We start from the raw sequence: 144,179 nt of genomic DNA on the forward strand, positions 1-144,179 counted from the left end.
CACATTTTACAGATATATAGTATATATAAATCACCTATAAATATGTATAAAATCCCACAACCACCATAGAAAACAGAAGAAAAGACACAGTAGTTTAAACATCCTGTTTGAGAAATGTCCAATAACATGCAAAAAAGTGAGTCAGCAGACCTATCACATGAGATCAGCTGTGGTCTGCTGATAAACTGAGATTTGGCTGAACTAATGCTATGCTTAATTTCCTAAATGAGACAACTCCAGAGCAGTTCCAGCCTTTCACAGGCCAACACTGATTATATAAACAGTCTATAACTGTTTATGTCCTGGCTGTATAAGGTTAATACTTCAGACCATCATCAAACCACATTAACAATAACATCAGTTATAATGCAGGATGCATTCTTGCAGTGTGTTTATACATTACAATTAAAGAAAGAACATGTGACCCTGTTTTCCTAAAGGCTTGGAAAGACTAGCTGAAACTATCACACAAACCAACATGGACAGATTTTGATAGCAAATGCTCCAAACAACTCACTGAATGCACAGGCAGTACCAACTATGGAGGGGTAGCTTGCTCTAGATTGGGTTTCTACAGTTCTGGTGACTGTTCCAGTTATGTTGCACCACTTTGCACTGATTACACCTGGGCATGGGGGGGTCTGTGTGTGTTGTTGAGCTGCCCTGTCTGTGTGCTGGCCCCTGGGATTCACATGTAGTCACAAAGTATCTGCATTCAGTAACTGCGTGTGTGTGTGCTCCTGAGAGCCAGGTGGTCCCCTGAGGCCCCCCGCACTGGGAGAACACCTGCCTGTGTACTGCCTGCAGCCTGTTGTCCCATGTGTTTCATGTTGTTGTTGTGTAATAGTTACTGTAACATGTTGATGAATATTGCATGTAAGCATGACGCCTTTCAAAACACTGATAGTACTGCTGCTTATACTTTTTTTTTTACCACCTATCCACAAACATGTTACTTCTTACCTGTTGCCTTGTGCACTCTTGCTAAGCTATTTTCTCTCAATATTTATTAAATGAAGAAATACAAAGTTATCTTTCCAAACTTCAAAATTATCGCGCAACAAAATTCACTTGTTCATTCTTAATTTTTACACTAAGTGTAACAAACCAGCCATGTATTCAGTTGCAACCAAGATCAAGTTTTTGATCTGACCATGATCCACTTTTACAGCAAGCACCTCTGTTGTCGTCCATCTCTGTAAAAAAATAAAATTAAAAACAAATAGGGCCCTAAAATGTATAGGCCTTTGCGTTTTTGTGATGATGGAGGAGACCCTGTAAAAAAGATCAGGAGATGGTTTAGAGGTGCTATAGCTCCATTTAAGTCCCTAAAACAGTTGTGAGATAATGCATAGCAATGAAGGAAATGTACCTCCTTTTATAGCAGACAAGAAATTCCCAAGTGATGTTGTACCTATTGACCATTATGCTAATGCAGAAAAAGTGTTCTTGAGCAAAACTTTGGCTGTCAGTATCAGTTATACACTGCCCTGCCAAAAAAACTCACCACCTGAATTTATCAAAGCAGATAGTTAGGAGTTTTCCATTGAATAATTGCTGCAGCGATTGTTTCTGCTGGCAGCAAATTATGTAAATGATGCAGTGAAGAGCTTCATGATTCTTAAACAACCATATACAAAGATGAATCTTGTGGTCATGGAAAATATGTTTCTCTTTTTCATGAGGGTGAAATAATTGGCCTGCATCATCCAAAGAAAACAACTAAAGAGATGCTGACACTGTCCAACACATTATTAAAACCTTGAAGGATAGTGGTGAATCATCATCAGATGTGGTCTAATAACTCTTCTATGATCAGAGATCACAATGTTTCCATATACTCAATGGGGAGAAAAGTCAAAGGATTAGGCCAGCTGTGAAGCTTAAATTAAACCACTTCTCAGTAAGTGTAATCAATTGGACAAAACAATTCACTAGGGAGCATAAATGTTGGAGCAATTGAGTAATATGAGAGCATCAGGGTCAGAAGAGAGGTGGATGAAATCATGCTCCCATCATGCCTAGTGCCTTGTGTACCAGTCTCATCTAGGTTCGGCCTTTTGCCCATTGGCAGGTGGAATGGGTCCCAGCAATTATTGACCCTGTAGTACAGGAATAAGCGGGTTTAGAAAATGGATGGATGCATGGATGGGTTCTAGAACATACATGATCTGGCCATCACAGGGTCCAAACCTCACTGAGAATCTCTGGAATGTGTTAGAGAGGACCTTAGGGAATGTTCTGACTCTCCATCATCAATATGAGGTCTTACTGAGACCCCCCAGACCAAGGGGGAATCACTGATATTGAAGGGTGACTTTCTTTATCCAGGAGGTATATCAATGACCTGTTGAATGTCTGAATGCCTTTCCAGTACTTACAACCTTTAGTGCACTGCTGTGTATTTTTCATTCCCGTCAGTCTCCTCAGGGCCAGAGAGGCTTGAGGGCAATGATTCAAACTGCAAAACCTACAACTAGAGCCACTACAGTGATTCCTGCTGGCGGCATTTATGCAAACCCTGTGGCTCAGTGATTTAATATAACAGTTATCATTACAACATGCCACAATACATAAGACTGAGATCAATGACAGTAGGAATAACATTATTTTGGGGCTGTAATGTAGAGGACTCCTAATGATCAATCACATTGCTCCATACTGTGCTGTGATAGCACAAGAGGCCATTTTTGTGAATATTGATTTTTATTTTTTTGTAGGTGTATTCTTTCCCCTGCAGTCTTGTATGTGTCTGAATAATACATTTAGCCAGTTTCAGTGGCCTTGAGTCAATCACTGCACAGCTCTCTGTTTTCTCTGGCTCGGTTCTCTCCTCCTTTCAGAGATCCCATTCAGCTCAGAGCCATCTACAGCGAGAGCAGAGAGCGATGAATATGTTCTATTCCACTCAGTCTTTATTTTTAGGTTTTGAGTAGACTTACAGATGGCCTACATAAAACTGAATAGGGCTGCATTTTAACAGCGGGGCAGAGAATTGGCCGGCGTGCCATTGTGTGGTCTCCATTATGGGAATACAGGGGAGTTCAGTAATACAGCCTGTCCCTCGCTGTCCGCACACACGGCCAACACGATTTTCCATGATGATTTCTGAAATGAGTTTGTCCTCGGGGTTTACGGCTGTGCTGCCACGCGGTCGAAGGTCGTCTAGTTCTGAAGGGGGGTGCGATTGTTTGGCTGCTTATATTCCATCTCTCTCGCCCCCCAAAACTATTCATTTACCGTGGCCCGTTGTCCCATTCCATCGGCTCAAGACTTCAGCTAAATTGAACAGGACAGGAATAAAAGTTTGAGGAGGAAGCGTTGAGAATTAAAGTGGAGATATTACAGGGTGCTCTCCCCAGGAGATTAAATTAACACAAGCCCCACGAGATGTTCTTAAGACCAAGATGACAGGAAAATTAATCAGGAAATTGAAGGGTTGTGAATTAGAAGGTGTCAAACGCATAACTTACCAGTCTGTTAAGTATGCTGGATATTTAAATTCACCCTCGCATCTCATTTTAACCTCACTGCCAGTCAAGGCATCCCTTAAGCCCCAAATATATTTTGTTCTCGAGCACATAACTATGTCCTGAAAATCCACATCTATCAGCTGTCTATTTTATTTCACCCTCCCCCACCCCCACCAGCTTTCCTCTAATACCAGGATCAGACCACATGATATTTTTGCCTTTTCAGATGGACACTGTGTTAGATTAAGCCATAAATTCTCACTGCAACTCTGCAGGCAGACGTCAGCATCCCACCTAATGGCACCAACAGCCAGTGTTTACATATGTAATTACAGTTTTATGACTGAAGGTGGACCTGGCACCGATCATCATGTGAAGCGTTGGTGAAAGTGATAGTTTTCTATTTCAGATAGAAAGATGTTGAGTGTGTAAATGCACAGCATGTGTGCAATAATATGGTTTCAAGCACGGTGATGGAAATGTGGTGTGTCTTAAGATGCCTACTTGCCGGTTTTGACTAGCAGCTTTCTGTGAACTGAGTATCCCAATGATAATATAATAACAACATAACCAACCAATTCTTCAGTGTTTTGCAGCTTTGAATGGTGTTGCTCTGCTATGTGTTTGATACAGCCTGCACTGGAAACATTGAACTGAAGTAGTTTCTGCAGCTTATTATCTGATGCCTGATCTGGCTATTTTGGCAGGGAAATAATTTTCTAATGTTTTGGAAAATATCTAGATTTGAGTTAAAACCGTGTTTTACACATGTTAAGCACATATTTTTTTCAACTGTCTCAAGCTACAGTCATGTTCAAAAGTTTGTACTACCTCTTTTATTCTACTCTGTGTGTATCTGTGCGTGTGTAGAAACATAATAAAAACAAAAAAAAAAACAAAGTACAAAAAGTATTAGGTCTTAGTATTGGGCAAATACAACAACATATAACTTTTTCCCTGTGCCATTATTTATTTAGCAAAAATAAAGCAAGAAAAAAAAACTCACTGCTTCCATAGGAGTTAATTAGTTGAGCTGCAGCAGGTGCTGCTGATGATCAGTCCTTGATGAACTGATCATCAGCAGGTGTACAGACCTCTATAAAAACAGACGTTTTGGCAGTTTGCTGCTCTGGAGCATTCAGGTGTGTGTTAGCACAATGACAAGAGAGAAAGACATAAACAATGATGTTAGAGAAGCAACTGTTGCTGCACATCAATCTGGAAAGGGTTATAAGCCAAGTAGCTTAATGTTAATGTCCTTGACAGCACAATTAGAAGAAGACTGAACAAGTACCAAAAAAGTATTTTAGCAGAAACACCTCATTCCCACTGTCAAGCATGTAGATGGAGGGGTGTACATTTTGATGTATTTTGCATACAGCATATTTACATCAGAATGGCTGAAAAATAAAAGAATTGAGGTTTTGCAATGGCACAATCGAAGTCCAGACCTGAACCCAATTTAAATTAGGGATGTGCGATCCACATTGTTCTGATCCGATCCTGATACCTGAATTTAGATATTTGCAGATGCCGATACTATTCTGATACCAGAACTTTGTTTGCTTTAATATTATTATGGCAAGTATAATATATACAATCTCTTACCTCCTGGTCTCTGAGACCAAACAAACAGCCACAAGCAGGCTCTACTTCATGTGCTGACACTGCCTCAAGGTGGCAGGTTTCTTCACAGCAGAGTTAATGAAAGCAGCACGCCTCACACCTCCTGCTTTGGCATCTGCTGCGTGAGGTGGAGAATCTGACAGAAAACAGCTTTAGGCCTTTACTGGTTTATAGAAAATGATGTAGTGGGACTTACCAGCCTCTCCTCAGGCTCACTCACACACTCAGGTGGATTAATGCCGGATTACACACTAAACACGCACAACACTGATGTGTCACACCACTGCCCAGTGGAAGTTATGTATCTCCAAAACAGGTGGAATAATAAAAGCAATCATCCTACTTCATAATCTGCAGATTGCGTTAGTCTAAAATAGATCTGTGACACATACAGTGAATCTGTTTGCAGCTAATCTTGCCACTGTAAACATATTCTTGCATTTATCCACTTTGTTTGAACATAAGAGCAATCCATCTGTCTTAGAGGCTTATTACATCCTCTACACAGAACTACACAACATTAAAAGGTATACTGTTCACATGAGGTCAGAGCAGACAGAAAAGGAAGTTGAATTGTCCCACAACACAGATAACAGCAGACTGGTTATCAGTGGGAAGTCTAGTCCAAGACTTTCCCACCATCCACCATTTGTCAACATGGAAATTGCTCTGTTAAAGCGTAGTTAGGAGCATGATTGTGTTGAACAAAAGTTCTGCCAATCAGTGATATGAGTCTCCATAACAACAAAACTCAAAAAAGGTCAGACATCTACTGTCTAAAGAGCAGGTGCGTCAGTCAAACACATATTCAAAGTAAATGTCAATAGGTTGTTTTTTCTTTGTAGCTTTTCTACTGATATTTTTGTAATTTTGGATTATACATGTGTGCAGTTGTGGATGATGTGGTGCAACAATGTGGCGTGCACTTTTGTGTTTTCTTTCCTTGCTCATCTACCTTTAGGATGCTGGTCTGTCAATACAGAGCTTTAAACTTGATCACGTGATCAGAAATTGGGCCCGATTACGTGGTTTTTCTGACGATCGGATCGGAATCAGACGTTACCTCCCAGTCAGTACTCGAATATATATGTATTAGGGCTACCAATGACTCTCTGGCGTGTTGTCTAGGGGTTGTCTATAAATGATTGTCGATTTTGGTGCGAGAGGTCCTGGGTTCAAGACTCGGATGAGCTGTTTCCTTTGCAAAATTTCACAGTTTGGGGAGGGATGAAGTATTTACAGTCAGGTTATAGGCAGTTTGAAGTATTGTGCCCTTGGAAATAGGGTGCGGTGGCGAGAGGAGAGAAAAAATGACCCGTGACAACCAAGATAGCCCAAATGATTGTACCGAGTGACCTGCCATTTGTTTTGTAGAGAACCCTTAAGTAGGGTATTCAAGTATTGGATCGGGACTCAGTATTGGCAGATACTGAAAATCAAATGACTCGCACTCCAGGGCAAAAAAACCTGGCACGTCCCTAATTTTTACTGTTTTTTTTAAGCCCACAGGTTTTTTTTATCAGGTCAAATGTAGAGGTCTTCACAGGTCTTTAAAAACTAAAACTAATGTACTACTAAACTAACTAAACCTCTGGTCTTATTATTCTTGTCTGATTATAGTTGTACTGAGGTGGTTTGCTGCTCTAGCTGCGTGTTAATCTACCAATTGAAATGTTAACACACAATGCTGCGTTGGTTTGTGTTCACTGTGTTAAAACCGACACATCTATCTGCAACAAGCTTCTCCAGCATTTGCTCGATTACTATGGTGATGAGTCTCATCTAAGCACTGCTAAGAAAAACAGATGCACCTGTATGCAGGTGAATTTTATTAGGTTTTGGATGAATGTGTTTTGGCATCAGGTCTGCACTTCCTCCATCAGGTCCATCATAGACCGGTGGGGACCTTGTGTATCGAGGTCTGTTAATAAATCAGCCTGTGAATATAACTGCATGTTTTTCTTCTGAGGCACTGCAAGGACCTCTGTCAGGTCTAGGAAATAGACCTGATGCTGGCTTGAACTTGGAGTCAAATTTATGAGCAGTCAGTAAAGACCTAATTACAGACAAGGTTGCATTGTGGGAAACATAGGATTGGATCCAAAGCTGCGGCATCACTTTTGTTGATTGTTACATTTAGCCAAACACAAAGTATATTCTTGACCTTTTCTTGAAAAACATCTGATCAGGTTTGGTCCCACTGAAATGACAACTCAAAGTTGTGATTGCACAAAAAAAAAAGTTGGTAAAAGGTGGCTAAGTTATTGAAGAGGCAGAGAAAAGGCTGAGAAAAGTCCAAAAGTGCGAAATTCAAGCAGACAGCAGGAGAGGCAGAGCAGGGCGAAGAGCAAGAGAGCGTGCGAGAGCGTTTTCTTGGCAGTGCTCCCTGAAGCACTGCACATTCCCGCAAGATTAATTGAAGCTGTTTCTGTTTCTGTTTTTTTTTGTTTTGGTTTTTTTTTTTTTTTAGCCAGTGAATTACCTCCAGATTATACAGAAACAGCTGTTCATCCACTTCCCCCGGACTCGGCCTGTGATTATGCATAGAGTGACAACCAAGACAAACAACCCAGCACTCGCTCAAGCTGCTCAGACGAAGCCTGATGTTCTTTCCATTTCACAAACTGTCACTCATTTACAGAGTGATTAATAAAACAAAGGAGACAGGATAATTACAACGACAAAGAAATATTTATTAAATCTTTTTTTTGTTGTTTTGTTTTAGTTAGTCATAGCTGCTCCAACACGTGTATTTACAAAGAAATGGCCTTTTTGTAGAAAAGTCTAAGTGAAGGATTGAGCAGGACATTAGAAGAGTTTAGATGAGTACAGGAGAGGATGGGACTCATATAGGCACAAGGTACAGTTACTACAATGTTCAAAAGAAATGTGCAGTTTGTGTGGCACGTCCATGTCAAGTTGGGAGGAACATACACAGCTGTGGATAAAGTAACAAAATGCTTCCCATTTCTTGATGCACCCACAAAAGCACAGGTTTTTTTTTATACAGAGGATGCAGAACAGAAGGGACCCAGTGGCTTCAGGCTACATGGTACCAAAATCAGGTGAAGAAGAAGTAGAAGTCCTCAGAACACAAGCTCCTTTTAGCGCGTTTGTTCCAAAAACACATAAAACATCTGAAGCAGGAAAACAAAAACAGACTTTCACTTCCTTTTCTTCTTCTGTCACAAAAACACATGAGCTTTTACACCAATAAAAGTCAATCGTGGTTACAGTGATGGTAACTGCAGCCTGGAGATAAGCAACCACAAATAAAGAGCATCCAGCACCTTTAAAGACACTTTGGATGCAACAGTACAATGAACAAGACCACTTAAAAAAAAAAAAAAGAAATATAGATCCATCTGTTCTTTCTTCAGGCCCTTTGATTCATTGCTTCATTGTAACCGACCATACTGTTGTTCTGATATGTGCCACGTTTGCACAAAACACGTTGACAGAGAGAAGGTGCAGTGTTGTGTTTTTTTCTTCTTCCTTGTTTCATATAAAAGACATACAAAATGAAATTCAGCATAGTTTGTATCAAACTTTTTTTTTTCTTCCTAAGAACTTTAATGTGTCAGTTAAGTTGCCTTTCAAAAAGAGGTGCGGAAAAAGAATCTAACACTGTATGTTACAACAGACTCACTGCTGGATACACAGTATCCACAAAACTGATTGGATATTTTGGTGTGGCTGGAGGCCATGAGTTCGGTGACAGCGGACGTTGCTGCTGAGCTGTGACGTACGGAGGCTGATAGATGCCAAGAGGCAAGCGTTTTTCATAAACTTTTTACATGTCTCTTTGAACTACCAAACCTTGTGATTTAGGGTTAGACTTAATTTCTTCAAAGTAAAAGCATGTTTAACTTGGCTTGGAATCATTGACATTGTTCCTACTAAGAGTGGGATTTTTGATTATTTAATGCAAGTTCAATGTGGCGAATTAAACTGAGACAGAAGATTTTAATAATAATAATATTTTAGAAGTTTCAATTTCTCTTTAAAGGGGAACTCCACAGAGGCTTCCATCAAACAAATAGTCTAAAGGTGTGGAATTTGTATTTGTTGATGAGGACCATGTTAAATGTGATTGTAAAGAAAGGACATGGCAATTTAGGGAAGTGACATATGATAAGTTTCCTCCCCGACCCATCTCTGATGGAGTATTAGGACCACTGTTAATGGAAATTTGTAGTGGTTTCATCCATCCACTAAATTAAACAAAAATACAGTTGCTTTTATTCTAGAGCATAAATAATTTAAATATGTTGATATTTTTAAAATATTTGTGTAATTTGGGGGGAAAAAAATTCCGGTCCATTTATTTTCACTAAGCGTGGCCCTAATACTCCTCTACTTGTACCAAAGAGCAGGTAATGCAGGTGTTCTTAATAATAATTATTGTCAAGGTATGGTTGTCTTAAGGGTGTCGGTGGAAATGATGTGTTTACCACATGTTCCTCCTTTAAACGGAAAGAAGAGCATTGATCTCAGCAGGAGCACGGCATAGCTCCACATCTCGCTCTTCTTCTCTTTCCCTTCTCAGGTCCACCACTGGTGGAGTTCAGTTTGCCCCGAGAGAACAGGACACCTCCTCTATGTTTATTCCATCTCCCCTGGTGGTCAATTTTTCATTCCAGAAATAACCGGTACGAGGGCGCCCCCGGTGTATTTTCTGTACAGACGCCACTTTACACTACATCAAAGAGGGGCGACTGGACCTACGCAGCCAACCACCCCACATGCACTAGAGTACCTGCTTTGTAACTCGGAAACATCTCTTAGCCACAGAAACGTTCGCTTTATTCAAAGAATAATTCAAAAATAATCTTTTGTTTTTGTTTCTTTTTTCAACCTCATGTCAGGCATGGACACATCCCTGAACTTTTGTAGGAAAACTTGCATCTATTTACAATAGTTGTGTTATGACAGTGATTCACAAAAACAATAGTGTAACTACATTTGTGACATTCGTTAATGACAAATAGACAAATATTCTACGACTTCTACACCCTGATAGCTCATCAGACTTTTTTTTTTCTTCCTGGACTTTCTTACAAACAATAAAAACATCATGAGTGATCAGTCCAAAGACAGATACGTAAACTGTGTTTTTTTTTGTATCATTAATCAGCAAATGAACTGTATGTAATATGAACTAACTTAATAAGATTGTTTTTTTATTGCCATTCTACTGTACTTGCAGACTAAACCAAAACAAAAAATAGCACAAGGACTTCACAATAAATAGGAAAATACATTTTGCCTGGCAAAATACCACGTCGACTTCTAGGCTCCTTTCAAATATTTTACTGTACACCCGTGTCGGCTGCTACAATTGAATTACGTGATTTATTAAAAAAACAAAAAAACAAATACATTAATCAATCATTAATCGCCTCTATCCACACACTAAAAGACGAGTGCTTCTTCAGATTTTCTTTTTCTTTTCTCTTTCAGCAAGGGTCCTCCACAGTTTTGATCCTGAGAGGAAGGTTAGGTCACAAAAAGGCTTGCTCTGTGCCCCCCCTAGCAACAGTCTCCTAGCGACAGCATCCCTTCCGCTTGCACATGCCGCGTCGCTCCCCGATCTTCTTCTCTGAATCCTCTTCTGCTCTGAAGTGATTTAATGACGTCACATGTGGGGTGGGGGTTGTTATGTGGTGTTCATGAACACAAAAAAATGTTAGGTTTGTAAACTTTTGAGGGATCCTGCTTTTGCTTCTATGCCATTAGCGAAGTGAACCGATTGTGTAGATTGTGTGGGTTTTTCTATGTTTAAAAGCATGTTTGTGTGCTTCTCTTCAACACAAATAAGTGGTGTAATATCTGCATACTGTGAACAGTATAGCAAGGCGAACGGGTCAGAGGCTCTTTCACCTCGATCCTAGACAGTCAAAAATCACACTGGTTGGCATTTTATAAAGTCAAAAAACAAAACAAAACAAAAACAACAAAGGCTTCGGTGTGGAAGTCCCTTCCTCTCTAATTTCACTGAGAGGGATTGTCAGTGTTGTTCTTTTATTTTTATTTATTTATTTTTTTTTTCTCCAAAGTGCTCCTTGAGGGGAGGGGTTGCAGGGTAGAGTGGCCTGTGGTCCAATCAGGACAGTCCATTTATTTCCTGGGGGAGTTTCTAAAACTGGGCGCTATAAAGATAAAATGGCAGCCAGGAGCATGAGGGCCGAGCTAAGCAGGAGGACCGAAGTCTGGTGTCGACCGGCAGAATTCACGTCCCTTCTTGCCGGCTCTGGTGACTCGTGACTAATGCCATCTGAAAAGAGAGAGATAAAAAATTAGCATCGCTGACGGAATCATTAATAATATATCAATGTCCTATGGCTGCACTATGGGTTGCATACTAAGGTTCCAGCATACATTATTTATCATTAATATTTACATTTTTGGCATAGGGTGTTTGTTTTTATATGCAGATATAGAGCTTTTTGTTGTTAGTGCTTGATCACTTCCTGCACACCTTGACCCTCCCGCACAAAATTGGTGATCATGGTCTTTGTAGCGTACTTGTTTTAGCCATTTGAGCTCAGGTTGACTGTACTCTTTTAGAAAAGAACATCCAACCATCACTGGTACACAATGAATGATGGGATGCTTCACTCCCAGGGGGAAGTATTTGTCAGCCTTTGAAATATGACAGCTTTGTCACACTACTGATGCAATTGGTCTTCAAATGCAGCCTTTGGATGCTGCTCCATCATTTTAAGTCCTGCTTTAAAATGACAGCTTCGATTTTTACCAGGTTAGCTTTTATCTTTTTGGTTCCAGTCCTTATGCTAAGCTAAGCTAACTGGTTTCACTGATATATGCATTTTTCAATTAATTGATTTTTAATAATTTATTGAATCAGATTTGATTTATTAATAGATATTTTATCAGCTAGTAATGTCTTAACCATCTTTGCTTTAATCTCTCATTGGTGGGTATTCTTAAATCATAAAAGGAAATACTATTCTGGATATTTTCAGATAGTGTACTAACAAATAGGTACTTTCAGTTCTTAATAATCTGCACTGATCAAGCATGATTCTGTCTCACAAATAACGGACTGTTCCCACCAACCTCTGGGTTCTAGGGAGTTGTGACTGTTGTCATCAAAATCCATTCCTTCCTGCGTACTCCCGGAGTTTTTCACACAATTGTCTGTAATAAAAAAAAAAAAAAAGGGCAGATGTGAAGATTAGACAAGTCAAATGTCGCTTAGCCTGATGACAAGCTGGTGCAGCAGCAAAATACAAAAGCAAGCAGAGCAGACACAACAATCTGAGACTCACTCTGAGGCCTGACGAAGACTTTGAGTCGGAGGCAGCTCCTTCTTCCTTTGTCATCAGTCAGGGAGGCTGTGGACACATCACACATGGTTAGGAGACAAAAACACTTCACGCACACATCAGGCTACATCAAAACAACTTTTTTGATCTAATCTAGAGCTGCATGATCATGGAAAATGTCATTACAAATTAAAATGTCAGTTAAAATGCCACTATTATTACTGCACTTGACCTTTATAATTTACCATAATTGGCACAGGGAAATATATAATAATGTAGTCAAGCTGTTGCCAGCACTTCTTCTGCCCCTCAGACATAATGAGGCAACACATGAATGGTAAATCAACAGCAGTTTGTCCTTTTATTAGAGTTAAAAGTTAATGATCCATTATTTATGTGTAATGATTCTCAGCGTACCTATTTTTTTATGTAAAGTGTTTTCCTTTGTGTTTAACTGACTGTCTTTGTGGGTAGTCCAAAGTGGATTCAAGATGACATGCATAAGTTATTTTTGTTTAATATTTGAGAAGTTTGGCTTCTTTTACAATGTGTCAAATGACACAATGACACGTACCCACCTATGTTCCCCTATCATATTGTCATGTATGGCACCTATATGACAATATATACACCAGCCTTTGAATATGTGAGAATCTTGCTACATGCAGTTTATGTAATATGTAAATAATGTAATGTACATAAATTTAAAAAAACCTAAAGTAGATTGCAATGGCAACCATGACCACACCTCTTTATGTGGGCACCTGTAGTCTGCCACGAAACTATGAAATATACAGTACCTTTATATGGCAGAAATTATTGACTGACATGCTAACAGATACTGGCTAGCATTTGAAGTAGCATTTGAAGAGTAGATGTGGGGTGTTTGTAATGACAATTTCTATGAATCATACTTCCTGTTTTGTCCCTTCTAGTTAGAGACACTGCACAGTCTGATTACAGCACGACCTCTCTGGCCCTACTTCTATAAAGCCACTCACACTTTACCCATCTGCCATCTACCTTCATTCATAAACATCAGTGATGTGGCCCATTGTGTCTTCCACTCTTGTCTCCTTTTAAATACAGTCTGAAGAGCTTCATCTCACTGTCTGAACTTCCCTCTCATCCTGATGTAAAAGCCCTTCTGCTCCATATTTTATGTCAATGTCAACCTCATATTTCCAAGTGTAATTTGGGGCCAGGGGCAGTCATTTCTGCAGATGTGCGGCTCACCTACAAAATCTCATTTCCTCTGTTTCCTGATTGTAAAAGGCAAAAGATTAAAACCATTTTTGCACAGGTAGCAGTGATTGTTTTGCAGATTTAACAAAACTAATTAGTTTTCAAGTAGTGCTGGGGGTGTCTCCAGCTGTGACGGATGACTTGCACTTTGTTTTGTCTTTGTCCAACAGTAGATTTTCCCTCACAAGTCTGCCTGCTGTCATGATCTGACCGTTGGATATCAGTGACTGCGCATGTATCCATGAGTTCACTGTCTGTCCACAGTCACTATCACCCAGACGACCGCAGAATCTGTGTGATGAATTCCGGCCCGGCGGTAAATTCCCTGATAAAAGTAAAGCATGTCAGTGTTTCCACTGTTGCAGATGACTCGGGCTCCTATTTCAAAAAAGGCATTTTATCAGATGCCGTCCAGTCTGCGTGAGGAGATAAAAATCATCTTTAAACTTTAACCGTGAGAAGAATATTGGAAGCGAAACAGCAGAGAGGGAGGAAATAAACCAGAGAGAAACGTTGTCAATCACGCTGCTTCTGTCTGTGTCAGTGGGTATCGAGTAACTTACCTCACACCCCTACGGTGGCTGGAACAGAACTTGACTGAACTGAACTCCACTGGCCACACTCTGACCGTCTATCTTTTTTTTTATGTCCAGCTTTCTTTGCCGTCTATCGTTCTTTCTCTGACCCCTATAAAAACTGGATTTCTGCACTCTTGCATAAAAATTTTAGACACAGAGAACAAAGGTATTTTATTGGCCTACATTATGGCTGCCCATATGTGTTATTGTGCTGTTTTATCTGTTATTATTATGTATCTATTATAGGTTATATATTGTCTTAAGATGTCGGATAATAACCAAAAATGTGTTTTAAACGTGTGATATATTTGTTTTTGAAGTCAATAGCTTTAAGCAGCTGAACTAAATAACATTATGATGGACATAATAAACCCCAAAAAACATTCCACATGGGGAAATATGCTCCTTTTTTCACTACTTGTGTTGCTCCATTGTCACATTGTCATTGTCGCCACTACAGTAACCCTCATTATTTATTTTGTGTGAAAACCGTCACTCCACACTCCAATAATTTAATTTTTAATTTAATGTTTTTTTTTGTTATTTTTATTTAAAAATAAGATCGGGATGAATGAATTTTTGTTTTTTTAATTAATCGTGCCGAGTCTGCCGACCTACTTACAATAACACAAATATGCACAAAAACGTATTATGGACAAATTTTCTGCCAAAATTTCACTAATAAAAACTGCTATTTTTTATAGACAGACCACAGGCACAAAATCAGACGAGGTACATATACCATAATTGCCCTAAGCATAGCAATGATACATATACTTGACATGAATGTAGCGCTAAAACAGACACTACTAAAAACTGCCTGCATATGTTAGATGGCAACATACTGCTGTCAGCTACCCAGCAAAACCTAAAACTCAAAAATGAGCACACAAAAGAAAACGAAATGCTTATTATATATACAGTAGATTTAATAGTGTCTTTTCTAAATGTGTATAATGTAAAAATAAAACACTACTCATGTTTTCCTTTGCTAAATGACTATGTTACAACCCTGCAAATGCACCCCGAGGTGTCATATCAACCCTGCCATACTTGTTGCTTCAATGTTTGTTTTACACTTAATAAAATACTCAAGCTGCAGAGCGGTTTCCACCATTTCTCACTCCCATGCTTCATCTCTCCCTGACATTGTGTCACACTGTCTTTCTCACTCGCTCTCTCTGCCACTTCTTCATAGATTCCAACACACACACACATGCAATTACCCAACTGTCTCTCTTCCTTTCTCTCATGTCTGCCACTGAGGTCAGAGTCTGGGTTTCCTGTCCTCGAGCAACACAGTCCTTCTTCACCATGACTGTAACTCCAGCTCTGCCTGCAACTCTAGACCACAGCGCTAGTCAGGTCATCCGGCCGTTGATTATCCTGCCACGTCACATGCTCAGACACACTTTGCACATTCGATTATATGATGTTGTTGCGATTGCATTGGCGGCACATATAGCAGATTGCTCTGGCTTTGGTGTGACTGCGAGGTGAATTAGGCAAATCCTGGCATAAATAGTGTGATGTTTTTCTTGTGATGCTTGGATTATGTTAGTGAACAAAGCCTTTTGTCTTTGTTTCGGCCATGAGAAGCTGAAGGGGGAACTGTGCTGTGTTGCTGGGGTTCGTGTCATTATCGATGTAGATCTGCGCTGGTTATACAGAGCTGGACTTGGCTGTTTGAAGCACGAGGGCTTTACAGGGAGACAGTCATCTCTCTCACACGGAGAGAGCCAGACTCTCAACTGTCTCCTCTGAAAATTGGATTTCTATCCCCTGAGATTAGGATCAGGCTTCCCCCGCTCCACTGCGGCTCTATTAGAAAAACATGCCGCCCTCTGAGGCCGGGTGAAGCTCTAAGCGCAGAACTCCTCGTCATCTCGGCGACCTTTGACCTTCAAGGACTGGTCGCAACAGATCTGATCCCACACCAGGGCAGCTTTCCCCCTAGGTGTCTGTCTACTAGACGTGGCTGGCCCACATCCAGCTGCAGGTGTCATCCATTTGACATGGGTCCCGCCTCCCTCCTCTTCCCCTCCACGCCTGGGGCGGGTGACGATCACCACAGAAGAGGACAAAGGAGCGTCTGTCTCCACTGAGAGAAGCAGACACGGACTCCCCCCGCCAATGTGTCATTTACATGCCCACTTCACAGATTCTCAAACCATATAACACTGGTATTAACTGTCAGCTATTGTTAGAGCAAGACAATGTCAACATGGAATTTGACACTGATACCAGCAGCTGATAAAACACAGTAACATAACCAGCAGTTCTGGATATGGGAAAAAGACGAGGCTCTATCTAGAAAGGTGTTTTAAGACTCACATCATGAACCCAAAGTACAAATTATATATCTTTATAAAGAGTGCCCACATAATGATTGCCAATAAATTGAGTCTATTATTGCAGAGACCCTGGTTTGATTTGACTGCGGCCCTCTGGTACTTGTCATCCCTCTCTCCCTGCCTCAATGCTTCCTGTCTCTATCCACTGTCAGTTATTCATAAACCTGTCCCCCATGTCCTTTCAGTGCAGCCCCAAAAATTAATAAAAGGCAGCAAAGTTGAGCTGATAAGCCCTCCAAACATTCTCTGACTACTCCTGGTGCAGTACATCTACAGTCATCTACAGTTCGGAGACATGGGATCGTGTTATCTACGTTTTCAAAATGGTTCGTAACTACGCTGAAAAATTTAGGCGTGACTGCAGACAGGACGTTTTCCTGTTGGCTGCCCTTAAAAGGTGCATTTCTGTTCTGACTTTAAAACATTTGGTTAATAGCAGCCTTAAGCAAAACTATCTTCACAAATTGCCGACCCCTGATATAAACAGTTATAGAAAATCATCACTCTGAGCCCCTCCCCTTAGTCCTATAGAGCAATTTAGCCTCTCTAAGCATAGAAGACAAATCAGTGTGTGCATTGTTCTGACTACTTGGCCTTTGTATGTTCCTGGAGGTGTCTCTGTCTGTCTCTTAGTTCATACAGTGCTTGGATCCCATGTTCTCAGAGGTAAAAAGACAAGTATCTGATAGATGAGTCATGAATCTGAGTCAGCAAGAGAATACTCCATATGGCCCGAAACTGCCCGAAGCCATATGGCCTGTCTCTTTGCCTTTCTTTCTTTCTCTCTTTAGATGATCAATCATCATCACAGTCTACAAAAACCTCTCCTTTGCTATAAAAAATCCAGCAGAATTAGACAATCTGTGACTTTTCTTATCAACATCCAACCAATTGCAACAACAGTTCTCTGGCACAGCTATCGGATCACCGCAAATTCCCCTAAACAATAAAGCCATATTTCATGCAGTCGAGCAGACAAGCCAATTGACGCAGACATCCAACAGAAACATCTAGTGACGGGTAATACATCACAATACAGAATTCTGCAACGAAAACATAAATTGAGATTCCCTCAGGAGGACAGTCTTTATGATCTTGTGATTCCAGATGCTCGCTTAGAGCCCCGCTCGGGATCAGTGTGGAGGAGAAGTAAATACATAACTAGTTATTATTCTTCAAAGGGTGGAATCAGCGACCAGGCAACAGATACTAAAGCTATGAGACTGATCAGCCAGAAGTCTAATTTTCTGGCAGCTTTGTGAAACACCTGCTCTAGGTCTAGAGGGAGCTGCAAAGCCGCAGCAGCACTGTAGGGGAAATAAAGCCTTTTCTGCATCCTTTCCTTTGTGCCCTGTCTTTCCTCTGACACTCCCTATTCCTGCTGAAGGTTCTTGCCCGCCACAAGTGTCAGCTAAATACCTTAAATCTACCGCAGAGCACGCCGCTTCTCACTTAGTCCATCTCTTCTTCCCCTTCAGGGCACTGACTTCACTTATGAAAACACAACTTCCCAGCTGCTTGTTTTCTTGACTCTTCTCACAAGCAGGAGAAAGCTGAGCTCAGCCAGTCGGCAACAAAAGACACTTCAGGCAGTAGAGATGTTTTCACTCCCTCTGGCTTGTGTTTGGCCCTCATAGCCTCATAGACTTGCAAAACAAAGTCAGAACATTGCTGCTTTTTTTTTGCAGTATTTCAAGATATCAATCTGCTCCAAGTACAATAGTAAGAAAAGAAGCCAAACTTCTGCAATGATTAATGGAAGTACTTTACAGTTTTTTGCATACTCACAGATATAGTAGTACTCTCTGCCAGATCGGAACTCGAAGCCTAAAGAGAAGGGAGTAAAAAGTTGGAATTTCTCCGAGAACTTGAGCGGCCCGTTCGGAGATAGAGGTCTGTTGCACTCCCAGCGCTTGAAGCCCTTGGCGGTGTGGTCGCAGGAGCTGTAGCCATCATAGTTCACCATGTAGAGGATGTAGCGCTCGGCCTGATCATCAGACACCGGGCTGATGTAGTGCGGACAGTAGACGTCCAGATAGTCGTTGATGCAGACGTCAATGTGGTAATCACCGCGGTAAAATCTAAAGAGAAAGAAGAAAAATACAAAAAGGTAAAGCACCATAACTGGATTTGTGGTATAACCAAGTTTTTGTGTGTAAGCATAAGTGCAACTAATCTATTATTAGCTAACCTGACCTATGTAATGATTTATTTACCTAATTAAAATATGCTGAGTGTGCATAGTCTCTTCAGCAGCCTGCTTTGTGTTGTGTTCACATTTAACATTCAGATCACCCGAAGCTATGCTTTGCTAAAAGGTACAACAGGAGCAGCTGTTGGAAGTGTGTGGAAAGTTACTCATCAATTTGTTTTGGGGCTGGGGTCACTTGCCACCATGTAAAGAGTTATGAATACTAATGATGAGATGATACTCTGGGTATCATGGTATCTAGAGGAAATAAGTTGCCCCGTGTGCTCGGAAACTGAGGACGTACTCACCCACCCGGGCAGAAACCTCTCATGATACACGCTAGTCAGACTTAAGCCATATATCAATGTTAGTGCTCAGCAGCAATGACTTATGCTGGTGCTGAAATTAAAGTCCCCTAGCGTTACAGGGCTAATCCCCTGGTTAGCATGTGCCTTTAGCAGCTCTAAGAGGATCCCTCTGTAGAATGAGATTTTCATTAGCCGAATATGACAGCTTGATGTACGAGCCCCCTGTGGAATCTGGTTAGTCTGGGGAAAGTGAGGCCTCGCCATGAAAACAGAGATTTTTCGGCATGTGTTTACTGTAAACTGAGTGGACAAAAAGAGCGCAACCACGAGATATGCCAGGTATTCATTCCTGAAGAGAGTGATTGGACACGTATTCCCATATGTGCCGTATAAGGTTGCTTTTTGGGGGCTTTTAGCAGAGACAGATTAGGCTTTGACGGCCGGCTAGGTTGTGTCTGTATAGCTGCTAATGGCCCGCGGTTCAGTATCACTGACATACTGCGGATGTCTTCAATACTCAACCTCTGTTCATTGACACAGTGAGGAGCCGTCAGGGGAGACAGGGGCCACAGACTGTGCTGGAGCATGCGAGCTGGCTGATGATCCGATATGGGTGATCTTGCTGGAGCACCGAGGGGGGTTCTACCCAGGCTGTTCACTGGACCACAGATCAGATATTATGCCAGCTTCATTCCACGCTGGGGTAAAGGGAGTAACAATCAGCTGATCCGAAGCCAGGTGAGGAGAGAGGAGGGGTCGAGACGCAGCTGTTGCTACTGACACGTACATGTTGGGGGGAAGGCATGAGCAGCATAAAGGGAGGTGTGTGTGCGCGCACCAAGGCCTGCTGGGGGTATCAGGTTGTTGTTACACAGATTGTAAATGTGCTGCAGGATTAGTGGCCGTCCTACTGGGTTTGCAAGGGCCGCAAATGAGCGGATGCGTGTGTATGCACGATAGCTGTGTGTGTGGGTGTCTTGTGGCATCGTCAGCCATATTCTAATCTTTTTCTCTCTCTAATTATAGGCTGGTCAAATGTGAAACCAAAGCTCTTGTTTTCTCCCCCAGATTTTTTTTCTTCCCCCTCAAGCACCAGCTGAGCGCTTTGGCTCCAGGCAGGCACAGCATGGCCTCCCCTTTGCCTCAGAGCAGCTTGCTGATATTATGACTACCAGGGGTCAGCCGGCTCCACAGTATCAGGTCCTCAGCCAGAAGCACTATAGGGTAGCTTGTGTTATCCTCCTGTGTCTTCACTAAGCTGTAAACGTTAGCTTCAGTCTCGTAAGTGTTGGCGGCTGTCAATCAAACCTGACCCATGAGTAATAGCTAAGATTAGTCAGGCTTAAGAAGAGTTTGTAACTAATGCCTTTGTGAGAGAAAGGTGGGGAAAAGTGTGTGAAAGTAAGAACATGCCTGGATATTTGTATTCAGATGTGGTTGGAGTGGGGAAGCATTTACTATTAGCATTAACAAGCAATGAAACTAGTCCCCTGTGGCTGATTCAGGTTGTCTTCTGCACTCACTTCTTGAGATTTCCTGCACATTAAAACAATAGTCAAACATATTGGATGGTTTACTTTTGTAAATTAAATATTATGTTACATTTTTGGCTATAGTTTGTCCAACCTGTCCTTACAAGGAAAGAAATGTAACGTCTTTGAAAACAGAATGTGTCTGTGTCTGATGTCATGACTGTGTGTTTTTTGGATAAAGCTAGCATAAACCTAACCATTTATTATTTTTTTTAAATCAAGTTTGGCATTATTTTATGGAGACCTTTTTATCAGTTAAGAAAATTGCAAAGCAAGTCAACAATAGTCACTGCTCATGACAGTAGGTTACTTTTTCTGAGCTGTAGAACTACATGTGAAGTTCAGTTTGTGCTGAAAAGCCTGTCTAAGTCATAACCAAACCCTCCAGCCATAACAGATCAATACAGACAAATTACTATTGGGTTTTATGGGAAACGATCTGGAAAGTTCACAATAAGTAAACCAAAACATATCACGGAGGGAAAGCCAAGAGAAAAAAAAAACAATCAAGACATTCCCCAGCCATGTTGATGTCAGGTGTTGTTACAGCACCCAGGGCATAAAATCCCCTCAGGACCAACTGTGGCTTATACGTAATCGATCACTAGTGGTCTTCCAGAGGATACGCCATATTTTTCTTTGTAGTGGGGGTGTACATCCTTGCAAGCATTTCAGCCTGATGCCCCTACTTAGCAACAGCCTGCACCTTTTAAATGCTTTTAATTGTGTTTTTCTTTGTTTTTCATTGAAGACCCATCCAACAGGAATCAGGATAGTTTTTAAACAGGGTCAAAAAATTGCAGGAGAGAGAGGCCGCATATGGATTGTAGGTGTTTACTGCAGAAGACGATAAAATGGGCATTGAGAGTGTAGCATGAGCGGCAACAGATGAGCCAGATGTTTGCCAGATGGAGGCTATAAGGAGAGGTTTGAGTGGCATAAGTGAAATATTGATAAGACACAGAGCCATAAACACACAGCCTGACTCAAGATGTAGAGGAATATTCTCTTAACCAAAGACTTTCTACTGCTGGTCTCTGCTCTCTCTCTATCTACCCTGAGACTATGAGGGCATCCATTACCCTCCCTCCTACAAAGGGCTGGATTGAAGCGTGAGAAAGAAACTTTGATACATTTTGCCCCGGTTATAAACCTTCAACAGCGTTTTCAATCTTCAGGGTTCTTCATTTTCATTACCAGCAAGATTTATTCATCTGTTTTTCTAAATGGCTTTGTTGTTACAGGCTATTTAGTGAGTCATTAAGCCTCCACAGGGCTGATCGAGGCAATTTCAACAGTTGTGTTTTCCTTCTCGCCGCTGTTGGGAGCAGCGGGAGGTGGTGAAGGCTGATCGAGGGTTCAGGGTTTTGATAGCAGGAGGCAGAAAATAAAAACTGATCAGACAAAAAAAAAGCCCACAGTTCAACAGTTCACTATCAGTTAGAAATGTGTCATAATGAGCCATTAACCAAATAAAAGCTCCTAAATGTATTAGTCTTGGGGATTAATGATCCCTGATTGGCTGAATTACTCACGGTCAGTTAAAGGGGCTTATCAATGAATCAGTAACCGGAGCTCTTGACAAAGCAAACATCTATGGATAATCCCTCTTTTCAGGCGGCTTGTTTGCTTTTCTTTATCCCCTTCTGTTGTGTTTGTGGCCTGGCACAGGTAAAGGAATTGCAAAGCCAGTTCTGAGAGGAGGGGAGAGTGTGGGAGTGAGGGAGAGGAAATGAGAAACTAGGCAGTAAAATAATTATTTTATTTATCCCGTTAGTGGGTTTTATTTCATTTTCTGCAAGTTTCCTCTGGCAATCAACACATGCTAAAGAACTTTGTCTTTATTTGTTCTCTATTTAATGCCAGATTACAAATCTCCTTCCAGGAAATGTTGAGAGGAAATTCTTAGGAAACTGTGGAACCGTTAAAGCGTTACTGTTTTATTACCCAACATAAGGGTTTAAATTATGTTTCAAGCTCTTTCTATGCTGCCAGGAATTGTATTCCAGGGGTAGAAGGATTTCTTTAATTTATTTTTTCTTGTGTTCCCATGAGAACGCTCACACACTGATGCTTTACCTTGATAAGGATGCACCTGGCATAAGCTGTAAATATTTTGAGTCTAAAAACACTAAAATGTAACCAAAGTTCATGAATTATAAGGGATCAAATGCAGTTTACAAAGAAAATTGGCAAAGTTCTACTATCTAAAGAAAGATGAGGAAGAGGAAGGTCAAAAAGGGGTGTTACAGCCCCAGGCCTTATAGTTATTTTGGGGGTTTTGGTTTGGTTGTCACCCCTCTGCTGTTTTGTACAGGATACAGGAAAGCAAAGGAGAGAGAAAAGGTGACAATAAAAGTCAAAAGAAGAGAAAAGTGCATAACAACGGTTAAAGATGAGAAAAAGACAGAAGACATTGACAAGAAGGAAGAAAAATGAAAAAGATGAGGAGTAGAGAAGAGAAGGAAAAGAATGTAGACGAAACACGAGGGTAGAAGAAGGTAAACGGGGAGGAGGGGAGCATAAAGCTGTCCCGTTGTTTTCCTCATGAACACAGACGGGTCAGATGAGGGGCAGATTCCCAGGGTTATTCCACAAAGAGAGAAAAGAAGAGATGCTTTCAACCCACAGAAACACATGAAGCTCACACACACACACACACACACACATAATGTGTGCAGCGAAAGACACAACCCACAGACTGCAGACCTCACTCTGCCTCTATATCATCAGGTCCTGCAAATTTACTCCTCCACAACACACATTCAGAGGTTGTAGTTACCACTCGCAGCCTCTAGGGGGAACTCTTTATGGGGCCAAAAAAACAAAAAAGACGGGAAATCAGGGGCTCATTGTGAGATGTGATGTCACCAGATGGGGTCTGTCCATCCTGTTGCCCTCAGGGTTGGGAGGTCTCCCTCCCTCCACCTGTCCCATCATTCATAGCTTTCTGCCGCTGGGAAGTTAGACCCATTATTATTTAGTTGGCTAATTATATACACACATCTGTCCGCTCACAAACAGTCACATGATGCATTTAAACACATAATGTGTCTGCCAGAGGGCTGGGTCCGGCTGCGTGCTGACAGCACAGAGATGGGAAAAATGGGAGCCTGCAAAGTATAGACAGTTCTCTACTTCTTTTTTTTTCTTGCTGGGAACAAAACCAGAGGAGGTGAATAATTGGCCTCAGATTGGAAACACATTGCTGCTTGTGGGAAGGCACCTCAGATAGTTAAAATACAACAACAGGCTGAGGAGGAAGCAGAGACAGGAAGAATGAGATGTTTATGGATCCTAGTGGTCCCGGCTGTGCCAATCGCTAACTTGTCCTTCGTATGCAGCTGCGGCAGTGCAGTGTGCCAGGCTGACACACACACACACACACACAGAGGGGATGTTATACAGCTTCATGTACCTGGAACCTAAACTAGGAACTTCCAAAAGTTACTGAAGTGACTGAGTTACTTTTATCAGATTTATATGGTCGCTTGTTTCAAAGTCAAAACTCCCCAGCTACATCACAGTTTCAAAACTATAGACCCTACATCAAGCCTCTGTGATGTCACCCATAGGTTACTGAAATATCACTTTGTCACTTTGTCACAATAGACCTTACTATAACATTACCAAAAAGTTTCCAAAAGTTTCAATCAAGGTCACTGGACTCTTAGCTTTTTCTGAAGACCACTCCCAGGCTTCCGCAGTTCTGCCACTGTTCTGGTGGGGACTCTGTTTGTGCTTAGGATCATTTGTAAAAAAAAAAAAAAAATGTAGGAGACTTTCACTTTTTAAAGTAATCTAATCTAATCTAATCTAATCTATCATAAGGGTAGATAAAGTACGTTAAGTAGGGTAGGCAAAATAAGCAGTGGCTTCTACCTACCACCTCGGTTATAATGTTTGTCATTATATGTAATCATTTGTATATGTGTTGCAATATAGTGTAGTTGCATTTGTTTTATTTTTTTATGTGGCCAAAATAAACACTACTAGGATCTCTAGTTAAAGTCCCTATTGTTGGTTAATGGTGGGCTAACAACCTGAAACTGCAAGAGGGTCATGTGCAGAACTAGTTAACGACCCATTGTTATCGGTGTGTAAATAAGAAACCTAGATGATAAGTCCGAGTTGTAGAGCTGATGTCTCAGCCCTCCTCCTCTGTTCAGAGAGGCAGAAGGTATTTCTAGTTTTACATAGACACACACCTTGACTCTTTCATACCATCTGTCCTGTCTTTCTAGAATTTGTACATTTTTATCCTCAAAGGAGTGTCCACTGTCTTTAAGGTGTAGCTGTACCACTGAATCCTGTCCTGAGGAGGTGGCTCTCCTGTGCTGTGACATCCGTTTGAGTGGTTGTTTGGCTTCACCAAAATATAAATCAGAGCATGCAGGGTTATAGTCTCTCTACAAAGGTTTTACCGCCAAACAAAAGATGCAGCGTAGCATCAACTATGACAAGTAAACTGATCTGCATGTGCAACTTTAGACAGCTTGTGGAGTGTCCCTTCAAATCAAAGCAGCAACCGATTATTGTGCTACTGTGAGAGTCATAGAATTCACAACTCCACAAAACAGGATGTAGTGAATCTGAAAATAAGTGGCTTGTTTTGAGTGACCTGACCCTTTAAAATGAATATTTTGGCTGGTGTACAGATTGAGCGGGCCAAGTGATTCTCCTCCTGTCTTGCATTGATGAAGCAGGTTAATTACCGCCAACGCTATTCTGGTGTCAAGGAGGTCAAAGCAGCAAGGGCAGCATGGGGTTAGTGTCAGTCAACAAGCACACACTCCCACAGCAGGGCACCATCATTCAGTCAGTGTAAAACCCCAAGGGGTCGACAGAGCGACTCGTAAACCCCTTCTGTGCTACGGAAGGCTGCTGGTGGTGTTGCTATGACACCAGTTTTTAAACAACACAATGTTCCATGCGCTTTCGACAAACACATACCTGAGGCTACATGAAGGCACGCATTTACAGTACAGGACATATGCTCAGACACACAAGCACCCTTAATGCGGCATGACTGCAGGAGGCACACGGCAGCTCCTGTTAAAATAACCTCGCTAACATATGTCTCATCAGCACCTGCTGAAGCAGAGCCAGTGGCAATCTGCAGGATGCTACGCATCACCGGGATGTGTCTATACTATGAATACATGTCCATGTGACATGTGGTGATGACCGTGCAGCATACAGGATGAGCACAGAGCACCACGGGATGCCTCTCGTCAGACGAGCCGTGCTTGCCTGACATCGATCTGACACCTTAGACTCGGAGCTGAGGTCATGGGTTAGTGACAGCCCATTATTCAGCCTGAGAGCCAGTGTTTGGTCAGCGTCTGAGACCAGGTGACGGCCTGACCTCCCTATCGTCCATCTTGGGAGCTGCTGAGGGATGGAAGGTGGAGTTTAAAAAGTCTCTTAAAAAGAGCTCAATTTGCCATGAAATGCTTCATGCTTCATTCACATCTGTTTCTTCCTGTGAACACTTGCTTATGTTCATTTAGTTGTTGCCTCTTCATTTGTTTTTCTGCTGTTATGCCTATTTCTGTATTAATGTGTTTCTATATAGAAACGTCCCTTTTCTGCCAATAATGTCCCTTTATTGCACCTTAAAGCATTAATAAAAAGTGCAGTACCTCTGATATTTTATATTTAAAGACAAAAAGTAAATAAAAATAGCAATATGAATCAGATGAGAAAATCTCATTTAAATGAATCCACCAACAACTTGTGGAATAATTATTAAACTCAAATAAATAATGCTGAATGAGTTATGATTCGATAATGATTTACTGAATTTCTGATCGCTGCAATATGAAAAAAACACATGTAAAGCAGCTGCATTAACTAATGACACACAGTTTTCTCAGTGGAATATTACAATTTCCTTTCGAGTCTTTTGAAATCTAGCTCAAAACAAATGTGTGGACATCTTTCAAATTGGTCCAAGTATGTGGTCACTGAAATGATTACATCTACCACCATTTGTTCAATATAATTCATTGGGAAGGGACGTTATTTATAATTAAATCCAACTTTAGTTTATCCACAAGGATTTTTGTGAAAAATGGGAAAACAGGAACCCGCCCCTTGTTCTCACTAATATATCTACTATCATAACACATGATTGATATCATTGGAATTAGATTGGGCTAGATCATTGGATTCAGAACAACTTAAGTTGTTACAAACAATAATAAGTGCAAGATAAATGAAAACAAAAAAGTCTGTGTATCTGCCATACAAACGAAAAACAACAAAATAGGCCAAGGGGCTTTTCTTAAGACATTAATCGGTTAATATCGTCAATCTGACCTTCTCTCTGTCTGACCTATTTTCTGGCACTATTTTTTATTTGTTTAATTCTTGTAAAGTGTTTAGAGTCTTATCTGTGCACGCAGCAAATATTAGTTCTTATATACACATCTTGAATTAACACTACAACATTACAAGTTTAAGAAGACAACACAGAGACAGACATAAACAGTGAATGCAGATGTGCTAACACACACAGCCCAGTGACTTTATGGGCTTGTGAACAAAGTAAGTAAGCTCGTAGCATTCTAGCAGCTGTTTTTTTAGGCAGTTTGTGCATATTTTAGTTTTCTTTCTTTACTCTAATGCAGCACACGCACAAAGGCAAGAGCTTTTGCGTAACACATACAGTAGATTTATTTGTAATCAATTAATTGAAAGTAGCTAGATTTGGCCACAAAAATAGAAATATAAGGAGCAACACAGGCAAAACTTTCTCTCTCACGCGCACACAGACAAAAAGCCAGATGCGAGCTAGTCTAAGCAGCAGTGAATTCTCCAGGAAGGCCCCACCTGAAGCATATTTGACTAGCATGGCCCTGATCCTCACTCGCCAGGGCCGAGACTCTGACCTCTGACCTGCCTCCCCAGGGGCGATCCTACCCCCCTGCACAGTCCTATCACTTTACTGCACCCCAGGGAGCCGTGGCCCCGCCCGCCCCCAGGCCCAACACACTCTGAACCCACAAACAGGGGACTTGGGAGGAGAGGGGGGGGGGGGGGGTTGGACGATGGTGAAGAGAGGAACCCGCAACGTCTGGACTCAATCACCCGCCCATGACAAGCCTGCAAAGCTTTAACACACACACACACACATATGCACACATGCGAACGCACACCAACACCAGCACTTATCCACCAGTGAGGTCTCACACACATCAAAGTGCGGTGGAGCTGACTTGGTTGAGTAATAGGCATTCTGTGGGGAGATGGTGAAATGCTAAAAACTCAGGCTTGGAAAAAAAAAAATGTTGTGTTCAAGGTTCAGAGAAAAATAGGGGGAGAAAAAAAGGGCGAGAGTGGATTGTATTTGAGGTCTGAAGACAGAGAGGGAGAGAGAGAAAGAGGAAGAAAACAGAAGTGGCAGGATGAACAATTGACTGAAGAAGAAGGCTGATGTGAGAAACATTTAGGAGAGAACAGGCAGAGAGCACACCCCTGATTTAAAACTCCCACAGGTCCAGCATACAAGCTAGGAGGTCTGCGCTTCTTTCTAGGTTTATTTGTTTGGCCCCGTTTCACATACAATGTCTCAGCGGGTCATACAGGCCCGCAGCATCTACAGTTCCCATCCCTGAACAAGCTTTTCAATGAGAGAAATCCTCTGTGTCCATTCATGCAGAAATACACCACTCAGGAGAAATGCTTTGTAAAGCATTTCAACAGACTCAAAGCAGCTCTTTCTGTTCTTTTCTAATTTTTCTGATTATTCTGATTACATGGCTCGCATGTCAGGGACTGGGATTCTCTTGCCGAAAGCTCTGCTTTATTTAATGGGTCCCACATTTGTCCCATATTTGTCATACTTTTCTCAAAATTATCTGCGTTTCGATATAAATTATGAAGATACTTCCCAAAAATCTGCATGCAATTTGGTACTAATTGGAGGCAAATGAAAAAGTATTTAATATCAGCTCCTTTTTTTCATCGTAGAAAGTGTTCCAAGGAAAGTGTGTTAGAAAGACTAATATAAGCTCTTAATACTTGATCATTCATTTATTTTAATGGCCCATTCAATATGTGCCGGCCCCATTAAATGCTATTTTAGTGCTGAAAAGATGTACATTTTAACATTAGAAGCTGAAGCCCAACCTGTGCCCTCTCTTTCCATTCAGTTTTGTGTGAGTGTGTGTGTAAAATTATAATACTTAGTGTATGCGGTCTAAATACAACCTCATTCATACAGCATGATTTTTGATGACCCCCAAATTTCCCTGAGGGACCTTCCCAAAGGGATTAATAAAGTATATTCTATTATATTCTATCACCCCTTCACCACCGTGCTTGACAGTGGGGATGAGGTGCTGATCAGCAGCACATGCTGCAGCTCACCTTCTGAAATCCTATGGAAGCAGTAATGGAACACTTGGTAATGCCCATTTTTTGTATACATTTTTTGATGAAAGTAAGTTGTTGTTGTTCATCTGAAGCTGTATTTGCCTACAATAAGGTACTAACTTTTAAAGATGGCTGCCCGCATTACTGTCAGCAACTACTTACGATATACTTTTCTTATGTTTTAAATGAAAATTAGTGTTGAACCCGCTAATTTTATGTGAACACTTAACGACCGTATAGCATGTTTTACAGTGCAGTTACCCATGCAGTATTATAAAACTAATAAAAAGATTTAACACGTCGATTGTAGGATGGCAGCAGGAGAACCACTTAGGAGGCGCCCCTCTTTTCCCTTTACATCCCACAGCAGGTCCAGAAAAAACAGCACATGTAACATCATGTAAGGGCTAAACTTAGAAGCACTCTCCAAGTGCCCGGCATGCCAGCGCCAAGCCGAACCACCTGGTCCACTCAATCTGCCCCCCCCGACACAGAATGTCTGTCAGAGTCTCGTCCATCAGCCTGCAAACCGGAGTCTATCTCTGATCTGCGCATACCGCCTTAAGAGAGCCCCCCCACACCCAACCGCAGCTCGGATTCACACACACCGCCTTTAGAAGTCCTGAGCTCAGTTTCGCACGCTCCACCTTAAGAGGCTGTATTTCATATTCACACCCGCTGTAACATTCCAGTGTCAGCGCCGATGGAGGCCATGTTCCTCATTCACATATTCGGTGTACACTCGGTGAGGTAATGGCCCGTCTTTTAGGACTTCCAGTGGGCAAACTTCAATGCATATAAAATGGTTTCCCACTGCTTCAAAAGGATAAATGGTGCTGAAAGGTGCTCCGAAATTTCATGTGAATAAATACCTGCTGATGGGCACGCATAGAGGCGGCAGGAGCTAAAAGTTCAGGAAGGGGGAAAAATAATCAACATAATTCAAAGTAACAAATGTGAAAACTAACGTATTTGGCTTCATGGAGACATTGTGAGCCTAAAGCAGGGTGTGCCGACAGGAAAAAAACCTCCCTAGATAAATAAGTTAAGAAAAAACGCACACACTAACCCACCCGCCCACGTGTACGTGCACTCTGCAGACACAGCTCGCATTATTCTGAGAAAAGAGGCCACAAACTCTGCAAAACTCTGGCCCAGAACAAAGCAGACCGCACCGATACGGTGGACAGGCCCCAAAAAAATATCCCCAGCTGCTATCTAACAGCTGATCAGCATTAAACCAAACGGAGCACGCTCCAGAAAAACACGCCTTTCACATCCCAGAAACATGTGCATGTCCTCCACAAATGTTCAACACCTGATCCACGCTCTCCCTCTCTGAACTCCGCTAACTGACCCTAGATCAGCTATCAGCGCGTCCCTCGCCGCGATGAGGATCACCTCTGCCGAATCCAGGGGCCCCGTTGTGAAATCTCTAGATAGGAACCACATGTCAGCGGCTGCACGTCAGTTTGAGGAAGGATTTACTGCGTACATGTGATGATGGAGAGGGCCATAAAGGAGAGAGAGAGCCGCTGTTGATAGATCACCTCACCGCGGGCCGGCTTCCATCTCCGAAAACGCAAGCAGACATCTCCTCCACCTTCACACCTCGCCGAAGGGAAAGAGACGTAAGACAGATGTGTATCTCTTTCTCTGTCTCGATGTTGAAAATTTCCTTTTGTGCACTGCTGCTGCTGCGTGTGTTTTTACATGTACAGTACGTGCCTGGGTTAAATTAGGCATTTGGCGGCAAGTAAATCCTCCCCTCCGCCCGTCATTATCGCTGTATTTTAGGGAGCAGACTGCAGTGATTAGCCCTAGCCTCTGAACCGTGGGCCACCTCATTTAACACACCACTTGATGTAATTGTTATTGGAGTGGAGATACTAGCCCGCTGTTCAGACTGCAACACGCAACAGCTCTCTTTCTTCTCCGTCTCCCTCTGACAGATCCTGGCGACGCTGTCAGTGCCTGTGAGTCGCTAAACGAAGCTAAAAAAAAAAAAAATGTACATTTGGCAGAGCTCTAACTTAAGTGCTCAACTGGAAGCCAAATATTCACTAAAGAGATGATTTGTAGAGCCAAACACATTTGGAGTTGGACTTATCGGTGTCGAGGGATTTGTAGGTCAAACTGTGTTTTTTATGTGTCAGCTAAATGGTTTGTTTCAATACTGTTTAGATCAAGAATGACTTTCATTCTAGTTTCTGCTAATGTTTGTGCCTTTTTTCATGTTCTTTTTTTTAAGTTTGTTTATGCATCTCATTCAATAGCAGCTTGACCAATGAAGGATTTGTAGTTAAGGGGAATCAGTCATTTCCTGTATCTCATGTCACATGGGCTTTTCTAAGGCCCCGCCCCTTTTAGGCAGACATAAACGTGATCTCAGATTCTGAGCAATTCTGTTGCTCCAAAGTAACACAGCTAATGGAACATTAGCATTTTTGCTTGGGCGCCATGGTGATGCAGTGCCTTTTTCTGGGTACTCTGGCCTCCTTTCACATACCAAAGACGTGCATGTTAGGGACTCTAAATGTGTCTGGCTGGCTGTCTTTCTATGTTAGTCCTGAGATAGACTGGCAGCCTGTCTAGGGTTGTGAAAATCAGACAAAAACAGACTTTCACCTGGAGATTTTTGTCCTGTGTGACAATTATTTAGGCATCCCATCTACTAGCTACAAGGCAAAAGTATCCTTATTTTCTCTCCTTACTCTGGTGAAGCAACATTATAAATAAGCAAGACAACTAAAACATCTATGTAACCATATTTAATGTATATTTAATAAGTTCTCATTAATGTTCTAATCTATAAATAATAGATTATTATTACCGTGAAGCTATTAGAAAGATAAAGACACTTTTAATGGAGGTTCACTAAGCATAAGTTTGACTGTTTTGCACACAGTTGATGTATAACGATAAACATTACCGTGTATTAATATTCATAACATTTCCATTTTAAAATAGTGAAATGTATTTCATTGTGCCTGGAGCCCTGAATAATCATCACATCAGTGCCTCCTGGGGTGGGACAGAAGTGTTTTCACAGACAAAGGGAGGAAGGAAGAAAATGAAGAGAGAAAATTGAAAATAAAAGATTTAAAGAGGGGAAAAAAGCTCAAAAAGGGGTAGAAACACATTCAGAGGGAGTCTTAGGGTGGAGGGTTGGATAAATATACTCTCCTCTACTGAATGATAGGCATTCTCATCTCTCATCTCCCCCCTGGGGAGACAGAAAGGGCTGAGCAGGGCTGGACCTGCCATCTTAACCCTTCCTCTCTCCTCATTTTACACCACCATCCCTTTTCTTCATCTCTCCGCTCGCTCTCCTTTCACTCCGGCTCGCGGCTCCCATCTTAACCCAGCATCTCTAATCGCTTTAATACAACCCCTAACCCTCTGCCTCGTCCTCTCTGCCTGCCCCTTCACTGCTATTAGCAGCCTGCTCTCAGCCTGTCCTAAATGGCATGTGACCGCCATTATCGCCTTGTGGAAAGAGCGCCGTCATCATGTGTGCCATCATTTTCATCCATAACCATTAGGATCATTGTAAAAAGATACGACCACTCACACAGTGTCTTCAAATAATGGACTGGAGGCGCACACAGTTGGACTGCAGCTGCTCGCCAGAACCAGCAGATGCTGTTATTACTTTTTACGACTTTGAGTACTTTGGCCCTTAATGTACATCCTTCCTGTCCTTCAGTGTTTGAAGCCATAGGAGAGGAGGGTGGTGGTAGTGATGGTGGGGGGGGATTAGCTGTGGGAGACACCATCCGGTTATCAAAACAGCCACAGGTTTGATCTCTGCACCAATTACCAGAGCTCCGAGCGGAGTTTTAGAGCTCAATCAATGCTGGTGTTATTTGACCGGGGAGGGGCAGCAACTCGATAAACTGGTATCCTGTTTCATTAGAATCACATCACTGTTGTCGACCTGTCATGGTTCTTGCACATTCACTTCATGTTAATGTGCAAGAGGAACGTATGCTGTTCACTGTTTCATTGCAGCTCTGATAGTCTCCATGTTACAGCAGTGCTCTGAACTCAATGCTAATATGCTAATCGATGTAATATTTATACTAATGTGTCTAGTTTAGCATGTTGCTAATTACAGAACGACAGTAAAATGAGACTGTCAGTAGTTTAGATCGTGTATTTTTGTATTTTAATGGACCCTTTAATAAACACTTTAACACAGGGGCCCCAGGGGGGCCACTTTGTATACTGCAACAAAGTGCAGTATTTATCTGTTGTATGGAAAAACTGGAAAGACTTCCTCATGGTGTGCTGCTCTTTAATAGTGTTGTTTAGTCACATCTATAAAAAAAACAATGGAATGTCCATCTTTCTTACATTTATTTATTTTTTTTGCGTTCATCATCCACTTTTTGTGTGGAAAGAGGCATTTTATGTGTCCACTAGCATTGGAAAATCTGATCTCTTCTCACTAATTGACCTTTGCCCGTATTTCCACCATCCAAAATCAATTATTTTTTAAAATAACTATGTTTTATGTTAATTACATGGTGTGGATAGTTCAAAATTGTTGTTGGGCAGGATGGAGAGGGGGAGATGGGTTTCACATCCTTGCTCGAGCATATAGTAAGTAATATGTTGATATATACCAGCAGGCACATCTCTGAGCCGCTGAGGCCGCTGTGACCTGTGCTAAGTGTTCCTGCTGTTGTTTTGACATTTACTATGGAAAAATCACCATGTGAACTACAGCCACACGTTCGTCTGTGTGAAAGAAACAGAGCGCCACAGTTTAAAAATCAGTCAGCGAACACGCTGCACTCAGCACCTACCGCGTTAACACACACACACACACACACAGAACACTTCATGGGCTCAACACTTCTCAGATAGTGTTTACCCTCCAAAACAACAGCCAATTACACAGACAGGGGCTTTCAGCAGCTAAACCAGAGTCACTGTAATCACAGAGACGTTTCATACTATTCTATATAGAGTTCAATTAAATCCAATCAAAGGAAAGTACATTATTCACTGTAGAAATAAATATACGGCTAAGATGACTTTTCAACAGAGGCCTGGCTGTTAAACATCCAGAGATCTGTCAGTGCTGCTATTTCTCAAGTCTAGTATTTTGCCTTTTTAACACTATTTGATGAAAAGTATTGTATAAACACAAGACTGGAAGCATGGCTAATTAACCCCTGAAGGAGCTCAGGGTAAAACACTGGCTGTGGCCAATCTGTGTGTAAAAGGAACAATTTAGCTTTTTCTCCACTTCTACTCAATGTGTGGCGCTGTGGCAGCAGAATAGTAACACCTTGTGTGAAAGAGAACTTTTCGGTCCCTTTAACTATCTCCTGACCCCTCTTATTGTTAAAGAGACATGTCAGGAGGTCCTTTGGTTATCAGCTTTACCATAAGATGGATGGCTGTTCATTACTGTTGATCTCTAAAGTAGAGGGAAATCTGCTATCTGGTCAAGCTGAGGTGCAATAAATGGTCATAATCAGGAGATATTATTTTATTATTTTAATGTTTGCCCTTTTTTTCAAATGGAAATTAGAGGAAACTTCATCTTATTGGTCCTTAATCCACTATCATTCATCATTCACAAGACGGTTACCACTAATAGCCCATTTGCCATTAAAAAAGACCATAAAATTGACTAATTGTCTAATGATTTCTTGCTTGACCGAAGATCCTAATGACCAATTAGCTGAGCAATTGACCAAGAGTCAAGGGCCCCTCAGTTCAGATCAAATGAACTGCTTCACATTTTTGCTTACATAGGTATAAAGTACTAGTTTTTTTGCAGTGCATGGAAATGTTCAAGACCTGCTACCGCTGCATTCACATGAACTTCAGTGCGGCATATGTTAGCCGGCGTAATCCCTACAGGAAGCTCGCCCCGCGCAACCTAGAGTAGAGTTGTCATCTCACACATTCAACCTGTCCGAGCGCAGAGCCAGGTCATCATCAGTTGAGAAGAGGTCTCAGTTTAACACCTACAGGTCACAGAGTGCACCTTCCCTCTGTCATTAGGCGCTAGCTGAGCCTAACCCAGTGTGTAACCCGAGCCCAGCCCTGCAGGGTAGCTAATCCGCTCCAACAAAGCCTTTCTGCTGCTCTGACAGCCTCATCATTCAGGTAAACTGCTCTAACCTGACCACTATTCACACAGGTGGCTTTGCTGAGCGCTCTGTGTGTTTGAGTAGGTGTGTGAGTTGAGGTCAGGGAAACACATTTGATAAACAGTGTGTGTGTCCCGCCAGCCTTTGTGGTCATATGTGTATGTGACATGTCCAGACCTGGTTTATACAACGCCAAGGCCACAGCCAATAGCAGGCAGACAGACTGATTAGGGTGACTTTTCTCACTGCAAGTAAAGTCTGAAATCCCTTTAATCCCTCAGACAATTACGCTCAATTCAGGAGTGACAGCATGCACACAGGCACGGAAATCCAGACAATTGTCTCAACAATTCAACTAAAAAGTCACGGATTTCTTTCATTCTAAGTATCACAGATAGATATCCTTTGAAATCATATTGATATGATGTAATTATAACGTTCAAGTCAAAGCATACACTAGCTTGTGGCATGCCCAGAACTTACTTCAATAAAACGTATTGATTGCCTGCTGCTGCAGTATAAGAATGGAAAGAAGTTAATCGTTTGATCCCTGACAAAGTCTATTAGTCTTGTCCATATGCCAAAGAAAAATATCATTAAGGAGCAATCACATTTTTAGTCACTGTGTATTTATTTTTTTACTGTAATATACAAACCTGCAACACTATAGAAACAGCACAAACATGGCAGGAACTCAAATGTGTGTTTTATGCAGGATAACAGAGGGAAAGTCCTACATATTTCAGTTCTTACCAATGTCCATGCCATACTTGTACTGCAGAAAGCCTACAGCTCAGACACAAATAAATAAATAATACATTAAAAATTGCTTATTTGTAATTTGACTGCTGCTCACAACTAAGTCAATCATGGCTTTGTATGCAATGAGGAGTGGCATGTATTTTTTTTTTTTTTTTTTTTTTTTTTTTGCCAATCTTGTTCCAAAAAGATCAACTTTATAAAATTTCTGTTTTGTGTCTTTTTTTATTCACACAATAGAGGGGTTATGAGGTTCTTAAGTGCAGGTCACCATAGTAACAATACAGATGTTCCATGCTAACATATTTTACTTCTTACTCCTACTTTGAAACTAATTAGCTTTGAGTTACATTCAGTTTTTATTGTAATTTTCCCTCTACAAGTAGCATGTATAATATAATGGAGAGAGGCTGCTGTTCACCTAACTGAAAACATCTTAGACGTCTGAACATCTTGTTGTGCATTATCTTAAAATAACAGTTACATAACTGACCAGTTTCTGTCATTGTTTTACATTCAGCAGAGGTTTGTGGACTATTTTACCCAGGGCAAGATTTTAGTGTGTTTGACATGGACTGGGGTGGAACTTGCATTTTAACAAGTAGAGGGTAAAGACATTCCTAATAAATAATAATTGAAGCTAAGGATAAATGGGGAACAGGGCAATTGGTGTTACATAAAAAGGAAGTGAAAGGATGATTTTTTTTTTTAGCCAGCTGGTTGAGATCCTCAAAGAGACGCAGGTTAGCCGGAAGCAAAACAAGCTAAAAACACGCAACAAGAATGGCACTCAAAAAGCTAGAGAGACAGAGAGTAGTTCCTACATTCTTGACTCATACAGGGACACACACACACACAAACAGTGTCTGCTGCATTCCTATGTGCCTTCTGGCTCTCGTCCCACCACACTTGTCACCGGACAGCGCAGGGCCCTGCAGTGTGTGTGCCGGCCGGCCTGAAGAGGCTCTCACGGGCCTGTTAGCATGCAGATGGTGTCAGGTGACAAGAGCCGGAGCTGCAGGGCACAGATGGAGGCTGTTGGCTGCTGCTGCACCCTCAAGAGTTCCCAAAACGCTGCATAAAATGTGTGTTTGGAACTATTCCTTATTAAACTGCTATTCCTTGCTAAGTCAGTGTTTGAAAAAAAAAATCAGGTCTGTGCCTTACCAGTAGGGGGCTTCAACATAAGAATTGTTCAAAGAAACAAAAATCAAATCAGTCCTAAATTCCATATATGACTAGGACCTTTGAGAGTCCTTTTAATGACAGTACAGACAGACACACAGTGACATCTGTGTGGACAAAGCCAACGTCAAACAGACGGACACACAGCGGCCAGTGACAGCTCTGATGGTGATGGTGGTGATGTGTGTGTTGTAGAAAGGAGGGGGGGGGGTTAATTGGAAGGAGCAGCCTTGCTCTTTTCAGCTCCGCAGCAGATGTGAAGCAGGTTTGAGACAGAAAGCACATGAGGTGAATGTAAATGACCTTTCTGACCTTTTGCACCTATCAGAGCAGGATGTCTGTCACAAAAATGGCAGTCTCCTGTACATGTTGTTGATTATGGGCCAACTGTGTGTCAGTTAGAGCACAATCATCATTAATTAAGTGTTTTCTGACTTGTGTATAAAGTTTGTAGCATCTTAGCTCGATAGCATACCAAAGAAGACAACAATGGACAGAATAATTCAACCAGTACCAGTTAGCATTTTGTGGTGTCGTAGCCCCCATCTCACATTTCAATATCCTCTCCCTCTTGAAATCAAAAATTCTGGCACCTGTACTGGAGTGCTTTTGGCTGCGTGTCCAAGTACTGTACTGGCTCTAACATGGCTCCCCCTGCGGAGCTGAGGGACACACGGAGAAGGGGGGAGGGGGTTTGGGTGATGCCACGAGTAGACAAGAGACCCCGCTGAAGGGTCACAAAGCAGCTGTGTTCACTGGTCTCGTTTCAGTCAGGGGATAATAGACGGAGGTTTTTAGCGGTTAGTGTGCAAAGTTAGAGGATAATGAATATTTACATGTAGCTACACATGTGTAGTCTATACAATATGTCTTGTCGTGCCTTTGTATATTGTACACGGGGTCCTGTTTATGCTTCGCCATGTGTTTCGGTATAAACTCTTGTCATAAAGTGCTTGTAGCGGCATTATTTAATGTTCTCTGATGATTAATTGCTGATTGTTGCACTGTCTGTAGGCATTATTCAAATGTAATGCGGATCAAATAAGATAGAAGATCACAACATTGATGATTAACTTATGAAAACTGGTACATCTCAATAAGTGTTAATGAATTTTTGACAGGTCTTTAATTCTGAAAATTCTTCCCGGGATTGTCTCATCTTGTATTTGTCCTCATAAAAAGGAATTTCCCTCCACGTTTGGATAAATATTCACCTCTGTGAATTTCCTGTCTTTACTCTGATGGTCTGACACCGGAGATGAGAGATCATACTCACACACACACACACACACACACACACACACACACACACACCTCTAGGCTGATCTGCTTCTCATTAACACTGCAGTAAAATTCATAGACATACAAAGGCACGCATCTCTAACACATTTGCATGCACACACACTCACGCTTCTTTCAGCGGAATCAGTCAGCATGCACGCGGCCCCGTATTTGACACGATTCTTTGCTTCTGACACACACATCACGCTGCATTCAATCACTCATTAACCAACCCCTCGCAAACACTCTTGGGGGGGGCTCTGCCAGCCCTGCCTCCGGGTGCCTCTCGTCATGACTGAAACACTCACTGCCTCGCCCCGTAAATGGATGAGAGCATCGGGGGTGGCCCGGCGGTCAGTGGGACCGATCCACAAATGACATGTCACAGATTCAGTGCCAGCAGTGGCCGATATGTGCATCTGCGGCTGCGTTAAGTGGATGGTGTTGACAGTGAATGCTGCACAATAGGATGATATTACAGTCGATGAGTTTTTAAAGGGTCCCAAGTGGATTTCTCAGCACAGAGTGCGTCTGTGTTTGTCTGAAGGTCACTGCAGACGGTGGTAAGAGATGGCACATGTGGTTTAGGGAAAGGACCAAACCACTGATTCAGCATGACTTCTGGTATGAGTATCAAAAAAAGGGGAAGTATACAGAACCACAGAACTCTAGATGAAAATGCAAGAACTGGTTGACCAGCCTGCTCTGTCATATAACTATGGACAAAGCTTCTCTGACATCACTCGTGGAGTTCTGTGGAAGTCTCTGACTGTGGCTGGAAACTTGTAAAGTTGGATATTTTAACATGGCAGTCTATGGGATTCTGTTTGTTTTGTAATATAGTGTGAAAAATAAAAAAAAATACCACTATAGCCCCCAAAAATTCAAAAATTCTAACGTATACAAGCTCAAAAGTGGACATTCAGTTGACATTATGTACTATTTTTGACCTTATTCTTCGACATTATATTTTATCTGACATGTTTTCTCATCATATGTCGCATATTTACAACTGACAAGAACGTAAAAGCACACAAATACTCTACTGAAAGCAATTTTTGAATATGAAATGCAGTGTTTAATTTTAGAAGTTTAACTGCTTGGCTCTATCCAACTTTCCAGTGTGTCTGTGTTCTGTAATTTGGCTGTTGGACCATAATTAGCTTCCACACGAGTTGCGAGGATGTACTTTTTCTTCTACATGTCTCAAAATCAGTGAATTTCCAAAATGAAATAAGATCAGTGCATCCTTTGCACACTCTCTCTTTGTACTTGTCTGTTTTTTAATGTAAATAGGACAAGAAAACTCTACAACTCCAGTTCCCTCGCTTCAACCCTTTGAATGAAAATGACCTGGATGACTGAAGTAGGACAAAAGAAACGATTTGTTTTCTGTAGTTTTGGCATTTTCTAGAATCTGTTTTGGGCATTTCTGGCCACTGTAAGGGGCAGGAAACTTGCTGAAGCATCTCTAATTTAAGCCCTGAAGTGCCAGCCTCAGTTTCCATTGAGCTGAAAATCGCCGAAATGCCAGGCACAAGCTTTTTTTTTTTGTGTGTGACAGCTGTGATAAGTCCTACTGTACTCCTAAGAATAAAGAACAGCAGCAGTCTGGTTTAAGGCAAAAGAGGAGGGGGTGGGGGGGATAATGGTGAGTTAGTTGGTGAGGGTCATGGAGGAGGAGCTTCACTGAGGCTTTAATCCGCTCGGTCTCAGGAGAAGGTGTTGGCGTAAAGAGGGGACCTGTCAGCACCCAGAAACACCACTCTTTCCTCCCCCCCTTTATCTTTACACAACCTTCATCTCTCTTTCTCTTTCCCATCCCCTAGCTGCGCAGCATTCCTTAGATAAAAAAGGCAGGTAGGGAGGAAGAGGAAGAGGAAGAGAGGGAGAAAGTTGAAGGGGCAGCTATGGCTCGGGGCAGCGGAGGTGCTTTTGGGTAAAGCCCACCACTGAAGCACTGATAAGCGTATCTCCTTGCCTCATGTGTGCCAGACAAAACCCATTTGTTTCTCATCTGTTCCCCTGATTTAGGCCTGACAGCTCGGGGTGAGCTGTGGAGGACCAGCGACAGAGTGATGGAGGAGAAGATGAGGGGGGAAAAAAGGGAGGAGATGGAAAGCATGCCTTTTGCTTGTTGTTTGACATGTTGGCAGTGTCTGGCCATTACAGACTGATACACAAGTGTCAGAGATGGCTGACAGGATTTTAAGAGATTGCATTGCATTTTATGTAACACTTTTTGCATAATTATTGGCATGACCACTGACTTTCACATGCTTTCTGGTCCTGCGGCGGCCACCTCAATATCGCCTGTATTGGGAGTCTTTGATGTTGTTAACATGGCAATGGCTGGATGCTCCCACAGGAAACTTATGGGTGTTGTCTATAGTTATATGCATTCTATGGATGATAACAGCAGGATGGTGTAATGGGTGCAAAGTGCTCACTGACAGCCAAATATAATTGGATAGTATTGGCAAAAAGCCAATATGTTGCACCGCCAATTAGCCTGTTAGCATTTCAATTTGCAATTGCAATTAGCATTTCACATTTCCTATGTACTCATACAGCAGCTCAGCAGCAGACTTATCTGATCAGGTAGCAGCTAACTTTGTGTTTTGTGTTTTCACTGATTGCTGCCTGTTACCAGGGAAACTGAATTATGGGACCAAAACAGTGAGCTAAAGGGTGCTACAGTGCTCTACAGAGCACCTGAAATCTTTACATATGACTCATCATACTTTTCTCCAGTATTAACCTCTATACCGTGTGAGTCGTTCCCCATACGGTGGCCCTCCACAGCAGGCACGTGTTGCAGCTGTGACCGAGGCAGCTGTCGCAAAAAAAAAGCAGTACGTTATTCTGATCATTCACAGAAGCAAAAGACTAACGAGGAGGAAAGAAGTGTGTGGTCTCACATAACTCAACTGGCAGAGCATGGCACCACCACCAGCGTGGCAGTGCTGAGTAGGGGTGTTTGGGTTCCTGGTGCATTCCCAGTAGACACGACCAATGCTAAAAATGTATGCACGCATGGTACGGAGAGGAGCTTTGGATAAAAGCACTCGCTAACCGTCGCAGGAGAACAAAAGAGCTCGGAGAGACAGGCGGAGGACCCGTCTACTCTTCGTAAATGGACTCTCTCTCCCCGTGTTATTCCCTTCATCCTGTTCTGTGTGAATGTAGGTCTCTCATCCCTCATAATCCCTTCCCCAAACACCGATGAGTAAGTCCTGACACACAGCTACACTGCTGGGCTTGGCCCTGCCTGCTGGGGATTTACTACCTAAATAAACACACAGCACACACACAGAGGCGCACATAAAAAATAAATTGAAGCAATAAATTTATGCTGTCATGTGTTGCTAGGGCTTTTTCTGGAGCAAATACTTGACAATGAGAACATCTGATTTCTTTCTTTGTTTTGGTGCATATCACCAATTATTCAATTCAAGGGTTTGAGGCCAAAAAACTTGAAAGTAAAAGATCTGGATGACTGAGAATCTTCATCATGATGATGTTTCTGACCCCATGTACCCTATGAATCGCTTGAACCTTCCATCATTACTATGTGGCTCCTGGAGCCACCGCATGCAATTCAGGTGGACGTTCCATCCAAGTTCTTTGACCGATACTCCATGGACACCTTTTTTAAAGACCAGGTTCAAACCAAGGTTCAATAATATCCATTATTGTTACAGATGAAAACATCAGTGTGCATTCACTCCAGCCTCTCTGGCAGTTTAGCAGGCTGCACCAGAGATGTCACACATCCTGAAAGAATTTAATTAGCACTGGTCTCAGCGGAGATTTTTAGTGGTGTATCAGCTCAATGCTTGTCCAGAGGCCCACATTAATTCTAGGGCGAGACCCAGTCTAAAACAAAGTTAAAATCTCATCTAAGACAATATAAAGTTTTATGTTCCTCCTAATGTGATACACAGAGGCAGAGAGACGAACGGCTCCCAGGAGGTTTAGCTTTCCCTTCGCAATATTCCTTCCTTCTTTCTGCTCGCCCTCTTCCATCTAATGGCCGTGCAGCTTGCTGGCACATGGCCTGTGCCGATACATAACCACCCATCTGGCTTGTGTGTGTATGTGTGAGACAAGCACACTATTTGCACGTGTGTTTGTGTACCTGTAATGTTTCTCCAGCGCACCTGCTCCACAGGCAGCTATAGTACAGCCTGTTAGCGCCACTCAGCACTTGGTATTGTGTTGTTAGCCAGCGTGGCATTGCTAATCCGTAGCATTTGCAATTAGCTGGAGGCTGCTTCCTTTACATTTGTGTGAATGGCAGAGGAATGTGGCCCAGATGTTGACAGCATGTATACCAACCTGGGTCTGCAAGGTCGTTACACTGTTGATGACTTTGTGTTTTTAATGTAGTGTCCTGATTTGGTATCTGCGTGTTCTCAGATTAAATCAGAAAGGTTAAAGGCTAGTCATATCTACTCCTTCCACAATATAGGCAATGGCTTAAGGGCAACACATGTTGTCAGTGTAGGTCATGAATCAGAACAGCATAGCCTCGTGTTTTTAACATAAACCCACTCACCTTCGGGTGTCATCCTGGGCTGACATGTGACAATGTCACCCTGACATAAGGCGATGATTTAGAAAAACAACAATTTCATCACGTTTGGCACAAGCTCGAGCAGCTCTTCTGCCGGCACTGCATATTCTGTGTGCTAGGAGGCGTCGAATGACATAACACTACATGACACGGCTGGTGTGTGTTGCCCTTTAGGTCTTGGCTCACTGTGAAAGTCTTGTAGGAGGTTGAATGCAGACCAAATTTTTGCTTTTTTTCTCTCTGCTAACAAAAAAGACACAGCTTCAAATTGGTTTCTATCGACTGGAAGAATGCACTTGGCTATTGTGGGACTGTATCTTGTCAAGGACGCTTCAACACAGATGCACAGTGGATCTCGCAAGAAATCAAACCACATGATGTGACGCTGAAGCCTTCAATCTGGCCACTCCTTACATAAGCACTAAACCTGCAGCGCTCACAGCTTTCTAAGGAAAAAAAAAGCACACAAACAACTTCAGCAGGAAGACAATGAGGCCAGTCTACCTCTTTTGAAAGGATGGTTATTATGACAGCAGGCCCATTAGCTAAATGGAGAAAGAGCATGTGCAGCATGTAGCTCTGGCTATATAAATCTGCATCTCTCACCCTGACCTCTAGCAGTCAGTCCCTGGAGGAGTCAACCTGAGATAATTCCAGAGACCCCATGATGGCGTTCCCTAGGTCAGGTCACCATAAATCTCGCACTGATCAAGACCAAGTGACACCCGGGAACGTCCCTTTTTCTCCCTGGCAGTAGAGTGTCAGTGGTCACGAGGTGTTTCAAGGACTTTGTCATGACCAAAAAGTGCTTAGCTGGGCAGCTGCTGGCCAGCGCCTGTCCTCTGGCTTTTTTCCGCTTAAGATATGTATGCATCTCTCAGTAGGCGTTCAGCAAAGAGACAGAAAGGAATTAACTGTGGCTAATAGCCATGTTAGCTAACGAGTCACACGTGCGTGGAGGTTACAGAATGACTTCCCCTCGGTGCTTTAAAACAGATGAGGGCTGTGACCGCACAGTCGCACAGCAAAGAACAGGACATAAATTAAGGCCTTCCTCTCTGGTGGAGAAGTGTGGGGCGAAAATAACAGTCCTAAATCAAACGCTTCAACCGGCTCTGGGAAACTAGAGCTCCACAAAAATCCTCAAATAAAGGTTCATACTAAAGACATGAGCTGAATGTTATCCCTGCAGAGTGATGACATGAGCTGATCTGATCAATCTATTTTATTTAAAAAGATTTACACACTGATGAATCAATCTTCTATTAAGTTTATTTACGCTAGCAGATTTTTGGCATGCGCCCTAGAGCACAGACCATTTATTTATTCAATAGGGTTGTAGTCAATCAGTGATATGATCTTAATCCTCATTATACTCACATGTAAATCATGATTACTCTACAAACTTTAAAAAGCAACTGCACAACATCAGTAAAGAACCTTTAAAAAGTAAAATCTGTACATACTTACAATTACCTAAGAAAATTTCCGATGTGTCATTTCAGAAAGCTTGTCATATTTTGAAGACTCCTCCAAATACAGATAATAATGCAGTCTTCTGGTAGTGAAGGATGCAATAATGGTATAGACCTTTAAAGTAAATATTGACAGCAGCTGCACCGGTTGAAGGTGATTTATGGTTCTGCATCAAATGAATGCTGTAGCTTGACATGCACCTCCCCTGCAATGTAATTATATGTCACATCCAACAAGTCAACGACTATGATTGGTCTGCTCCTAGGCTGGATGGGTCTGCTTGGCAGCATGGCATTTCCAGCTGCTGAACCGTCCTTTTTGTATTTAAAGAAAACAGACCTGACTGTTCAGGGTCTTCTATCTGCTGTTCATTCATCCATTTTGTGAACCCGCTTTGTCCTGTACTACGAGGTGACAGGGAGCCTATCCTAGCCGTCAATGAGCGAAAAGTGGGATACATAGAGAGACAAACATAGAGAGACAGACAACCACTTACACTCACACTTACAGCCAATTTAGAGTCCCCAGTTCACTTAACATGCACATCTTTGGTATGTGGGAGGAAGAGTACTCAAGGAAAACCTATGCAGACATAGGGAATTCTTTGTCGGTCTCATTGAACAACACATCCCATAAAGGCCACGGCTTTGTAGGCCATGTCCTTTGCAGGATAGGCCTTGGATTGGGACACAAATCAATGAATCGGGATGAATCTATGCGTTCTGTACCCCTATTAATCACCTTCCTTTATCCTCTGCTGCACCTTTTGCACTGTGTCTACACCATAGTAGCGTGAGCAGCATGTTAGCAGAGCTGAAGCAGCTTCACTGAGCATTCATGCACTCTAATGAGCTGTAGGTCACCTGCACTGCTGCGGGGATAGCCCTAACCACATTTGCAGTACACTGCTGACCCGTGCATGACTCTAAACAACATACAAATCTATTACCATCACACTGACCACCGCTCAATGATGGGACTATCCAGCTCCATCCACACACACATCGACGTCCTGTGTTTCATCGATAGCGTCTGTCTGGATGTGCTGCCACACACTGGCAGGGATCTTGTCTTTTCAAAGAGTGTCACTGATGGATGTATTGAACTGTTTTGGAGAATTTCCAGAGATCTGCTTTGTTTGAGTCGTGTGTGTGTGTGTGTTGTGGGGTGGGGTTGTGTTTGTATTGACGATCTCAAGAGAAGAGTGGGAGGATGGTTATATAGGAGGAGGCAGAGACGCAGTGATAAGGTCAGGCCCCCCTTACATCTTTGTACACTGATAAAGCAGGACACACTCAGACAGCCATAGCACAACATCAAAGAGTGATAACACAACTCAGTGTTATCTTCCTGTAGCTTTGTCTCCCAGTACAACAGCGCACACACACCTTGATTTTTTTTTTTTGTTTTTTTTTTTCAGTGGACAGTGTGAGGTTTCAATGGGGCAAATCTTTCTTAAAAGTGTTTACAGAAGATCAAATGCAGGCTTCTTTTTGGTGATTGTTATCACCTGAAAACTGCAGAATTACTGATTACTGATATCAACACAAGACCTCCTTCAGTCCCTTATCCAAAGAATTTGATATTTTAACCCTCTCCACTCCATTTTATTTGCAAATCAACTCCACCTTGAGAAACCCAAGAAAAAATTCCAGACTGTTTGTCTCCACGGTGGAGACCAGGCAACTGACACACAGACAAGGTAAACTGAATATCCTTGGGCATTCTGACAAAAGCTAAGTCCAGACAATAGTCTTATCCCTCATCCAGTACAAAGCCCATTCAGTCAGCTCTTTCATCTGCGCAAACAGGGCAGGGGGGGATCGAAAACATTTGATTAAGTTAAAAGTTAATCTTCTAACTGTTTGAACTCACTGAGGAAAGGACCCAAAGGAGGATTTAACATTTTTTTTCTTTTTAGTGTGATTTTGGATCAAAAACTCAAATTTCTCTCTGCTTTTTCTTGTGTATTAAACAAAGTCCTTTAAATTCTACTGCCCCTTCCTTAGATACACTGTTAAATTTTTTATTTTTAAAAAGCAGGGGTTGCTGCAATAGTTTAGTTTGGGTTTGTTTTTGTGTGCGAGACTCTACAGCACTCTGTTAAGTTGTCATCACATCTCTGTAGCAACAAGACAGCACGTTCATCCGAACGTACTGACAGGTAAAATGATTTAAAACTGTTAAAACTGCTCTTCAAACCTGTTTTCTTATAGAAGCCGACATTAAAGAGATTATAAACCTGCTGAACAACACTGAGAAATGCTTTTTTTTTATACATCTCTTCTCAAATAAAAGCCATGCTGGTTCCTTTGGGAAACCAGACCCTCGGCTGCACAGTAAAAAACCTGGCCCCCCAACCCGTTGATGAGGGCATAAACTTGGTTATTAAAGTACATAAAGTAAACAGCCATGCTAAACTCGACTCCCCAGGCCCCTGCGACTGGCACTCTAGGCAGCAACGCCACCCGATCCTGGAGCCTCTGGGCCCCGCCGCCGTAAATCAAGAGGCATCCGAGACGCTGAGCTCGCGGGTGAGACGAAGAGGAGACCGCAACCAGACTGATAGGAACGCTGATGTGTGTCTCTGATAACACACACACACACATACACAGAGTCATATAGGGGACACACACTGATCTACATTTCCCTGTGTTCCCACTCGGTTCACAATAGAGCCCCACACAACAGTTGAACAAGAGGAGATCACAGGACCACTGACATAGTTGTGTACACACTAATTAGGCACACTTGCACAGCCACAATGGACTGTTTCATGGCCTGCATGCACAAATCATACACACACACAGGATGAATATCTGCTTTGGGATCTTTGCCATGTTTGCTATGATACCCTCTTTGATCTGGGGTGAGAAGTCCCCTGCCCCTGATCATATAAAAAGAAAGCAGACAGGCGAGGTTTTGAGAAGGTGGCAGCGTTTGTTGGACTGTTTGACAGTCACAGTGTGAATGAAGGATGCTGTGTTTTGTTCCGGCTCTGTATGAACAGGCGTTTTGTTTGCCAGATGACATTTAGACAATGCCTACGAGACGTGTGTGTGTGTGTGTGTGTGTGTGTACGTGGGGAAGGGGCGGGGGTTGGTTGTCGGCGGTCATCATATGAGTGACGCCTGAAGCTTTTGTGAACTCCTGGAGAACAGGAGGTCAGGAGGTCAAGACCGTGTGACCTCTGCTGACATCAAGGCACAAAATAACATGAGGCGAGAGGAACCAATAATGGCTGGATGTTGGTTTTCCACTTAATGCACAGACATCAACACCATGTTGCTGTCAATCATTACTCCTGCTGGCATGACTCCTCTCCCCTATGTGTATCTTGTGTGCATCAAATCACTTTGTTGTTCTGTGTAGCTGTGGTGTTTCTAATCTTATTTAAAGGAATAATTCAATATTTTGGAAAGCACTTGTTCATTTTTCTTGTAAGAGCTAAACAAAAAGATCAATGTAACTTTTATGTCTTCATGATAAATATTAAATTAAAAGTGCTGCCACCACCGTAGGGTTGCCAGGCAACCAGCGCAGACTCGAGGAAGTCACAAGAAATACCACAAAACCCTGCGTAGACATAAAAGGATGATGGTTTCTGATCTTCTTTTGTAGAGAGTAAACAAACAAGTTTAGGAAACAATGATCAGAGGTTTTGATACCTTTGGACAGATTTAGACGAATTGTGAGCATGTGTTTTACGGCCTAAGTGTATATTGCACATGGTACGGCAGTGCTGATGTTGACTAGAAAGCTAGATCTTCGACAATGGGGCTGATCTGTGGGTATTTCTCATTGTTGTATCACATGCATCCATTAAGAGCATCCACCGATGACAGTAGACACATAGAGCATTTGCCAAGCTGAAGTGTCATCTGTATGATGCTGACAAGTTTAAGAGCAACTGCAAAGGAAAAGGTGTCGGTGTTAGCCGATTCAAAGATAAGGTATTAAGACCAAAAAGATGAATTGGTGCATCCTTACTGGATGATGTACTTAAATTCAAAATGACAGATACTTCTCACATCTCACTTTAATGTTGGCTAAATTGCCAAAGAAGAGGGACCACCAAACTTGTCAAAATGCTGCTCTGTACCATATAGGATACCAATGGTGTCGCGTGGCAAGAAGGTTCCTGGTTTGAATCCTGGTTTGTGTGGATTTCTTAGGGTACTCTGGCCTCCCACAGGTTAACTGGGGAGTCCGAATTGGCCATGGGTGTAAGTGTCTCTCTCACTGTTAGCCCTGCAATAGATTTGGGCCATGTCCAGGGTGTACCCTGTTCCTCACCCATTGACAGCCATGTAGTAGTCTGTATCATGTAGTACATGGAAGTATGCTAACAAACGTATCCTCGTTTTGTCCCGTCAGTTATTCTACCTACTATCAGGAAGCATATGTGAAGTTCTTCTAAACTTTTAGGATTTTTTTCAAAACCGAAACCAGATTCCTTTTGTTCCAGGATGCTTATCAAGTGTTAACCCAGCTCGTACGCACAGGTAAAATCTCATGTGTGCCTGTCATATCTTATCAGATTCTGGTTCTGATATGTAGCCATAAGAACTTTACTGGAAAAAGGAAGCTTTAAACACAGTTAGAGCGCTGCAGGGAGATGCCACAGATGTAACACAATACAACCACGACAAATTAAAGTGTGAACAAAAGTACCACATATCAGAGCATTATCAAACCTGCCAGTCACAGTAGTAAAGATAAAATATTCTCTAACAAATTCTCTGAAAAGTTAATAATAATTCTTATTTTTATACTTAAATCGGGAAAATATGTTTCTCTTTGTTCCAACCATACAACACTCAATACAACATGAACAAAACCGCCAACAGTCCAAACATCATCTGCTCACACTGAGAGTCTGACACTCATGTGTGCACAGGAGTCTGTCTCCGGCTGTGTGTGTTGAGTGACTTCCTGCGGGCTGTTTGCCCTCTTATCTCTGAGCTAGAGGCTGATCACTGTGATACGCAAACACACACACTCAAGGTCATTACACACACGTGTGCAAACATGCAGGTAACTGCAATCAGATCGGTTTTGTTATGTCGCGGTTACACTCCACAGGTGGTGACTCAGGTAGCTGATATCAAAAAACACTTCAGAGTCAGAGTCATCCAACACGTACGAACCAAGTGGCTGAGCAGCATGGGTGAAGAGGCAGCAGACATGAGATTAGGGCGCGATTCGGTGCACATGGCGGGACCTCAGACTCTCACCGCTGAGAGTGTCTGAGAATCTGTGAAAAAACTGTTGACACAGTTTGAGACGGAGATGAAGATCTGAGTGGATTCTATCTACTCTGCTCTCTAGGTGGTGCTCTCTCTACCTGTGTCCCCCACCCCGTCTTCCACACCTACCTCCCTATGTCTTCCTTCTTATCTCAGTCATTGCTTTTCAATCCACAGAAAATATCCTGTGAATAGTCAAATTAGAAAGCAGAGGATTTCATCTGAAGTTGCATTGCAATAATTTCACAAACTTTTTGACTTTTACAAAATTATATGCTGCTATAAATCTTTCTTATCCCTAATTCTATGTGTTGTGCTGCAGAGATATCTACTGACCATACTACCAGTGAACTATATCTTCACACAGTGTGTTTCAGACTATAACCACAGCTCAGTTTTAGTCACGTAAGTTCCATTTTTGTGACCAATATTGTTACATTTTTATACAGCCAGGTTCTCAATTGTAGTAAAAATTTAGCATAAATGTAAGTGTGACCAGCTTTCTTGTCCACTCCAGATTTTTGTCTGTAATGGGAGTTCAGAAACTGAGTGACACTGCAGACGATCATAGTCATTTACTGTCTATGGGTAAACCAAAGTTTAGAAAATGCTGTATATTTGTTTTCAAAGAGGAGCCTCCGTTCCAGCTGCGCTGGTGTGTTCAGAACAATTTTGTACTACTTTCTATGACTCTGAATTGACTCTGCAGGTCATGTTTCTTTTATGTATCATTTTGTACATGCTCTTCCAACATCTCCCAAAATTATTGTACAACTTTGAGTCACTAAACACAAAAAAGCATGTAGTTTAGCAGAGCATGACATGATGAAAGTATAATGTACATCTAAAATAAGACAGAAACCTCTGTCTTGAGGAAGATAATTCATCTTCAGTTTAAAAATGACTCCCTTCAATGTGTCATTTTGGACCATTAGGCAGACATGTTATGAAGGCTGACAATACCACTTAAGTGTTAACTCCCTTCTCTCTTTCCCTTGTCATTCTCACACCACCCCATAACCTAAACCTAGTCCATCAAGGGTGCAGAGGGGCATTACAGCTTGGCCTTTATCCACCCAGATTTAAACACCTCATCAGATGGCCTTACACCTCCCCCAGAAATAGCCACTTTCCATAGATAGTAAATAAAATAAACAGTTGCGTCTCTGTCAAAGTAGATTTCTGGTGTATCAGCTGCTAGAGGGCAGCGGATAATGGCAATCACATGTTTGGCGTGACATGAGAAGGCTCTGTCAGATGAGGAGAAAGAAAGACATTGAGAAATAAGTGTGAGAGAAGAGGAGTGACTGATTTTACTAGTTGCCTTCCAGACTTCCAGCTTCTTTAGCTCTGACCAACTATGTGAGGTAAAGAGAAACAGATTTTTATGGGAAGTTTTACTGTGTGTAAAATATTGGGTGTTGATAAGGCACTGTGCGGTTGCAAACCCAGGAGAAGAACAGAAGAGAAAAGAGCTTTGGTTTTATTTTGGGAGGTTAGTTTTCCCATCAATTTCACTCGAGTCTCTAAAAGGTCCATTAAGGCGAGTCGAGTAGAACAGCGACAGAGGGCAACCTGACATCCATCACCTCTGCTGCTTCAGAGCCCGACAAACACACAACCCCAAGAAAGCTGATGAAAGAAAGTTGGTGAAGTTGTGTGAGTGCGCGCACACAAGCAGAGCGCCTTCTTTTGTGTACAATCCTATCAATGTCACAAAGGTTACGCTCCCTCAAGATAACCCGCGGAGATCGCCGTGGGCTCCGGCTGATTTTTTTTCACCCCTCTCTTTTTGTGATTAGGTGTCAGCAGAATTTCCTTGGTGTGCAGACGACGGCTTTCATGTCGGTGGTTTCTCATGGTCTCATGGCCTATCAAGCCGCCCATTCACACAGCATGCAAAGCGGGTGCAAAGCAAAGTACACAATGTCTGTTTGTAGACTGGTCGCACAAGCATGAATCCATATTTATCCCAGCACAACATTCAGTTCTGTTCTTTCTGTGTGTGTTGGCTGGCAACATGGAATTTTGTTAAATTTGGACCATAATGGCCTACAAAGGATTATGGTATTTTAAAAAAAGTTTAATTCAAAAGGCTGAGAGAATCTTGTTCGAGAGATAAAATCATGATTCCAAGATCCTCTGATTGAAAACATATCTACATATTTCTGTGGAGAGGTATGCGGCAGATGAGTAGGCACAGATGTGGCAGTGATGGCAGTGAGTGCAGTTTGGCATGAACGCTGAATCTCTGGAAATGTGATTTGTTCCTCAGCCACCACTTGGGTGGACTGTGGTTTCTTTTTTACATAAACTTGTCATTTAGTCTCGTAAACATCCGGAAAAGACCAGCGCCACCACATGGTTCTGGAAACTGGGTTAAAGAAACCCTCACGTCTGATCACTGGTGCCATTTCAAGTCACTGTGTGATGATGTCAAGATAGTTCTTGAATTGATAGACAATAAGTCAAGGCTTTTAGTTAGTGGAATAATTACCATATAAAGCAGCTGGAGATTTGTTAACTCTGTGTAAAACTAGCAGGTGGTGTTTTTTAGGGTTGGTGGTAACAGTAAGAAATGACCTAACTGGCTGAATCAAAGCCATGAAGAACATGACAGACAGGGTCTTTATTTGGCCACCTCTCAGTTTCTAAGCACAACATTTGATAGTGAAATGAGTGTGCAGCAAATAATACATCATCATCATCTGCAAAAAGGTTTAACCTCAACTATTCCATTGTCTGGACATCCTTTTTAGGTGGATATAGGGATATCAGTTTAGTTCTTCTTGCTTTTTATCTTTTAAAATAGTCTTCCCGTTAATTATATTATAGTTTATGTATTTTAAAATTGCAAAAGAGAAAAGAACAGCTGAGGGCTACAGCCATGGACTGCAGGGTGTCTGCTGAAGCACAAAAACATGCGCATACACACTTCAGGCTCACATCATTAGCCTATTACAAATAAAACCTTAACACGACAGAAAAATACATTTAAAACAGCTGTGATTGAGCACTGAGAATTGATGTGTAACACATGATTTAATATAACATATTTTATCTTCAGCTGGATAGGAACTGAAACTGCAATTTAAATGTTTAAATCATAATACATGTAAAATGAAATCTTCCTTGTTACTTTAAAAATTCAAAACTTGTCTTGCTTTGACGCAGCTCTAACGAGTCTTCTGCTTAGTTTTAAATCTCCCCAGCAGTACCTACGGCAACAGCAGTGCATACCATTATGGCTTTTTAATGCAGTGTGGTTGTGGCTCTGAACAGAGCCAGTCCCATCCCTGTTTGTTGTGTTCTGGCTGAGGCCTAAAATGTAAATGTAAATGTGATTTAGCATGGGAACTTCGTGGCATTCTTCTTGTTTTTGGAGGACTGTGAAAGGAACCGGACCCGAGCCAGCTGAAGAAAACAGTGAGCTCTAACAGCCAAGAATCAGCTGCACTGAAGCTAAATTGAGAACGCACTATAAATCTTGGCTTTTTTTTTTTTTTAGAGAACAGCATCAACATGCAATCACTAACACACACACACATGCACAGCAGCCGTACAGTTAACTGTTTACAGATGATATGTTAATAGTTCATCCTTGGCCAGTTCGTGCCAGGGCGTCCAATCAAGTCTTCTAAAAAAGCTCCAGTCCTAATGAAGACAAGTTCACAAATTCTCATTTACACACTGAGGACAGTGGAGAGATGCTGAAAGGTGTCCTGTAAATGAACACTAGCTTGCCAGCCAGTCAGTATGTGTGCGAGCATGTGTGAAACAGAGAGATGGTGGTAGACGGCAAGAGACAATGACGGGAGATGGAGAGAGAGAGAGAGAGAGAGAGAGAGAGAGAGAGAGAGAGCAGTACAAGTGTCAAATCCAAACAGCCATCCCAGCACTAACATGCACCTTGGGCAGAAATGTCAGAGGAAAAATGTGGGTGGGGGGGGGGGAGAGAGTGAGGGAGAGTGTTAAGAGCGGGGCGCACGAGAGAAAATGGACTGAGTGAGGTGAATAGACTTAACTAGCAGTGGAGGAGACAGCAGAGAGCAGCTCATCTCACGGATGGAGGAGTGTGGAGCAGCGGGTGTCGGAGAGGTGAGAGAGGGAGAGCCGGCGGCTGATTTGAGGAGATTTGAGGGGAGGTGTGTGAGTAAGGGGTGGGGGGAGTGGATTGTGTGGAGTTCTATAGATTGTGATGTAAGAAGAAGGAGTGGCACTACTGCACTCAGACTTAGACAGGGGGAATACTCTTATGTAGGGTAATCTGGTTTATGACTGATCATACGTCACACGTCAAAGTCATAGTATACTGACATCTGTGAAACTACACCAGCAACCCTGTGTGTTACGTTTAATGCTAGTCAAAAAAGAAAGCAGTGTAACTCGTAATAAATATGCAGCTTCACATGATAAAAATACTATATTATAATATTGGAAAACTCCCACATATGGCTAGGCAATATGGCCAAAAATGGATTCACTGACTTATTAAATTATTTATTTAGTCACATATTACTAGTCCTGTGCCAAAATAGAACTATTTTATTTACCTTTTGTACACAAAACTTCGAAATTGACCATTTTAAATATTGCATACTATGCATAATTGAATAACAAGAGACTTCTAAAATATTATTTTGTTATTAAAAGCATATTTTCTAATAAGAAACAGTCTTTTTGTACATACTTTTCTGTAAAACCACAACTATTTTTGACTAATTAATCTGAAAAAGGAAAATTGTTCCTTGGTTAATAGGCACCACAAGCAAAAGCATATTGAAAACAACTTATTTTAGAGTAATAAATCTCTTAATAGCATAGGTGTATATTATTGGACAGATTAATATAAATTCCTTCCTAACTGGAGTGAAGCCCAGACTCTGAACCATCACATAAAAACAGGCACTTTTAGGGCTCATTAAACATTCTTATACACCCATCATTAACATATTTGGGTGTTTAGTTCATTGGTTCAACAGAGGCGTGCGTCAGGAATTTCAAGGCCATGGTAATGACCAAACACAAACAGTAGAAACTGCCACTTGTTTATTTATTTCCTTCTCTCCGGGTTTTCCCTTCATGCTCGGCTCAGTCAGCACAAGCTAACTGCAGGCCAAGGCCAAACGTCAGCAGGAAGCGAGCATTCTCGTCGTCACCACCACCGCCGCCGCCTAACACATGATGCGGCTTCATTCTCCCTCCCCACTTTAACCCTCACCACGCACACAAATATGCTTCCCTCTGGCCCAAAGACACAAAATAGACCAAATAAACATTCGGGGTTCGGGAGGAATTGCGAATAAATGCTGAGATGTAGAACAAAAATTGAAGTGAAGCGGGTTGAAGTGAAGCGGGTTGAAGCAATGCTGGCGATGCACCAACACACACACATTCAGGTCTGCAGCAGAGCGAGGTGTCAGAGCCCGTTAGAGGCCTTTGGCTGGACGCAGCTCCAGAACAAGCTGGACAAAAGCGTTGCCTGTCTCCCCTCATTAAGTGATTTAAGATCCCGTGTTCCCCGACTCCTTTCATCGACGTCCAAAGTGAACACACTTAAAAAGCTCAACAAGAATGCCAGAGCCTGCTGACATGAATGGGGTGAAGAGGGGCTGGAAAGCCAAGTTCATGGCGGAGGACCAGGGTCTAAAGCTGAGCTACGCTAGCCATGCCTATTAGCTTGTGCGCAGATGGAGCGGGGGGCTTGAATAAACTGGGGTACGATAGAGGCTTGGCCCCCCCCGAGTGGGAAACAGCAGCCACTTAATCCATTAACAGTTCTTCCTCCACAGAAGAAGTAACGTTTTTTCCCATGAAGGTTTTAGTTTAACAGAAATTTGCCGTTTCCACATTCCTGGCTAATAAGCCGGCGCTATCTGGGGGATGTGTGGAGACGACGGAAAGGAGCTGGATGGAACATCAGTGCTGGGTCCAAAATCAACCGTGTGAGAGTGAGGCTTTGGTTGAGTGGTGTCATAATCATCAGTGAATAAAGTAGACTATCATGTATCGCACCAGGATTTGTTATGAAAACTTTTATTACCGCCTCTGAGCCAGGTTGGGTCAGGATTTTTCTAGCAGCTGCTACGACAGTATTTCAATCTTTGCAAACTGTTTTGAATTATTAGTGAACACAGAACATTTTGTTTTGTTCTACTGAACAGAAATCAGCATCTGGACCTGGAAACAAAACGAGATGCAGGAGATTAACATGCAAGATTTTGCAACTAATCTCCATCTTATCTAGGCCAAAAGGAAGTGTGAGACAGACAGTTATATTGTAGGCAGGATGTAGCAAAAATGATCTTTTATTGTCCTAAAATTGTGTTGAAATTAGTGAAAGGTTTAAGATTTTTTAAGAATTTTAGATCTATATCTGAGACAAATGATGTGGTAGAATTCATTCTTGAAAAAAGTAGATATCAATCTTTTCAAGAAATTGCTGGATCTGTCCTTTTTGCTAGACAAAATTTACTGCACGAAAAAATATTTTCAAATTCAATTCATTAAATTACTATGAAGGTCATGTTTTGGCAAGACAAATGGAAGAAAATCTTACATTTTTAGAATGTAAGTCACAAATATTGTGGGTACAGTGGGTACGGAAAGTATTCAGACCCCTTTAAATGTTTCACGCTTTGTTATATTGCAGCCATTTGCTAAAATCATTTAAGTTCATTTTTTTCCTCATTAATGTTCACACAGCACCACATATTGACAGAAAAACACAGAATTGTTGACATTGTTGCAGATGTATTAAAAAGAAAAAGTGAAATATGACATGGTCCTAAGTATCAGAGCCTTTGCTGTGACTCATATATTGAACTCAGGTGCGTCCATTTCTTCTGATCCTCCTTCAGATGGTTCTACACCTTCATCTGAGTCCAGCTGTGTTTGATGATACTGATTGGACTTGATGAGGAAAGACACACACCTGTCTGTATAAGACCTTTCAGCATGTATATTCCAATCTCTTTATTTAAGGAGATTTTTGCAGTTGTGTATGTGTGATTTATGGGTGATTTTGTCACACACTTACGCAGCACAGACATACCGCGCACAGCTTCAATTAACCCCTGAAAGGCAGTATCGATACTACCACCATCCGTTAGGATGCAGTGTAGCTTCCCTGGCCAGTCTTGTCAGATCAAGTGATGCAAGTGAACGATTGAAGAAGAGCAGCACCTCCGTCTTCATCACGGAGTTAGATAAAAACACATTTTTGTGTCAGTGCATGTTTTGTCTTGGTCCGGCAACGCAACCACTAGCTTAGCTTAGTCAATGTGCGTTTGTGTGTGTGTGCGTGCACGATACAGAAGTCGTAAACGCACAACCATGTAGAGACGGAAATGATGTGGCATTGTGTAAATAAGATAAATAACACAAAGATATTCAGTCAGTGTAATAAAAGAACTGTTCGCTCTGGCGAGCAGCTATGAGACCCTTTACCTGCTGTGGCTTAATATATAAACATGTCTCATTTGATGATGATGAACTTCACGCATATTAAGTAGCCATGTGCTACTGTTTATGTTATAAGAAAGAATTGGAATGATTGTTTTGGCTTCATTCAATTCAAAGAGATTTAATTTTGTATTTATAGAACAAGTAGTTTATTTGTCTAACAGTTTGTCAACTAGTGGAGACATATTTAATTGGGTTATTTTGTTGTAGTTTGTATTTCCCTTTGTCTCAGCAGATGGATAATCTTTTGCAATTAAACTGGTTAACATTAACAACTAGTGTCTCCTTAGCACCCATCTAACCGTGGCTGCCTGCTCACCACTACTCTCCACCTGAACCAGTACCAAGGTTGGCCAAGTATTTAGGGATCCTTACAATGTTGCTTTAAACTGGATATAAGTGGTACATAGCAGGTCATATGTGAAGCTCTTTTTCTAAGACTTTAGATAAAAGATGTTGCTCATTACATATAGGGCAATAAATATTAGTATTGGTGTATTATAAAATTGTAGCATGCTGCACTGTATTGAGGTACATATTGTATTGGGACCTATGTAGAGGAGGTACGTATCATATCGTCACGTCCTTAACAATACCCAGCCCTACTTAGCATTCATGTTGTAGCTGTAAAAACGCCTCCTCAGATCCAGCACCATGCGTGAGGTGCACAACCTTCTATAGCGACTGTGATGAAGGCAGAAATGTGTAGGAGAGCCCCTAACTGGGCTGACATCAAGTCAAACCCACAATTCTGACTGCCTGATACTGCACAGGGCTGCATCAGAAAGACTGTGGCATGAAGAAATCCTCAACTTGTCTCTTAAAGAAGGAGCCTAATTGGAGAGTGAGTGTGGTCTGAAGCGGACAGCATACAGAGAATGCAGAAAATGCACTTTGGATTTAGAGGAAAAGATGCTTGGAGCAGCCAAAGTCCAATTAGTGTGGTATACGATTTGGGATCCAAACATTTGTTTACAAGAGGCAGTTCCCTCTCTCTCTCCCTCTCTCAGAGACGAGGGACCCTGCTTGGATTCCATGGCGGCTCCACAACAGAGTGGGTGTGGCTACACCGCACAAACCTCTGGGCCTTTTGACATTACACTGCGCAACCATGAGGTCAGAGGAAGGCTCTTTCTTCTTTGGCACAAAGGAGTGATTTTTCACTCGCCCCGTGAGAACAGCGGCAAATAATGAACTCTTGGGCCCCTGGTATCACGTTCGGTTTCACACGCGTCAACTCCATTCTGGAGTGGAACAAAAGGGCAGTAGGAGAAACATTTGTGGGGAGGGAACAGTGTGCCCAGGGCATGCCATGCAGGGTGAGTTTGATGCATTTTAATGGCAATGATGAGGATGACATATGTCTCATAGAGTATAATCAGACATCTTTTCATGTCAGTCAGACCTGGTGTCCAGCTTTTGTCCAGATTCGAATTGATGCTCGAAGAGATGTGGAGCTTTTAAGTCTAAGGTATGGAATAAAAAAAAATTTTATAAACTATTTTACCTTCTTCTCACCTTAAATCACACATTATGTCTCAAATGTTCTTTATTCTGATTCTATTAATATTTAGGTGGATTTTTTTTGCCAAGATTCCAAAATGAAAGCCCAAAATAATGAAATCGAAATTGCGAAGCGAAATTGGTGATGAAGAAGTGACTCCGCCAAACACACCTGATTTACCAGCTGTGTTCCCTAACACCTCATATTTCTGTCATGTCATAATGACAGAAATGCCTACTGGAAATCAGCTCGTGTAAAGACGGCTACACTGATTTAAATGAAAAATTCTACCAAATCATTGACATTTGGCTAGCTTTGGCTAATACTACGCTACTGGGTCAACTTTTCGGCACTCTACAACACCAACAGCACAGTGTGCAGCCACAGATCTGAAAGGTTCTGCAGCAACAAATTGTGGCATATTTTTATGTTTTTAAGAAATCAGTTTGTGTTGGAAAATCAAGCGAAATTTGGAGAAGAAAAGGTGGTGAAACAAGAAGTCTGCCTCCTGACCCTGCCCCTCCATGCACTCTGCACTGCTTTCACTGCCTGCTACTACTATAATCAGACTCAGCAGAAGCTGTGCACATTCCTCACTTCCTCAGAACTCTGTGGTAGAAATTAATTGCGTTTCAGACATAACTGGAACTAAAACCTGTGATTTTGGTTATAAGACACTGCATAAAGTACAATCCGGCACCGAGCCACCCCGCTTTGTGTCATCTCCTCTCCTAAAAAAAAAAACTATAAAGCATTTGGAAAAGGCCAGACGGATTAGGCTGCAGTTACACTGACATGAAAAGCTGCACTTAATTCAAAAGCTCTCATGGCTGATTAATCACAAATTATGATCAAACAGCTGACTTACAGGATAAACATATGACGCCCTGCTCACAAGTCTGCATGTGTGCGTGTGTGTGTGCACAGACACATGGCTTCTGTGCATATGTGTTTAAAAATATGTGTGTGCTCCGTCTCCCCAAAGTCTACAGACTCATTTTCCACAGCAGATTAAATGTGTGTCTGCACCCACAGAGCACACCACCAAATTAAAGTCACCCATGTAGCGACTTTCATCCGAGCAGCATCTGAACCTTTTCTTCTGTACAGGATCACAACCAAAAGCAATTAGCTCAGGTCCATACCCATAAACCTCTTCCATACTCCGAACGAGGCTTTAAACTTTTGTGTTGTCTGAAAGCTAATGGAGGACTCCAATTTTCTAAAGAAGAGATGGGTGGGTTCAAAATGTCTGCAGACGCAGGGAAGGTGAATTCAGCTGAATCCTGGGTAGCAGCTGAGAAGTCAGCTGAGCAGTCAAGGAGTGAAAGTGTTTTTGTTTCTTTCTTTTTAGGGAGAGAACAAAGTTGTTGAAGTTTGAGGTTTAATGGCCCTCCTCATATCTGATAGCAGAGCAGCAGCTGGATGACAAACATCTGGAGTTAGCAGAGCTGGATGGAGATCAGCACATGAGCAGGAAGGGGCCCTAAATATACTGAGGAACTGCTTCTATGTTTCCCAGTGACCTCTTCGTTACAACATACATCACAATAATATACACTGGCTTGTGCTATAGCATACTAGCTTGGAAGAGTTTTGTTATTAAGGGGTGCTACACAAGAAATAGTAGCCTCAATTGTCTATACAGGGTAAACTGTATAGACAATTGATACATATGATTTTCAGTTTTTAATCAAAATTCATTTAGCAAATGAATTGCAGCGACACAGAAAAAAACTAGTTAAAAGCATAATGAGCAGTGAGGTTGCATAAAAGAATGCAAACTCAGCTCCCACAACCTTCCTGTGTAACCTTCTAACATTTATACTGTCATGGACTCTGCAAGTGTGTGTCTGTGTGTGTGTGTGTCACAGTATACAGATAGTTGTTGGCATTTGACTTTACATCTCCCAGAAAGCAGCAGGCTGCTGCAGCACAAATTCAACATGCTGCATTAAGATCTTTGCTCCCTTCAGGCAACAATAATTCTGGGTTATTTCTGCCCTGGTGTATCTGGCACAGTTTTGGTTATCCACGCTCAACGGGCCAATGAAAGCACAGCTGCTCCATGGCTCATTGGCTGCTGAGGGGTTATAAGTTAATCCTGATTGGTGACTTTCTGAGAGAACACACCTCCCCCTTTTTTAAAGGGTGGTGGTGGGGAAGCTTGGATCACATTTGCATATTTATTCATTTTTACTGTAGTGTTTGGAACATAATGTTTGAATATTTTTTGGCTCTAAAATGATGACATCCTACTCTACATCACCAAATGTTAAAGAAGACCTCTTAGTTTGTGCTTTGGCTTCTGAGTTGCTTTTAAGTCAATGCGGTAATACTCATTAAACATTATTTAACAATCTTAAAACAAAGTTTATACTGATCAGAGTCTTAAATATTTTTTAATGTGACTGGGAACAATCAATGAAAACGAATGTGGGGGAAAAAATCAAGAAGTGTGTCAAACAGTAGTGCTGCACCACAGCACCACATCTCCCACTACACTGCTGGGTTGCTGGGCAAAATTTAGAACAGGCCTGCCTCCATACAGGAGTGGCTTGGTAGATGGTAAACGTGTGTGACGTCTTAGCCGGCGTGTTTCTTTAACCCCCCTGTGTATCGCGTGTCTAGACCTCGCCAGCACTACTTCTGGAAAGACCATGTGACCCATAGGAGCAGTCACAGGACTTCAGCATCCATTTTTTTTCTTTCTTTCTTTCTTCTTCTTCTTCTTCTACGATCAATTCTTCCCTTTTATTCCAGCCTATAATCACACAGTGAAACTGAGGGAAGGTGACAGAAGAACCCAGCCCCAACGTCGCATGGCGGCATTAAAGCGAGGGTTCAGAAAATACCACATTACCTTTGAAAATGTTCCCCACGAATGACCAGTCATAAGAGTTTAAAATCACATTCATTTTCAACATAATTCCAAAAATATTTCATTGATGGTTAAAATTCACGTCGACGTAAAATCTGTAAAATAAGTTTGCCGTCATTTTTATTAATAATTTTTAATATAATGTGAAAATTATTAAAAACTATTGAACTTAAATCTGTATATTTAACATAATATTTCTAATTTCCTTCTTTTTACATTGATGTAAATGTAGCATGTGGTACAGTTATATTAAACAAAAATTCGTAATGTATGACTTTTCATACACTGTAAAATGTAATATCTGTAAGTGTATGTTAGAATATTTGATAAAAATATAAACTAATATGCATTTTAAAATTTAAACATATGAATCCAGTTTTTTCTACTTAAATACATGCTATAGTTTGCTTTTAATTAAACTGTAACTGACTATAGGTCTTGGTGTGAAATAAAGAAAAATAATGTGACATGAATAATAATAATAAAGTGAGATTAGTTTTTGAAAACGAAAAAACATACAATACAGTTGTATTAACTAGCTTTAAATGCATTTTAATTTGTTTTTCCTGATATTACACCTGCCTTTTAAAAAAAATCCTCTTTGTCGCAAAGTTATTTAATCCAAAGCATCACATTACAGGTTTTACAAAAAGTCCATTCATAGAGAGAGAGAAAAAAATAATTAGTGAACTTTAAGTGACCAGGCTTTTTGCTACTTACAAAAAGTCCACTAAAACTTAATAGTCACCTCCATCTAGAGACAGAAATATGAGCACTGAGCCATAAAGACTTCTGATGGAAACCTAAGCAGCCGGCACACTCAGGAAACAAATAAAACATCTTTATGAGCAGGATTTTATGATCTTAATAGGCACACTCCCGGTCCAGTGGCCTCTAAGTGCTCCGCTGGACAGGTCTGTGTTCCTGAGCCGACTGAGGCTGCAGCTACTGTCAGCGGAGATGTACAAACCAAAACTACTGCACAACTTCTGGATAATTAAAAAAAAAAATAAATAACACACAGTCAGGCTGTGAAAGTGCAATAAATTTCCATTAGCTGAGACGGAATTTGTTCAAAGAATAAAACTGAGGATCCACTTTATGTAGGAGTTGTACAGTTTGTGTAAAATAAATCGTATTTTTCTTTTTTTTTTATTAAAATAAATTTAAACGTGGCGATTTAGCTGAAATTTTCTACTTCGGTTCTTTTGCAAACTACATAATAATTTGTTAATGAGGTACAGCAGGGATTAGATTTCATTCATTTCAGTCATTTTCTTAGCTTGTCATATTTTTCAGTTGAATTTAGGATATTCTTTTTATGAAACTATTCACTTCAGGCAGGTTTTCCTGTGTGGTGTATTTTATATTGGATTTTTTTCACTCCAAAATCTTTATTAATTAAAATAAGATTTACAGTGATTGTTTTTGTACCATTCATTTTTATTGACCTAATAGTTTGTGATTTAAAGGTTTTCTTTAACCTTAACTTAGTCCCTGAATAAGTTAAAGAGATTCAACTTTTTTTTTCCAAATAACAATTTATTCCTTTTTTTTCTATCTTTATGGTATTAAACCACATGGAAACTTTGGGTAAGGAAGGAGGTGAGACCGTCCCTTACCCGGTTTTTTATTTCCTCCCTCGTCAGTCCCCTTTGAAGCAGGACGGGGCAGGTTATCTGTGACCTTGTCTCCTTTGTTAAACAGACAATACAGGCTTGTTGGGCCATTAGTTTCTCTTTGTAGGTGCTCGTCTAGGTGTGATATCCACCCTGTCCCTGCTGATACCGCAAAGTCCACCAAAGCAATGTGCCACAGGGACAAAGGAAGCCTTCTGAGAGCCAGAAATCCTCCAAAGTGATTTACAGCATTCCTTACAGGTCAAAGTGGACTCACTGGTAAAATGCTAATTGTCTCAACTAAGCATAGGGTTGAAGATTTATACCACAAATAAGGAAACAGCTGACAAAAGCAGTGTGATACATAAGAACGTAGTACTCTGCTCAAGCAGAGAGGTCTCATTGGAGGGGAAGAAGAGAGCTGTGATTGGCTGATACGGTGACATATTCTGTGTCGTCTCAGCACTGGGACCTGTTACGCCAGATGCCCTCCTCTCGTCCCCTGCAATGTTTGCAGCCCCACGCACGCGATCCTTCGCTCCGCTTGGCTGCACCCTCTCATCGCATTACTTCTGCTATTCTAACTCCTCCATCAATTATGCACTAGAATAACTCAGGGCCCTGATGGAGCCAAGACATAAAAGGGGATCATCAGCGCGAGCGCTCGCAGCGTCTGCCCGCCCGTTTCCCACCATGCTGCCGCTGCTGCTGCTGCTGCGACCGGTGATACGAGCACCAAGGTACTAGCAGCAGCAGCAGAGGTGGCACGCACCAACATGTTGGCGCATTACACAAACACAGCATGCACAATCATCATTGTGTTAGTAGGTCAATCAGATGAGGAGACACAAACAGCCAGAGAGCCTTTTAGGATGAGTTCCTCATCCGAGATAAGTTAATTTTTCATTCAAAATGTGCCCTTGAGTCATTTCATAGTTACAGGTATCAACTTTTGGTGTACATTCAAGTCAAAGTTAGACCTCTCAGAAAACTTTGTTTATGAAGTTACATGCTTATTTACACACAAAAATACTATAAATGATACCTTTAATCATTTTAGGACTCACTTAAGACTTCATAATTTCTTATAACAAGTCTTCCAGACTAGTTTTAAATGTTGAAAAGTGGTTTTACAGTAATATAATTTCCAAAGTCATTGTGTGCGTTTATTTTTTTACATTTTTATTCACTTATTTATTACTTTGCTTCTCATAAACTGTCCTTAAACTTAACTTTTAGCAACTTAACTTTCAATAGATATTATAAAAATAAAATAATAATAAAATACAAATATTTTTCTCTAACCTAAAAAAACTGTTTCTTATATATAAATATATATTATTATACATAATAATCGTAAAAATATGTGGTAAAAAAATACAGATTTTTATTAGACGCCAAATTAAATTGTTTTTAAGAAATATTTTAAAAATAGGTCTGTATCATGAAACAAAACTATAAACTAATTATAAGGAATAAATGCATTAAATTGAAAAATATTTAAATTAGATGATTTGGAATCACACTGGAAATATTACACTGCTGCTATTAAACTGATAGATTCAACAAATCGGAATTCTGGGAGCAGTCAGGAAGCTTTTACAAAGGTTGAGTGTCAGATCAGAAAACATCAGAAACTGCTCACGTGACATCCCGGGATTCGTAACCTACTTTTTAGTCCCTGAATCAAAATGGAGCCGATTTTTTTTGGAAAATGGCTGCCTTTTCTCCCGCTCCGCCTCACACAACGGAGGCGATGAGGAGAAGGCAGTCAGCCACGTCTATGGAAAGTGTACAGATCTTGGCAGTCTGAGATTTCAATTAATGACCCTGTGACTCAAGTTGTACTATGATAAAATACCAAAAACAATTTAATCACAGTCATTCATCACTAAAGTTTCACAGGCCAGGCAAGGATTTGTGAGAAAAAAAAAAAGAAGGAAAGCCGACATGTCGACCTCTCTGTTAGAGTCATGGCGGTCCTGACCTGGATTTCTCCTGGTTGCGTGTGAAGGTTTGTCCAAGCTCTATCGTGAGATCACAAACAGCTTTTTTAATATTTCATAAGTCCCAAACCACCAAGTGTGCGGAAATCCAACAGGAGGAAACACTTTGAGTTTCAACAGGCCAGAGAGACACACGAAAGGTCCCACGAAGTCACACCAAGTTCATGAGACAACTGTTCCTCACATGCTGATAAATAACATTGGTCCTTACAATATTTCTCACCGCGGGAGTCTAAAAATGGCAAAAACAAGCCCTCTCTGTTGTGGTATGAAAATCGTAGCTCCATCAACCATCAGATAAACCCTCATACCCGAACGATTACGCTAGACACAAGAAACCGAGAAACAAAAGCAATTAGGCAGCAGCTATGTCTCCCACTGAAGCATATTTTGCCTCGTCAGAGATGTTTTGGTTTCTTTTTGTGGCTAAAAGAACAAAAAAAAAAATGAAAAAAAGAACTGTTCATCATGGTGTGATTCACACATGATTCACTAAACTGACTGGAAAAGTAATACACTAACACTTTAGCTTTGTCTAATTTCATCCAAGGTAAACAAAAAAGCTAACAGTCAGCGGCCTTTTAAGATGAGGAAATATTGTCCCAATGAGGAGGTGCGCATACTTCTCCTTCAGGCCTCCCTCCAAAAGCCGCACTGACCCAAATTTAGTTCCAGAAACATTTACTTGGAGGTTTTGGCTCCTGCTGTCAAAATGATCACATTTGCTTTTTATCAAACAGACATCTCAAGCCAATATACATTTCAACTGTAATTCCGTATGATTCAAAGTCACTGATGTGCCAATTTTTTCATTACCTCTCATTTGTCTTAAATCTGAGGAGACAGCAAAGGCTTTCCTGTCAGGATATCACAGCCAACAAGTCACTGCAGCAGACTTTTGACTTTTTAAGTTCATAATAAATGATCACTACTAGACTGTTTTACTTCTAAAATGTGCCAAATGTGTGAGGGGAACCTTCCAGCTTCCACTCAGTCCTGCTGAATCAGCTCATCTTTTACATTTACTCTGGGAAATTACCACTGATCATCAGATCATGTTGTTGGTTGTTCCCTATGAAAATATTTAAAAAAAATACCAGTTAAGAACATTTTCTTTACATGTTGCTTCAAGAATAAGAAACAACAAATACAAATTCTGCATTGGAGTCAGGAAAACCCTTTGGAGCTGAGCAGACCATGAAAGGAACGGCCGAGCAACCGCCCTGCCATCCCCGATACTTAGCGATGCCCTGCAAACAGCAGCAGCCGTGCCCATTCTGTTAGCAGCTTAGTGGCTCTTTAGGACCTTTTTGGAAACACTTTTTAGAAGCTTTACTGCAGTCATTAGGAGCTAAGGCTGATTAATGTGAATGGTCAGGCAGGGCTTGGCTTTCTGAGGGAAGAACAGAGAGGGGTGAAGGGTCCCACAGGAAGTGTTTTGTGTCTCCACACAAAGGAGAGGGTGACCTCTTAAGCCCCTTAGAGCCTCTTTGCTAATACCCTCACCGGTGCCTACAAAGACACAGGGGATGCCATTTCACCACTCACATTTGAACAGCACACACACACACATACATACACACAAAAAGCACCACCAAGATTAAAACGGCAGAACCTCTGTGCAGCGGACTGAGACTGTGAGAGATTAGGCTTGAGGAGTATCCTGCTAATACATTGACTGTTGCGCATATCAAACAGAAGAAGGCAAACTCACACAGTATCTGATCATGTAGACACAATGGATGCCATCAAGTCATTGTTGTCTGCTGCTGAGTCATAAAGTTTTATTACAGAGGAAAAGGAATGTGCCAGCGCAGGTACATCATTCATCCTGTTCTCAATCAGCAGCTTAGAGAATGTTCTAGATTCAAGTATGAATTGTCACTTTTTGTTCTTTTTGAACAAAATGATGATGAGAATCACTTTCACAATACTGCACTGATCTAAAGTATCTTTTTTTTCATCCTTTCTGGAACAAGAGTACTCTTGTCTTGTAGTGGCCAATAAAATTCTTGAATCAAGTTGATTTGTTAGATATAATAGATGAAAGTACGATCAGTAATCTAGATTAAGACTCAATCTGAAGGATCTCAGGTTATATCTCACCTCATGCTATTTCTTAAAAAATGCGAACACACCACTTCTTGAAACGTTTTAGTCATTTTTACTTCCAATACTAAAAGTCAGAATGTAGCATGTAGTGAAAATCTCTTAACTTTTTTTAACAATGCAAACCATTCCAGATTAATCTTGTGACAAGTTTATGTGAACTAAAAATCAGCTGCATCAGTTTTCATGTCAGAATATGTGTTTCTTTGTCAATGTGTGTCGCATTACATCTGATTGTCTTATTTTAAGATTCTTAGTTCTTGAAAAAGTTAAACTCTCATAAAATGATTAAAAAATTGTCTAGAAATTATTAGAAAAAAAAACAAAAGTATTGAGATGAAAAAAAAAAATAGCAAATGAAAAAATGTCAGACGTTGCTGCTGTGACCACAGTACACCTTCCATCACCGCAGCTTGACGGAAACATTGCTGTAAACCAATAAAGCCGCCATGCTTATTAGTAACCTCTCGTCACTAGTTCCTGTCAATCACGTCCTGGCAGCCTGAGGCCTTTGCCTTATTAGTCAGAGCATAGAGGGAGGGCCGGGGCAGCTTCTCTGCAGGCAGGGTCGTAGAGAGCTCCGAGAATGACGGCTGTCTCCACAGGACAACCTTCCTCGTCTTTGCAGGAAGCTGAGTTGATGATGAAACTTAGGGCTTAATTGACCTGAAGGTTCAGGTTTTTTAAGTAGATTCTGTAAGGTATAAGTGATTAAAGTGCGCGGTGTGGTGGGAGGCTGACTGAATATGGAGATTTCCTATCAGACGCTCTTTCATTCCATGTCAGAGTGAAGTGCTGCGAGGAGGCTTAATGCTCCTGCACTTTGTAATAAAATGGAAGGTAAACCTCAGATATGATACCTCTCATGCTCAGTCTATTGATAGCTTCTGAAGCTCTCGTGGCAGGAAATCACATTCACTCAGCTCTCTTTGATGCCTTTTGAGATTGACACTTCCTCAGGGTGGAAGCATTGGTTCTGACCCCACCCCAGGACTCCTTACCCTGGACACTGTTCCCCTGTTGTAGCCTCTGGCATCTTATGAGGAAGTTTCAATGACCCCCACAATTGTGTTGCACCTCCTGTTACAACCCCCCGCCCCACCTCAGTTAACATATGCACACTCTCCACTGCCACCTCTCCCGTCTCCTCCTTCTCCCAGTCTGTCTCTGCATAGCTAAAAGGCGGCTATGGGCCGCTGAGTATGGGTGGAACAAAAGCGGCCTTTCAGGCGTTCTGTGCCGGTGCTGGGAGAGGGCTGTGGTCCTGAGACCCAGTCAATATTTGGACGTGGTTGCCTTTTTGTGTCCGTTTTTAATCCAAGCGGAACCAAGCAGCAGGGAGCCGGGAAAAGGCTGAGAGGGGAAAGCGAGGGTAAACACTGGGAACAATGCAAATGGGGCAACTCACAATGCCATTGGGAAACTATCACAACATCGGCTCGCCACCAAGTGAAAAATGGAGTATTGTTTCTTTAAGTGGAGATTAAAAAGAGAGGAGTGTAAGAAAAGCAAACAGCGGAGGTCATTCTGCTATCAGAAGAAATATGTGTAAGGAGTTTCCTGAGGTATTACCTCCACCAAAGCATGGCCAGAAAGTGACAGGGAGATGACAATTTAGGTTTTTCAGGTGATTTTTTTCTTCTTCTTCCAAACATAAAAACAGGCCACTGAAAAGATTCTTTGATTGTCTTAAGGAGAAATATGTTGCATCTGCTGTGGAAAGCTTTGGATGGGTTTATCAGGGATTAAAGAAAACCCCTGGGGTGACAGTGCTCTCCCCGAATGCTGGAATCCCTCTCTCCCCAGCTGTCAGGTCGTTAGTCCCACCCAATGAGGTTCTTTGATGACGAGGGGTATCAGTTTCCATGGCGTTGGAGACACAAACAGCTTGGGAGATTAGGGACGGAACTCAGCCCTGATTTTCCGTTGATCCCACCTATCAGCAACAAATAAACACCTTGGGCCAAGGCAACGCCTGCGTGCAGACCATATGGACCCGGGTGGGCTTTAATGAAGCAGCTAAATAGCTGGTGAACAGGGAATTCACTAATAGCTCCTTGTCAGAGCAGCACTAAATACCACACTCTTACACTTTATTCCATCATTTGGTTACTAACACAGCCGGCGTCGCTGACAAGGAACATCTGTGAGTCATTTTTCTTAAATGACAACACAAAGGGCTTCAGTTATTGTTGTGATTTCTTACTTCAGTTGTGATGTTTTCTCAGAGCCACAGTGTAAAACTTAACTATGATGTTTAATAATCCGAGAAGAACTTTGGCTTTATTGATCATCAGTACCACCATTTGCTAACGTATGCTTCGTTTTGGTTTTTAAGCGTTAACTAATGTTAGCAAATTGTTAATAAATAAGTCATTAATGCTTCATAAATTACACATCAGCAGGTAGTTAATGGGACAACAGCTATGATCTACAAAGCAGTTATACATTATTAAACCACCACTGACAACTCGTTAACTTGTTAGTCCTGTCGGAGAGTTACAGCAGGTACAAAGCACACTACACAGTATGATCAGTCTATCACAGAGCCACTGCACTCTACTGTCCTATAACGAACACTGAGCACTAACTGAAAAAAGTCCTATATCTGTTTTAGCTACAAAACTTTGACAGATTTGTGTGAAATTTTGCATTTTTTCAGGTTCATATCACATTTACTACTATTTTCAGATCCAACCCAGCATAGCAGCCACATAGAGCTTACACACACACACACACAGAGACACAAACAGCACCCAAGATTAATGGGCTGGTTGTGAATAGGCAAATTTAGTAGAGTCTAAAAGATTTGACTTTAGGGATGAATAAATACCAAAATAAAACAATTATTCAAAACCTTTTCTTAGGAGAATCTGACATCAAAAACCTCTAGGAGTCATTATATCAGTTGTCTCTAAGTATTTTTTTTCCCTAACAAGCCTTTCCGATACTGGAGTTTCTTTTAATTTCATTAAGTAGCTTACACAAACACGACTACTCACTGTCACTGTGGAAGCTTTTCAAACTCCAGGCAAAGCCGAAGCATCCTCATGGCTACAAATCCCTCCTCCTCTTCCACAGCACCGTTTTCTACTCATCTGAGTCTAATCAGCATCAGGCATCGGCGCAGGAAGATGTTTCCCTGAGATGAAAGCGCTGCAAACATGAACGCACGTTTATCTAAATTACAAAAAGGAGCTCCGTTCAGCTCCTTTGAAACAATAGAAAAACATGAAAATGTCAATGCATTTCCATTTTTCACGACTCACTTCCCATTTCAATTCCAGAGCTCCTGTAGGGGATTTCATGAATGGCTGAGTATTGACTGCTGCCCCGGATGCCATTTTTCCCCACTTTGGTCAAATATGCAGCAGAGAAAGCAGAGAGAGGGGGGGTAGGAAAGCTCATCTGGAAGTTGGGACTGTACCGCAGCAGGTTCCCAGGGCTCCAATACTGAGTATGGTTACATTAAACAGCAGGGATCCAAAGCCTGTGAGCTTGTGTGGAATACTGTTAGGTTCTGCCGCAGGTCAGGGGGCCCCCAGGCTTCAAACATGGCCCCTCTTTTACATTATACAGCCTGGGTCAGGTTTAGATTAAAGTCATGAATGAGAAAAGGAGACAGTCATTTAGAGTTACTCATTTATTTAGCCTCTATTCTGCTGTGACAAAGCCCAGGCGGGGTGCCATGCCGGGGCCGTCATCGGGCCCCATGGCCGACGGTACTGCCCCGGTTATGACCCTGACAACGGTCCCCTCTGTGCTGCTTAACCCACGACTTGCCTGGTTACTACCGAGTGTGTGACCTCAGCATGTGTGGATCTCTCACAAGGCCGAGCACCACGCTGTGCCTTGGCCGCTGCTGAAATACCCCTGTGTACCCCCTTATTGTCTGCCCCAGCGTGGGCTGAGAGGGAGAGGGCGGAGGGGACACTTGGAACGAGGGAGCATGGCAACCAAGAAACTAGACTTGGGAACTGGGAACTGCTTGCAGGGCCAATGGGGGAGGGGAGGGGCAACCTGCAGTCTGTAAAGCAGGACAGAACGCTGTTATCAGATATCTATCTGTGTTAGCGGAGCAGGAACTGCATCAGCTGCCTTTGATGTCACCACAATGTTTGTATTCCGTACCATTTGCATCCAGTCTGTTCAGGTCCCCTATACCAAACACACTTTGCCTCAGGGTCACTATCACAAAGCCACAGAGCAGCTTTCATGTGGATACTGACTGTAAAGCCCAACAAACCAGTTTTGTGTCCTTGAGTAAATGTTGATATAAACATGTTTTTTTGAGTCACGCTGAAACCGCTTCGCCTGCTAATACAAGGGAAAGTAATAGCATCTAGCTGAAACAAAAGTGACACACTCATTCTATCACTATGTGCTCAAGTGCCAAGTGTGAGGCACTGAGTCACAGAGGGAGGTGCCCAGGCACAACACCGGAGAACTGTCACACACGGAAAAAAAAGTTTGGGAAGTAGAAACCTTGCAACCAGGAAAGTTTCAACTGCAGACAACACAATGAAGTGCACATTATCAGCACTTTTCAGAGCAAAGCACTGCCTTACTGTTGATACTTCAATCAATAATCGACCACATAAAGCCTGAGTTGACACACAAAACTCTCAAAGGATGAGTCTCCATTTGGCACCAAAAAAAAAACCTTCTGTCATGTCTAATCAATGACAGACTGAATGCAACTCAGCATTATTTTAAAGCAGCAGGCAGGCTCACAGTAACAGTCCTTACAGCACTTGTAGCGTTTCATTTCAAGTGTAATAGCGCGTAATGATGCGTAATAGCGGACAAAACGCACTGTTGTTCCAAGTAGGATTTATGCTGCTAAATGTGCACAGTTGATTACAAAGATGGTTCAGATATGGAGGACAATTAAACTGTAATCATCGCGACAATAAGTCAGTGTGGGAAAACAAATACAAGGCTGTAGTTAAGAGCGAACCGAGACACACACACAGTCAATTTGTCAACCTTAAATTAGTTTTCCAGGGAATAAAAGCAACATAGGTATTGTTGGAGTAATAGCAGGTCAGCCTGTAAATGATCTGATGTTTTGTTTTGCTTCCTAAAGACTGAACTGGTTTTAATACCACAAATAAAGCTCCTGTCAACCCGCAATTACACTGCTGCAACCCGGGCCAGAGTGCAGCTGCAACCGGGAAATGTCAAGGGTGTAATCCGCTGAGGGGGCCCCGCTGTATGCCGGTGCCTCCCTTAGAGAGAGATCGGGCGTGGGTACGGGCTTACTCACCTTGGGTTGGTGCGGTTCCAGAAGACGGCGTAGCGCTCGGACACCACCTTAGAAGCCGGGTCTTGACCGTACACACACATCCCAATGATGAGGATGAGGAAGATGACCATTTCCACCTGCGGCATGTTTGCGTGAAGATGAAGTAAAAGTCCCTCCTGGTTCAGGATTTTACAGGTGATGAAATGAGAAGAAGGGATGACAGTCCACTTTTTTATTCCCTTCACTTGATGCGGCTTCGTTTCCCAAGTTGTTAAAGCTTTAAATCTTCTCACAGTTTTAACAGATCATTTCGTCTCCTCTGCATCAAACTCTTCGGTACAGATAAAGAGATAAAGTACAGAAAGCCCAAGCAATGCTCTCGTAGCCACGGCTCAACTCCGCGCAGCGCTGCGAACACTTTTCTCCAAGTCGCAGTCAATTTTCCAAAAAGGAGACAAGCGCCGTGCGCACGAAGGAAAAGAAAATATAAAAATCAAAGAAATGTGTTCCTCAGTGCAGATATATAAATTAAAAAAAACAGAAGCGCTGCGCTCTCTCCACCAGTTCGCTGTGGAATCAGTAAGAGGACTCAAACCCGAAGCTTTTAGATCCGGCTGAAACCCGCAGCTGCTTTCCGAGAGCACTCCCGTCCGACGCAACTACAACCCAGCCTCTCCGTCGCGCGTAAACGCACACACACACTCCCTTGGTTATTAAATGTCCCCCTGACAAGCGGCTCCGCCACGTAACCGAGAGCGCACGAAAAGCCGTCTCACAGATCTAGGGGAAGCAAACCAAGTCAGCAGCGCTGTGGCTCCTGCTGCCATGCTCTCCTGGACCAACCCCCCTCCACCACCACCACCCCTCCCTCTCTCTCTCTCCCTCTCTCTCTCTCTCTCTCCTACTGTGCCAGCCGCGGCACACTACAAAAAGTGCTCGTCTCTTGACAGTTGAGGCGTACTTGTGAGTCAAATCTCTAAGTGATTTTCAAAATAAAATAAAAACCTGGATCAGACTTTTAAAAGCGCGTTTAAATACAACAAAATCCTACAATAACGCAACATATTTACTCACTGTATACGCATGCACTCATAATCACACTCATACGCTCCTGCGCTGCTTGTTTGTGCAGACATTTCTTGCAGCGTACAGTTTCACGGGTGCGCGCAGCCTCATTGGCTTGGATTTTGAATGACGGGCGTTTCGCTTACAAAAACAACATCCCTCCTCCTGAGGGGGGTATTAGAGCTTCCCAGGCCCGCAGACGGATCCCGGATCATTTCATAAACATGCTGCTCAGCGGGCCACTTTCTCTCAGTGGAGCTTTAATCTTTTCAAAGTTTCACTTTACTTAAAGCTCACGTGAAGTTTCAGTCAAACGTGACCACTTTCAGCTGTTCACGGGGCAAATTTTATTACTGATATAATTTTCTTGCTCAAAAAAAAAAAAAAGCTGCAGCTGCTTTCAGTTGAGTTTTTAGTTGCGGTGGAGAAATAGAGCTAAAAAAGTAAATCTAAAGTGAATTTCTATTTTGATTTGAAGCCAAACACTTTCATATTTCACCATATTACGCAACATTATGTGTTTTTTTTTATTTTGATTAACTTTACCATTATGAAACAGGCCTGTCACAGGTTGCAGTGATGTACAGTGTGTGGAGCAATGACTTAGTGCGCCACGTAGTGGTGATCATGGGGAAAAACCTACCGGTAACTATTTTTTTTATTTTTTTTTTGTTGAACACATTAAAGAATAGGTGCATTAACTCTTTGTGTGCTGGTTAAAAGTAGGTCAGCGATTGCACGTTAGTGAGTGAGAGGCAGACAGAGCTCAGCCTGGGAGTTAAACTAATCCTGTTTATAACAACAGAACCACTGTGGAAGCTCATCTGAAGGCCACTGGCCTCAACGGGAGGATTGTAAACTTCACTGAGACACTGAACAGCCATCATTGCTCCTCAGGCTGTGGCGGCTCCTGTTCACTAAATGCCTGATTTATGCCACTTGTAAAGACCTCCATCTCCGCCCTGTTCAAAGGATCCTCTCCATCTGACTCCACAGTGTGTGTGTGGAGGAATTTGCAGAGCACAGACTGAAACTACTTTATAAAAGTAATAGTAAAGTAAACAAGTTTTAACATAATGACACAGGATCAGTGAAAAAAAAACTGCAAAATGAAGAAGTAGAGTGAGTGTGAATGTGAGTATATTACATCATGTTATTACACGTTTGCATATTATACAAATGTTTTTTCTGTCTGAGACTTAGCAGCACAGTTTCTAACCAGTACAACCTGCCACCTTAGAGAAAGTCAAGGATTGTACCTAAAAAGAGCACTATGTGTATGTCTGGTATTCTTAAAGCTGCACCTGATGCATTCTCAGCTGTGTCAGCTAACTTTGTTTGTCACTTGTTTGGTGATGGGTTTGGAGACATTTATTACATCTTTTGGATCACCAACTTAGAAATTTGGCTTATGAGGTCCATGAAGGAGTTCTTTAGTCTCAACGTGTGCAACAAATGCATCTAAATACACCAAAAAACAGGAAGTAGTGTCACAAATTAAAAGATTTGTCAATAAAGTCAGAGCACTGTGTGCTAACAAGAATTAAAGGACATAGGGGCACCTTTAAAATGAGGTCTGATGAGTATATTAAGTATATTTAGCATTGTCTTTTTGTTTGTTGTTAAGTAAGGTTGCACAATATTATGCCATGAAAGCTGTCCAATCATGCAGTTACTACAGTATATGGATACACACTATTTTATATATATGTTGTTCAACTACTTTTGCCTGATGGCTGATAGTGATGTCTTCATGTTGTTTACACTTAATGGCAGAAAAGATGAAGCCTTTCCTGTTATGAAATTAACTTATTAATTCGGGTGATCCTCTGCTATCACAAGCAGCATCTATGCTAGTAGTTTCTGACACTTCAAAAAAACACTGGCAGACTGGTCTCTTTTACACATAAGCTGATATCATTTAATATAACAGTGAGTGTTAGTCAACGCTGATCACACAAACAGGTTTGGGGTTCATGTTCATTTAGAGCTGCTGTCATCAAAAGTCCTCCTGTAAAAAACAATTGATGTTCTGCACTAAACCTGACACCCAGGTGCTGCATAACCTGGTACCCTGATCACAGAAACATATTTATTCACCCAGGGCACAGTCACTTAGGCCAAGGCCAGACACTTCCTTCTATTTTTTGCGCTGTGAATAAAGTACTATATTTTGACACCAGACTGCTGCTAAAGACAAATGGTTTGAGGGTTACCAGGCAGCTGAGGACTCAACAGAATGAAAGGAATTAGACAGGGTATGGTGCAGTCCTGAGGCATGCGTTTCAGACAGGCTGTGTCCTCTCTGTATTTTTTATTAAACAAAGTTCAGGATGTCTGTTTCTGTAATTGAATTGAAAAAAAGAACAAATAGTACAAATATTAAGAGACTATAGCCATGGGTCAGTGTTATACTGGCTTTAATATTGATATAATTGAATTTATACAGACTGGCATTGCACAGCACAGTGGTAAACAGGAACTTTCAACGAGGGAACTTTGGCAGATCACATTTAAGACAAGATTTAAGACTAGATTAAGTTTATTCATTCTGATGTCTGACTAGGACAAAGATAGTTTTGAGGGGCCAGAATTTCCTGAAAATAAGTCTTATTTAGTGAAATAAGCTCTCTATGAAACACCAAAACAATCCTCTCTTTCCTCAACTTGCAAGCCACAGCCAGTGATGTGCATCTTGCTGCACACCGCAAACCCACCAATCAGCTGAACCCAAACTCCACCATGCTCGTGTGGGCTTTGTTTACGGTACATCTCCCTCATACTGTGTTTGTTTGGGTGTTATGCTAGGGTCATAGCATGTGTGCCGCAAACTCATCGCTGCATCGTTATGCATACTAATACGAGTGATTTGCGTGTGAGTGTATGCTTCTCCTGCACATGAGTGTGTGTGCGTTTGTGTGTGTGCGTATCAGTCTGATGATCCACCTCACCCAGGCAGACTAATCCATGAGCTATAATCACCTCATCTCCCCAGCTAAAGTGCCTGTCCTACTTCATTTACGCCTGATATATGTCTGTGTTCCCCAAGACAATGGAGTCATTATAAATTAGGGTCAGTAGGGCTGCCAGCGCAACACACAGCATGCTAATGTTTCTCATAGTCTTATGAGTCAGCTGTCACACATACACAGAGGAATGAGACATTTGTGATGTATATATATCACATCGAGTTTTAACCACCAGACACTGAATCATTCACTGTGTTTATGAATGCACTCTGCAATAAAGCGACGCCATCAAAGTGCCACTGAGTGTTTATGTTGTGACACAAGCATTACAGCCCCTCAGTCCCCTTTCCATTAGCAGCCGGTAAACAGACTGTAATCACGTTCTGCTCTGTAGAGAAAAATCCATTTCAATATTTCTATCTCGCAAATAAAAAATCAAAACAAATTGCTTCTTTTTATTATTACCAAGTGAAATATGTGCTGTGTGGCCACAATTTTTTTTTTTAAGGTTGTAGATTAATTTGTTAATTTTGTTTATGTAACACTTTAATATATTAAATAATATTGTCCACCATGTTTTAACATGATTTATAAAAGTTGTAAAAAATAACTACAACACACAACAGCACAACAGTGCAGTAAGAAAATATAAATGAATAAAACATGAGTACACACAAATACAAAACAAATCAAAAACATAATACACCAAATTATAAATGATTTGTGAAACAGTTTTATTTTATTTTATTATTTTTGTTAATTTATATGTTATTTATATGTTATTCAATTGTCCACCACCCCTAAATCCTGATACTAATTAATTGGAAGAATCAAGAAACAGGAATTACATCTAAAACATGATAAACCTTTATTTAATCCTGATTAAAGAAAACTAACAAAACACGTTTGTCAAGCAAACAACCTTAATAAAGCTGTTGTAAACTGTTAATTGAGTGTCTGTTGTGTGTTCATCATTCTCAGGTTCCTTGTTGACCTGTACAATGAGTAATGACCAAGCAGTGCTGACCTGGACAACATTAACCAATTAACCATTGCACCTATATTGATGTAATCAAATGTACAGACATACAGTTAATTACAACACACACATACTAACTTCAGCCTCTGATGTCAGTACATCCAGCATCCATCAGCTGTCCAAGATACAATGAATTGTTTTTGACAACGTGCAATTTAGAAACAATGTACGAAGTGCGCTTCCATAAATGTAAACTAACGCTGAATGTGCTGTAGTGAAGAGCAAAAATTGTCATTTTAAACAAATCAAACCTCAGCTTGTCATTTCCTCCTGGATGCCCAGATCATGTCATGTTATTGTGCCAAGTCATTAACATTCTATAACCTCTGCTCTGTTAGGCTTTAATTTTTTAAAAGTGCATGTAGTGCATGTGAATTGTGCACTTCCCTTTCTGTCTGTTCCTTCACTTCCTTATCCTTTGATTTCTTTTTTCTTTCCCTATTTCCAACTGCTTGTAATGCTATCGCCATCTCCTCATGGAAAAGTAAATGTTTATCTCTCCCCCGAGGGAGTGGTTTATTCCTTTGACTCTCCTTCTTCAACACTCTGTCAGAAACTCCGATGTGAACCTACCCAGCTGGCCTTGCATGCAGCAGGATATAGATATTGAGGGCCAGAAGAAGAATAGTCTGTAATAAAAGATTTGGCCCTGGTGAAAAATATACAAATTAAGGTGAAATAGGAGTTGAGAGGAGGGGCGGCGGGGTGTGAGGAAGATGCATGATGACAGGTTGACTCAGACCCAGAAAGATGTGGGAGGTCTGAGTTATTCCTGTTGAATCTGCGCATGTAGGTCTCTGTGTGTGTGTGGGGCACCTGGTTGAACTCCTTTGTATACGTGACCTCTGCAAACACAAATAGACAAACTCACACTAGTGCACAAAAGCCTAAGAGTGTGTAAACGCACACAAACAAAGAGAGAGACACACACAGGCTGGAGTTTTTATGGGGAAAAAAACTTCTCCCATCCATGTTTTCATAGTGATGTTTCCCTGCATGTAGGTAAGTAACGTCTGTGACCCATGGAGCCTGCCCTGCTTAAAGTCATTCAGAGTGAGGGCTGCTGACACTGGAATGCTAGCTATGTTCTTGGCGGGGGGGTTGTTCTTAACAGATTTTTACATTTATACCAGAGAGGGTGATGGAAAGGTGGTGGCCCTTTGTAGGCTTTATTTTAGCTGTGTATGTGTGTTTGTCCAAGTGGGGTAGTTTCATTCTTAGCGCACAAAAAAATGTGTGTGGCCAAACACCACTCACGTTTAACCAGTGTGCTTGACCAGGTCGTGCATACCACACTGTTTGACCCAAGTGCTCTTCAACTTGTACAAAGTGGTCCTGTAATTAAGAGAAGTATACTGAAAGGTGCATAAGTATGACCAGTCAGTCCAAGTGCACCTTGGGTCACCTGAGGTGCACCCTCGGGTTGACCACGATGCCCTTATTATCAGCCCTTGTCACTGACCTATGTGCCCCAGGAAGGATTTTTGGGTATTTATGTGTTTGGCTGAAGTGCTGCCAAGTGCCCCATTTGTTGCCATTAAACCCCCTCTGATAAATCAACACTTGTATATATCCCTGTAAAGAACTACTTTGGTTGAATCAGGTGTACCTGTATAGAGCTAAGAACTAACGGTCACCCATAGGTTTCTGAAATGGCATTTTCAGTCCTTGTGGCAGGTTCTGATGTTTTCCATATTGGTAGAGTTATAGTCTGCCTAAACACTTGTATCATCCAGATACAGGTAAAGGGGTTGAGTAAGTATGTGCTGAGGCAGGTGGGTAATTGTTAAAGCAGGAACCCTGCAATCTGAGTTGGCACATCTTGTTATACCCATAAGAAAAATCAAGGAGATTTTTTTTGTAACCAGTTCCTAGAGACCAAGGGAGAAACTGTGTACAGACACATGGTCTTCATTTCGGATCCCCAGAGGTTGCTGCTTGTTAGGGACACATTGAAGAAAGTGTACTTCTAGTTGTACACCCAGGCTCCTTGGCCAGCTGACCATTCCATGGTGACCGTACCATAGATTAATTACACAAGGAATCTATGGTCTGGTTGTCTTAGCATCACATTTAGCATCATTTCCTACTTTATTCTTCAAGGTGTAGGGTACTCTGACATATGACATCGTAAGTCCTAAAGCATCAGGAACAGAAGCCATAGCCCCATTTTGGACAACCTCTTTATTGCAGTTCTGTTGTGTTTTTATTCCCCTTCGCTGTTTTGTGTGGCGGACAGCGGGAGAAACAGTGGCACTTTTTGTTGCCCCTCTGAGTCAACATCAAAGTTAGAAAATGAGGCGGGTCTCCAATCAACCAGGGCCATGCATGTTTTATTAAGGTAAAGTGTGCTGTACTGTGGTTATCGTAACAAAAATAACCCCTGTAAAGAGGACGGGGTGCCCCTTTTTCTTTTCACCCCTGGCCCTCAGATCTTTTCTGCATGGCACTGACCGCACAGTTCATGTTGAGGTAAGCAGGACGGATCCAAGAGGAGTCACAACTGTGGGTTACTGCTCTAAAGACTAAATGAGAGGGTGTCATTCAAATCGAAGCAAAATCTGCCTCAGGGAGTCATACACTGTGGAGTCCAGCGCTGAACTGCACATTGATCGTCCCTTATTGCCCTTTCAATCAATCCACTCACTCCCATTCTCATAACACAATTTTGTCAGACTGAAATGAGCTTATTTCTAAAGCTGCAGGAGTCTAGATTAGATTTGGAATGAGGAATAAAGACGGAATGGAAAATTGCTTTGGAGATTTACATATATTGAAACGTAATTTTGTCCAAGTGGCCAGCTCTTATAGCCTCCTCTTGAAAAGCATTTTGTACAGTACAGTGTGCGGAACATGTAAACAAGATAGTAGTAGATCTTTTGTGATCAGACCAATTAATTATACATGCCGCACTCACACCTTCTATTACATCCAGTGAAAAAGGTCTGTAAATTAGCTTAGCCATTTTTTTATTCACGAGTCTTTGATCTGTTATATTTAAAGCTGAAGGGAGCACTTCATGGTGAAACAAATCGTTCCATTCACTGTAAAAATTGATCTGACTAATGATCGAAAGGCCTCATCAGCTCATGTGTCAGCAGAGGGAGGGGGGTCTGCATATGGTGAGAGGTCAAGATCTTGACCTGGCATTGTCCTGGTTGGGGGCGGGGTGTGGATATAGGGCCTGTGGTGGGGGCTAGAGGTGGGGGATTGCATTGTCTGGTTCTGCTTCCAGTAGATATTTGATCCCCACTGGGAAGGACTATGTGAAAATGAAACTTTTCATAAAAAAGTTAATGAATGAACTCTTGAATAAGAGCCCCTTTCCCTCAATTTATAATGGATAATAATAATTAAATATTTGGAGGACTGATCTCAGTATAGAGCAGTAAAGACACAGACGGTGATTACAGTCACTAAGAGGCAAGACGGCTTTATCTGTATAGCCAGGTTGGTAACATCAAAAGAAATAACACGCCTATTTCATGTTTTATTTTATTATTTTGTGTTATTTCATGCCACTTTAGTTTGAAGACAACTGCATTTCATGGCAGAATGAGGCAGTTTTACACCTAACACCTAACCTTAGCCAGTAGTTTTTAATGCCAAACCCGAACCAGGACTGTAAACAAAACTTTACCATGAGTGAAAACAAAACAACTAGCTTGTGTTTAAAGCAGCAGTGTTGTGTGGGACGCAAACCCTAGGCTCATGCATAAATGTCTGCTGCAGGTTTGAACCACCCACCTCCTCCCCTGCCTCCTATTGTGGCCTTTTCTGAATACATTGTTCAGTACTCGGGTGACGTCAGGCAGTAGTTCACCTATGTTCCACTTTGGCCATAAACAGCTTCAAATAACAGGAGAGTATCCTAAAATAAATGTGAAATGTCATTATGTGTAATTTTCTGTGCAGATTTTAAAAAAGAGACTTTATTGAAAAGACATAATAGTAGAGACAAATAGACAATAAGAATAAAAGGCTAAAAGGAAAAAAAAAATATTTTTAAAATTTCTCATTAAAGAGTGAAAATAAAGTCACTTTTTAGCTTAGACTTCAATAGTGTCAGAGATGGGGCTTGTTTAACATCATCTGGGAGGATAAAGACCAGGTGTTTATTGCATTGAAGTGAAATGCTGCTTCACCATGTTTATTTCTAACTACTTGGACAACCAGCAGAAGTTTAATGTGGGCACATGCATGTCAGAGATGAGCTGTTATATTTTTAGATTTATACACAAGCACCGATGTCAATTCTCTGAGTGACAGGGAGTATGAGATTTGGTAGGGGGGAGGAGGGGGGTGGTTTGGTGGGCGTTTCATGAAGCAGGTTTGGTGAAAACTCTAAAAATGTTCAGCCTGAAATGAGGGCAACTTGTCAATTTACTCTACAGATCACGTGTTGTCCATGACCCTACCCATTTATGATTTACTCTTTTAATTTAATTTTGATGGCAATTAATAATGAATTAATAAGGTACAACTATACTGTTATGCTTTAAGCATTAACTGATATCATGATATTTTTCTATTTAATTTTTAGCTGCTTCCACAATCTGCCCTTCACCTGCAGATCACTCCTGCAAGAAAATCTATTTTAGGTTCAGTACTTTTACAGTTTTTACCTTGGATATTTTTTAAAAGTCAAATAAATAATGGGCTTGTGCATTGATTGGGCACACCTGTGTTATCTTTTAATGAAATATATGTTTAAATTCATTGTATTTCTAGGGGAAAGGAAAGCAGACCTAGTTTTTCTCAGCATCTGTTGCCATGGTGAGTCCTAGTATCAGGGCTCTTACAGTCAATGTAATAAGACTTAGTTGAACAGATTCAAATCAGCTGTTCTGAAACAGAGTAAATAATAAAATAATAGGTATTTTATATTTATTATTAATAATTAATAAGTAATAAATAGGCTCTAAGGAGTGATGTGGTTGTACTTCCTGGCTTTTGTCAGGACTTGGGCAACAACATGTACTGAAGCTATTGTGCTATGTTTTGTACTACTCATAATACCAACCTATGTGATTCATAGGTAAATATATGTTTCTGTCTTGCTCACTTGCTAAATACAACCTCTAAATACCATTAAATGCAGAACAAGATTGCTTACAGCTCTCCCAGGATTTTTATTAAATTACAACATTTAGACCTGACAAAGATCCTTATGTGGATTGCAGCGTGATTTAATTAAATCCACGGAGCACCGAATATGAGCTGTCAGCCCTATTCTTTCTCATTTGTGTGTATCTCTATGGCTTTCAAAAGTTTGGCTCAGCACCAAGAATTCCTGCACAGCTTCCAACTAGCAACCAAATCATCCTGAAGCTGTCAAACGGCCAACAGGAGCCCAGCTGCCAGGTGCCAGCACGGGTGGCATTTGAGGAGAAACTGGTGTGGGACACATGGTAACACCAGTATGTGGGCGATGCAGGTGATGATACGGCAAAGATCACCAAGCAATCATTGGTTATTGCGTTTCTGTGGTTGTGTAGGAAATGATATAGATTTCTAACACATAGGTTACAGTTATATTTTTATTATTATTTGTTTTTGCAGTGGAAGTTTTTTAGGACAAAACTTTTGATGTAAAGCAGCATTCCCCTCACTGAGCTAAACCTAAAATATCACATGCTCCATGTTGGGGGACTCATGCATAGCTCGCACTGTAGATGTTATTTTATTGCACCGCAGCTACTTCACAACTCTGTGCTTCTCCTAATTAGCAGACAGCCTGCAGAGAAGTGTGGAATTGAGGTGACTCTGCATTGGCTGTGGCTGGTAATGATGGATCACAGGCGAATGTGCCAACCCAGCAGAGCGGCCCAGCCAGAGAGAGAAAGAGAGAAAGCTGCAAAATGTCTGCGTGTTAGCTACTAATTCCATCATGTACTGAGCTGATGAGATGAAACGATAGTCAATTATTATAAGAGGGATTTAGAACATTCAAATATGGGTCTGATGTGCAGTGCTAGAGGGGTTTGGCAAGTTTTGTTTGGATATTTATATGATTTTAACTAAGCGGCGTGAATGTGTGAGGCAATGGAACTTAATTGTCTACCAGGAAATCACTAGCAATGCATTGTGGGAATCAGTGTAAGACTGTTTGCACAGTAACCCCGAACTGATCACAGGTACAAACAAAGTACACGCAATAAGAAGTAACTAAATTGGAAGTTTTAGTTCATGAAAAAATCCACCCTGTTGAGACTAAATCAGACAGTTCATCTTACTGTACACCTGTCAGGGAATATTCAGTGAAGTAGAACAATTGTACGTCAACAGTTTCCACAACAGAAATGAAGCACATCTATCTGAGTGAGACGGAGAGGACGTATAAAGAGCAGGAAACACAAAGCAAACAGGCAAACTCTCAAAGGGAATGTCTTGAGTGTCTCTTCAAAGCGTAAAACACAGCAACTGTGAAAAGATGTGACACGAGCGCTGTGTGTGATCCTGAAAACAAATAATGATGGAAGGTAAGGGAGCTCAGGTAACTGTGTTCTGTTTGCCTAAGACAATAAAAAGTAGGTGCAAAGGGGATTTTAAAGAATCAGAATATTTCAGGTTCTTTGCTGGTTTACCAAGATCTGCTTGTCTTGTTAAAGTCACTCAGATGATATCACACACAGCAATCACAGCCATAACGAATTACTCATATCAAATATGAAAAAACTTTACACTGGCACGAAACAACACCAGATTTCATATAAAGTTGTAAAACAGTGGTGCATACTCACAGTGCTGCGTTAGGCGTGACACATTAAGCTAATTAGACTGCAAACGATCAAGCAGTGGCTCCAGCTAAAAATGAGTGCTATCCTCTCTGTCTCCATGGTAATGGGTTTCATAGCAAGCAGTGGGTTGCCCAATAACCGGAAGGTTGGTGGTTCGATCCCAACTTCTCCCTAAGTCATTGTTGTGTGTCCTTTACCCGCACTGCCTCCAGTGTACTCACTGGTGTGGCACGCCTTGCTGGTCATTGCTTGGCAGCCTTAAGCTATTTCCCTCTGGGATTATTAAAGTATCTAAAATAAAAAAAGATGCTCAGCGTCTGGGATTCGTAAGCAACTGTAACATAAATATAGAACACATAGAGTAGCTAGAAATTTATCATGAAACATATCATCTATATCTCTCTAAATCTAAATCTAAATCCATAAACGTATTTACAACAAAGCACTTAACGTTTGTTTTGTTGCTCTAATGACCACTAGGGCACTGTGACTGGTGACGACCCTTCGTTAATGACCCATCAACTAACGACCCATAACTAGTTCCAACACTACAGTCTTCACGCAGTCTCAGAGGAGCAGTGAAACATCTTCAGCGAACTGGAAATAAGTCCAGTTACCCTGCTTCAAGGTCTTGAATGAGGTCCCGATCGATGACTGAGAGTCTTCATCTGAGGCACCATCATGTCCTATAATCACGCATATGTTTGTTTACTGACTCAAATGGTCATTAAAACAATCAAGGGGCATAGTAATGAACAGCTACTTTTCAAACCATTTATGAACTATGGTCACTCAAAAACTTCTTATTTGTAACACGTAGGACTGAGCAGACTACGTGATGCGCTGGCTCATTTAACCACCTTGTGGTGTAAGGTGGGATTACACTAGGGGTACTGGCCTTGGCTAGCTGGTTGGCATGCTGACTTTACATAATATCTTTTTAATGAAGTGTAATGGCTAGGTTGTTACTTCTTTGCCTTGTGTGGATATTTTATTTATTTATTAAATTTAATTTAATTTCACTTTTGAAAACTTATATGAATAAATCATTTTAGGGTCAGAGCAGCAGTGACCAGGAAGGTTCCTGGTTGAAATGCAGCTAGCACCTTTCTGTGTGGAGTTTGCATGTTCTACCATTGCTTGTGTTTGTCACGACCTGGTGTTTAGTTCTGGTTTTGTTTCCTTGTTTTGGGTTTTCTGTTTATCTTCATTAGGTTGTTGTTCTGTTCCCTGGGTTTCTGTTTTTGTGATGTTGTATTGTTTCCTGTTTTACTTTGATAGTCTTGTCCTGTGGTTTCCCTCCTTGGTTGATTGGTTGACCTGCCCTGCCCTAATGTGTGTCACCTGTGTCTCATTGTCTTCCCTGGTCCTTGTTTATTTAGTCTTTGTCTTCCCTGCACTCCTTGCCAGTTTGTCTCGTCATTCGTGGTGTTTGTGTGTCTCGTCGTCCAGCCTACGTTACCTTGCCTTTTGAATCTGCCTTAGACTCTCACTTTGAAACCTAGTTTTTTTGCATTGCTGATTTTTTACCACGTCTCGTGAGATTTTGTGTTTGTACTTTGGACTTTACCCTGACAGTGTTGGCTTTTTCCATGTACTCCAACTTCCTCCCACATTCCATAGATGTGCATAATTGAGAATTCTGCATTGACCCTGAGTGTAAATGTGAATCTTTATGTTAGCCCCTATGATTGAGTGGTGACTGCTCCAGGGTGTACCTGTAAGTGTGATCCTCTCAGGATAGGTTCCAGCCAGGTGGCCCTGTGCAGGATTCAAAGCAAACTATGAATGTATGGTTATAGCCATTATTAACAGTGGAAGGTGGTTTGGAAAAACATGGCCAGTGCCAGAGTAAGATATAGAGAATATTTATTTAAAAACAAAAATCAGAGGTATTTCTCCTGGGCAAGAGGCACCAGCATGAATTAAGTAAGAATGTCAGTTTTTAGAGTAAATAAGTGGCACAGACACGTCTTATCTTGCATCTGGCACTTAGATGGGATAGACCCTGAAACCCATTTAAGTGTCCCAGAGGGTCAACTTTACCCTGAGTGAGAGTTTTCACTATTGACTCTTTATTTACATTGTGTTACATCTGTACCACCATCAGTCTACTTTATCCAGAGGTGCTGAAAGGATATCTAGACTTATTTGTTTTTGCTTGAGACTCGGGTGGAGAGAGGGATTTTCCTCTAATCATGAGGTGTGTTGTGGCTATCGTTGAGGAGATTTTCATGTTGGATGACTTGCCTCTTGTACTATAAGGACCAACCACGGTGTCAACAAGAATATTCAGGCTAGCTAACAATTTAATCGACTGTAAAGAAGCCCGGTGAGCATCCTTCCTTCCTGCTCTCATTGGTCATTAATTAAGTGTTCAAGGCTCAATGATCTTTAACTTTTCAACTCCCTCCTGAGCTCCAGGTGCCAAAGTACATGTCTTTATTTATTTCCCCGCTAAGCAATAGAAGGACTTTATTTCACTGAAGCACATAGGTCATACATGTCTGGCCCCTGGCTGCAAATCAGTTTGTTTTTGTTTTTTTTTTGTTTTGTTTTTTTTTAAAGCTTTTGCTCAAGGACACTTCACATTGATTGGTGTAAAGATGAAATGTGTGATTTTTCAAGTCGCAGGACGCCCTCAATAGCTATCAGATCACCCTGCCTCTGTCTCGTTCATTTTCTTTATTTCGCTGCACACATGTGGCCCATCCCTCACCAGTCTCCTTGAAGACAGATTTAGCCTCCAAAGGTGATGTATTTGTTTAGTTAATCTCCTCCACAATCCCTGAAAGCTCCGGCTGGTGAATTGTCAGCGAGGATTATTGGGTAAATCTGTGAGGAGCTGCTTGGTGAAGGAAGCAGGGGTGGCAGTTTCTTTTTTTGGAGGAGTGCATCTCTGTGATCTTATTGAACTAGATTATTACTGCCAAGAGTTAAAGAATTTTTTTCAACACCTTTGGGCTCTGCAAAGCCAATCAAGCGCAGTCATCGATCTGAAAATAATATTTCTTTCATCCCCGGAGAGAATGACACTTTGACATTGACATTTACCTGACAGCAGGGATACACAAAAAAGTGAGGAAATTCCTCACTATCTCTGGTTTGTGTCACACAATGGAAGTGATTCATAGCGAGGTTGAATGGGAGCTGGCAGTGATAGCTCAAGGTAATCAGTGTTTGGCGGCACAAGGGTGTCTGGTTATTGTAACGTTGTCGTGAAAAAACAAAAGATTTCCATAATGGACTGCATGTTCTGTCTGTAAAAAGAAGACTGCAGCAGTGTTGTTTTCTAACCATGAAGAAGTTCAACACAATGGTGATAATATTTACACTGATGGAATACATTGCAATGTTTTTATTTCACATGCCAATTTGGTCAATGAATAAAATTCCAATAATCATTTTGTTGGGTTTCCCTGCTTTCTGACAGACTGTGATGGAACCCAGCTGTTCTGGTCTTCATTTAGTCAGTGTATATTTTATTTATTTATTGCTTTCATCATAGTGTGTGTACTACTGATGTGAATGCTTATATTTATTGTTTTCTTATGATAATGTGGCCATTACATCTGTCTCCTGGCTCCTCCGGTGTTTACACATCTATTACTATCTGTTATTACTGCTCGTGATCCCAAAATGGAAATGATTCTTTACTTGGCCCCAGGGATGCGCTGTGTCAGCAGCAGCTTGGCTTTTAATGTATGGGTTACAAGCACTTTGCCAAACAGTAAGCAGGGTGAATGAAAGACATATACATTTGGAATTCGATTGCATTCTAATAGCACTTAGCAGTGCAGTTATGAGTACAGGAGGGAGTGAGATTTTCGTTCAGACATTCACATGTCAACATCAACTACATTTGTCCAAGGGCCACTATGAGGGCCAAATGCTCTTGAAATAATAACAAAATAAAATAAATGTTGTAATATATTATTATTTGATATATTTATGTATTCATTTTCCTTTCAGTCTATGTCATTTTGTAGCCTTTGTCAGTTTTGATAGACTCATTACCTAAACAGTCACAAGCCACTAGGGGGCGATTGCTAAATTTTGGCTTCATATTTGTGAGGCTGTCAAGCTGTTTTTTTCATCATGCCTAAGCAGTCTCTCCAGGATGTCGTGATTTTTTGGGGTGATTTTTGCGATCAAAATTACAGATTTTGTGGCGGTGTTTTCTCAATATTTGCGAGGAATTTTTCCCCCCCCTCTTGGTGTAAACCCCATCAAAGGTCTAAATATTCTTAAGACACGGACACTGCCGTCATCATTTCGTCATGTTAAATGCACATATATAATGCATAGAATATTCAAAATAAGTCATTCAGCCAAAAAACATAAAATATGGACTTGCTAGCCATCACTAATCATTGCTACCATTGCCTACAGCTGACATGGAAATGTGGCGTGTGTGACGACAGAGAAGTGGTCATATTTGTGTGTATGTGTGAAAACACAATGCCTCCAGTAGGGTGTTTAGAAGAGTTGTGGTTTCCATGAAGGATTTTTGGGTCTTTTGCGCAAATTAGTCCTGGAGAGACCGCCCAAGATGGTTGCCGGTGACATCACAAAGAACAGGAAGAAATTTAGCTGCTGGACATTTTCTCTGCCAGATTTGATGAATTTGGATTAATTGGATTACGCCTCTATCCAGTAGCTGGCATAGGTTCCACCCACCCCTATCAAGTATTCACTCAAAAGCGAACCAAGAGTGGTGTGAAAACATGCTTGGAAATCATAAAGGGTCACAAAACTTCAAAGGAATACATGTAATTTTGAAAAAATAGTTTCAAGCACATTGAAATGAAGCATCCTTTTCTCATGACAAGCAGCACAAATTTTAAACATTTCAATTGTGTAATGGTCTTTCATGCCTGCAGCACTGCTTTTGTGTGAAATAATGATGTAATTTGATGTATTCCATGCACACCCACAGTCTTTACCTACTCATCCTGTGTTTTTATTGTCTATTCGTCACCTGTTGTGTTTCAATGGCAAACCCTAACAGTGAGAAGGAAGTGACGCTCATGACAGTCATGATGGGGACTGGATGATTCACGTGTTTGTGCACAAAAACAAAGTGACAATTTCCCCCCAAAAAACTAGACAATTTGTCAAATCAGCTAAATGACCATATGAGACCAGGGTTTATAGCCGTTTTCATGTGTGACTGCAGCTGCGTGTAAGGTCTTGGCCCTGATGACTGAAAGATACAGGGATCAAATCGCCAATATTGCAATTAATGGACTCACGCTGAGACATGGCTGCTGTGCCAATAAAACTCACAGCTGCAGCAGCAACAGGTGTGGTGGCAGCCGTGTAAGCTGCAGTAACGATGTGAAAGCAAGCGGCAGCTCCGCTTCTTTGCTTAAAGACACTCCAGCTTCTGGTTTGACTGATTTGACTGTGTAAGACGGACACTGAAACGCTTCCAGTTGCGCTTTCTGTAGCTCTGGTAGCAGTACTTTAAGCAGCAGTTGTGTCAAATGTAATTATGTGGTTGCCACTGTTGTATTGATTGTTTGCTAAGCATCAGGAAGGCTCATGTAAACCTGTCATAGGCAGGTGTCAAGCGAGAAGGACTAAAATAGTGATTATTATAAAATGCTTGTGTGTGCATCCATGAGTGAATGCCAGCATGTTTTCAAAGCCTGGCATTAGCGTGTCATCCTATTTACTGCAGCTTTAATTCAATAATTCAATTCAAGAGAGTAAAAGAATACATTTAAGTCCCAGGTTTAGACATGTATCCACCCATCTGTTATTTTTTTTTTTTACCTCCATGACTGCACAGCACTCCTTTTATATTGCCACCCTCTCCTCCACCATCTTCCTGCGTAAGGGCGACAGATAAGAAGGGGAGCAGATGAAAGATGATGATGATTAAAATAATACGCCTCTTATCATGGCGCAGAAAGCCTCTCTGTGCCCACTGAAGAGGCCGTTTCAGACGGTCGATAGAGCCTCTGTGTTAAAAATGAAAAGTATTGATCTCTTTTACCTCAAGCCGCTCAGCTGATTGAGCCTGAAAAAAAAATCTGTATCAGCTGCCAAGCCTCACAAGCAGGCACGGGGAATGATAAACCAGACGGAACGCCTCAAGAGTTCATCTGAGGAGGGGAGCTGCATTTCCTGCCAATATGATTTTTTATTTTTTTTTAGGGAGTGGAGAGCTGATGCGCTTGTCCCGTCCAGTCCTGTAAGTCGCACTGATAACAGCTTTATCTCTGAGATGCTTCTGTCCTCCATCACACCTGGACATCTCCCAGGATTCAAACGGAAAACCGCACGTGTTTGTGAGGCCAGACGTGACCCCTTGTTTACACTTCCAGAACCGGCGAGCTGTCTAAATTGAAGCAAAAAGGCCGTTCCCTCCCTCAGTAATCAGTCTGGGAAACAGCCGCGGGCTATCAGAGTCAGCCCAGACACAGCTTGTCATTGAGCAAAAGGTAACATGGTGACAGACTGAGGTCTGTGTTCACCAGCACTGCAGTCCCTTTTCATAAACGCCTGCTCGGTGAAGCTCACAGCTGGATGATTAGATTAGTGTGACCTATAATCAAATGACAGGGTCCAGTGACACACTCGCAAACAAACAAACCTCAAACCATATCACAACATCACATGCACATACCAACACAGACAGACAGACAGACAGATATGTGGGACAAATCAGGGGCATAAACGCAAAAACACATCTCCGGAGTGAATACTTCCTACACTGTGACCACTGTGTGTTTCCTGGAAGGTGAGGTAATGACAGAAGTGGAGACAGAGGCAGGAATCATCCGCTCCATACTGATGAGAACATTGATCGTGTAATATTGCTGTTTTAGTTTGTATTTAGAATAAAATGTGCTGCTCTTAATTGGTCACTCTAAATTGCCTGTAGGTGTGAGTGTGTATGTTGCCCTGTGATGGACTGCTGACCTGTCCAGGGTGTACCCCGCCTCTCACTTGTAGACAGCTGGGATAGGCTCTAGCCCCCCGTGACCCTGCACTGCAGGATAGAGCGGGTTTGGATGGATGTGCTGCTCTCTTTTTGTAGACTCTTCTTTGGATCTCTGACATCATGAATATTATCTATCCTGTATTCAGTATTTATTCTGCCAGTAGATACAGAAAGAAAGCAATAATAATATGAGGTCTCTGTCAAGGTAAACAGTGTGATATTACTAATAAAACCCAATGTAAGGTTAATATCTTCAGCCCTTGGAAATGGGCTGGGTGTATATAATAACTGCTGCCTGCATGTTCTTATGTACATGTTCATGTAATTCTAGGGGAACTACACTGCTCAAACTGTCCAGTTAGGATCAACACTGATTGTGAATCAGTTTCAGCTGCTGTTGTGCAAATGGAACAGACAACAGGTGGAAATGAGAGGCAGTTATCAAGACAAGCCCTATAAAGGAGAGGTTCTGCAGGTGCTGACCACAGACCATTTCTCTGCTCTCATCCTTTCTGGCTGATGTTTGGTCACTTTTGCATTTTGTCAGTGCTCTCACCCCTAGAGGTAGCATGAGGCGGAGTCTACAACCCACACAAGCTGCTCAGGTAGTGCAGCTCATCCAGGATGGAACATCAATGCAAGCTGTGACAAGAAGGTTTGCTGTGTCTGTCAGCACAGTGTCCAGAGCATGGAGGAGATACCAGGAGGCAGGCCAGTACACCAGGAGACGTGGAGGGGGCCGTAGGAGGGCAACAACCCAGCAGCAGGACCGCTGCCTCCTCCTTTGTGCAAGGAGGAGCAGGAAGAGACCTGCCAGAGAACACCAAGATTGGCAGATTCACCATTATGAGAGCGGGTTCACACTGAGCACGTGACAGAGTCTGGAGACACCGTGGAGAACATTCTGGTGCCTGCAACCCAGTAAGCAGTAAGTTTTTTTTAATGTACTTTTAACCCTTTAACCCTCAACGTTTTGAAACATGAAGTATTAAAAACACTCTAGAAAACAACCCCCCCCCCCAAAAAAAAAAAAAAAATTAAAAAAATAAAACAATGTGATGGCGTATCAGCAACAAAAGAAAAAGAAGTCTGGTTTATAAAATTGTGATTTGTTTTTAACAATGATTCTTTAACGTCATGCAGTTCCATGGGCCTCTGTGTCTCCAGTGTACACAGTATGTACAATAATTAGGAAATACTGCATAAAAATGGTACTATGCAGACAACAAGTCAGATGAAACAAAGATATTCTTAAAAGTTCAGAAGACACTCAGGGTTGAATAATATCATCATGAATATTCTTCACACTATATCTGGTATCGCTTGTAGATGAAAGAAAGACTCGAAAAATATTAATAATATGAGATTTCTGTCAGGAAAGGTTATTATTTCCAGTCTTTGGAAATGAACACGGTGCGAGTAATGCCTGCATGTTGTGTATATTGTTGAAGGTGAGACATGACACTATGGTAGCTAAAGTAGCAGAAAATAATGTTTTATTTTATATTATTTTAAGCCTAAACTCCTGGGTGACAGTCCACTGCAGGTTTAGTGCCCTTGTCCACCTCTCTAACATGGACTTTCAGGCTTTCAGACGCATGTTCCTTTTGGGAGTTTATCATTAAGATGTAGGATTTGTAGGAAAATCTGTGATTTTAAATGAGAGGACACTGCTCGGAAAGGACCTCCTCTACATGAACAGCACGGAACACATAAGAACTGAGATTATTAAAAAATATATCATATTCCTCCTCTGTTTTTTTTTTTTTTAAAGTGAGGACTACAGAAACTGCCTTTATGCATGTTGATGTGTCATGGACTCGTAACACTGGTGACCTTTCATAACGTGGCTGTGAATGAATAACAGAAGAATAGAACACTTTCAAGGATGGTGCTCAGATAAGGAGAATCACCTTAGGTTCAGAAAATAACAATTTCCCCCTGTGAGATCAATAAAGTACATCTATCTATCTATCTATCTATCTATCTATCTATCTATCTATCTATCTATCTATCTATCTATCTATCTATCTATCTATCTATCTATCCATCCATCCATCCATCCATCCATCCATCCATCCATCCATCCATCCATCCATCCATCCATCCATCCATCTATCCATCCATCCATCTATATGTCTCCTATATGTTTCCTTTTGATTCAGTCATGGAGTGCCTAAAAGCCAAACAAACAAAATTGTGTACGACTGACTAAGACTAAAGGTAAGCCACTAATTTTCCTAATTTCTTTCTGTAGTTTCCTACTCTGTTTTTAATACCAAACCTTATCCAAAAGTGGCAAAAAAATGCAAAAAAAAAAACATTTCATAAAAAGACGCTGTATTTTTTTTTCCAAGTTTTAACAGCTCAAACGAAAAAATGCCTTAATTTCTCTCCAGACAAGTGAAACGTGTCAGAACATCTCTGCGTCAGGTGTTATTTTCTATACAAATGCATCTGGCCTCATTAATGTGCAGTCTTAGTGAACACTCCGCCAGACTGAAAATTTGCTGGGAAATCACCCCCTGACGGTAATTTGCAGCAGGCTTGGTAAATACATCTCTTTTGTTGGATTTACTCATTTTTAAATAGCCATTTGCAGACACTTAAGTAGTGATGGAGTGAGCATTAATGCATATTGTCTGATTAAAGAGGGAGTGAGGAGGAGGAGGAAGGAGACAAGCCGAGAGTTGAGACAGCTCAGAGAGGATGAAAAAAAAAGGAGAAGATGAGGATGAGGGGGAAGGAAGGAGTAGGAGGGACGTGGGACGTGACAAAGGAGGAGAAGATTAACCAGCGTAAGAGGAGAAGACGTAGGAGAAGCAAAAAGAAAGAGGTTTGTGACATCTGAGACAGAAAGTGGAGGAGAAATGAATGCAGGGAGACAAAGATATGGAAGAAGGGGACAAGGAATATGAGAAGGAACACCAAGAGATGGATGGCAAGAGGAAAGTACTCCAGTGGGTGGAGGCGAGAGGAATGAAGGATGAGGAGGAGACGAGTGACAAGGAGTAAGGAGGAGGACCGGATTGGCTATCAGGCTCCAGCGTGGATCAGCAGACCTGCCTGCAGGTCACGGAGGCCACAGCTAAATCCACAGATGCTCTTCAGTCAGGAAAGATCCTGACGGTGACCCCCCCCCCACCCCCCCTGAAAGAGGAGATGATTTATCACTGAGACCATACATCAAAACGTCTGACCTCGCCTGCACACAGCTCACGCCCCAAAGTGTTTACCCTGCCACCCCGGCTATCCATTATGAGGCAAGTGACGGATGCAACAGTGAGCAGATATACTCTGAAGATACGCTGCAAGTGGAGATGGACTGCTCTGAGTGCAACGGCGATATTGATGATGTTTTATTACAGAGATTAGGACATATTATTGGATAAAAGAAACATCTTAAGCTCTGTTGTATGTCTCAATATGCTGCATAAATCCTGCTTTGGAGATGACATCAAGATATATTTTACTGTTAAGCCAGATAAAACAAAGGAATTGGGGCTTTATTCTCTCTTTTTTTAGATGACATAAAGCAAGTCTAGTCCATGTGTTCCTTACTGTTTGAATTAGTTATAATAGGCTGTCCAGTACAAAGGTTTACTCTCAGTGTGCAGGTGTGCGTGTGGTTTCCAGAATCTTGGCTATCAGGCCTCTGTCCTGTGGGACCAGCTCCCAGAGTTTGAGTTTGGGAGGCAAATACCCTTTCTTATTTTAAGCCAAGTGCTTACTTTATGTGAAGAGCCCAGAGATGACTTATGTTATGAACTGGCTCTACTGTATATAAATAAAATTGAACTGAGGATAGAGGAGAACAGGAACGCTCCAAAAAAGCCTATTGAGAAGTGCCAGGCAGGAGGCACCGCCTTATATAAATCATCTGGGCATAGAAACATTCTGTTAGGCCTACCTCCAACACCCTTAGGCACAGATCCCTTCCAAAGAATAGGCATGCATTATAATAACGTTACTTATTGAATCATCTGGCTTTAATTAAGCCTGGAGGACTTGTTAGATGACACCTTTTTAGCGCGTTGCAGCTGTTGACATATCAGTGCTTAGAGTATGCCAAACCACATTGTCTTCATTGTGTCATTGGTGGTCCTGATTCAGTTTTCGCAATAGATAAAGACCTCTGATAGTTTCACAGACATCAGACACGTCGATAAACTAAAAGGGCATTCGCACATTGTGTATAAATCGATCCTTTTCTCTGTCTCTGTCTGTAATCATCCTCTTCGCCTGGTGTGTTCTGCCCACTAGAGGAGAGCTGGCATCAACATTGCCCTTTCAAAGACCTCACAGGAAGTAATAGGCCCCCATATGGCCTGCAGCACCTCCTGGTGCCGGAATATTAGTGACACAGTGTGGTGTGAGTTCACAGGGTAATGAACTGTAATCAGATAATCACAATGAGATACTTGGAATCCAGTTAGTTCATATCAGCGCAGACAGTAGCCACATTCAGATGGAGATAATTCAATCATAGTCACGCCAGGTCTGGAAACATGCACATATGGTGCGTTCAAGCATGCACGCACAGTAATGACTGAGAAAAGAACAATTGTGATGTTGTGTGTGAAGTACTTCGTCACCCTTTGTTCCATTCAGACTTTTTTACATGGATCAGATACTTACATATGTGATGCATCAGACTCATATGAAAATTACTGCCCTCTTTAATGGCACACAATATATTTTGCATGTGTCGTCTGGATCACCAACAACAGAAAATGTCAAATTTGTGGTGCAGGTCGATTACAACAACGCAGAGTACGTACTTATAGGCAAAGACCACAGGGATTCCATGACTGTTCATTCTGAAGTATGTAACTCGGAGTCAGAAATCCAGACTGAGGATCAGATCTCTGTATCTAAACAGACCTGAAAAAATCAGATTTGAGTCACTTTATCGGAAAACGAAATTCCTTTATCTCTTCGTGTGTGTATGTGTGTCGAAACACACAACCCGTGAGACACAAAGTTACTGTTTCAAGAACTGGAATTGAACCTGTGACCCTCTAGTCAACAGGTATTTGACCGTCAGAAGAACAGAAACACATGATTTGGATCTAACCTTATGACCTCTTTGTCTTTGTAGTTGTTGGTGAAGTTCATCAGCTCTGAAGATGGTCCAATCGTGATGGACACCGCACTTCAACATAGAGAATCCTGGAATCCTACTGTTCATACAGGTCAGTCTGTGTGTGTGTTGAATAAGTGCGCATTTAAGACGAACTCGAAAAACTAAAATTCAAACTGTGTTGCAATATATATGCGATATTTTGAATTTGTGAATTACTCGTCAATTAAATTTTAATCTTCAAGGGACCATGGAGACAAAGAGATAAGCTAAGACAGCTGGCTGGCTCAGATAAACAACTTTTACTTGTTGGAAAATTAGCAACATGTTTTCTCCTAGCTAACTCACCTTGTAAGCTAACTAACTGGCTTTAGAGAAATTTCACTCTTCTCTTCCTGATTTGTTTGTACCAAGTTGTGGCCTGACAGAACAAGTTTTTACCTTCTCTTGACACCCTCCCTTACTGTTCGATCCTTGCTAACCAGCCCCACAGTTGAATTCCTAAAATGCAATGTATCGTGTAACGTGATGTCGTAGGATTTTTGTGGTGCTAACTTCTCCCAGAGCACACGAGGAGCTCGCATTCCACAGCCTGAGCTCTCCTCGGACATCCAGACAGGGGTCCTCATTAGTAATGACCTCCCTTGTTAATAGCTCTTAATTTCACATGAGCGTGGCGACCTTTACCACGGCGGGGTCAGAGGTCAGGGCCTGGCTCTTGTTAGCTCCGTGAGAGGACACTGGTTACATTTTATATCCTGGTGATTGAACCTTAAAGCTTGTGGTTTGTCCTCATTTCAAAAGTCTTTTCACCCTGGGAGTTTACCCAACCCTAACACTCAGCTCTGATTAGAGCCTAAAGAGCCTCCGGAGGGAGGGGGAAAGGCGGAGGTAGATGGGACCCCACGCATGAGCTGAGCACTTTAGAGAAGATGACACGCTGCTTTTTTTCTTTTAACTAATTTATTTATTCCCTTCATTAACCGTTTTGTCCACCCCCCTCAGAGACAGCGTGCTTTTGGCTATGCCACCTGTTCATGCTTAGTCCATCTGTTTGGTCCAGACTGAATTATTGTGGCAACTACTGGATCAATTTCTATTAAAATTAGTTACTTAGGCCACAACTTAGTATATAAATCAACCAGTCTCTGAAAAGAAATCAGTAAAAGAACATTAACATGCATATGTTGATGAAGGTTCTCAGTCATCCAGGTCATCATACGTAGAGAAGATTGAAGCAAGGCATCTGGACTTGTAGAGTTTTCTAGAAGACGTTTCGCTGCTCCAAGCAGCTTCATCAGTTCTAACCGTTTGGTGGGGAACATGGTTTATATGTGGTTTCAGACCTCAGTGGGTGGGTCTGGGTAACATTAACATGCATAGAAAACCCAAAGGTTTTGCTTATGTCTTGTTTCATTGTCATAATTATGAGTCTCCTTTGCTGTCACTTTGCTGCAGTTACTTCTCTCTCCTCTTTTTTTCTGCTTTTCACCCAGTGCGTAACCTCCTCTTATGAGAATTGTGTCTTTCCACTTACATTAAGTAAGACAAATACACAATAATAATAAATACACAAACCTTGAGCAGGACCTGACTAAAAGGGGACCCACCTGCTGATGGTTGGTCCTTCATAGTGCATAAAGACGTAGATTCAAAGGGTTATATTTGTCATGTGCATTGTGTATTCACACAGGGTCATCTGAGCAATGAAATGCTTGTAACAAGGCAGGCAAGCAAAGTAAACAAGTAATGTGAGTAGTAAAAACCCTAAATACGTAGAATAAAAATGGAAACACTGCGCAGTCCAGTGGAGAGGCAGATGGTATAAAAGGAACGACTGCTTTCAAAGTCTAATGGCTGAACACTACAAAGGAAGGAGGTGTTCAAAGGCTTTATATCCTTTAAAAACAAGTAATAAAACCTTAACATCAATCCTGATTGCTGATTGGATAAGGTGTCAGATCCTCGTGTTCACTGTGTGAAAGTCTAGTTGGGATTTCACCAGTGATGTCACCGTCGTACGCCCCATGGGTGTAACTGCCGAGGCCAAAAAAAAAGAGCTTTTCACATCCAAACAGTACAAAGAATGTAAATATGCAAAGATTGTGTTACCAAAAACAAGCACGCAGGAAGGTACAGGGTTCTGTAAAATAAACCTTTCCTCGGAATTTATTAATGTTTCTGCTGCGATTTGATTAAATAAGTGGATGGGCTGACTTTAGCAGAGAGAGAGAGAGAGACTTGATTAGAAAGTTAAACTGAGTCAGAGCTCATTATAATGCACTTTTAACAAAGTGAGTTTGGCTTTAGAGAGAGACAAAAGCAAGAAGGAAAGAAAATACAGTGTCGTGTTACAAGTGGAGCCGAGTACACCATCCTGCAAGTTTGTCCTCATGCTGCAAGATGCTTCCATCACTTCCTTCTATAGTTACTTTGCAGTTATTTTACATTCAAAACGATTAGCTCGTAAAAGCTCAGTTCATTTTATTGCAGGAAATGCGTCCCGTAGCTCATTAAAGCAGACTCATTATTAATAAAAGAGAATGAAGCTGTAAAAAACTGTAATTGTTAACAAGTAAAAACTAATTAAAACAATGAAAAACTTCAAATATGTTAAAAGGGGGAGCAGTGTAACAGCTTATAACTACAGAGGGAGCAAAATGAATTGCTATTGTGATTTTATTACACATATAAAATAGGATGTTTGTATCTATTGCACCTGGCCCCAGGGAGTCAAAACTAAATGAGTGCTTCTGTTGCAGCTTTAGGAGAACTATGGTGATTTCAGCCTACACTCACTATAGTATTATGAGCAAGACACCTGTTCCAGACAGGGAAAAAATGCAGTTCCCTCTGTGGCCTCTGGGTGCTGGCTCCAAAAGTGAGTTTATCCCCATAAAGGTCAATGATAAAACAGTATCACATCAAATAGTCACATTTATGCCCGTTTTGGCCTTAATTGGTCAATTACATTTTTGTGATAACTATATGAGTGTGATTTTTTTTAATACATAGTAACTCATTTTACTTATATAAAGATTTAAAATTAGCCTAATTACAGCCTGACTTCTTGCTTGTCCAGCGGCCCAGCCTCCTCAGTTCCACCACCACTTTGCCTATATTTGGATTAATCAGGAGTTTGGGTGAACTATGATGCTGCCAACACAGCAACACTGGGGGCACTTCACAAACCGATGGGTCCTTCTGTAGTTATATACAATATATGGTGGCACCCTATGAGAGCATTCCATATATTTATAAAGACAATCAAAATTTTTAATCACATGTCTGCGTTTCCCATACAAAATCTAACATCTGCTTGAGTACCTGTTTAGAAAAATTAGTTTTTTATTTCAAAAGTTAAATCAGTGCGGTAGCCGAGGAGGATCATGCAAACGCAAAGCCCACGAAACACAAATGCAAGATGCCACTCACAAAAAAAGTGAATCTTACCTTAGTCACAGGGACAGCCATTTAATGATGTTGTGTAGGTAGAGGCCGACACAGTGTTACATGTGCTATAAGCCTGATTTAGGTTTTGTCATTACAGATCCTAAAAATAAAAAACAAAATATAAGTTAAAAAAGTCACATTTGTCATGTTTGCTTTTCGATTTATTGTGTTGTGGACAACAGCCATGTGGGTCTAACTTCCTTCATGATAATCTTCCATTGTCTGTCTCTTTTGCATTTGAATTTGTGGGTTTTGTGATTCATGTTGTGAGCTTTTTTTCCTTCTCTGGGTTAGGGGTCCATAAACATAATGAAATATGGGCACTTTTAAATTTTATTTTATTTTCCATAAGGAATACAAAACATTCTGAGCTTCGTCTTAGTACTTACACACTGAAGCAACCTTAAGGTGAACACATTGCAGTTGAGGCCCAGTGATTATTGGCTAAAAGGACTGACTCTGATTTTGTGACTTTGTTTGTACGAATGTGAAGCTTCTGTAAATGGTTGGCTCAACTCATTATAAAAACCAGGAGCAGCTGTTCTAAGTGACAAAATCTGCCTATCAACACTTGTACAGCTCACTTATTAACACATTAATACATCTTCTCTTGGAGTGTGTTGACCTACGCTTTGACAGCCAAAGAAAAGTCTGACTATATAATATATTCCAGTAAATTCATCCCGTCTAAATCATAAACCATATTAATAGACAGGGTTATTCTGTGAGGTTGGAATTTCAGTTAATTACACTATTACAAACATGACTGCAATTTCTTATGAGGTTTTCTTACTTGTGTTAGGAGAGCTCGCACGCAATAAAAGAACATCACATGATCGCCTCAGGGCCCATCAACAAAGATGTCAACCAGGGCAAACATTGAGTTGTGTACCAAGGCCTAATGATCAACAAAAGCTTACACAACCACACACACACAGACACAGGGAGATCTCATCAGACTGGGAATTGAGGCTGATCGTGTATGCGCGTCTCAGCTGGTGGTGCGCGGAGGGACAACACACTGTTCAAAGACTGATAGGGGAACATGGTTTTGCATACTCACTGCTGATATTAGCCGCAGCCCGCTAACACCTCGGCACAGCAGGCAAATAACACCGCTAATGATTTTTTGCAGATGCAAGCAGTAAAATCATTAACTATTGTGACAAATAATGTTCTTTCTATTTAATGTGAATGCATAATATATTATTATTATTATTATCATTTTTTTAGGAAGTGTTTTTAGGAAGTGTTTTCAATGATAAAGAGATAATTAAATCACCAGGAAGTCTTCTCTACTTTTAATTTAAAGCTCTTTTTTTGATAAATTTAGTTTAAATATGATAAAAAAGTTTTTATGATGTTGGCACTTTATGTGTAGAGATTATAACATCTACTTTCTTGGAGGTATTTTACTGTATTTGTTAGGGTTTACAAGCATGATCGTAAATATATTATGGATTTTATAATGAGAAAAACAGCATTTAATGGTTAACTGGGACTAACTTAATGATAATTGCGCATATAAATGGAAAATAAGACATAAGGATAACAGCTAAATAAGTAAATTATTTCCATCTGAGACCAATGAGAGCATTCATTTGCCCATCATTGTGTTATAATGATTCAAATTACCCTGCGTCTACTGGCAGCACAATAAAAAAAACACTTTTTTTTGTAAGTATTTCCAACCATTATGCAAAATAATGTCAGTGTGGTCTTTAAAGGAAGTAAAAAACATCATATGACTGATTACAGCTGTGATGCTGGGAAATACCCCAGTTAAAGAAAAAAAGAAGAAGAAGAAGAAAAGCACATGAGCTCAGGAATTCTTTTAGAATTAGAACAAAGGCTTTGGGACTTACTGTGGGCACAAAACACCGCAGGATCTGTCTTCACGGGGCGTTCAGCATAAGTTCAAACTGAGGAAAGTGGTAATGACAGATTATTCCATGTGCTTCTACTATAAATCAGCTGATATTCAGCCATCATTGTAAAAAGGGATGTGGAAAGAAAACAAGCCAAGTCTGACATGTTGTTTTACTGCCTGTGTACCACAGTCTGCACAGGCACATGGAAAACACACACACGCACATACACACACACACACACACACTGATCAGTAGTCAGGATTTATTGATCGGTGCGCTGTGAGCCGAGAGGAGCTTGCACATATTGGACTCTTGTATGTTTTATATGCAGTATCAAGGTTAGCGTGATGAGGATTTGAAATGCAGTTAAACAGGAATGAGACTGAAAAAACTGCCAAAATATGATTATATGATAATTATTATAAATTATTATATTATTATAATGAGGGTTGACTGTCAGGATCAAACATTGGCAGCCACTTAACTAAGTCTGTCATCTGGAGGAAAACTATAACATAACACAACATAATGCTGTAAATTGACCCACTCTGTGATCTTTACCAAACCTAAACCTGTTTTTTTTTTCAACCTTAATCTGTAGATTTTAATGCCTAACCACAACTGTGAGTGAAAAGAAAATGGAAGTGACATTTCCTAATAAAGCATCAGTGTCAGAGGGACACTAAACCCCAGACTCCTGGCTGAAAGTCCTTCTTACACACACTTTCGAAGCCATATAGTCCCTGCAATCAGATGATAATAGCTTTTATGTCCATATGTAGGCGATGTAATTACTGACCAAATATGGCGCTATTTCCCTAAGGACATGTATTAATGAAGATGTGGAGCTCAGCAGTCGATATTTTGATAGTGGTGATGACATCACTAATGCTTTGGACCAGTTTCTGGAGCATTATTATATAAAGGAAACTATGTTTTTTGACTTATTTGGAACTCTTGCATTTACAAGAAAATAAAAACTTTGCGACTACAATGTTGTAAAAACGAAATAATGGCTGATAGTAAAAAAAAAAAAATAAATAAATACAGTATGCAGAGCCAAGCACGCACAAACCACCACTTACTTGGATCAATACATTTGAAGCTATTCAAACAGGCGAGAAAGGAAGGCAATCGACTGTAACGATCATGTGATCCAGACTCACCGATGCAGATACAGTTCTGGGCTGAACCGCCACGAGTGTCCGCTGATGGCCATTGTTACGCACAGCATGCGCTCCTCATTACTCCGGCAACAACCAATAACCATCATCACTTGGCTGAGCATCTCGGTACGAGTCCTTCATACACCGTAAAGGTTGCAGTAGTGATTTATCTGTAGACATAGCCTTCACCATTGATAGTTCAGTATGTGGTTAAGCATAAATCAACGTGAAGGATACATTGTGCCTCACGCTCATCTTCCTGTCACAAACACTGTTATTGCAGTGTGTGTGTGTGTAAATGTACTCGTGTGCCCAGACTAATGAGCTGCAGCTATACAGTCAGGTGTGCTGCTGTTTGACATGTGTCATGAAAGACCTCCACCTCAGCATGCTTTTCTTATTGATAATCCTGGTGTTTCTCTGCATGCTGCTGACTGCAGGTGCACAGGGAGGCTTTGTGAAGTCTGTTTCTGTGTTGCTCACGTGCCTCATGCCTGTCAGTGTCCTCCGGCTATAGCTAGCATGTAAAACCAGGGTGGGTGCATACTCACGCACTGGATTCTACCTCACAATCGCTATAGTGCACCAACCCCTTGTGCACACCAACTACAAAGACACATCTGTGTGTTCATGGTGAAGATAAAAGTGTGTAGATTTATGAGGTTTTTAGCCGTGTTTTTTCCTGTAGCTTTGTGGTTCTTGTGTGTGTGGTGAATTTAAATGCTTGTGCTGGCTTACTGTAAACCTGTTGTTGTACTGGTAACACATCTCGTACAGAAGGTTTAAATAACACTACATCCATAGAAGCACAGATTACACCACAGCAGTAATCATATCCAGCTACAGCTTCACCTGTCACAGGCAGGCCGAGCAGCTGCAGCTGTGCTTGCAGTCAGCAGCTGTACACTCATCATAAATCAGCCTTAAAGTGACCCCACACTTTCTAACTCAAATAAATCAATATAAAAAGCATATTAGAAGATGTAGGAGGAGACGCTGTTGAAAAACAAATGTGGTAGGGTTCCACAACTTCGACTTTAGGCCACACACTTATCAATCACCGTGTAACAGGGGGCAGCAGCACCAAAAACTGCTTTTTTCTACACTGCTTGACTCAGTAGCTTCTGCTCAGCTGTGCTGACCATGCTATCAGAGCACATTTTGCTACACAAACAATGCACTGATAACATTTCCAACATAGTTGGAATAGTTGTTTAGCCCTGTGATAGATTGGCGACCTGTCAAACCTGTATCCCGCCTCTCGACCAATGACAGCTCGGATAGGCTCCACCTGCTTGTGACCCATTAGTACAGGACAAAGTGGGTTAGAAATGGCTTGATGATTAGTGCAATATCTGTTTTGCAACTTCTCTTAGCATCGATCAGACTGTGAATGTGTGTGAGGACCACATCATACAGAGCACGTAGCAGCTTGTGGGAGAATGCTGTATTTCCAAGTGTGTAATTAGCAGTTCAAATCCTTTTGGTCTTCTACCACACAGACGGGCTGGTCATCAAGAGCAGTAAATTCCATATTTTCATCTTGTCCTTTGAGATTTTTCCAGCATACATCTGGCTTTCAAATGCATGTGTTTTCCTTTTGGCATGTTGCTTTTCATTTACTCTCATTGGCTCCTTCCTTCATCTTTAGGGGTTTGTGCTGGTGTCATTAGCACCACTGTCATTGGGACAGTGACTTCTCATGCTAGAAGATTAACTCAATGATTTTTGTTTTCACCAATCAGTATCTCTAAATCTTCCAAGCAATGGACATTTTCCAAATATTATTATACTTTAATATTGTCTTGTGTGTATGTATGTATGTATGTATGTGTATATATATATATATATATATAAATTCTTTATTTATATCTGCACCAAAGCCAAGATACCGTCTTTGTATGTAAAAACATACATAGCAATAAATCCCTTTGTGATTCTGATTCTCTGCTGTGAGTAGGTGGTCGCACTTCATTCACAGCTATATTAGTCTATGGTGACTTTCTGATATATATTAGCTAAAAGCTGTATTATCAACCTGAAAAAAAGATTGAAAAACTTTCCATTATTGGCCAGTAGTTATCTTTATGTAGCTGCACCTTGTAAACACATTGTTTTACTGTAATTTCTATGAGTTGATTGATGGGCAAAAATGAAAAAAAAAACTATATTTGGGGGGTAAAACAACAGCCAGTGCTGAATTTATATTGGCCAGATAGCCTGACAAAACAAATATGCGCTTATGTCAACACATCCTCAGAACTGAACAGCACATTCGGTTGCCAAGGGTCTGCAGAAGATAGATGGAGTGTTACTGGGCCTCCCCTTTTATTTAATGACTCCTTAACCCATTACATACATCACTTCACTTTATGTTGTCATTACGTACTAGCTAATGTTGCTCCACCCCTTTGATGTATAGTTATAAGGGAAATATTCGCTTACACATACTATGTAATAAATAAATAAAGGAAAGTATCCTTAACTTCAGCATCCTCTTTTTACTCACTGATATGCTCCATCAGACACCACAATTTCCTGCCAACGCCCACCAGCACAATGCCCTACACAAACACAGATACTGTGTAAATGTATATATTTAGACTAATATCCACAGCCGCTGCTTCATAAATATATCATTTTGCACCACAGGAACCCGTTGTCCTTCTACCTTGTGTGTCATTATTATATTCTGTAAAGCCCTATTAGGTTTCAGCTCTCTGCCAATACAAACTTTTAAACAGTTATTGGTGGCTGAAGTGATTGTGATCATCATAATATCACGTTTCCTGAAGTGAAAAAAGGGAGAATTTGATCTTTCGTTTTTGGTCTCTTTATTTTATTATCAGGAGTTTTTAGAACCACTGGCTGTTAAAACACACACTGTGTGCTGAAAGGGATATGGTGTTTGGGGAATAAGACCCAGAGCCAAGCTAACTCCTGGCTGCCTTTTCCTTTTTCTTTCCTTTTCTTTTTTTGTAAGACTGTGTATTTAGTTAGAACGAGTAAGATTAACAAGTAGTTTAAACAAGTGCAGATTTGGTGTGTTGGTCTAATCAGAAGATGGAGTAAGAAAAAGTTCCCCATAAACCAATTTCAGTAACCAAATAGTTTGAGTTTAAAAGACGTTTCTATCAAGAGGCATGCATTTGCATGAAGCTGTAAAAAACACCTTAACAATTAGGTGTAAGGAAGGTTCTGTCACTGGTTTTTCTTGGTTTGGATTTTGTATTTTTGGAGTTTGGTTTTGTCATTGTTCTGTTTGCTATAAATCTCACCTTGGCATGCTTTCTGCCTGCGCCTGAGTCCTGCTTCCACCGCACTTGACACGCTGGGGTCTTCCTCCTCATGGCGACATCAATCTGTTCATCGGATGGCATCAGTGCATATGTTTTGTTCTAGCCATCCATTAAAATGTAACCATGTGTTGTTTCTGTGGGATGTAATTATGGACAAAATGTGTCAGTTTTGGTTTTCATTAGGATGTGTTGATTTATGTGGCTGGGGTTTATGGCTGTTTATTGGAATGAAGGTTGCACTTTGGAGGCTGCAGTATAAATAGCGCTCTATGTAAAATGTATGGGGAAAGGTGAACATGAAACTCTTTCTCTCTTAGTCATTTTCATGTTCTGTTAGGAGGACATATTGATCACATTCACATCATAAACGTTTTTCCTGCATAGAGGTGGCTGCCTTCAACACATGTCATGCCATCTTTGGCACCTTGTTGAAAATAAGAGAACTGTCTTCACAATATATACGCTACTTTCCAAAGCCTTACAGTTTTACCAAACACTGAATTAAGGTGCGTATGTTCCTCCATATCTCTTGCTCTGTTTAGCAACAAACAGCGACACATATAATAAAAGAAACCACAACTAGCAAAAGTAGTTACGTCATGTTACTAATGAGATGCAGTTGTGTATTTTTTAGTATGAAAACAACAACAACAGGATCAGTGGGAAACTGTGTGTGGACAGGATGCACAGTCAGAGAGCGCCCCTAAATCACTAGAAACACATTAACACAGAGTCAGTTTTATGGCATGAACACTGTCTGCTTGTGCATGTGATTGTGCACACTCCTCCAGTCTGCATTGTGCTAATGTAAGTTGTCTTTTAGCCAGTATTGACAGCATGGCACATCTATTTAGCCATGACACTTTCATCATGTCCTTATGTAAAAAAAATGCCGGTAATACATCTGTCAGATATAAAACATGGTTATATTTATGCGAACGGAACATATGTATTGCCTGAGATATGACGTTTATGTTAGTGAAACATATAATTGTGTTGCTCGTCATCCAAACATAGGACCAGTAAAGCTGAAAAAGTCTGAGTAAAGTCTAAGGAGATAGGTTGGGGGTGGTTTGGTTTGGCATCAAAAACTACTTCAAAAAATGTATCACACGCTTCCTACATGTGATCGCCATCTTTGGCTACCATTGGAACAAGTTCCCGCTCTTTAGTACACACACTTTTCAGGGGTTAAGCTCATGTAATCTAGCAGAGCTGCAAAAACATGTTAGATCCAGTGTCTTGCTCAAGGACACTGACAAAGACATGGTAAGCTCTGTGCTTTGGGAACAATGGAATGCTCACTTATACTACTAGGACATCATTCAGCCTAGGACAGTTCTCGACACCTTGGTCACATCCTTGTTGATGTTGTAGTGGTGTCGTATCTTTAGTTTGTAGTGTTTTCACACTTTAAATGACCTTCAGACCGTTATTGTATTTCGACTCTTTTTCCTGACCCCTTCCCTGAATTGTGACTCCTCTGGCCTCACCGTCCCTAAAGCCCCTGCAAGGCAAGGCAATCCATCCCCGCACAGGAAACCAGTCAGCCTGTTATTGCTGGCAGCCAATGGAACGGCCATGTTTTAATATTTATCCGCCAAACCCCCTCGTACCACATAAATCAGGGGTGCGGAGGGGCAAATTCTAGACCTTACCCACTGTTAACTAAAACCACAAATGTCCTTGGACAGGAAGAAAAAGGTAAATACTGGGGCAGAATGGTGGAGAGGAAGGGATCAGGAGTGCCAACACAGAAACTGAGCTGGTACATGGAGAAAGAAACTCAGAACTTTCCAGTGTTAAGGCTGTTTTTGATTTATACTAATCAGAATCACATTTAGCTTAAGTCTGAAGGATAATAAATTACAGCATTGTGTTTTCATGACAACCTCATAGACATATAACAGCTGACTACATATGCAGTGTATCACTGTTCAATGTAAACATCATTATGCGTGTGCTTCCAGATATGTCAGGCTAAGAAGTAAAACTTGTTTTCCTTGGAGATAATTCTATCTTTTCATTTATTTGGGGGATTTTATAGCTTTTCAGCTGTCATATGACATACAGCATATCTAATGTGTTGCTGTGTATATTTCTCCTGTGAGTCTCACATAGTTTACATAATCACATTTCAGCAGACAGGCTGGGTTTATATGGCAGCCAGGGAGAAACTTTCCCAAAGGACACTTCAGGTTGAGATTTAGTAGCTCACGAGTCTTGGGTTTGCACTCCTCTCCTAGCCGCTTCGGCTAAATCTGCAAAACTCCACCATTATCTGCTATGTATCCTCACCCAATTCCGTAGCATCATTTGCAGACTAGGAAAAACTGGAAAGTCACAGCTGGATCATGTCCGTCGCTTCCCCCCTCAGATCCAGAGCAGGGGCGTTGTTAATCCTACTGGGCTAACAAATTGGCTCTTATCTGTCCTCTGAGGAATCAACTTGTCAGATCCTGCAGATAACGCTCATGCAATGAAATGGTACAGCGCACAATGTTTAAACACACAAAGCCATTAGCGTGACTTGTTGGAACCCTGTGGGTCCCTGGGTCCTATAAACCCAGTTTCAACCGGGTGTACGGATCAGCAAGAGCATAAACCGGCGCCCCGACATGGATCCTGTCACCAGCTAATATGTCAGTCATCGTTTTTTTGTTAAGTCCAGCTCTTAACACAAGGGAAAACACTCAAGCCATTCACCTCTATCAGACCCTTGTGAAAGTTCCTTTCTTTGCCCAACCTCTAATTCAGTGTGAGGACAGACCGAAGCATTATAAATATTATGTTGCACAGCATATCTGATAATAGGAGGCGTGTTTCTTTTCAGTTTTGCTCGAATATTCGTCATTATTTTCCTAGAAACAGGGGCAAACGTGTGAGGAAACACGGTGCACATTACCCTCATAAACTCTCAGGGCATTCATACAGTCTGTGGAAAGGTGTCCTTAAGGCCCGGTGTCAGGGGGAGTATCTGGTATCACGTCCGCCGCACACACACTCTGCCCTCCTCCCTTTTATAGAAAGCCCAGATGTTTATTAGAAGATTTATTAGCAGCTGAGCGGCAGTGAGGAGCTGGGGCTGTGTAGCAGACCGTAGCTTTTAGCGCGACGCTCTGCTATTGCAGGTCGCTAATTCTTTAAGGAGCGTGCAGTTTGAAGAGGAGGTATATGGAGCTGCGAATAGTTAACAGCACCCATGGGGCTGATAATGTCAAAAGCAGCCTTGATCAAACCTGCACCGAGACTCTGAGAGGCTTTTCTTATGCTGTTGTTTGTTCTGAAGTAGAAGCACAAGGTGTTGAGTATGTTGCTTACTTTGCCTGCCTGCTCATTTTTGTGTGAACAAGAACCCTCTTGAGTGCTGAGTAATTTTGTTAGTGAAAGCAAAGAGGAGAGTAAATGATAGAGAGAAAAGGAGCAGGGGAGAAAGCTGAAAAATAATATGATCAAACCGGGTGAAAAAATAACGAATCTAGTTCATTTATCCAGAGATGTTTATCATTATAGATATAGGTTTTTCAGTCTTTCCTCACAGTCATCAAATCTTTAGGATGAAGTAAAGGTCTTTTTACAATGGCAGCATATTACATCAAATCTTAACAAAAGTTGAATATTTATAAGTTTCATTCATGGACATTATGGATGCGTTTGTGGCGTCACCTGAAGGTTTCTAAAGCGCCATTTCGAGTCTCTGTGTGAGAAGAGCCCAAAGAAGAGTGTGCCTAAACTCCAAATGGAGGCAAAGATGTGGAGCACAGGCGGAGAAGGCAGCTCGCTCTGCTGATCGGCACCTGCCTGCCACTTAAAGCGGTCACAATTTAACAGAACTCCTAATATAAACACATTTGGTAAGGAAAACCTTCTGCCACTATAGTGGCAGGACAGTGCAAAATCAGTGGAAACATAAGTGGTATAAAATGACATATAGTAATAACTAAGCAGCAACCTCCGGGGTTCAAACTTGAAGCCCATGCAGAAGGGTCGAAACTTGTTTTTCACTCTGCAACCACTAGGGGCTGACTCCAGAAGTGAGTCATTTCCCATGGACTGACTTCACAGCAGAAATAAACATGTTTACAGCCTGGTACAAAAAACCATTATAGTCTCAAATGATAGGATCTCTTCTAGTATTAATTGTACAGGGGTGAATTTTTTCTAACTCTTATTTTAATTATATTCGGACTTAAAATTACTCATAGTTATGGGCAGTTATTGCCGCTTTGAATCACAGCGCAAGTTTCCTGCTTCCACGATCGTCCGACCTCTTCAACTCCACTCGTGCTCCCCCCCTTTATCCGTATTTGAAGTTTTGGTGGACTGTGACGTTGCCCACCGAGCCTCAAAACAGCTCTTTAGAAACAAACATGTGACTTCATGAAAGCTTTATCCATAGTTTTTTTTTTTAGTCAGTGGTGATAACACACAATCACATTTTTGTCATACACTTTTTGGTGATACTAGGCTGGATAAATAATTAGTTTATTTTAATATCACCCTGCTTGAATTATGTATATTTAACAGGCACAGGTTTATGAATAATTAGGGGTACTTTGAGTGACAGGTGATTGTATATACGCTTGTTTTCATTTTTATGTATCATGTAATGTGTCCAAAGTGAAAAAACTGATTCTATAACTTTAAAAAGAAAAAAAAAAGAACACAGAAAGACAGGAGAATCATGTGAGCCCTGCATGTATCTGCCCAGATAATGACTAGGTGAGGAGAATCACTGTCACAGGATGGCGTGGCTTGGCTGGCAATGGCAGTTGCTGAATCTCATACACCAGCTGGACAGTCAAAAGGACAACTGTGAGCATTTTTTTTACTTCATTACAGCTTATGGTAAATGTAATTTCTCCTCCACATGGTGCCATCTTTTCTGCGCAATTACCACCACTGATCTTTGTGGAAATCTTCGAATTAGTCCAATCAGATCAAGCGATACAAGAAACGTGTAGCACAGCTCTGTGCTGCATATACATGCAGACAAACAGAGACAGAAGTAGACCTTGATGACTTGTTGACTATAATCCTTCACAGTAAAAGGAAAAATAGGACTGAATGAAACTGTGATATGTCTGATATGATTCTAATCTAATCTCCTCATGGCCAAGGGTAGGAGAACATGTTGAGACAGGTGATGTAATAAAGAGAACCACATGTTTTTGAAGCACATGCAGCACTTATTATCTTATTTTCTGTATTTGGGACATAAGAAAGTTCTAAAGTTATAATACAATACTTTCTTTTGCTCTAAATTCGCCTGCACCGGCAGCTTTTAATGGCATGCAGTAACTATGCATATTACTCTATCTGTGTTTAATTTTGATACTGTTTGTGTACATTTAATTGGATTTGAAGCTCTTGTACTTTTATGCTGTTATGTTATTATGCTATTTCCGAACTGTAGTGGCTGAGAGAAGATCTGTTGTTTTTACATGTTCAAAGTACACAGTTTAAGGTGTTTAGACACCTGGGCTCCACTCTTTATGGAGTTGCAAAAAAACAGCAACATGACTACTCTTAACAGGGGAAACTGCAAAATCCTTGGACCATTTCTGACCACACCTCACAAGAGCAGTGGTTGTTAAATCATCACATAAAGTCACATAAATTTTTCCTCTTGCCCATTTTTTTCTATTTTTAACACATCTTTGAGTACAAAATGTTCACTTGCTGCTTAATACATCCATTCTACTCACAGGTGCCATGGTAACCAGAGTAATCAGTGCTCACTTCACCTGCACAGAATGTTGACCACGCGACTACATTTACATGACTGATCAGTGTCAATGGAGGTTTTAATTTCACACCATATTTTTATGCCCACAATTTTACCTATTTCCCTGGTCACGGATAAAAGGACCAAGCGAAGAACCTTGGAGGAAAAATGATGCTCACGTCAGCTCTATAGTCCCAATCATCTGATTAACCTGTAAGTTAAGAGTGAATGTTATCTCTACAGTGAACAGAATAAGAGAACATAACATCATGCTTCAAAGCAGATTTCATGATGCTACTATACATCATTATGGAGATTTAATAATAAATAAGTGTCAAGTGGCAACATATTCTGCTACGTGTAATAATAATTCAATCTCACACAAACTTCAGCGTTTTAATGGCCCCTCTGGTCCCTGAAGTTCTCCCTCACTTTGTCACCAAATAACTTTCAACAGCTTTATTTTCCTGTCAGACCCTTTCACACCACAGCTCTCTGCCACTCCCTCCAATCTCTATTCATACCCCCCCTCCTTTTACCCCCTTTTACTCCCTTTCCAAAGTTCACTTGCATTTCCCCCGTTCCATTATGAAAACATTTCACCATGCTTATTCCTCCCTGAGACGAAGCTCCAGCTTTTCATAGAAAAGTGCTCTCTCTCCTCTTCCTCCCATGAATACATGGTATTAATAGCATCTACAGTAGCGTGCAGCTTTCATCACAGTCTCACAAATGGAAATGTTTTGTAGGAAGGTGTACATCTCACATTTCTTTCAAATGGAAGTCAAGGGAGTAAGTGCCACACCACTGGCAGTATGAGAATTTTTTTTTCAGGCTATGGCTGAATTATTGATCACATTAGTCTAAAAGAGTGGCAGCTCATTGATCAATAGGAAGCCCTTAAGGTTCCATTAGCTCTATTGTTCAATAACGACTGGTTCTTTTACAATGCATCTAACTGGCAGTAATGTCTCTTCAAAAAGCCATATACCCTATTAACTCCATTCAACCTACACGAACCCTTGTCCAACTCAGCAGCATGACATATGACACAATGGTCAGTCTGGTGCCAGCAGCTTTTATCAGTCCAACTTTATTGAATATATACGGTATATTTAGACTGTTTAAAGTGCTGAAGAGAAAATTAGCTGAAAGCCCGGACATGTTATCAAGTATCTAACCAACTTTTCACAGCTAATGTTCACACTCAAATTCCAAATAAACTGGGGTGTGACCCACATTGAGTCTGTTCTATTCACTTGCATCATTGCAAATTTACAAACTCTCACACTGCTGCAGGCTAGTTAAATACTGAGAATGATGCTAATGTAGTGCCTATTGGTTGTGCAATACTTTTCACGATACCTTGTGTGATACGTCTACATTGGACGACTCAAACTACATATTTGGACAGCACTACAAAATAGGGCATTTGGACACACTGCACGATTTTGTGCCAGATTTTACCCACGATTCTCTGTCGGGTAAAGTCTGCACCCGTCTGCACTAGGTTAGGGACAGTCGTCGTGTGTAGTCGGCACCAAAAATCTGTTAGTGTGCACGGGGAACCTCGCAATCCACCCTCAATCGCAGCCATTCCAACATTTTTTTAATTTTTCAAGCGGACTCTGTTTTGAATTAGTGTAATTGACGCATTACCACCACCAGCTGGTATGTTTGTAAACTTTCACCATTGCGACAGTTGGCTGTGTTTAGTTGGCTTTAGTTGGTTTGACAAATCCTGTATTCTGTGATCCCTCATCAGGAGCAGTTGTTAAAAATCCAGTCAGTCTGTTAGTGTGTCCTCCTAGTCTTTTCAAAATCTGTTAAGACTGGGAAAAGTTGTGTAGTGTGTCCCCCAAGCTTTAGTATTAACATAATCATGTGTTGTATGTGACTCAATATATCCATATATTCTGTGGGGACTGACTCACTTTTTGACACAGCCCCTAGAGGCTGTGGGAGAAACTGTACTAAGGGAACATTTGATGGAATTATAATTTTTTTTCATTTCTTGGCCCCTTTACGTTGCTGCTTGGTAATCTTGAACACAGCAGGAATCCTTTAAAGACACATGTATAATTACATTTTTTTTGTCCAATAAAGAAGAGGCATACATGTTTGGAGCAGATAATAAAATTAGGAAGACAAAAACCCCTAATGAAACTATCAATACACTGCTGCCTTTAATCATGTCTTCACTCTAAAGATCTCCCTTTTGATCTTGTGGCTTCATCCACCTGCCTGCCAGACTGATTTCTACTGAGCACTATTATAAACTCACTCAAACTTTGTACTTCTTAAAACATAAAACTGATTGATGGAACAACTCAGAACCATGTGACCAACTGAAATGTACTTTCTACGAATTTCATCAATATATATTGATATTGATATTGATATATCAATTATAATGATTCCCTGTTTATATTATCCATTGTTATAACACAATGCAAGTCTGGAGCATGCAGGGTTGTTTCCATGTCAGTGGCTGACTGACTGACAGCTAAGAACCGGCGTTGCTATGGAGACATGCTGTATTTTCCATGACAAAGACAGCCTGCCATCACTAGGAAAAGCGCAACATGTGGTTGATATTTACAGTCCTTGGAAACAGGCAGAGGGAACATTTACTCTGGTCTTAAATATATATATATATATATATATATACTGATATTGATATTTTCAAGTAACGAGATGTAACATATTTTTAAAACTCTAAGAAAAATACAAAAACAGAGGAAGGAATAAACTTTATAACTTTTTTCTGTTATGCCTGAGGATCAGGAGTTTTCAAGATACTTTTGTAGTGTCACAGTGTTTTTGAGTGTTATTATTCATTTTTTGTTTTGTAAAGTGTGATGGTGATAAGGTCAGTGTACCCCTGTCTTAAGTCCTAACCCTGTCCATATAGCGAGTCAGAAAATGACAAGGGCAAAGCTTAAAAAGACTTGACAAGCAAAATGTGCCTGAAGTGCTGTGGCCATGCAGTTCCATGATAGCACTTCGGGTTTTGTCGCTGCTGCTTTTTCTTTCAGCTATTGTTTTTGTCCAAACTAAAACACTGTATGAACAGACCGAGATGAAAAGGTAGTTTTCTGTGTATATAATTGCAAAAGTAATGGCAGGAAAATAACCTGATTTTGGATCAGACGGCTCTTCTAATAATGCTAACATTCACCGTGCTCTGTCTTTGATGTTTACACCGAATTATTGATGTAGTAAAGAGCACACTAATAGATCTGAATGGAAAATGTATCATCTTCATCTTTTTGCAGCCTGTGTGGTTGATCAATAATAGTGATTATGTATGTATTGACAGACTGTCATACACCCTAGCTTATTCTGAATGGTTGCAATGAAAAATGAAATAAATGAAATATATAGCTACCATATTTATTAAAAAAATACAGCTAAAGTATGGAACTAAAGTGAGAAGACAGTGACTAGAGTCCTCCATAGAAATGGACTGCCAAGCTGCCAAACAAATATCCACTTCTGCAAAAAGGAAACTTCCAACCATCAAATCTGGAGACGTTTTAGAGATTCTAGGATTCTTCAGGAGATGAGCCCCTAACTTGTTAAGATCTACACCAAGAAACTCAAACAAACCACGGTAACTTGTTGCAAATTGTGAACCTCTTGACTGTTAGCATCAGGGCGGCTCACGATTTTGATGTACAAAGTAAAATAACTAGGACTAGCTTTCTTAGAATGCAGAAGCTATTCAAAAAAGACAGGCATAATTTTATGTCCAACTGTCATGTAATGTATCCATATTATGTGGAAAAAATGGATAGATTATGCTTTTAGCCATGGGTATGACTCTGGGGGAAGCCATGTCAGCTGGTCGTTTTCTTTAGTCCACACTGAAATATGCAAACAGCAGCTGGACGGATTACCATGAAATTTTATACAAACATTAATGGTCACTAGATCCACTTTTTCGTTTGAACGTTAGCAGCTATCTTGACAAAATTGATGGATTGCCATCAAATGGATCTCACAGAGACACTGTGCTTTCTTGTCTCGAGCGTTTTTCCGTCTCCTTTTCCATTAGCCTTACACACTAAAGTTAACTTTGTACACAGTGTCAGTGGTGTCATTATGTGTGTGTGTATGTATGGTGATGCCAGCATTTAGCTTGTACCGTTACTGTGAGTCTGTGTCAGTATCCTAAGACTGTCATTAGCGCTGCGTGAGACACCCAGGCCTCTCATTAACTGAAAAGGAGCATGCAGCCGGCGCAGCAGGGGAGCTGACGCCGGCGCGATGACTCTGTAATGAAGATGCTGCAGTTTATATCATGGATGGTAATTTCACTGATTCACTGGTAGCTGTAGCATCACACACACACACATACCCCATCAATGCAGTCCATAGGAAGTGGTGAGATAAGCTTCGATACGAAAGCTGCAATCACAACTATTTTATAATTAAGTCATTGTCAGTTGACTGGGGAGATGCTTGATGCAGTGTGATCTTTGATGTCTGTTGCTTTAAACTGGCTGTGGGGGATGAGGATGTCTCTCTTTGACTGCTTCTTGTTCTTGTACCACTGTAACACTCTCCTGTGTTATAATATCACCTCTGGTTATTGTTTTTATTGGTTGTACTGATGTTTTTGCAAATTCCCAGCAGTGTGCAGTGAGGTGTGTGTCAGTGCCTGATGCTCAGAGGAGCTGTGTGTGTGTGTCATGAGTGTGCTCAGCAGGACCTCTTCAGCCTTTTTCTTGGACCAGTGACTGTGACTATCACGGTGGCCGGAAAATCTTTAGGGCTGTAATGAGCTAAAAATGAACAGAGAAAAAGGGCAGCAGATGTGGTGTCACCATGGTCTGCTCCTCCAGCTCAATCTCCAATTCAAATCCCTCAGTCACAGCCATGGCATCTCTGCTTACCAAATGGCTTGTTAAGAACCTGGATGGACAAAGATGAAATTCTAATTTAGTTTACTGTAGTATTTACTTGATGTAATTGTCTTATCGTTTATTTTTTCCCCCTTTTTTGATGAGAGTAGCCCTCTTTACAGACAGATAATCAGGATTTAGGGGCTCAGCTGCCTCAGATGCACACAGAATGAAATACAAACCATCAACCCAACAAGCTATGAGAGCAGAATGGTATGTCATCATGGATAAATGACATTTTTTTCTAAATGATTTTTGATAGAATTTAAACCCCACATATTTTCCAGTATTAGTCATTCAGTTTTTATTTCTATCCTATAATTACCTTTCTGTATTAGTTTCATTTTTGTTGCCAAGGTCAATCTACCCCACAACACATTTAACCTATTTAATGATACTTGGAGCCTGATGTTTAAAGCCTGCATTGACCAACATCATGACAGCAGTTATCTGTAGGTTTTTGTCAAGTTGCCATCTGGCACAGTACAAGCTGCTTTTGCAGTACATCCCTCAGGGCTGAATATATATGTTTCACATGACATATTTTAACATGTGTCGGCAGCAAGAGAACAGGTGTCTAAAAAGGGCTTATGAACCCAAATGTTGTGAATTCCCATTATGAAGGACCTCAGACCTGTGTTTGCAGTCTTAGACCTGGGCTAATTGAACGAGTATGAAATACAGCACGCTGTAAATATACACTTTGCTTTGTTTTACTGAACCCATACTGGCTGACAACGCTATCACTAGGGTAAAAAATAAGAGTATTTCAGCAGTAAAAAGGAGAAAAGTAAAGGAAAACAGACCGGCCATGAGGAACAACTAGCACAGTAAGGATGAATGAAGGACATAAAGACAGGAAGGACATAAGTGAAGGTCATTTCATAAAGGGAGCAGAATCCCTTTAAAAAAAAAAGAAGAGGAAAAAGAAAAAAAGACAGATCAGTGTGTTTGTGGTTCTCCCAGCCAGGCAGCAGGTGCTGGTTTGGTCACTGCTCCAGTGAGCTGTGTCTGGGTGTCTGGGTGGCTCCTCTCCCAGATGGGGCCCAACAAGTTCTGGAGAGAGAGAAAGAGAGTGTGTGTGTGTGTGTATGCGTGTGTGTGTGTGTGTGTTTTAGATGAGGTGATGGAAGGTGAGCTGCCATGTGGACAAGGTGATTAGATTAGCCGCATTTGAGGCCCGGGTGCTTGGCCGGGTGTCTGTCAGGGGGGTCAGGGCTCATCTCTCACTGTACCTTCAGCTGCACTGTGATCAGCCGCTGATGGGTGAAGTCACCCAAAAACTTACACCGTGGCCAACTTTCTTCCTGGTAAACAAGGTGACCGTGTTTCACATTTGCCAACACATCTCTGCACATTAGAAATTAATGAGCTCACAGTTGCAGGTTTCTTGGCTGACAGTGGGTGATGCATGGTTATGTGTAGGACTGGATGGTTAGCTGGAAATTTACTCTGGTCTAGTCATCGCTCACATTAAGGCTGATTTTGAGCAGTTTGGACATTTAGGAATTTAATCATTCTAAAATAATGCTGTAGTTCTGGGCAGGTGTTGACTTAAGGTAATGATATTTGACAGCATTTCTTGTATTTGTAATGTTTGAAAACAGGTTTGTATCATTAGGCCTTCCTAGACAGTGCTATTAAGTTGTAAAAAAGGGGGGCAAAACTGCAAGTGACATGCTATAGAAGTTGGTGCAAGCTTTCTACAGACACAAAAACGCATTTGGTAAAAATACATCCACCAGATTGAACACCGGGCTATGCCAGAAATGTCCATGCAAGGAGGTAGGTTGGGGATGGTTGCGATACATGCAATGAGGTGGACTTTCACTCTTGAGTCCAGGGTTCACGTGTTTTCACCTGCAAACCTCATCTTCAAGTGCTGTTGTGAAAACTATCAAATGCTCCAAAGAAACTGGCTCTCCAGGACCATCCCAGGAAAGAAGGACTAAGAGTAATTTCCAAGATTTTAAATCGAGGCAACTCAAGGATTGTTTTTTGAAGACGTTTTACCACTCCCCCAAGTGGCTTCTTCAGTTGTGCTACTGTTCTGGTTGGGAATCTGAGTTTTATATGTTCAGGACCTCTGTGGGTGGATCTTGCAGGAACTCACATGACTAAGATAAGATAAGTTAATGGTCAGTTAACGACCAGAAACTCTGTCTGGGCCATGTGCAGGACTAGTTGACGGCCCATCGTTAGAGTTTGAATGGGAGTGAAGTCTGCTAGGAAGGGATGAAGAGACAGAGTTGTGAATAGGTGAGAGCTGATGCCTCAGCCCTCCTCCTCTGTTTAGAGAGGGTTTTTCCAATTTCACATAGATGCTTCTTTGACTCCTCTTTCATACCATCTGTCCTCCCTGTCTAGAATTTCGACATTATTATCCTCAAAGGAATGACCACTGTCTTTGATGTGAAGGTGAACTGCTGAGTCTTGTCCTGAGGAGGTGGCTCTCCTGTGCTGTGCCATCCTTCTGTGTAGTGGTTGTTTGGTTTCACCAATATAGAGATCAGAGCATTCCTCACTGCACTGAACTGCATAGATTACATTGCTGTCTGTCCCTGGGAGTTTTGTCCTTAGGGTGGACCAGTTTTTGTCTTAGTGTAGAGCTGGGCTTAAACTGTATTGACTAAGAGTTACTTCTGCTGCAGAGGATCAGTTGATAAGAGTCATCAGCCTTAAACCACAAAAGATCAGCACCTCAGATCAGAGCCCACATAACTGCTTCACAGAGTTTAAGCCACAGACACATCAGCATAAACTGTCTAGAGGAGACTGTCAAGAAGACACTACTGAGGAAGGACAAAAGGAAGAGAAACACAAGGAATGGACATGAGACAGGTGGAAATCTGTACTTTGGTCAGATCAGTCCAAAGGTGAGACTGTTGGTGGCACCTGCCACGTCCTTTCAGAAGCAGGGGAGGTGAGCAGATGCTGTGAAGCATTGGGGAGGAGGTTTGATGGTGTGTTTGTTCTTTGCTGGTGGTGTGCTTTGTTGTGATTTATTCAAAGTTCAAGGCACACATAACCAGCAGGGCTACAACAGACATTGTACAGTGACATGCCCATCCCGTTTGTGCTTAGTGGGACCATCATTTCTTTATCAAGAAGACAGTGACCCAAACACACCTCCAGGCTGTGTAAAGGCTAATTGAGTGCTGCATCAGATGACCTGGACTCCATCATCACTTGACCTAAACCTGATCGACATGGTTTGGGTGACGGAAAGTACACCAAAAGTGTGCAAAGCTGTCATCAAAGCAAAAGGTGGCTACATTTTTGATGCCTTACAACATGGGTCACTAACAGACAGACCACGATCCGGGTCCAGAGCCAGAATCCATTCCATGTGGATCAGAACCTCCAGCCAAAACAGCAGGTTATTCTTTAAAACCTGACAGGGCAAGTCACACACAGGTTACACATGAAAGGACAGAAGAAATTCATAGTCCTGTGTTTTGTTGTTCTTGTTTTCTGGTTATGTGTTAGCTGTTTATTTTCAAGAGTTTATATCGAGGCAACTGGACTCAAGGATTGTTTTTTGAAGACATTTCGCCACTCCCCCAAGTGGCTTCTTCAGTTCAGAACTGTTCATTTCAGAAAGACTATAGAAAGACTATGACCTGGATGAATGAGAGCATCCACAGATATAATGTTAGTTGGTGTTCAACATTGTTTGCTTTTTTCTTGGGTTGTTTTAGGGGACTCTGTTCCCTCATGTGTCTTTGTGTGTTTTACTTGCTCTTGTGTCTCCTCCCTCTGTTGATTGCTTGCCTCGCCCTAATGTGTGTCACTTGTGTTTCATTGTCTTCTGTGTCTACCTGCCACAGCATCTTGTGTGTTTAGCAGAGCATATACAGCCTATATCTTGACTTTTGATTCCTGTGTGCTACCCTGCTTTGTGTTGTGGATTTTTTGCTTTAGCCTAGCCCTTTTTAGATACCTTTGACTGTGAATTTTGTCTTCGGGTTTCTGACTTTGTTTCTGATCTGGAGCTGCCTCTGCCAAGCCCTTTTATACTGTTGCCTGGTTGGACTGACTTCCCGTGTACCAGCAGTAGCAATCCTACTGCAGGGAGGTTTTCCCACACCTAACAATGTGATGCATTTGTGTGACAGGTCAAAAATGTCAAAGCTAAACCTTATAAAAACACAGATTACAGGACCAAAGTTGTCTTTATTTACCAATCATTAAGGCTTACAGACTAGATTTACTGAACAGTCCTCTAATCCTGCAATCTACAACCAGGCGCTTCTGACCAAATTCCCTCCTCAAACTTTTTCCTTGTGTCCTTTCTCTGTCTTTGGTGTGTCGCTGCTCGTGCATCGCCTGCAGATTGCCCTTTAATACGCAGGTTTCACCTTAGGAGCTACTTCAGTCTGACGGTCACATCCATATTCAGCACCCACCCCCATCTTGAATAATATGATTTGAATCTATATATGAGTGAAGCTCGTCTTTCTCTCTCATCAGTTCTCGGATTTGGCTGGTGTGGCTGGCAGTCGGTGTACCCAGGTGTGGTGCTGGAGGTACCCAGCTGTGAGGCCACCAGCCCAGGCATGAATCATAACAGCGTCCCCCTGTCATCCTGTCAGTCACGGCTGACAGAGGCCTCAGCAGGACACGAGGCGTGGAGGGTGACAGGGTGTTTGATCGCAATGTGAAAGGCCACATGGTTTGTTTGTGTGTGTGTGTGTGGTCCTGGATTTGGTCCAAAAGGTGCCTTCAGGATTTTATGTGCGTGACTCAGTAAAGAAGTGTAGCATCATCACCCGGAGGGGTGTGTGTCTCCAGACCTGCAGTGCATTATGGCTGTGAAGTGCACTATTGAGGCGTAACCAGAGATGGTAAGAAACTGCCTGGTCACTCTCTGCATGAACAATTCTCTCTTTCCTGCCTTTGTCTTAAATATGTACAGTCTTTTCAGAGGAAAGAGGAATTCAGTACTGCAATTTACTGCGTTATTAGTTTGTCGTAAATTGTTTTTGAATCAGAAAACGCCAAACATTTTACTGCGGTTTGATGGCCTGCTTTCAGGGAAATTTGTATCACAGTAAATTGTTCACATCTCGACCCTTTCCCAAAACTCTGATTTTATTACTTAGGAATGTCTATTGTAGTCACATCATTTGTGGTTTTCGGCATGCTAGCAGCATGACTTTGTGTATGGCACCAGTTGATGTTTTAGTTCTGACTGAAACATTTCAACAAGTACTAAATGAATCATCTTGAAATCTTTACAGATGCTCATGGTTCCCAGAACAGGACCCTATAGGAGTTTGATGATCTATTGACTTTTATAACACCACCATCAGGTCAACAGGTTGCCCAGATAGATTACCTGTTTGAGTGGGTGGCCCCATAAACAGAGGCTATCGTCCTCAACTGCAGAAGTGCAGGTTCAATTCCAATCAGATATCTTACACCCCTAAATATGACATGACATGACATGTCATGAAAGATTTTGACATGGGTTGACTAGATGATATGAGATGAGACATGAGATTTGATATGACATACCATGACATGGTTTGACATGTCATGACATGGTATGACATGTTATGACATGCCATGACATAGTTTGCCAAGACATTATATGACATGACATGTTTCAACAAGACATTACATGGCACGATATGACATAATACAACATAAAACTTTGTGTTTTTGTGTGACTGTACATGTGCACTTTGACCAAAGTTTGACACCCATTAACTTACTGTATTTACCTTAGTCTTGCCCCTTTTCCACCTTCAGTATATGACACCTTCTATTCCTCATTCATTGTGTCCAGTCATGTGGAAGTGATGATCGGAGAGCCCACCTCTGAATGCATGTACTGTGGGAATGACCCATTATTCCACACTTGGCCAAGCAGCCCTAGATCACATGAATAAAACGACTTCCCACACTGACACCAAAGGTTCACACCTCCTATTCTGTCTTCATTTTTTTAGTCTAATGACATTCACTCCAAAGCCACACAACAAAATCCCTTAACAAGTCAGTAATCTTAATGTCACTCATATTTATGAGTCTCTTTATAAATGAAATTTCACATATAAAATAGAAAGGCAGGTCACTTTGCTCTGAGTGAGAGGCACTTCAAATTTGGAGGATTACTTTACTGATGATTAAAAAACCTTTAGTGGTGGCTCTGAGTGTAGTTAATGTATAAAATCCAGATGTAGATTTTTTACAGCATGCAGTAAAATGTGATCATCCAGTCTGCAGCCACACATGCTCTCATTAACATAGGTTTGATGCACAAATAACAATGTGGAAACAAAAGCAACATGCAGAACAGTCAGAAACACACTGCAGTGATCATAATACACCCACAGCAAAACAGACCAGCCTTTAAAAAACTACAGTTTTATTAGTTTATTATTATGACATTATTAATCTCTCACTTCCTTGTCTGCAGTCCTAAAGAACAACTGTTTTCATTCCATATTTCTTTCACATAGTTTCTTTTATTCCATTTCTGTCAATAAAACTTAATTAATAAAGATATTTCACAGTTTGCAGCTCAAATATAATGGTCCAGCATAATGCTGCAAGTATTCAAAATAATGGGAAAAAGTATTAAAATTAAAAAAATACAAATCTAAACTATACTGCATGCCTTAGGGTGGGAAAAGCATGTGTAGGACATTTTCATGCACACAAGATAACACATATGTTGTGTGGTAATGCAGGGCCTGTAAATTACAACAATGCATCTATGTATTAGTCATTTCACAAAATAAACCTGATAAAAAAGCAGAATAAATCAGTACTTGAGTAAATACACCAGGTGTCATTTTTTTTAGCTTGTGACTGATCTCATTTATGTGACACTGTGTTTTGTTTTGCTTTTCTTTATTAGTGTCCAGCAAGATGGAACTAAATCTGGAAAGGGCAGTTTGTAACAGGTGGAGAGATAAGACAGGTCGACACAAAGGTGTAAGATGAAGAAAAATTGTCTGATAAAGGAAGAGAGGGAGTTGCAGGTAAAGACACAGAAGCTAAAAAATAGCCTTAGAGTGCAGCTAGAGGTGCGGTTTTCCTTCCTAACCCCTTACTATTATGATCCTCAGTTTGGTTATCTTTATTTACATTTAAATCCTAGATCCTTGATTTTCCTCGTTAGTTGCTTTTTGAGAATGGTTTCCTTGTATTTTGAAAGTCCTGTTTCCCCGTGTCTCTCTGTTTGATTTACTTCCTTTTGTGTTTCCCTTCTTGATTACCTGCCCTGCCCTATTGGTTTTCACCTGTTTAGGTCTTGTGCTCCTCTTTGGCTGTGTTCGAAATCACTTCCTAATCACTATATATGGCCCTATATAGTGCCTCTGCCATTTTGTAGTGCTGTCCCAATTCTTAGTGAGAAATTATAGACCCCATATAGGGCCCTCAATGTATCCCACAATGCATCATGAAAAGTAGTGTCCATCCAATGGTCACTACTTTTAGCGATATGTACCATCATGCATTGCACAGACTGGCGAAAAGAACAGGAACGGAAGTTTCGTCGCCTATCTTATGCTATGGTTTACATAGCATGACCTTGTGTTTGCTTTATTTATGTTTTGCTATAAAACGTTGGGCTATAACAGCAATTGTTTGTTTAGCCGACAGAGATCGGCTCGTTTGCGACAGCAATGACGTAATTAATGGCAACAGAAAATGACGTTTTTTAGGGCTTATTTTCAGTAAAGCTTGCCTTTTGAAAACATGCTTAAAAATAGCAGAAAAATGCCCATCATGGCCGTGACTGGTACATAGTCTTATTAAGAAAAATACAGCACCACATGTAGGCTGAAAGCACTCTCATAAGTGACCTCACTCTGAATATTAGGATTTACTACAACAAGCAATTACATGTGTTTGAGCTATTAGTACAAAATGCCAATCTAATTATGGCTGGGCACATCCCATTATCTCTCAGGTAATACAGGGAACAGGCCTGTCCCCACTGTGAGATGCAGCGGACGCTACAATGCACCACAAAATAAGGTTTCAAGAGGGCTCTTTCTTGAGTGCGGTATTTTGTTTGGAAAAAGAACTGATCGTTTGTTCTTGAGGATATCATTTTTTTTTCTTTCTTCAAGCCTCATAGAGAGGAAAATTAATTTGGAGTAAGAGGTTGTGCTTTCTCCTTGCACTTTGATTTTATTGTTCTGCAGAGCCCCATTACAGATGGATGGATGGATTCTTGGAAACACAGCTGGAAAAGAAGGTTTCCAAAGAGAGGGGAGAAATAGTCTTTTTTTTTTTTTAGTTTTTTTTAGTTTTAGTTAAACCAACATAAATGTATTTACTAAATGTGTATTTTGTCATATTTCTTGAACCATTCTTGTCATACATTTCTATTAGTATTAAGCTATTAAAATACATCCTGTGCTGGCACAAAATAAAATGTATTAAATGTTACTGCTTTAAAAGGACCAGTACATGGACTGGTGTGGGTGTGTTAACATAAACACATGAATGTTTTATTAATCATATTAACGAAGCTCACCATTGTCAAGATGACAAGGTGGGGAGACAAGGACGCTAACAAAAAGTGGGCTTCATTAAAATAAAGCTGGAAAAAAAGCACAAATTTAAAAGCAACACATGCCAACCTGCTAAATTCAGAAGGGAACACATGGACACGAGAACACACAGAGGTTGTGTCCGAAATCACCCCCTACTCACTATATACATCCATATATAGTGTCTTTGCCATTTTCTATTGCTGTCCGAATGTGTAGTGAGAATTTTTAGACCCTATATCAGGGGGCCTAAATTGCGGGGGGCACTAAGGACCTAGTCTTCTTATGAAGGGGCCAGTGTTTTTGTTTTTTCTTTTTGTTTTGTTCATATTTTTTGTGTTTTCTCACCAACAGCGGTCTAAGTAGGAGCGCCTACCTTAAATATTTGTGGTTATTTTGGCGGCAGAAAAAAAGGAAAATCGTACATTTACAAAAAAAAAATTTTTTAGATATTTTGGATATCGTGGTGTGGGCCAGCTAGAACATTGCAGCAGGCTGCATTCATTAATATATTGCTTATGTATTAAATTATGCTATAATGGCACAAATCTGAAATGCCAGCAACGTGTCTAGTGAGTTGGTGATTTTGGACATGGCGGTCAGTCACATCAGTATGAGATATCATAATGAGATACAGGTGGAAGCAATGATTGTGGGGCAGTAAACCACTTGAAATATTAAATCCTATATAGCTGATTAATTTATTTTACTATGTTCACAGTTTACTTAGCCAGCAACGATGCGGCAAATTTTAATTGTGCCACAGCAGTGATGTGATTACAAGTGTCAACAAAGTGATGCAATGATGCAAGTACCATCCTCATAGCATAGTCAAACAATCTCCCTATATAGTGAGATTGCAATCTGCAACTCCACCACTTGGTGCCACTAAGTCCTACAAGCTGGTCTTTAAAATAAGTAAGAGCTAAATACTTTTTATCCTATAGTTATAATGCAGAGTGGTACACCCCAGTTCAATTGAATCCCACTCTCTGCTTCTCTTTGTAGTGACAAACATCAGCCTGACCTCTGTGGTTTTGTACTTTCTGATATAGATAATTGGCAAAGTCTTGCCTAATTAGCCTACTTACATCCTGATGAGATTACTGGCTGCTTTAATTTAATCTAGTTTCAGTTTGTTATTGGATTAGATGATTGGACATCTACTCACATCTATTGATGGAGGGAAAATCCAACAAATGAATACCATCCTGTTCATTTGCATTTCATGTTAAGGCTTATGTACTCAAAAACTAGGTAAAGGGGCCAATACTGTACATCCATACTGTAAGTTTAACTTTACCTTTTCTTCCATAACATTTAATAATTTTCCCACTTTAAGACTCTTATTTTGATAGTGCCTCTTACCCTTCCATGACATGAATGTGAATAACGATTCCTCTCCTGCAGCTCAGAAAGGTCAACATGTCGTACCTAATAACGTTCATGTTGTGTATGTCAGCTGTTTTCCTGTAATTACACATTTGTGTGACTAATTACACAGATCTGTGGGATTGAAGGCCAAAGGGGGAGGTGCAGATTAAACTGTGTACAGGGGGAGATGCTTACACTGGTCCAGAGAAGGCCAGACAGAAAATGCTGCTAGAAGGTCTGTCACACCTCCTGACACTGATTCGATACACACTCTCAACCTGGACTCAACAATTCGATTCAGTGAAGACAGGTTTTTATCCGATGGTTCAATCCCGATCTGTGCACAGTGCAACCAGCAGAGAGGTAGCAAACAAAAATCAGATCAGTATGTTATTAAACCATGTATATTACTGATACATGAGCAATTGTTATATTGACTGCTAAATTAAAAGCATCTAATAGCATCAAAAATTCACACCCACAGCTTATGCTTCACTGAAGCAGTAGGGATCAATGCAGCTTTATCTCAGGCATTAATCCTGCTGCACTGATTCAAATCAGTGAGTTGTTGTGAGTTGTTGCTCTCAGATCATAGAGTAGCACCAACAATGTGCAGATTAAAGATCCATTTTCTTTTGGGTCAACCGATGCTTGACTTCCTGAGGAGACTTGGGTCTTTCGATGTTTGTTGCAGAATGCTCCACATGTTTTACCAGTCTGTCATGATGAGCACCGTCTTTTAATTGCTGTGCTTTGCTGGGGAGCTGGCATTAAAGGAAAGGACGCCAACAGACTGGACAAACTCATTAAAAAGATGAGGTCTGTTGTTTGATTAAAACTTAAACTGGAGGAGAAGGTGAGGGGCAGGATGATTTCAAACTCTCCACAACACATATTGAACAAAATCCTGCAACCCCCCCCTGCTCTAAGAAATAGTACAGGAAGTCATTCCTGAAGTCATTCATCCTCTCAGGTGCACTTCAAAGTATTAGACCAGAGGAAATGTAGTTTTTCAAGCAAATATGTCTTATAGTAAAGGTTCTCTGCATTCATTGGCTAAATGTACATAGCACATAAATATGAATAAGTCTCTCTTGCTTAGTTTAATTTTGAACACTGCATCTGATATACATTTATTCCCATGGTATGGTTTTAGCAGAACACTGGATAGAATAAGAAATGTGGGGGTCAATGGGAATATTGATTTTCTTTGCTATTTCTGTATTTCTTTTCAGAGGCAGAGAGTAGATGAGCTACTGTAGGTCTGTGCTCTTCAATCTTCAAAGTGTCAGGGAGACCCCTGTAGAGTATCAGGAGGGTTAGACGAGCTGAACCACAGGAGGCCGAGGTCACATGACTGATGAATGATTTAAAGTCCAATTGAAGTACCAACATTTTTGTCAGAAATGATGTTAGAGTTCCAGTCAGACTTATTGGTAACAGCTTTGCTGAAATGTGTTTGGTTGTGAGACGATGCAATTCTGTGTTCGTCAAAGTTATGGTCAACATCAGAAACATTTCTCATTGAAAGAGTCATGTCACCCCTTAAGGCTTTATGGCACATAGCAAGCTTAAATAATACAGTATGACATGCCATGTAAAACATCATACGTTGTAAAAAGTAAGGTTTTTTTTCTATGTTACATCGAAGTCTAAAATCTGGACCTTTTTGGGTGCTCTAAGCGCCCATACTCTAACATCGTCTATAGATGTGCATCCAAAATTCATGTGGGATTAACTGATGTTTTGCAGATGATGGCCCATTTTACAGCAGTAAAACGGTCATGCTGAACAAAGAGCGACAGACGCATTTACTCCTCTTATCTCTCCCACACACACACACACAATGACACCAGCAATTGGAAGAAAGTGCAACAAAGTAAAGAAAAAAAAATATTAAGGTCTGGGCCTTAAGGACTTGTATTACTTTTAATAAAGAAAATGTTAAATCTGATTGATCATAGATTTTGTATTGTTGATGTTTATTTTTGAGAGGTCACTTCCTCTGACAGGTTGCTGCCCCTCTCATCTCTCTCATCCACTCTGGCGCTGACATGTCATATCTGACAGGGACAGAAATCTGTGTTTGTTTGAAAATCTGGTGATGATCAGAGCGTGTGGGAATTTTTGGCAGAGATTTGGGTTGCTAATGAAAGTCATCTGTTGGACTGAGATAACCCCAGCAAAAAAAAAGTCTGTTGCTGCTCCTGCTACGGAGAGGGAGACGGAGATGCGGAACGAGGGAGTGTGTGACAAAGAAAACAACTCAGCTATGTTAAAATTCATGCCATGAGCTGGAAATAGTGTCATGCAGTCATGCGATTTGCGTATTGACAATACTGACGAATATATTTAGTATTTTCTTTGCTTCCAACATTGGGAATCACATGTGGTAAACTGCTTTTATCACATGTGACCAGTGGTGGATAAAGCTAACCTTATATAAAGGTAAAAGTGTAAAACAGCTCTAGGACAGGGTTAGGGTACACATTATGACCAATCATGTAACACAGCTCATGAAGCATGATAGTTTAGCAATGCAAAGTGTGATGCTATTGTTCCATCGGAAGACTTGGATGCCACGGCATTGTGGGTTAACACAAAATGCAAAAAAAAAGATGTGTGTTTATATAAAACAATTACACTTTATTCTTACTTTAGTTACTTTATATTGTGCATAGCACACAACACACTGTTTTTCACAAAACCAGTAAGGGACAAGTGCTTTTACAGCAATACTCAGTATGTGAATGACTTTCAACCAATCAGATCAGCAAAAGACAAAAATCTTATTTAGATCTTTAAAAGCTAGCAAGTAGTAGTTAGCATGTTCGTGGAGTATTTTCAATTATGTTGATGCACCTAAACCATGCCTATAATTAGGGATGTCCCGATCATTTGCATTTGATTATTTGCCCTCGAGTCCGAGTTCAAATCATTTTTGAGTTGATTTTGAGTATCTGCCGATACCGAGTCCCGACCCGTTCCTAGCAAAACATGTGTACGTGTGTGTGTGTGTGTGTGTCCAGAGCGCCAGGCTAGGAGATTTCACACACGCAGCAGCTCCTCGAGGTCTTGAACCAGGACCTCTCGCGCCAAAAGCGACTGTCATACCCCTACACTACAGGACACAGAGCCACCCTGCACAGAAGGCGTTAACTTTGAGAGTCCTAATAAATATATTCGAGTCCTGATCGGGAGGTAATGTCCGATTCCGATCGAGTCTGAAATCACGTAATTGGGCCCGATTTCCGATCACGTGATTGGATCGGGACATCCCTACCTATAATTCCAAATGCTTCCATGAGGCCTGAGAAATGAAGCCCATGTGAAAGTGTCAGAAACTGGAGTTCCCCTCATCGCCTCTTGGGGTTGCTAAAAAAAGTGAGCCAATCCCCATAGACCTCTATGTTTAATATGTCCATCTTTACAATAGAAATAAACATGTTTTGGTTTTTATTGATGTTTGTTTAATTAGACAGTTGTACAGGGTTACATTGTAACACAGTTGTTTCCTAATTACAAATATATGGGTGCCCTGACAAACTGGGGCTATTGTCCCTTAATGCAGTATTATGGGTTTGAATCTGGCCTTCAGCCCTTTTCTGCATGTTGCCCCCCCTCTCTCCACCTTAATCCCCCTTATGTATACTAATTAAATACAAATAAAATCCCAAACATATCTTAAAAAAAACATGTAAAATTTTACCTAATTACAGGTGTGAATAGCTTTTGCAGGGTTTACAGGCACACCTTATATTCCAAATAACTGCAGACAAAGTGGTGAAAACACAATAAGAAGGCGAAGACATAACTGAAGTTACAGAATGAGATAATGCATGTCTAGCAGCTGTATGTACGAAACAAAGAACACATCCTGAACATGACCCAGGTCTCACAAGGTGAACATGAGCCCTCTTTGTGGCCGCACTGCCTGCATGGTGTCCATTCATCACCGCTGTTCCCTCTTTTTAAAATTCGGGTGTGCAAAGTGGGACCAGGTGTGGTCAGGAATTGTCCCCATGTGGAGCCAATTTCTGCTTCCCGACACAGGTGCTCGTCCGGCTCTCGAAAACCACAAAGCCCGTTTTCTACCCTCTGTGTTCCTGCAGGTGGATGTTGTTCAGTTCAGAAATCATTTGTCTACCGCTGGTGCTCTCCTTTCCCTCCTCGTGGCTCATGAAACCCTGCTTTTTACTGTACAGCTCAATTAAGACTGCATGTGAGCAAAGTGAGAGAGAGTGGAAGGCCTGTTTTATAAAAATGACCATGAAAACAACAGAAACTGTTTAGCTGCTTTGCATTCTGTGGTCCTTTGCATATCTTTTGTTTCACCCCCTAAAGGTAATTTTTAAACAAAAAATAAATAAACTATGAGATCAAGGTGAGCTTCTCCTCATGCAGGGATTTTGAGGTTAGAAAGAAGCCTTTGGCAAATATCTGGCTTTCTACATGCATCTTTAAAATTTAAAAGCACACTTCACTTTCTGAACTGAGCAGCAGCGTCCACCTTTGTGCTGTGTATTGTCATTAGAAAGCACTCTCCTGCACTCTCCTCCTCATCGAGGATTCGAGGACGGAGCTCCCCTGCAGCTAAAGGCGACCAACTGGTGCATCATTGACATTCTTGTGGATGCTCCATGCCCTGTGGTTGCGGAGTCAAGAACCAAGGGGGGAAGCGCCGGGTGACATCAAGGAGAATTACTGAAGAGAGGCAGAGAGGAGGAGAGTGTCACCTTATTATAACCTGACCTCAGGGCACTGGACTCATACCTGCAAGCGCTCAGGAGCTGGACACTTATGTGTTGTAACACGCATGCACACAGACACACACACACACACACACACACACACACACACACACACACATTGTATTGAATCTCTGATTCTGAGGTGGAAATCTGGGTGGGTAAAGTGAGTAGTTTTACTGTCAGATGCATTGGCAGTTGGAGGAAGTGTGTGAAAGTATAGTGACAGCCACCTGGAAACTGGCTTTTGGTGTAAAGAAAAATGAGTGGGTGTGGTAGGTGGTGCAGTGAGAAGGTTCCTGGTCCTAATCTAGCTGGGGTCTGGGAAACTTGTCTGTATGGGTACTCTGTAGCTACTCTGGATTCCTCCCATATACCAAAGCATATTTGCCTTTCTAAGTTAGCCCTGCAATATACCTGTACTACTGGATGGATAGTACACAATGACTGAGTGTGACCTAAAAATATTCTGATCTGCTCTAAAGCCTTCTCCATACATATGGTCCAACCATATAGGGTGAATGTAGGGTCATTCAGCCATTGCCAAACAGTATCAGTCTTTGGTCAATCAACCCTGTCAATGTTCAAAATAAAACACCCCGTGTTAATTCTGGTTAATGGGCGGTGAACCACGGTGGTCACACTATGAGCAGTCAGAAGGTCTCAGGGAGTAGTTTGGTTGTGAGTAAGTAGAGGTTCAGAATGGTGGCAGAAAAAGCACAAAGCACAGACAGGCGAAGAACCATCATATTTGTCATATTTATATCTGTGATCTCCAGCAGCACTCCCTTTAGACAATGCAGGCCATGACCTTGTGTATGGAGCTCAGTAGTAGTTTGGCTTTCTTTAAGGTTTTTTCTGATTCTTCCCTTATCTCTGGATGAAAGTGATGGATCCAGGTCTCACCCAAGGTTCAAAAAACACAAGAAAAATATTTTAACATGGGCCCCAAAATTGTCTTTGTGCCAATTCAGCCTATCATCAGACCCGAGGAGATTCAGGGCCCAATCAAATCTTGGTCAAGGACACATTTAGGGGATGCCCAACCTCAAGGGTGGATACCGGCATGCCAGAATCAGGGACCTCTTCCAGACTCACACAATGTAAGAAATAGCAGGCTCCACTGCCAAGTGTATTGTGATCTACTTCACTATTTTTTTCTTCCCATCCCTGCAACTGGATTACTTGTCTGCATTATGATGCGATTGTTCTGACAAAGAACAAAAGTGAGCCGAGTGAGAACATCATCTAAAAATATTAAATGGAAAAGCAGCAGTCCAAGTAACAAGAGCTGCACAAGGACTTCTGAAAGGTGAAATTATCCTTGATTATATGAGTGTGGAGCAGGCTTTAAGAATAGAATGACATTCATCGAGCGTGGAGAGCAACCGTTGAATGAAGAATGAGAGTTGCCGGGTGAAAGCACAGGATGCAAATCCCTAAAAATACCTAAAACCCTCCTTTTTTCCTCTCCTCTCTAATCTCTTTAAACAACAGTCATTTGTGACCACTGAACTACACACACACACACAAAAAAAACGTATCTACGCACTCGTACGTGCACCACTTCCTGTCACTTAGCTGCATTTCTTGTTATTAATCTTACCCCGTATGCCCCTTTTTCCCCCTCAAGCCAGTGTGCCTGAATGACAACCGGCTCGCGTGCCGCAGCTCGGCGGAAGCTTTGAGCCCGCCGGCCGCAGAGCTTTATCTCCGGCTTGAGAGAAACTCAGCCGGCAGCGCTGATAAACCCGAACCTTAAAAGCGCAGATCTGCTCACACACAAACACAACGAAGAGAGACATGCTCACTCATTGCAACATAATGGAATAAATTCACCATGGCCATGCCTGGTGGAATTATAAAGTCCATGCCGAGCGCATGGCTACAGCGGAAAGATAATAACACGTTTTCATGTTTTTTTTTTTTCTTCTTCTCTGCTTGTGATTTACGATCACGTTGGAGACTCGCTCGGGGCTCCCGAGGGCCACGGCGTGTTTGTTTGACAACGCTGTTTTATTTTCATTAGGCTGTCAAAGCTGAAGAGGACTTCGGACATGCGTGCTCACACACACTCAGAATACCAACAGCGTTGCAAAACTTCATTTCTGCATGTGTTTGACATGATGATGAATTGCATATGAAATAGCTGCTGTTTCCAGTTCACCATTAGCCGTCAGATGAGGTAAACTCCAGGAAGGAAATATTCACATTCTGTCCACTCATGCGCTCACATCGGAGTCCGTCTGAATTGTTGCATTTTGAGAGGAAATTAGCTCCCTTGTCTTCATCACATGTCATCAACTGTCGGCTGTCTGAGGAGCAACACATCCTGAGGTGCAGTAAAGTAACTGTAACTCTAGTGCTTGCCCAAAGAGTCTGTGGGTCATTAGGGGGAACGTAGCAGCTCCTTGTCATGTGTCAGGACGGAAAACGAGCAGACTGTTAGGACGGTGGAATCAGCCAACGGGAAGCGGTTCATGAGGTGTTGCTGGACAGGGACAACAGGCTTCTGCTCATGAGGTCACCCGCTGCTCCTCAGCGGCTGAGGGCTGAGGGCTGGGAAACCCTGGTGACGGGTTTGTGGTTAGAAGTGGTCCGGGTTTTGGGCAAAAAAGGCCGCATACATGACTTTTCCACCTCTCTGGTATGTCATGATTAAGCGGAAGTGGTCCCACGAGAAAAGGCGGGGAGGTTGCGTTTCCTATAAAGCAGCGTTAAGCTGTTTTCTGAATGGAGCAGCTAATATGCAGGGGCTGATGGAGCTGCAGGCACAGCTGTCACCTCAGGGTTTCTGTTTCTGAAACTTTAATAACAAACTTATTATGCAAAGTTTCTCCATCTCATAATAAACATAGGGTGGTGACACAGAGACAGAAACATGTCTGGTGTTTAACTAAAAGCAGCTAAAGCAGCAGAATTTAAGTCAGACCTCACTCTAAAAATAACATTCATGCTTTTTCATGCATTTTAGGATCATACATTTTTTTAATGGTTCTTATAAAAACATTTTATTATAGCTACTATTTAAGGGTCTACAGAGACTAAAGGAAAGTCCTTTGGGTGTCTCACATGCCACAGCTTGATGCCTTCTTACAGCCAATCAGAGGAATTCTAGTGATATTAACAAGTGGGACTGTGTGTACTCACAGGGATAATATAAAATATGTTTTGTATGTTTTTATGCAATAACTTTGCTGATGTTACAGAAAAAGTGTCACAGTGTTCATATTTGTCAAGCTCAGTTTTTACCCGAAAACTGCAGTTCCCCCCGCAGCCTCTGGGAGCTGCAAACGTGAGTCAACCCCCATAGACCTCCATGTTTATTTCTCTGACATTACAGTAGAAAATAACATGTTTAACAGCCCTACACAAAAACATTTTAGTCTCTATAAATAATTTCCATTTTTGTGACAACTGAGTATTAATATTATAAAAACACAATGTAGCTCCAAGTCCCACTTCTGTGAAATCAGCCTGTCCAGTTAGGATCAACACTGATTGTGAATCAGTTTCAGCTGCTGTTGTGCAAATGGAACAGACAACAGGTGGAAATGAGAGGCAGTGATCAAGACAGCCCTATAAAGGAGAGGTTCTGCAGGTGCTGACCACAGACCATTTCTCTGCTCTCATCCTTTCTGCCTGATGTTTGGTCACTTTGTTTGGTTGTTCTTGTTTTCTATTAAATCCTTAGTTTCCTAGTTATTTTAGTATAGTTGTATTTTCATGGTTTGGTTTATTTTGAAATACCTGTTTCCCTGTGTGTTCCTGTGTGTTTTACTTCCTGTTTGTTTCCCTCCTTCCCCGCCCTGATTGTGTTCAGCTGGATCTTGTTACCTTTGTGTATTTAAGCCTTGTCATCCCCTTTGTCCAGTTTGCCTGCAGATTCTGGTGGCTATTTTACATGTGGGCAACTTGAGGCTCACATCCAATTCATCAGGGCCAGATGAAGGCTACGAGTGCCGTATCAATGCCAAAAGTGGGCCACATTTGCTTGCTACCTGGGTGGGGTCAGCTCACCTAGTTCACCTGGGTCAAAGAATCAAACTCTTTAGTGCATTTATATGTCGCAAACTGTGTGACATTGTTCTTGTGCTCTGCAATAAAATCTAAACACAACAAAAGAAAGTCGGTGCACTCTGAGTGCTCTGTGTTCAGCACAAAAACGGTCCTGATGTTTCTGTCTGACTTATTTTTTTTTAGCTGCACAAATAGCCGCCTTTGTCTGCTAAATGAAAACACACAGCAGCATAAAACAAAAGCACAATCCCATTCTGCACAATAGTCAGTCAATACAGAGGAATCAGATGTTGAATAAAACATATGAGTGAGAGGGAAAGGGGGGGGGTGACAGCAGACAGTAAAAAGTAAATGAAATGATATTTTCTTGTCAGATGACATTGTCACGAAACGTCAAAAGCAACAGCCACTCAGGCAGCAATCAAATCCCTCAGCCTGTGCCACGGAAACCCATTTTTCTAATTAGTCGTCAGCAGAGGGATCGAAGAGCACAAAACATGAAGCGCCGGGGCATTTTTATTTATTTTTTTAATTTTTTTTTTATGATAATAACTACTGTGAGAGACAAAGAAGAATAACACGTCTGCACTGTGTTCAAAGGTCCCCAGGAGTGTCCAATTAGAGAAATATGAAGCTGAGCACGTTTAGAGGTAACAGTCTGTGACACTCAGACACCTTCCATCGTGTAAAAAAAAAAAGAGAAGAGGTGTGAAACAAACAGCCAATTAATGTAATTGGATCTTTTACACTGTCAGGTGCAAAAGGACTAATTTATCTTTTTTTCTTCTTCTTCTTCTGCTTCAGATTACCAGTACAAATACAAAAGTGTTAATCAAGTTTGGTTTTTTAACCACAATGTGTTTAATTATGACATTAAAGCCATCATTATACATTAGCCTTAATTCAACAAGTTTAGTTGCTGAAACTCAGAAATTCAACAGAATTTTTGTTTCCTCTCGCTTTCGAGTTAAACACTGTATTGTGCTGCCATGCATGGCTTCACCGCTGCAATGAGTGTCAGAGATTCCTGGCAGTGTTTTACCTCAACTTGATGGAAGATATGATGGCGACATTTACTGCCAGTTTTTCCACAATGGCGTGATGAACAAACAAGGCTGGCTCCAACTCGTGTTGCTACTTTTTTTTTCACTAAACACAAAACAAGAAGCCAACTAAACCAAAGAAGTGAAAAGACTGTGTTTATGAGATTTAAAAAAATTTAAAAGAACACAAAAAAGTAGTGAAAGTGAAATACAAGGAATTCAACTAAGGATGGGAATAATCAACCTTTTATGTATTAGATCACACTGCATTCTAAAGTGTGTCTTGTGGCCCGTTATCCTCACCTAGAAGTATGTTCAGTTTAATCATGCATTTGAAATGATTGGCTTTAACATTTCTTTCATGTAGGGAGTTCTCACTTCCATTGTGTCACATTAAGTCTGACATCATCACATGTGAGACATGGGGGTAACGTTTTGGCTTCAGGGTCTGTAAGAGGGGTCATCTGATTTTAGCCTGGCAGGTTAAAATGAATGAATGTATGAATAACTGTCATTTTGCATGTTATTACTATGCATGTTTAGCATTATTTTACTTAAATTTCCATTGATTGACAGTAAAAATATGGACAAAGCTTCTGTGACATCACCCGTTTGTTTCCCCAATCTGAGTCTAAGGTTGACTCCACACACCACACACACACTGATGTGGGTTAAGGTGTGATTCTTCTCACCAGGTTGTCGTCCTCCATTATACTGTAATCCCCTTGTGATGTTCTCCTTGAGCGTGCTTTCTGCAGTGAGAAAGGTTCAAAGGGGGGTGAGGTGGTTTGGCAGTCTCTCTCAAAAGAGCTTCATGATTGATGTGGGTTTAATGTCTAGTTGGGGCCAACTAGTAACATTTCATTTTTCTGTGTTGTTTTTATTTCTGTCCTAGTAAAACAAAGTCAGTGCACTGCACAGTATTTACTAAATGAATGAATATTTCCCCCACACACATCAATATCAGATGTTTGGATCAGAGTTCTTTTATTAACCTTTATGGGTCAGCTCGATGAATCAATATAAAACAGAGAAACACTCAGTTGATTAAATCAAACAGCGGGACGCAGCTGTCAAGTCCCATCATTTCCTGTGGGTCTGAAAGCACAGGGGAAATTACTGCTGCTGGTGAAACCACCGCCCTGACCACTGTGTCTCCTACTGGGGAGAATATAAAGAAAGAAAAACACACAAGACTTTTAGGTATCAAAGCAACCTTTGACTTCTCAGTATGACATTCAATGGGAAGGAAGAGGTGTTTTGTTATTTGTGGAAAAAAATACCCAGAGGTTATGAGAATTTCACACAATAATGGTGAAATCCAATTTACCTTGTATATTGTGTGAAGGCTAGGAAGTTTGATTCATATTTAAACTGTAACCTAACAGAAGCCTCACTTTTGCTTAAATGACAACACTTAATAAAGTATATAATATAATAAAATAAATAAAAATAAACAAATATTGCGACATTATATCCATCAAATATTACTTAATAATAGTACCTTTGTTGTAAATAAATATCCCATCAGTATCTTAGAATAATAGATCATTGCAGTATTGGTGCATTTAGAGTGCTACTATATCAGGTAAGGATATACTGCATAAGGTAATCTGTATGGAGGTACAATGATTTACAGAGGGGTTTTATAATTATTGGAAAAATGAATTAGTCAAAACTATTCAATTCAATTTTGACAAAAATTATGGCAATAAGCATTCAGAAATTATGAGCTCTCAACTTGAGATCTAAAGAGATCATAAACCCAGATAGAAAAAAAATACTAGAATAATAATAGAAAAAGTCTGGGGACTTCAGTCAAGCATGGTGGAGGCAGTGGTATGGCATGGGCATGTCTGCCAATGGAACAGAGTCACTGCTGTATATTGATAATCCTTGGCCTAGCAAAGCATGTCAGTGGGTTTGTCATTATGTTACTTTGGTTCATGAGCTATTAAAAAATGTATGTGCTTATAAAAGTTATCATTATGAACCTGACTCTATAGGCCGAGGATATGTTTGACCTTGCTTGGTGGAAACTACTTGTTGGAGTCTATTATATTATCATGTCATTCAGCTGTAGCATCAGAATCCTTCAGCATTACGTTACAGCATTAGCATTGATCCTCCATCCTCTGTCCACAGCAGGGATGCTCTGCATTATGGAAAGGAATACGCGTTTTGTTTTACATTGGAAGATGTACTACAACTATTTTACTTGTGTAGTTTGATTTTTGCTAACTAATTAATAATACACTCCTTCTTCTTTGTTGGTTTTTGTCCTGGGTGTCCTCCACACCTTCTAGATTGAGGAAATCCATCTTCCTTCTACACCTTTTAGTAGAACCCACAAAGCCACAGGTTCCTCAATATCACCCTCTGGGTTCACACCTCAGTCTCACTTCCTTTAAGGGGACCTTATGCATATGGATACCAATTAACACTGTGATCAATCCAGTTAATTCCGGTTAATCACAGATGCACAACACCTCTTCAATAGAGTTGCACTATTGTATAGTCATTGACTGATCTAAAATCATGTAACAGATACAGTTTTACCTCCAAATACTGGTCCTCATAAGAGCTCAACAGCACCAAACCTTAATAAACATTGTATAACCCCACATTATACTGTATATTTATTATACACTGTACACATTAGACAGTTTAGACAGATCATGAGACCACACAGCTGCCATTTGAAGTAATGATTTCACCAGGCGTGACTTTTGAAAGATCTTTGCTACTAGGGGCATGAATGTATGGTCAATACGAACAGCACTGGTGGATAACAAAAATGCAAAACTAACTCACCTACCTTTTCAACAGTCAATTTGTACAATATGGTTTTCTGAACTGTACTATCTAAACTCCTCCATCTATAGCAATGTATTGAGCTTTGGATAACTCAAATGTGGTCATCAAGTGCTAATAGCTTAGCTATAATAGACGTCATAAAGTAAAATCCTTACAATTTCCATCAAATCCATATTATTGCATATTAACTCATGTATTTTTTAAAAGCGATCATCTTCTCCCCCATTTTCTTCTGATCGCAGGGATGGCAGGAAATGACACACCACTTTCTTACCCCAGGCTACATTAAAGTTTCACAACATGTAATAAGGGTTAGTGATTTCAAAGGCTAATGTCATGTAAGTGCACGTGGTTTGGGGGGGGGTGCTTAGAACATTATATGTCTCGGATCCCTGGACTTTCAAGTTGTGTTGGCCTCATTGTATCAAGGCTCTGATTGATACGACCCAGTCTCCACTTTGTCACATCAATCAATCATATGTCATACCCAATCTCTGATCAATCTGTATTGTACCATGCATGTCTATCGCAGACTCTATCTGGACCATATGTTGAGTGTGAAATTGAATTTCAAGCCAGTTTAAAAACCCAGCCTTATCTAACTAAAAAATATGACTTCCTTTGTAAGACAGTGAGTCCCTCTGCCGCATTCACAAACTGTTTGACAAGGATGCCCTTTACACAATTCATCACCTGGAAAAACTGTGTTTTTGTTTTAATATGAGGAATTCCCAGGTATCACTGCAAAAGGTCAAGCTTTACATCCTCAAAAACATTTCTCACCGTCAGACGTTCACCTCCCACTTGTTTACAGAAAAGCAACCAAAGGTGGAAAAAAAGGCAAATGGGACATATTAGGGGGTGTTGTAGCTGGCATTTGATGGGAGGGTAACAACACTTAACTCAGACCCATTAGATCATGCACAGTGCTGAGGACCTGGGCAGTGTAATGAGCGTTGGAAACCTCACAGTGTATTTATGGGCAGATCTGTCAAACAACAGAGCCATTAGCATTGATGGTGAATGGCAGTATTGCTTCTCTGGGCTTAATGGTAAAAGCCAATTCAATTTAATAAAGAAGACTTGTTGAAAGCATTGCCATGTGCCAATTACTTCAAGGCCTGCTGGTCAGCTCGCTGTAATTGAAGGTAATTTTGCAGCCTGCGGGGACATTCAGGAAGTGCAAACTACCACTGAACCTCTCTAGAGTACAGTCTCCATCTACACAGTTTGAAAAGAAACATGTCAGGCCTTTTTTGTGTTTAGACCAGCTCCATAAGCCACATAGTAACACAAAATTGAACAGTAGCTGTACACGTGTGGGCCCTATGAGGGATCGCAGTGACGTAAAACTGGGGAATTGAGCACCACAGTAGTCCGTGGACCATTTCTGTCTCGTGAATGATTCTCTCTGCTGGATTCTTCCTGTTCTTGCCTTCCATCCCTGTAATTTCTCACTTAATGTGTTTTGTTTGCCTCTTTTCTTTTCCTTTACCTCTAGTCCCTCTATCCGTCCTATTGCCTTTTACATGATTACAGCCTCTTGTCAACACTACGTCCATCACCGCTGCTCTTTTCATAAAATTTCTCTGTTTCGTCTTAACTCTGATTACCTCATTTCTCCCTCCACTTCTTTGTCCCCATTTCTTACAGAGAGCTGCTGCTCATAGATGCCAATTACAGTATCCACTTTCTTTCTGTGTGACACTCACTAACTGACTCTAAGGTTTGGCCTACAATCACAAGAACTGGTTTAAGAGGCTGAGAGATGGTGCTTTAAGTGAGTTCATGTAATCCATGAGTGAGGGCTGTGATGCACCTCTCAATGTCTTGCACTCACACACTCCCGGTCATGGATGTAGCAAGAAAGTTTGAGCTGAATTCTCTTTTATTTTCAAATCAGTTCCATACTATAATGAGACATATGTATGTTATATGTCATATGTCATATGTAAGTAATCAGACTTCATAAAAAGTGTTTGATAGTTTTCCAACTATCAAATTGTTTAAAAAATCTGGACTTTGGCAGCCATAAGCTCTCATACCATAAGAGTGCACCTAAAATCCTTGACAGCAGTAAGATCTCTGTGTTAAACAAAGACATTGTATTAGTGACAGAAGTATTCACTCCTCTAATCCTCACCAAGTAAACACACACATCAAACAAGCTAGAGATCAGTGTGGAGAAAGTGGAACATCTCGGTGTTATACACTATCTTTGCAGCAGCAAAAACACCACATTTGATCAGTAATACATCCCCCCAGATATGACATAACACTGTGACAGCTATGCTAACAGAACATGTGTCGTCGGTTCATAGGTCTGCCTGCCAGACAAGCAGAGTGACATCAGGAAACTGATTAATTGCTGTATAGTATAAAGTATAAATATCAGGGGATTTGTATGGCTTACACAGCTGTTTGTAGAGCTTATGCTTCACTAAGTGCCTCAGAGGTTAAAATAGACCAGGAAAGCTATGCCAAAAATGTATTATCAAAATATTTATTTATTTATGCACATTGATCTGTATCAAAAAACGATCTCAATACACTGTACGTTCACCGGTAATACAATTACTACAGCTACAGAAGAATGTCGGACCTCAAGGGTGGACACAATGCTCATTTCTATTTGAAGTTCAAGGTGCATTTTCAGTTTAAGACGGACTCCAGAATAAATCTAATAAAGCTTTTGTCATTATGTCATTTATTTTTCTTGACTGCTTTAGCTTGAGGTTATACTTTATTTCCACCTGCTTGAAATAAACAGTCTCCTTATAACTGGCTGTGAGATTTAAAACACAACATCTAAAGTGAAACTTAGCTTACTGCATTCTGGAGGTTAAGTCTTTTTTTTTTCTTTTATGGCCTAAGAGGATGGTTTCTTTTGGTTTTACCTAGCTTTGATTTAGTTGTGTTTCTTAGGTGTTACTTTTGTCCTATTTTATTTTGAAAGTCTGGGTGTCTCTCCATTTTTGCTTACCTGCCCTGCCCTAATTTTTTTCACCTGTGTCTTGTTATCCCTTTTGTGTTTTAAGTCCTGTGCTTCTCTTTGCCTTCGTCAGTGTTAGCCTGCTCTTTACTCTTGCGTTTGTTCCTGCATGTGATCTCTGTGTTTCTTCCTGTGCTCCCAGTTTTTTAGTTTTTGGTTCTTTTGTTTGTTTCTTGTTCCTGCTGGTTTTGGGTGTTTTTATTTATTTCCCTCTGGTCTCAATAAAGTTCACCTTCTTTTGAAATCTGCATTTGGATCCTGCCTGATCTCTAAAACACAACACTTTGACCGATAGCATGTAACCAAGAAACATCTCTATAGCTGTACAATCAGGCCCATCCTGAAGTGTCAATAACTGCACTTCCCCCCTGTGGCCTCTGGGGGCTTAGCTTTAAAAAAATGAGCTGTGCTCTCTGTGGTCTGGCCTCCCTGCTGGGAGGAGTTTACTGACAGGGTGTTGGTTTAAGCTGGATCCATACTCCACGAGAACAGAGAACTCGCTCCTCGCTGCCGACGTTACGCTCACAAAATGATGTCACTTTTCTCTCGGAGCGCCTGTTCTGCAGCTCTCTCGGACACAAGGCCTGGGCAGAATGCGCCCTCTTCCCTGAGCATTATCAGCTCGTTAGGCCAGGTAACCACGTGTGACTGCCCGTCCCCCTTAGGGCCACTTGCACTTTACCTCTTTTTGCCTGTATTTGTATGAACCCTGAGTTTAGGTGGATTAAGATGCTTATAATATGGCACACAGGGACACTTCAGAAACCTGTGGGTGATGTCAGGGAGGCTTTGTCCAAAGTCCATAGAAGAGACTCATACAGGGACCTTTAGCATTTAAAGGGTTAAAAAAAACCCAGAAGATTAAATATTTACATAGAAATTATGATCCATGTAAAGAGTTACATTTATATATTATGTAGAGAAGATTGAAGCAAGGCGTCTGGACTTGTAGAGTTTTCTTGAAGACGTTTCACTGCTCATCCAAGCAGCTTCATCAGTTCATTTATATATTATGTTTTATTTATTTATTTTTCATTTTTGATCCACCAATTTATTGTTGGTATTATTGTAATGGTCATAAATTGATAATTTTATTAGCATTTAATTGCTTTGTAAAATAATTTTTTACCAAAAAAAAAGCTATTTAAACAACTGCATGTGGACTGAGTTTCTGAAAGCAGCTCCCTCTTCTTTGAAGAAGTTTGTTAAGGCCATGCAGACAATTTAATTGAATGCCTCCCAGCTGATCAGGCACATCCAAAAAGGTGGAGACCCCTGAACACACCATTGGTGTTATCTATCTGTTCTGGGAGCACCTGGCACTGGGCTACTTTGCTTAGTCTGCTACCACCATGACCCAGACGTGGATAAGCAGCAGAAAATGGATGGGTGGAAAGATAAACTGATGTAACCGTGGCAACCACCATGGCTCAGTGTTTAAGCTTGTTACAGCTGTCAATCACACAAAAGAGCCCCAAAAAACATACCACAGTTTTTTTTTAGATTATTTTTCCTCTTCATTAGAGTGACAGAAACAAAAGCGATGACAAAAGTCTACAGCTAAAAGACCCTCACACATTTCCATTCTCATAAATTGGTTTTATAGATTTATGTATGACTATTTGAAGAAGAATTCTATCATACTGACCCCTATACGCTGCTCTTTATGTCACACATAAAAAGCAGCACTCCCTAATGTTATGGGAATCGTGGTGTGAGGTGAGGAATCACATTTTTCATGGCATGTAACCGTGTACATTTAATATATCTTAAGATACCTTAAAAGAAATAAGCCCTGAGTTAAACTTGGGTTAGTAGCTACACTATACGAACAAGTATCAATGTCAGCACAGCAGGCAGTGCCCCGCACAGGATATGAAGCTTCGACTAGCTACCTCAAAGACCAGCAAAGGCCAGCAAACACCACCAGG

At 41.2% G+C, this 144,179-nt stretch overlaps 1 protein-coding gene across 1 annotated transcript; it reads right to left on the bottom strand.

Annotated features, from left to right (window-relative positions):
* Positions 1-8,094: 8,094 nt before the first annotated feature.
* On the bottom strand, positions 8,095-73,290 carry LOC114444037 (ephrin-A5b-like). The gene is made up of 5 exons (XM_028418437.1): positions 72,479-73,290; positions 18,357-18,649; positions 12,395-12,460; positions 12,183-12,263; positions 8,095-11,376 (listed from the first exon to the last, which is right to left on the bottom strand). The coding sequence occupies exons 1-5, from the start codon at positions 72,601-72,603 to the stop codon at positions 11,252-11,254; spliced, it is 690 nt and encodes a 229-aa protein (XP_028274238.1). The 5' UTR covers positions 72,604-73,290; the 3' UTR covers positions 8,095-11,251.
* Between the last annotated feature and the right edge of the window lie 70,889 nt (positions 73,291-144,179).

The sequence above is a fragment of the Parambassis ranga genome, chromosome 12, assembly GCF_900634625.1.
Source record: "Parambassis ranga chromosome 12, fParRan2.1, whole genome shotgun sequence".
NCBI classification, from domain to species: Eukaryota; Metazoa; Chordata; class Actinopteri; family Ambassidae; genus Parambassis; species Parambassis ranga.

What these genes read in the sequence shown, in the direction of transcription:
- LOC114444037 (XM_028418437.1), bottom strand. Translation starts at nt 72,603, where the DNA reads ATGCCGCAGGTGGAAATGGTCATCTTCCTCATCCTCATCATTGGGATG. An exon ending in CAGAGAGTACTACTATATCT is followed by an intron (nt 12,461 to 18,356) that starts GTGAGTATGCAA and finishes ATGTGTCCACAG; the next exon opens with CCTCCCTGACTGATGACAAA. An exon ending in AGTCTTCGTCAGGCCTCAGA is followed by an intron (nt 12,264 to 12,394) that starts GTGAGTCTCAGA and finishes TTTTTATTACAG; the next exon opens with ACAATTGTGTGAAAAACTCC.